Consider the following 144,179-nt stretch of genomic DNA (forward strand, 5'->3'; position numbering starts at 1 on the left):
GGAGAAAAGAGTCTTTGACCATTCACCTCATGGACATCTTTAGCTGCTACCCTATCAATTACTTAGATTTTGAGATTTTGGTGTGGATTTAACAGTAGTTTATAGAGGTACTTTGAACTCTTACAGCACAGTAATTAAAGCTGGGTTCTCATAAGCACTAGGTTCTTGAAGAAGGAAGGGTTGCTTAACAGGGAAGAGAAATGTGGATGTGTTACAGATTCACGTGCACCAGTATTTCTTGAATGTTTTGGGGCAAATAGATATACTTGAGTAGTGTATGGCCTGATTGTATTGGTCTAGACCGACCATGTTATGAGAGGCTCTTGCTGAATTACCACTTGCAATTTAATTATCAGTGGAAGCTAGGTTACACTGTAGTTTTGTTCTGAAAGAGAAAACATTTTTCTTAAACTGTTTATCATGTTGTTTGAAAAGCTATATTTTTGTAAGAATGTGCTTAAGTACTGACTAAAACATTGTTTTAACATTTAAAAGATTTCACATCAGAGGAGGTAGGAAGGATATAACCATTCTGTACACTTCTGTACATTACCAAGGTAGAATAAAAAGTGCACTATCCCAAAGCACTCTAATCCGGAACTACAATGATGTTTGTTTTTTTTTTTTTTCCCTTCAACACTTAGTCTTCACATTTTCTTTGTTTTGTTGTAGAGAGTTGATTTATTTTTCCTCCCACAAAACTAAAATACTAGTGTTAATGAAAAAACAAAATTCACTCCTAAGATCTGTATTCCTAAATCATACATAAAGAAGAGTTTTACGTGTCCCACATACATAAACTGTTGATGAATTTTCAGTAACCCATACAGAATTTGAGTGATACTGGAAAACTTGTAAAAATTTGCCCTTCATTTAGAGCATAATTGTATAATTATTTTTGTATGTACAGTTGTGCTGTTAAACTGCTTTTAGTTTGGAGAGTCAAAGAGAAGCGTTCTTCCCTCTTAATGGCTTGAAGTGATTCCTGTTAGTGCTGATTCCTTGATACACATGGGACACAGTTCTTCCATGGCCTAAGGCCCGTGTATGCCTGTGTAGTCCCAAAGAGCAGAGCCTCCTTCTGAACAGGGCAGAGAAAAGTGTCTTGCATTTCCCTAAATGTTTTAACTCTATTGTATCCATCCCAGAAAATACCTTGATATTACTGCCTATGATCAAATAGTAACCCATCATGTATGATACAGGACCACAATTGGTATATTTTACAGGTGCAAACAAACGCAGATGTCTTATGAGCAGTTACTTGTACCCTTAACTTTGCAAGCATGAATATTGCTGTTGATCCTTAGTGTGATAATGGTGTAGGTGGTATTAAGCACACAGGCATTCATAAGATGGGGCTTACAGCATATGTTTTCCTGAGTGAGCTTGATAGATCTAGAAGTCAGTCACAACACGTGGGGGTGGTTGTTTTTAGCAAAGAAACTTGTGAACTGGAAGATGACTTAATACTGTGCTGGCTTCCTGTACCAAGGCTGGCACTTCAGCATAAATGCTGCCTGAATACAGAGGTGCTGAGTGTACAAGGACGTTCTGTAATCTGGAATGACCAGGGGACCTGAATTAAGTGTTGGCAGAGGCAGCAGTGCTTGCAAACCTTTCCTTTTCAACCGATACAGTATAAAAAGAGGCTTGGAGTATTCTTTTGTTTGTTTGTGTAAACTTTTTAATGTAGGATTTTAAAAGTAATAGAAGTAGTATAAAGCAATTCAGCAAACCCTGAACATTATATATATTTTTTATTTTTTTAAGATGCTGAATTAATTCTGGACAAGTATGTACACACTGTCGGTCTATTTATTTGTTGCTGTAGTGTTTTTTTTTTGTTTGTTTGTTTTTTTAAGGAAAACAAATTGCTTTGTGTTCAAGTTTTCAAATGCAGACTGCAATAGCTGATCAGTTTTCCATGTTTAAGGCCAGTTAGAAAACAGCTACGATTGCTGCACCTATGTATGCAAACATTTCCCAAGATATAGTTAACATTAGGGTTTTCTTGATTATTCTTTGCACTAAATGCTGCTTCCACCTAGAAATGTGATTTAAATATTTTAAAATTGATTGATAGTAGTTTGTGCAAAGAGAAGACCTTCTGGCGTTGTATCTACTGCATCAGTGCAGCGCACGTGTTAAAATAAAGGTACACTGTTATTCCTTGTGTGTGAATTCTTAAATACATCGTGGATTCCATGTTAAAATGGCAGAGTTAATGGGTATGATGCTTCCCACTGTACCTCCTTTTCTTCTCCATTTGTCACCTAACAAACATAAAGGTTCTTACTGGTCCTTTTATTGAGTATCTTTTCTGTCTCTCACAGATTAATAAATTAATTAATTTCCCACATAATACATGTTCAGATAAGATTCTCTGTAGTATGCACGGTGTTGTTTGCAGTGGGGAAGATCACTTGAGACTTCAGTAATCTTTGCCTAGAAGAACTTAATTTTATTGTGGAATACTGTAGATGTGAATTCTTTGGGGGTCTGTAATATGCTCCCTAGTTTTTCTACTGAAGTGGCAAGTTGGCTTTGAGTAGCAGCTTGGTGTATTGTGTGGCACAAAGCAAAGACAGGTTGGTAAGAAAGGAGATGTGAGGAATGGTGCAAGCTCTGGAATGGAAGATTAGGAAGGGAGAGAACAGCATGAACACGATGGGCAAAGTGAAGTTACTCTGGGATGTGATTCAAAAAGATTAATAATGCCAGACAAAGTGACTTCAAATAAAGATTGTAGAGAAATACGCATAATTTCCAGCTAACTAGGAAGGAGAAATGTTTACATCTGTCTTAAGTACAGCAGTACCAAATAGCTTGGTAGTTACGAAAAAGGGGAAGAAGTAACTTTTTAAGAAAAAGCCTCACGTACAGACTTTGAGAATAGGATAAAGAGTCATTTTAGGGTGCCTACATGTACAACAGGGAAGATGGTTAGGTGTCTCTTGCTTTTTTATTTTTACCATTTAGGGTTTGAGGTGTTGACAGCTTGCTAGAAGGAATAAGGCGTTGGGACAAGTGAGAGGGAGAAGAGCACTCAGTTTCTAATTTTAATTTAAGAATAGGAGATGCCATATGATGTTGCCTGAGGGTAATAAGGAAGAGGTTGACAAACCTTACCTACAGAGGAAAAAAAGGGTGGTTGAATTGTTAAAGAAATGCTGAAGGAGCAAGGGAGAGAAGTAGCAGCAAAGTAACCGAGTGCAGGAGTGATTAATAGCACAGCGATATGGGGGTGTCTTTTTGAAATGTGGAACAGTTAATCTTTGCTTTAGGATTTCAGTGAACTTGAGCTTCAAAGAAAGAAATGGAGAAAGTAGAAAGGGAGGACAAAGAGAGTGAAATGTGCTTCGTAATTGGAAGCATAAGAAGTATGCTTGTGCAGTGTTGCAGAAGCGGTTATGTCAAGGGAAGAAAGGATGCAGGAGCAAGAGCAGTTAAGGTTGGGGCAATGAGTGAGAAGGAAGAACCAGAAACGGGACAGGATGAGATATGTCCGGGGGCTGCGGAGCACATGTGCAAGTTGCACTGCCTAGAGTATCCTCTGTAGATATCAGAGAAAAAAGGAAGAGAGATCTGAAATGTGGAATGTGGGTTATTTTTTTTAATTATTATTTTTAACGTATATTTCTACTAAGGAACGATTCCAAGATAGCTCCTAAGTACTGTGGGAGAAAGAGAATAATACTGCTGGAGATGGAATGGTGGTCAAAAGGAAACAACTCAGAAAAAGGGAGCATTCAACGTAGACTGAGCAAACAAATACAAAATTAATGAAGCTTGGAGGAAAGGGAACTGTGGGATTTAACTGTGTCATGGGTTGTCGTCATGAGTGTGGGAGGTAGAAGCTTAGCAGTGGCATCTCCGCTGACTTAGCTTTGGAGTTGGGAAAACCAATCTGAACCAGTAAGGTTATGAAAAGAAAACAAACAATAAAAAAACACTGCTACCACAATTAGAGGGTTTTTCTTCCAACTTCAAAGTGCCATGACAACTTCATTGTATGTTATTTGAAATGATAATAGGTTTAATGACCTCAGTAACAAATCAACGACAGATTGTGCCATATTGCCTGTGGAGCACTATTAGTATGGTTTACTTTGAAAGACCCAAAGACAAAAGTATTTTATTGATATATAGTAGAAGCATCTTAGTGTCTGAGTAATCTTTGTGTGTACAAAGATAAGCATCAGTGGGATTTTAAAACAATAGCCATAGGAGATGAGACTGACAAAGCTGAGTATATACAGCTCAGTTTCGCTTCTGGTAGCTGCTAATGTTATCTAACATTTCCCTGTTTAACTTTATTCTTCAGTTAATTATCAAAACTGCTGTTAATAGTTGTTTTATATGTATATATGTATATATATTCCGTGCCTCGTCCAAATTTTGTTCTTAGCTTTACATCCTGGGAAATTACTTCCAAATGATTGTCTTCTCTTGTAATGCCTATGTATTTTTGATGATGTATTTTTGACAGCCACTGGTTAGTTATTTGGGTTGAAAGGAGGACTGCAGATGAATTTTTCAGGCAACAAGTTTTTGATGGTTCATTAAAAAAGAAAAAAAAAGTGAAGACAGAGTAATTGAAGAAATGTGTTAACTTCTATTTTTAAAAGGGTAATATCCTTTTTGAAGTTTTTACCTGTGTTTTAAAAAAATAATAATCTGCTACCTTTAAAATGTTCTTATTATATACATAACAGTTAAATACTAGGGAAAGGGAAGATATCTGCTCATTCTGTAGTTGGATTTGAGACAGTCCTGTGCCTTAAAAAGTTATCCTTAAAATACACCTCAAGTCTACTTTTTTTCTGATCTTGTCCTACGTAGTGAAGTCCTTTGTGCCTTTACATGGTAACATCTCTGGCTATGCGAAAAGAAGAAAGGGCTGAGCGCGCTTAAGACTGCAGTCAAGATTAGGCAGTGCTAAAGAAAGCAGAGCCAATCTGGCTCCAACATGCTGCCTCATAAGCAGAATAAATGAAATGACAAACACAGAATGGGTAGCTTGTGGCCATGCAGCTAATGTGTGACTACAGCTAGCAGGTGCTGCTGCATCCAGCACCAGCAATGGCTGCTGATCTGCTGGCCATGAGCTTCGGGGACACTTGCCATGCTAACCATCTGTCTCATCTGGGGCTTTGCCTCAGCAGCTACATGAGCTCAGGGAAGACATCCACGTTTCCTGGAGAGCTGATGATGGTAATGCACATGCAGCACGATCCTGTGCTGCTGTTGCATGTGCTTTTTTGTTGTTCAGACACCGTATGGAGTGTAGGCCAGGAACTGCTGAAGGTGCCTCAGAAGCAGAAGGCTGACCCACACTAGGCCCTAATCGTAGCGTGCACAGGAGGTGGGGGCTAGCAGGTGGAGGACTGCAGTGCACTCGGATACCAGGCAACTTGCTCATCCTCACACCTACGCTGACTATCAACACTCCAGGCTGTCACTTGCACTTCTGATAGTGCCAACCACCGGGTGGCAGCACCACACCCCAGCACCCCGCTTTCAGGATCCATACCACTTCTGACAGAAAGTAGTCGTACTAGAGGTGCCGTGCTGCTGGTGTAGAGCCCTGATTGTATGTGAGGTGTGGGGAACTTGCCTCTGAGTGTGACCCAAAGCCACCAGCCTGTAGAAGGGGTTGTCACTATGCTTGTCCGTCCCCAGCCTGTGTGCATGCAGACCACGTGCTTTGCTTGCTGTGGGTGCTGTTTGCATTCTGTTTGGGCAGCAAGACCAGAGTAGGCCAGGAGCACTTGGTAAATTGGACTACCACAACTTTCAGGTGCTGTGCTCACCCAGAAGCCTCCCTTCTAGGTGCTGGGTGGATTGCATGGGTACAGGGGATGGTCTTCAAGGTAGGTCGAGGAAGAGAGAACGTCATTAAAATTGAAGAGCCAACCATTTTTAAGGTGCTGGACACATGAAAATAGTGACTTCTGGAAACTTAATTTGTCATCATGGAATTAGATGCAGCTCAAGAGGACAATCGAAGAGTTGAACTGCTGCCAATTCCTTTTATAGATTGTGTATCTTTATTCCATGGGTTGTGCTGTAACTATTTTAAGAGCTTGGCCATGAGATGGACTCAACTGGGTTTGCTGAGGCTGAGAAGTACAGTCCTCCTTGTTCCCATGAGTCTCTGAGCTCTTCCTAGTTGTGCTGCAAATGCATGGGAATGTGCAGAGATGTTTGAAAATTTACTTGGCCAGAACTTCTCAAAAGTATTTCAGACTTTCTTGACTGAATTTTCTATTATTATTTTTTTTTTTCTAAAATGTACTCGACCCGCTTTCCTCGAGGCTATGGCTCATGTGAAGGGGTTGCTGTGAAGGCATTTCTTTGCTAGCTGTGCTCTGTGAATGGTCCCAGCCGTTTTCTCTCCACTCTTCATTCTCACCCTGCATTAGCTCCTCTTCTGTGAGACTTACATCACTTCTTTAGATTAGAAAATGAGCCAGAAGAGACATTATAGGGAGATTGGGATCTCACTTCAGCTGCTCTGCTGAAATGAAAGGATGAAAAATCAATCTGTGTTAGAAGTAAACCTCTCTGGTTCATCATGTTGCCAGACAAACACTTGTGCTGACAGACCTGTGTGCTGTGCAGGCGTGGGAACTGGTGATGGGGGTGGGTGGAAACAGGTCAGAGGAAGGCGGGGGACAAGGGAAAAATGTTCAAAATGAAGGCTGTAGCACCGTACTGTGTACCTGCTTTAGAAACATGGGGGAGGAATCACTAAGGGAGCTGATCCTCATTTTTCTTATTATTGTTTTCCTCTGTAATCACATCTACCAAATCATTTGTCATTCCAGAATATTCAAATAATTTAGATTTTAGGGGGCAGCTGAAAGGTAATCCAGCACAAACCACGTGCTGTTCTGGCCTAATTGAAATTATAGAGCTTTATCTGTAACTTGTGTCAATACTCTGTATGTAGCTTTTGTGGTTTTTTTTTTGCGGTTGTGTGGATTGTTTTTAATTGCTTTTTAACATTCATACCTTCAATACTTTCAAATAAATTTCTGTCTGTTAGTCGTTTAACTCTCCCACTTCATTTCAGGTAATTGGACTGATTTTTGCCCTGTTTTCTGAGGTTGGGTTGAAAATGGTAATGATAGCCCCGCTCGAAGTCTAGGAGCACTTCCTTGCCAGCAGCTGCTTTTAGAGTGTAGCCAACACCCACTTCTTGCAGTGTCAGCTATTGATCTACATTGCTATGTTGTTAAATAAATACAAACTCTATTATTACTATTATTTTTTTCTGGTAGCAAAAATTAAATAGCAATGTGGTTTTAGATCCATACCCAGGAGTACAATGTGAAATGATTATTACAAAGACAAGCACCTTTGTACTGCACAGTGAACTCTGGCTGCAAGGAAGGTGGTGAGCTGCAGTGAAGCACGCCAAGGTGATTTCCTTTGTCTATCAGATGTGCTTCTCTGTACCTAATGTGTTATTTGTGAGAGTGGAGGAATGTAGGCTAGTTCTGGATGATGCTTGTGATCTGGCTTCTTGGCGCCTGCTTGGCTGTCTAGTGATAACAGGTGAATCATTTTTCCAGCGAGTGACAGAAATCTGGCCTTCCTCAAGCATCCAGTTGTGAACAAATGGTAATCAAGTACATCTGAACTTCAGACGCACTAAGTATAATTTAAGTATAATAAGTATATTTTATGTCATACTAAACAAAATACATTTTAATAGCTTAAAATTGTTTACTGTACCTGTAGATTCATGCAACAGAGGATGTTTTCCATTCAATATTTTATGTAATTAAAAATATGGTTATATAGTTACTTTTATCTCCAGATAATAGTGAAGAAAATAGATGGCTAAAACAAAAACAGCAAGCCATTGAAGGTTCCATGAAATTGATCTTAAAACATGTGATTCCTCTTAAGAGCGTATTTTCTGAAGGCAAAGGCTCCAGTGTCATAAGAAAAAGCAATCACAGTATCATAGTATGAAAGCTTGGGAAGGGATCGTGAGTTTTTCTGACTGACCAAGGATGAAAAGAGCTCTGTTTAGATCGTTCTTGATAACCTGTTCTGGTTCTCTGACAGGAGTGATTAGTGACTGCAAAGGAAATGAATTAACTGCAGTGAAGGCCAGCAGCTCAGTGGGAAGCTGGAATACTGCACTGCTTTTTTGCAGACTGCTTTTCTATGGTAAGATTTGGTACCAGTGAAAGTAAGGAGATGCATGTGAAAGGGGAGCAGTTCTTAAATAGACTCTAAGAGGCTTAAAATGTGCTGCAAGGAAATATAGGTCTTCCGCTTAAATTATTTAATTGATAGCCTGAGCTATGTGACCACGTCCCTGCATGCTAGCTACAGCACAGCCTGGGATCCTGGTCTCTTGTCTCAGACACATTGCAGTTCTCACTGAGGTCTTGCATCAGTGTTCTTCTGGCCCAGAACACCTGAGTGTGGTGCAGGTTGAGCCTAGGTACAGAGTCAAGTCATGCCTGAGAGATAGATAGAGGTTGGTACAAAATTCACATCATGTGTTCTTGCCCAGACATAGTATGGACATGAGGACTTCACTGGGTAGGAAAGATGGAATCACAGGATATCCTGAGTAGGCAGGGACCCACAAGGATCATTGAGTACAACTCCTGGCTCTACACAGGACCACCCAAAAATCAGGCCCTATGTCTGAAGGGGTTTTCCAAACTGCTTCTTGAACTCCAGCAGGCTCAGTGCCATGACCACTTCCCTGGGCAGCCTGTCCCAATGCCTGAGCACCCTCTGGGTGCAGAACCTTAACACCCAGCCTGACCATCCTGTCACAGCCTCATGACATTCTGGAGGCTCATGCTTCCTCTCATGAACTGCTTCAAACCCCATTGTTTATGAAGGCTGTTATACCACTAGTTAGTTTTTGGGAATGCATTGCCTGGCTGTAGAGTTTTGCCTAGGGAAAGCAGATGCTATTAATACATTCTGGCCAATCTTACTGCCGTATGTAGTGTGTATTGGAAGATACTTAATCTGACTCTCAATTTATATAAAAAGCATAATCCTGGTGAAAGGTTGACTCATTCATTGCTGTAAAATTAGGTACTGAATCTCATATTTCAGTCTACTAGTTGAACCCAGGAAGATGCTGATCATGTTTGCAGTAATTTCAAAGACCTGTGAGCATCAAATGTGTATAATATAGCATAAGTATGTTAAATATGTTAAATATCAGAGAATTTATCAGTGTCTTGCTCTTCCTTTTTAGTGGAAAGAAACCACCTGTTATTTAGTTTAGAAGTTACCCCTTTAGAAGCTACCCCTTAGAAGAAGAGTGTGATCCTTCTTGTAAGCTTAGAAAAGGATTTCGTTTTGGTCAATGTGGTTCTCCTTCCCTGTAAGCACGTTTTATCATGACTATTTTTGTCATTGTTACTAGCTTCACTAGCAGTATTGCTAATTTTATTGCACAGGTACTTCAGTATCTAAGAGTAGCTTAGAGCCATGCGGAGGCACGCTCATGAGGGTGTCCTTAATCCCACTCCATGATCTCAGGTTGTAGTGAAGGTTTGTTGGCGCATTATCACATAGTGATCCAGTTGTGATATCTAAGTAGTTTGGTTACGTTTGATACAAAGCTCTGTACCAAAATCCTCATTCTAATTACAATTTTGCCTTTCATTTTTATCTCCAGTGTAGATAAGGGCAGCAACATTGTATTGCCAATGACTTTTTCAACCTGTAACAGAGCAGGCTCTCAGCAGCTGCAGATCCACACATTTCTTTGTCACAGCTTCCCTTCAAATTTTCATTATATTGCATTTGTACTTCTTTTGACTGCTAAAAGCTAAGAGGGCAAAATTGTGGGTGTCTTCAGCACTGCAACATTCCCAAGTCTTTGGATTCCCTTATGAGCTTAAAACTCCTATTCTAATGTTATTTTAAATTTACTGCTAAATTTCTATTCCATTTTTGCCTTTTACATATGGAGGTATGAGTGTTTTTCTTAAGTTATTCTGCTCAGAGCAGAAATAACACATGACATTTTTGCTTATGCCCTTTCCAGAACTTTGCTCTCCTCATGGAAATTTGTTATGATACTAGAATTTGAAAAGCAGTAATCCAGAACACTCCAGTGTATGCAGACGAGTCACAAAAGAAGAAATCCACCATGTGCTTTTCTTTGGCCCTAGATAAATCCTCTACCCAAGCCTTGCAATAAGCTTGAAGTTAGTACTCTTCATTTCAAATACAGTGGAAATATCAAGCACTAACTTTGAGAAGTATACACGAGTACAACAAAAGGTCCATGTGAGTGTCCACAAATTTTGCTGTTTTTTTTTTTTTTTTTTTTTTTTAAATCAGTTTCATATATAAATCCATAATAGTATAAGACAGTGAGAAATCTGTGTTTTATGGCCTTGTGTCAATAGGAAAAACACAAAACAAAACAACACCAAAGAAATAGCACAAAGCTTTATTTTAAATAGAGATGTTGGAAACTTCAGGAAAGGCTTGTCAGGAACATAGCAATTTGGTTTGCAAAAATAATCATATTTGGCTCTTAACTGTTTGGTTCTTGAGGATTTCTGTGACTTGAGGAAAACAAACATTTGGCCTTAATGGTTTTGTCCCATGGGGTCTTGTGCAGTGGTTTCAACCTGGGACAATTTTGGCCTCCCCTTTCACAAGAGCTTGATCAAATGCCCTGCTGAGGTGCTGCTGAATGTCAGTACTGGACATGGATGGAATCAATGAAGTAACATCAAGACTGCTACAAGACCAGACAAATTGCTAGAATACTTCCACTGGGCAAGGGGCTTGAAGTCTCATCATCATGGGATGTTGGATTTAGAACCTCATATTTAATGTGGGATTTTCCTGGCACTTAACTCTGGACAAAGTTAATTGTAATCTCATTTTAAGATGAGAGAGAGGAAAAAGTATCCACTTAAGTAAAACACAGTAAAATAAAACTAATTTCAGGAAGCTTCTGAGCCTGGTCATAGCAATGCCTGGAAGAACAATTTATTTTTTTTTTTAGCCAGCTGCTTTTCCTCTGAGAGCAGAGCCTATGCAGTTGTGCTTTCCGTGACTCTCTTTACCCTTCATTCCCCAGCCTTGCTCAGTAACCTTTGACCTTGCCAACCAGTTCCAAACAAATTTGACAGAGGGGATTTAGTCTCAAAGAAGTTCAGTTCTGACAACTTTTTGCCCAGATAGAAAGGCCTATTGTTTCTGCTACTACGACCTCAGAGTGAGTATGGCCCTTGGTCAGCACAGGGGAGTCTGTCCTGTGGAGGGATGTGACAGACATCTTCATGCGAGAAGTGTTTCCACCAGAGCTGGTGCCTTACAAGATTGCCGAGCCCTACTGCCTCGGATAGTAAAACACTGAGAGGAGTTTTTGGTCTGTTTTTTCATGTTTTCTACAAAGGTTGGCACAAGCAATTGAGCAAATATTCTCCCACTGCAACAGACTGCCCCCAGGTTCAGTGGTACTTTTGAGGAGCATTTGCCCAGCTGTTGGTTTCAGCTGTTGTTGATCTGTTTCTTCTAATTTGTGCTGCTGTGGTAATACCTTTGAAGACCTAAGTGTGAGAGCAGGAAGGAGTGCTTTTACAGAAGCAGTCTTCTCTGAGAGACAGGAAGGCACAGCTGGGGAATCTTCTGGGTACATGCTGAAAGCAGCCACATGTGGGTCTGCTGGCTCTCCTCTCTTTGTTGCAAATGTTGGTGAATGTACATGTATGTCCTATTACACATCTGAGGATTCACCCATGAGGCACAAACTTGTTGGAAGCCAAGCTTCCTTACTTTCACTGCTCATATAAATAGTCTCTCTATTGAAGGCTGTGACCAAACATCTGGATTGAGCAAAGGAAATGGTTAAAGCTCTGGCAGTTCTGATGCAATATTTTAAAGAAACAATAGAAAGTCATGTCCTATCTACTGCCATGGCCATTAAAAGTATCACATTTCCCAGCAATGTTTTTTTAGGTGCTATACAGCCTATATTCACAGATAGTTCAGATGAACAAAGTCAAAAATTTGCAATAAGGTGCTCCAGAATTATTTTAGATGTCTTTAATTCCCAACTACCATGCCTTTCTAAAATCCACGTCAGCATGAGCAGTGGATATGGCCCCATGTATAATCTGTACCAAAGAATGACAGATGAGGAGGAGAGTATACAGAAATAATGGCCATCTGTAAACACACTTATAATGGTGTGAACATGGCCTCTAGGAGAAGTGGTGTTTTGTTTAGCTATACTTCAATCCACTTCCTGAAGAAAAATTGCCAGAAGACCTAAAGCAGTTCTCCTTTCTCTTTGAGAGCATATGCACTTTTTCATTAAAGTGCTTTTTCAAAAGCAGCTCTCAGAAGGCTTGCAAACTTGAGTAGTTTAACTCTAGTCATCCCAGATGTTGGCTTTCACGGTGAATTGCTGTTTGGGCTGGATACAAACAACTTGTGGTCAAAGACAGAAGTATTTTCTGCAGCAGGGACAAGTTCTTGGAGTAAGGAGAAAAGCTTAGCCTACTTGGAATAAAAATAATAATGATAAAAAATATTTGGGAAATTAGAAGTGTAGGAGAAAAATGTTTTCTGCTTTGCAGCATGTTCTCTCCACATTTGCAATTGTATGGAGGATGTTTATGGAAAAGTTTGCCACCAGCAATGTTCAGATCCCTGCAAAGCCTGGTGGCACTGCATTGGCTCCGAGTGCAGCTGTGAGGATAGGGGTCATTAATTGAGGCTTTCTATGATGTGGCTGTACCAGTGGAAAACAATGGAGTTATTTATTTCCAGCTGTCTGTCTGACTTGAATAAAGGACCAGTTTGCACCAGAGCATGGCTGCTGTTGGCTGCAGCACAGAAATTTTAGGAGTTTCATAGCCAAGAGAGTACCATTTATAAGACTCAGAGATCTAAAGACAAATGGTCAAGCTATCTTCAAATGCAATATGTTGCGTTTTTCTCAAGCACATGGTGTGTACTTAGAGCCCAATCAGCTAATCCTGGCTACAACAGCTGCATAGCTTAAAAAGAAACACAGTTCAAGCCTCCGTGGTGGAACACTTTAAATGAAATGAAATGAAATTAAATACAGCCTTTGCTCTGACCCGTGCAGATTAATCTAATTCAACAAAGTCAGCATATACCCCCAAGTACACCTGTAACTTCACAGACTCTTCTTAAGTGCTTTTCTGCTGAAGCCACTTGAGCTGTATCTGCCTGGTGGTTCTGCCTTCAACAGCGTGGTAGCAGTGGTATGCCTCATGTCAACGTGAGCTAAAAATGCCTTACAGGGCATTATCAAAGCTGCAATGCTCTGATTGTGAACTGCCTCTCTCAAGCGTAACTTATTCCTCTGTGGTAACCTGTCTGTTGCCTCTCCCTGGCAAGCCTCAGTTGTGCACCACAAGGACAGCGTGTGAGGAAATGCCTTCTGTAGCTAACATATTGGTGTGATCCTACGTGTTCTACGTGTGTTACTTTGTCCTTTGTTGCCTTGAAAACAGAACAGATTTTTCTGTCTCCATGAAAAGTATCAGCAGTTGATTTAATACACTTTAAATTTTACATAAGTGCTAGAAAGACAAAATGTTTTCCAATGAGCCTGAGCAAGACTTGCAGTGAGCTTGAGCTGAATATATGTCAACCTCAGGCTGTTTTGTTGTTCTGGGTGTTCAGTAACAGCAAACACAATTCTGTTTTTGACTGTTTCCATTGGAAACTAGGCAAAATGTGGGGTTTGCCGTGTTTATTGAAGGTATCTGATAATCAAACATCAAGAATGGGAACTTACCTTAAACCAAACTACATGGAGAGAAGTTCACGTAGTACTATCAGTTTTGTCTCTGATCAGAACTCTTGCCTGACTGGTGTAGTCCATGGAAGTGATGATTGTGTCTGCTTGTAAAACAGAAAGGTAATGCATGAGTACTTGTATTTGTGAGCGTGTATCTGTATGCATGTTTGCATGCATGCTTACACATGTAGCCAGAATTTTTCTAGAAGCTGGGACATTTTTGCTGTGGTTTAGCCTGGAGCACATTCCAGATGGCTTGCCAGCTCTTTTACGTATGGGTTTGGGTGGAAATGTTTGTACATTGTCCTAGCGCTGTTGCAAGTGCCAGAGTGATCCCATTGTTTGAGTGGGGTCTCAGCCAGAGGCAATTCTGGGTGAAAGAATAGTAATGATCCTATGATTCTAATTCAGAGCGTGTTGCATTTAAGTACCAGATCTTTTTCCTATGTCCATTCAATGTTTTATGAACATTTAACAGAGTCTGTGCACAGCCTCATTAAACACCTTATTGGACTGTGGTAGCCAGGAGTGCTGTTAGCATCTCTAGCAGTTGCAAGCATGGCTGGTACTGGGTACCTGCCAAATTGTTGCTGGAGTTATGATGAGTAGGGCAACGAAATCCTAGCACACATCAGGAAAGTGTCTCGAGTGCAACATTGAACTTCTGTTACTGATCAGCAGTATCAGAAGCTGATTCACATGTGCTCCATACGCCTTTTCAACTACTGCCAGAAATGGACCTTTGTAGCTGTTGCCTGCAGCTGTTTGAGTTTTAGCTCTAATTTTGTATTTCCTTACATGCTGGAGAAACCAAAATAAGTTACTGACTATGACCAGGCTCTCCTAAATGCAGGGAAGGACACTTACATGATGGCACAATGTAAATAAGCCTACAAACCCCAGCTTAGAGAAGTCATTCATGTGCTGGCAGCTGATTTGTGAGTCCCTTGCCAGAAGGATCGCATGCTGCCTGGGACTGACTCTCCAGAGGCATCCAGTACTTGTAGCTGGCTGTTTCTTGTTGGGACACCTCCATGCTCCCAAAGCCCTCAGCATTGCTTTGGCTAAGGTTCTTATTTGGAAAAGGGGACTGAATTGTTCAGACTCTACCTCTAATCTGCTTTCCAGTCTCCCTTTCCCGTCTTCCCTTTGCAATCTTCCCAAGGAGAGCTGTGAAATAAATCGCTGCTTCTTTGCACTGCTGAAAGCTATTTCTTGTTTCTTGACCCGTGTTGCCCTAGAAAGAGAATCATAGAATACCCTGAGTAGAAAGGACCCAGGAGGATCATTGAATCCAACTACTGGCTCCACACAGGTCTTCCCGAAAGTTCAAACTAAGAGCACAATCCAAACACTTCTTAAACTCTGACAGGCTCAGTGCCGAGATCTTACCCTGAAAGTGAAATGCTGTCAGTGAAACACTAATAGAACATGGTATTCACACATGCTAGGCTGTAAATAATTAATTCTATAGGGAGCCAAACTTTTAAGTTATAAAGTGTGGAGGAATATGAGTGAGTTTGGGATGTGCTCATTTAGTGTTGGTCAATTGAGAGGATATAAAGCTGACAGAAGGTATTCATAGGTCTAATAAATGTTCAGTATTTGCACTATCATTTATTCGGTACTGATGTGGAAGGAAAACTCATACAAACACAAATCCTTGCCAAGGGCTTCCTTTTGAGGTTTACTTAGTGTTTGTGTCACGGGCAAGGTGGATAAGATCACAGATCAAATGGTGATATCACAGCATGTCCATGCATTTTCTGTGTCAGCTCCCTGCCCTTTGAGACTCCTGGTGATTTCTACATGAGGACTCAATAGTATCGATGTTGCTATGCATACATTCTCAAGTCTGTGCTGGTGACAGAGTTGTTCCAGTGACCATTTGAAACCAGGGCTCTGCTCATGCCCTTGGAGTCATTCATGCATGAAAGGGAATTCTTGTAAGGAAGGTATCGTAGAATCATTAAGGTGGGAAAAGACCTCCAAGTTCATCTGGTCCAATCATTCCCCTGCCCCCACTACCACCCACTAAACTGTGTCCCTAAGTACCACGTTCAGCCTTTCCTTAAACACCCCTGGGGTAGTGGCATGTGGTTCTCCTGGTTCCATGTCATCACCATTTCCCTCTTTTTCCTCAGCTGTTGAACATCATGAATTGTGGGATAAATAAGAGACAAATAAGCAGGCGAAAAGAAACAAATGCTTTTTCCACGTCTTCACCGAGAAGAGATGAAAATACCCTCCTAGGTCTTATTGACAAAGGGGGACAGGGTCAGCAATGGGAGTGTTTTCCTTGTATGACCCTATCCCAGCTATTGAGAGGGTTGCAGGACATTTAAAATGCACTTCTTCATATGAATGGAGTGGGTTTCTCCTTTATGCCCATCTGGGATCCAGGACAACTTGGGTAAATCATTCATAAGGAGAAACAATTTGGTCTCCAGACTGGTAATCATCATCACATATACCTTGTCTGTCTTTTCTCCTTTTACTTCTTATTTTTATTATTATTATTATTATTATTATTATTATTATTATTATTATTATTATTATTATTATTATTATTTTATTTTAAATCAGGGTAGGAGAAGGATGACATAAGAACTCAGCATAGAAGTGACTTAGGCACATAAACTGTTGGGAGCTTGGACATGGCAGCTGTCTCTCCATGCATCCTAATGTTTTACATGAGAATCTAGCTCTGGAGGAACTAAGAGCACTTCAAGGGGCTGAATGTCACATTCATGTTGGAGAATTCACTCTGAAATGACGAACTTTCTTATGGATTGAACAGGGAAACCTTGCCACCTAGAGAGAGGATTGTCGAGTCTCAGTCTGAAATTGAAAAATCCATACAAATAGATTTTTGTTGTTGTTGGTTGTTTGTTTCCTTTTCCCCATCTCCAACTTGGAAGTGCCAAATAGATACTTTACACTAAGATCATAGTGGTACTTGAGTTGGAAATGTAGGATACTCTCCTATAATTTGCTGCATATCAGCAATACTGAAATATCTTGCCTGGAAAAAAAAAATAAAAATCCATCTCTTAAAACAGCACTATTCTGTAGGTTGTGCTGATTATTGCTTTGTGCTGCATGACTGTGATTTTTGGCACTAAGTGTCACATACCAAATTCCCAAAATAAAATGCTACATGATATTCTAAGAGCTCTTAGGAAGCTTTAAAAAGGGATTTGTCCACTGGGTGAATATTGCTTCTGGTAAAGTCAAATGATGCAGTAGGAATGGTTTAAGAAGAGGAAACTTCAGTCAGCAAATAATTAGTTTTTTAAAACAACTGCAAGGCAAAACGAAAACCTTCCATCAGTCTTGTGTTTGTAAAAGTTGTCAGAAATCCTGCTTTGATTGTAACAGCTTTACAGCTATATGTTAGAATAACTAAAACATTTGTTCAGCAACATTGTGAAATCCTCATGCTCTGAACTCTTGATAAAGTGGACTGCTGAGTGATTGGCTCGTAGAGACTTTACAGGCAGCAGGAGCTGTAGAGTGGTCACTGCTTGCCTTCCCTAGGTCTGGTCAGAGGGAAGTGCAGAAGACAGTTTTTATATGAGTGCGTGATATTCCTTGGAGAGGGAGAGAGCAAGAAGTGCCTAGGAAATGGTTCACAACAGAAACCTGAAGTTCTAAATAGAAGGGAGGAGGAGGAGAGCTGGTGGATGCAGCTTCTGAGTAGCTGAGCTCCTGATAAAACAGCAGCAGAACAAAACCAGACTTTGAGAGTGAGCACATCCCATCCCATCATGATGGAAGGGGAGACGGTACCAGAGACCAGGAAAGCAGCCAACAAAGCCACTCGGATTGCCCTTGGTGTGTTCGTGGCTGGCACCGTTGCACTTGGCACTGCACTTTTCTTGGGTAAGTGAGAATGTCCTGGCGAGGGTGAATGTAGACCTCCTGAGCCTGCCCGCCTGGTGTGGGTGTTTGTGCCATGCGCTGTTTTGGTGACAATCCCAGTCTCCTCTTCTTTTTCTTTGTTTTATTTTTACCTTAAAATGGCAATGTGTCAGCAAAGAGATTTGTTATGGGGAACACTAGAGCTAGAAGCTGCAATGTGAGCCCAAGTAACTTTTGAAAGCTGAATTTAAATTTGAATACTTGGTTGAATGTGTTCTAGCCAGAGTTGTATTCTTTTACAGAATGTGGAGAAAAGGGTAAAATTATGCATATTGGTAAGACTGATTGCAAACTGGAAGTTTGTGACCAATGTAGACTAAAATTCTCTTTTTCCTGAAAGTCAATCTGTAGTGCACATATTTTATGGAGTCTTTTAGGTTATCCTTCATTTGGTTTTCATTAGGGCTCGACTAAAATTCCCATAGAAAGCTTCAATAATGCATATGCTTGCACATTTTTTAGATGTTTCTGTTTTTCTATTATGAACTGTAAAATTGTCTTTACAAAAATCATAAGAGGTGCATCCAGAATTAAACTAAAATATTTTGATCAGATTTATTAGCTGTAACTGGAAAAAATAGAGAAGGAAATTTCTCTCTGGGATTTGGAATCATTTATAGGTGGCTTTTCTTGGAATATCTCATGGAAGCATATACCTACACCTAAAAATGCACCCAGAAACCACCAGACAGTGAATAGAAAGCAATATTTTGTAAAAGGTTGCAGAGACATAGCCTTTTTAGAATAATTCAGACAAACTTTTCATTTCTTTAATCAACACCAATTTACATGGACTTGAGGGAACTTAACCTCTAAGAGTATCTCTTGTTTCCCTCCAATCTTTTATGATGTTGTGTGCAAGATACGCTTCATTAGTAATATCAACTGAGAAAAAGATGTTAGGTTTTCTATAGAATATTTGAAGCAGCAGGCTCTCACTCAGTATTTTTCTGGTGTAGAATAAATCTACATACACACTCAAGTGACTATTGTGTATAGGAAGAATCTTACTTAGTTCAATAAAACCCTTTATAAATGTAAGGGAGAGTGGATCCTCATCTTTGTAGCTTAAAATATTGATTCTACATAAAAAGTAATGTTTTTCTCTTAATTAATATGATACCAAACACCAGACAGTAATGGAGAGACCTTATTTCTTTTTTAGCAGTAGGTTGTTTGTATATTTATTTATTGTAGAAAGCAATAGAAATTTTAACAACATGGCTTGTCCTTTGCCCATAGACCAGACATAAAAATTCAAGCAAAGATAATAATTTTTATAGACAGTTTTGTAAGTGTGCCGAGACCTTTTCTGTAACCGGGGATTCAGCATAAGAATTTTCATTGGCATAAAGGCTAAGAAAATAAAAATACTGGCCTTGGGTCAACGAAAATATTTTTAAGGTTTTGTTTTGAAATTGTCTGAAGACTTTAACCAAGGGAATGATGGAAAAGAATTAGACTGTAATGTTTTAACATTTTGTCAATGAAATCTTCTAGTGTTTCATTTTGATACTCTTTTGTTTTTGTAAGTTTAAGTTTAACTCTTTTTCAGGTTCGTAAAACTGTAGAAAAGGAAGCCACTATTAATGGTCATGTGAAACATTTCAGACATCTGAAGATGATTTTTTTTTCTTGAATTTTTACTTAATCTGCAAAAACTTGTTTCTGGTGGACATGAAACAATTCCCTTTCATTTTTTTCAGTTTGAGAAGTGTAACATAACCTTCTCCTACTTCTCTTTTATGTTCTTCTTAGAGTTCTCTTGACTCTCAGAAGGATCTAGGAGAATGATGCATTTTTACTGAACATTATTTGCTTGTACTGTTGGCACCAAAGCACAGGTCAGGGCTCTCTGACACTTCCCTGCTGTTTTCTGGATGTCTGTAGTGCATTTGTGCAGGCAGGAGGGTGTTTCATGTTTTCCCACTGAGCATGGCTCTCCTTGAATGCTGCAGAACTACTGTGGAGGTGAGGGCTGGGGAGGACTGGGTCCTCTGGGCAAGCTCTGCCATCACCGTCCCACTTGGTCATGGTAGCACCTCGTGAAGAACTGTGCTTCTGAAATGTGCTTCACATTGCTTTGTGCTTTGTGCTTCACACAAAAAAAGGACCTTTCCTCCAAATTCCCCATTTCTCAGGCAAAATTAAAAGGACAAATGCACCCTGCCCTGAATAACAGTGAAGGTAGGCCGTGGTGGAAGAAGGTAGGCTACTGATGGAGAAAGGTAGCACAGCCTGCCTCATGGCCTGGCAATAGTAAGGAAGACAGACCAACATCTACATCTGTAGTGGGGTTTTGGGCCCACCAGGGCCAGCACAAGTCTAGGTAAAATGTGTAGGTTAACATCACAACTGTAGGTAGTAATGTAATGATTCTTATAATACAGGAAAAAGAAAAAAAAAAAAGGCAAGAGAACAAAAGCAGGTAAATTTAATTTAAAAATTTTTAAAAATTTGCTCTGATGAGAAATTTGCAAATGGAACAAAAGCATTTGAAATTATATTTTACTTTTGTTTAGAAGTATATGAACCACTATGTCTGCTTTGGATTTTTTAGCTTTATTGTCTTGTTTTCATTCTCCCTCAGTTTTCATCAAGTGCAAAATAATTAAAGGTTGTCTGGGAATTTCCCTCCTTTTTCTGCTTTGTTAAAAGAAAAATCTAGCAAGCCTTCTAGACCTGGATGAGTTCTTAAAAGCTAACTTTAAAGAGGGAGAAAGCAAATCTCCGTGAATGGGAGAAGTACAATGCTTTTGAAAAACAATTCAGTAATAAGCACATTATCCATTATTTGTATGGCTCAAAACTGTATTCTGTAGACCTGTGCTTCCCTATTTCCTACCATACTTCAGAGTTCCATTTACAGCTTTTTTATGTGTCAAACTCTAGCGCCTTTCTCGGCTAATTGTCAAATTAACCAGTAGTAGTTTTTAAGATGTGTTTCACTGAGTCAATGCAAGTTTTGGTAAAGTAGACTAGAAATAGTTTTACAGTCTTAGTTTCTAAGAAAGTCTGAGTGAAATCCAGACAGTTCTGTCCTTAGCTGTCACTAAAGCTGTGAATTTGGATAATATGAAAAAGCTTAATATTCATTTATATATATATATTTTAATTATTATTTGTTTTTAATTGTAAAATTTTCCAGTGCTGAAATCCTATTTCACATCTTCATGTCCTTTTGTACAATTTAACACCACAGGAGAAATCATTTTATCATCAGCAGCACAGCTATGATACCTTGAAATACCTATGATACCAAAAGGGGGTACCCTTTGGTTTGTTTTTTATTTTATTTTATTTTATTTTATTTTATTTTATTTTATTTTATTTTATTTTATTTTATTTTATTTTATTTTATTTTATTTTATTTTATTTTATTTTATTTTATTTTATTTTATTTTATTTTATTTTATTTTATTTTATTTTATTTTTTTATTTATTTATTTTTGCCATGGACTGAGTTAATAAGATAACAGAAGTTGTGAGATGTTTCTTTATGTCTACTAAGCACATCTACTGAATGTTATTTTACCTGCCCCTTGGGACTCCTTCCCATCCTCATCCTAAGCATTAAATGTCTGCATATTTGCTGCCTGACAGCAAAGTCTGAAATCAGTGATTCCTATACTTAAGTTTCAGTGGCAGTGGTAATACACATTTTTGAAATATAACCAAAATTAGCTGAGAATTTCATAGATCTTGTCAGTGTGATTTTTGGAAGCAAATAAAATTCCAGTACCTTTGGGGGCCAGTTCACAAAGAAGCTGCTCTTTGGATTATAAACCAGGGTTACTACTGCATTTGTTGCCATCTAATTCATTCCAGACTAGTAAGGGGATGATGAAGGTATCCCATGGGTGCTGGTGGGGCCAGGCAGTGCAGTGCTGCTGCAGGAGGAGGTGCAGCAGGGAAAGCCCTGCAGAAGATGGCTAGGTAGCTCCATGGTAAGCTGCCAGCTGTGAAAGGTACATCTCTGGAGGAGGACAGAAAGAGGGGTGGATTTTTTTGTGTTGTGGTGGTGCTCACCATTCCTAAGTGGAGTGCTGTTGCTCCAGGTGCTGTGCAAATGTACCACGAGAGACAGACAGCTCTTGTTCCATGCTGCCTGCAAGCAAAGACAAAGGAAGGAGAGGTGGAAGCATGTACAGGAGGGGAAAATATTTTTTTTAGGATTTGCAGTAATTACTTAATGCACATTATAAGTGTTCTAAATCACTGCAGCCAGAGATGCATTAGGGCCAGAGTTTGCACTGACATTTGAATGATCAAGTACAAAATATTTGGCTCAAATTGTTAAAATTCATGACAAATGGCCTCATTATGGTTTTCCATTTTGCAGTTAGCCAAGGTCTTATAAAGTTTCACCCGAAGCAACAATACTGTTTGACTTCAGAATGCATTGAAGCTGGTAAGCAACAATTTTTTCCCATGTATTATATATCATTATCACAGTATGTTAATGAGATGTTTATACTATTTTATTTTTTTTCCACAGTTCTTTTCACTTATAAAGTTTCATTAATAATGACAGTTATGCAAACAAAACAAAACAAAATTAAAAAAAGAGTCAATGTCTAAATTACTGTGGATCTGTTTATTTTCTGCAATTCAACTTCATATTTTTAATCACTTTTTCTCTGTTCTATCCAGGTGAACCCAAAGTTTCCTGTAGGGTTTACTTTTTTTTTTTTTTTTTTTTTTTTTTTTTATATATATATATATATATAGGGGAATTTGTATTTGGTTTGTTCCTCCCAGTAATCAGAAAATTGGCAAATGAATTCTGCACAGATGTACTTTAGGGCCAGATCATACACAGGTGTGCACAGTTGTAATGTGGAGACTATTACTCAAAATCTGCAACCATATTTTCATATTGGCAGGCTCTTTTCCCCACTCATGTGATAATCTTTACAAAGCTTGTACATCTATTAGTATGAAATGAGAGCTAAAGCGATCCAGTTTGGTAGCACCTAAGTGACCCATTTTGGCCTTGTCATTTTGACAGTTTTTCTCCTGCTAAATCAATGGGAGTCTTGCATTGAATGTAACAAGAGCAAAGATCAAACTATTGTTAGCACGTCTCGAAATCTGGCTCTAGAGCCATTTCAATAGTAACAAAGTGGACATCATGTGAACTTCTGTGAATATTTGTTTTCATTCTGAATTATGTTAAGATAATATAGTGAGATGTTTTTCTTGTGTTTGAAATCTTGACAAAATTCTGTGGACTACATATTTAGTCTGAACAATTTGTAGATGTCAAGATTGCCCTGACACTTCATGTCACTTGGCTTCCATCTGTGCTGCACTGACAGTGTTCTCAGCCACCCTGGGCAATGCTGTCCTTAGCTGATTCTTGGAAGGTTGCAGATATCCAAGTAGGATTACTAATCAAAACAAACAAACAAATAACACTCCACCCCCCATGCTCCTCCCACCTCCTCCAAAAAAGGAAGAAAAAGAAAAAAAATATATATATATATGTGTGAAGTGTGTGGACTTCATCTTGAGCTTCAGGATGGCAAAAAAAAAAAAAGTCATTTTACAAGTTTGAGTTGGAATTGGCTTTCTTGTGCACATGAAATAAGACTTTTTTTTTTTTTTTTTTTTTTTTTTTTTTTTTTTTTGTGGACTCTGCAGAATCTGGTATTTTGCACCAAGGCAGACTTGGACACCTACAGAACCTGAGTGTTTTAGCTAAGGGTGCATTATGTAAGGATTGAGCTCTGCCTTGCAGAACAGCTTTTCAGGAGTCATAGAAAAGGACCAAAAGGTCTTCAATGTAGTCAATTTGAGAATTTCTAACATGAGAGACAGAACTTCAGCATAGAAATATCTTAGCAAGAACTATTCTAAGTAAAAATACTGGATACTAGAAATAGCACCATAAATTCTGAAAAAGTTATCAGCTTTCCTGCTAAGAAATATAGTCAACTATTTGGATAAGCCTCAAAACGCATGGTCATTTAGCCAAAAGATGTCCATTATCTCCATATTCTCTGTTACTTTACTCATATAGTCCTATGCCAGGACTTGATCATTTGATTATGCGTGCAAAAGTTATTTTATCAGACTTGTCAGACTGATCTGTCTCTACCTGGTCTCACCTGCTGTACTGCTGGGGGAGGCAGTCGCAAGACTGAGCTGAATATACTAGTTATCTTTTCGACTGAACGGCAGATCAGAACTTGATGTGTTTTTCAGCTATTCAGCTGAAAGTAAACAGTGCATAATTTTTGGTAAGCTAACAGTCTGTTTGGTATGTATTGATATTATATTCCTCAGGCAATTAATTCTGTCATGGCAACAAAGGACAGTCGGTGTTCAGGCATTTGGCTCCAGAAGGTCATGTTCCAGTAGGTTCAGTGGTCATTGCTCTTATGGCACTCAAGAGCATTCATTGCACAGATATTTCTTTTTTTTTTTTTTTTTTCTGCTTCTCATGTAGGCACTCTCTATTTAGGTAAAAGTGTTCCAGAAATTTATGTGGTATCTTTTTGTTTATTTATTTATTTTCTTACTTATAGCTGCTGCCATCTTAAGCAAGATAAATCAGTCTGTAGATCCTTGCGAGAACTTTTATCGATTTGCATGTGATGGTTGGATATATAATAACCCTATTCCTGAAGACATGTCAAACTACGGCGTTTATCCTTGGCTGCGGCACAATGTGGACCTCAAACTAAAGGGTAAATATGACATTTTTGAAAGTATTTAGTTGACTTTTCAGTGTTGCTTATTGAGTGGCTAATGCTGAAATGAGTAAACACTCCACACTCTTTTCTGATTATTGCAGGATATCCAACAGAACAAATTCCTGTTCTGTTTAATATATTTTTCTGTTGTTTTCATTGACAATAAGATTGAGAGAAAATGAAGTATAACAGAAACAGAATTTGGGAGGAAGCAAACAATTGCTTTTAACTCTACAATTTAAGAAGGATGAAACAAAAGGATACTTCTCATACCAAAGGAAAAGGTGGTGGGGTTGAACTACCTTCTTCTTGCAGTAGACTGATAGACCAGGGCGCAGGAGTACAGCATGCATGTTGAAAAATACCTGTCCCAGACACAGACAACCATCAGCCTAGGACAGCACTCTGTCTCTGACAGTGGACAATTGCAGGAAAGGTATATAAGAAGGCAAAAGTAGTGATATTTTCTAGTATAGTTAGCTAGCTCTTGGCAGGAGGCAATTTGTAGCCTTATGGAGATGGCTGTTTGGGTTCTCTGTTTCCTTCAAGTTGCCATTCAGGTTTCTGTTGCAGTACCTGAACTGTCATCAGTGAAAGAGGCCATTTAAGGATTTGTGTCTGGAGAAAAAATAGCCTGGGGTGGAAGTGTGTAGGAAGACAGGTATTTTAATCTGTATGTTATTTGACTTAGCACTATACTCAGCAACAAGGCCTCCTCACCAGGAAGCTCTGCAGACTAACTGGGAAAAAAAGGTGACAATTATTGCTAGGGAGGAAAACATTGACAGAATTTTTTCATCTTCACTAAAACCATGTCACATACTGTTGGTGTGCCTGAGCATAACACACCTTAGGCATGCTATTGACCTATTAGTTCAGCTATTAGCCTCCTGTTCACCAGAGAACAGAGATCAGCTTTAGGATGTTGTGCTTAAATGTAGCATTTATTTATCTATTAGTTTTTGTATATGCGTGTTTGTAGGCATCAAAACCCTTTTCCACTTTTTTTCTTCAGTTACACTGTATTCAATTTCCACATCATTAAGTATTTTGAAAGCTGCATTCAGTTTCAGAGTATGATTTTGGAATTTCAGCATAGGCTATAATCTGATGACTGCTGTTTTAAGTCTGCTGAAGATGTCACAGCCAAAGGAAAAAATATTGCTACAGCCTGTTTTAAGTTACACTTTTCATTCTAATTGTTCTGTTGCCAGAATAAGGCTGTGTTAGAAAACTGCATATCCTTCATGAACGTTAGCCACATATAAGCCAGATCTAATTGAATATAGAGTAGCAAGCTGTGACTTTCATTCTTAATTATTTCCTCCTTTTACTGTGCCTAATCAAGGACATCACGCTAAGCCACACATTTATATAGTTTTCTTAATGCATTCCCTTTAGATGTGGCTAATCCTTAGCTAGGAAAACACAAGACAAAGAAAGAAACATCTAAGTGAGAAGTATTTGCTTAATGGAAACTCCGTATCAAAAAAAAGGGTGTAATGAAGTGCCTGATAATTACTTTAACAGGCAGCAAGAACTACTCTTTAGCATAGAAAAGGGAAAAGATGTGAAATATTGGGTGGTGTAGAGTAGTTGATTTAATATATTTGTTATCTCCTCATTATCATTTTATTTAATAATTTCTCCAAAATATATTATTGGTAATTAAAAAAAAAATAAAGAAATTGTGGAAGTCATTATTGGTAGCCAAATTAACCAATAATGACCTTAATTAAGAGTTTGGGAGTGCTATTATCTTACTACTGAAATGTAGGGAGCTTTTTGTGAATAATTCAAAACTGGAAGTCAGTGGCAAGTAAATCGGTACCTACTACCTGTGGTGAATGTTGATTGTGAACCAAAAAGTTTATTTTCCTTTTCCTTTCTGAAATCTGCAGAACGATGATATACAACTGAATTTTTTTCAAGTGACCACGCAGGAAGCAATATATTAAAAACCAAAAAACTCTGCGAACATTCCAAACTCTCAGCACTGCAAAGGGGGTGATTTAAATTATGTGAATCATTTGTGAACATGGCTTTCAGATCTTTCAAATTTAATTTAAGTCTGTGGAAACCAGTTACAGATAAAGTCGTCATACTGATCTTGGCCAAGTGAGACACCTACTTCAGACTAAATTACTGCGCTGAGGTTTTTCATTGTGGCTATTTTCTGAATGCCCATCAATTTAAACACAGTGAGGAGTTCTTAATGTGGCAAACAAGAAATGGAGGCCTTTTAAGAGAATATGGTGTATAGCTTTTTAAAGAGTATGAGACAGCAAACAAAATATCTGGCAGTGTAGGAAACTTCTTCTTAGGTAATCTGCAATGATTTTCTTTAGAAAATAACTTCTCTTTCATATAAATCCAGGAAGGCAAATATGTCTCAGCATGGAAACTTGTACTATTTGACCAGAGGTTTCTCCTTTCAGACAAATTCCAGAAGTCTGTGCTGAGTGCCCATGCCACAGGACTATAGAGTTGGCCTCTCTTACACACATTGAAAGAATCTTGGTCAGTACTTGTATGTAGCCCATGAGATCTGTAGTGTTACCACTGATGCTCACTGCTGGTGTTCTGTCTCAGTGGACCCGTCTCTTGTGATTTTTTTCTTAAGAGGTAGCTAGTTGAGAGCTGTTCTGAATAAGAGGAAGAATACCAACTGTTAAAAAAAATAGAGAGGATACTTATGTTATTCCTTCCAATAGCCTCTTGTTTGATACCTGCTCCTGGATAACAAGTGAGCAGTAGACAGTAACAGTGCTTACTCTTTTTTCTTAGTCTCTTCATCTGCAAATCTCTTTTCAGTGGTCCAAACATTTTTGTAATGGTCCAGATCTTTCCTATATTGCTTGCTCATCCAAGCATAAGAAAAAGCAGAAAAGGTCTAAGTCAAGTAAATCTCTCTGGGCAACTATTTTTTGGTAAAATGAAGTACCTGGTTCAGAGGTGGAGGAGGTGGAGTAGCCAAGACTTTCTACAGGCTTTGTGGCTGCTCAAAATGAAAGCTGTATCTGTACTGGGTGATTTTGGGAAACCATGAGTACAGAAAGGAGATCATTTTGGTTCCTAAGTGAGGTTTTAAGGCAGCACAGCAGCTGAGCCACAGAATTCCCACAGTGTCTCCCTCCTTGGGAGACCAGAACAGCATCTCTTTGCAAGTCCTGCACTGGAGCAGGAGTGGGGTTTACACCTCACTGCTGCTCCGTGCATGGTACAATATTCCCCTGGGCTTGCAGGGAATCTGCCTTTTGGCTGGGACTTGAAGTTGGATGGTATGTTCATATCTGCAGATACCAAATTCCAAAATAATTGTAGGACTGTACTTTGGTAATCTTGCAGACAGAAGTGTTTGTACCATTAAAAAAATGTATCAAACTGTGACATCTGATTTTCCATTTCATGACAAAAAAAAATGTGCAAGTACATGTTGAAAGTATTAATATAATGAAATAAAGCTTAATGCTGGCATTTAGCACAGAGCTCCTTTTGCACTGTAGCAGTTGGGGCTCTTACAATCTTCTGGTTTAAATGTAGTTTAAATTATTGTGCCAAAATGCTAGTGGATGTGTGTGTATTTTGGGGTGGGTAGTTGGAGGGAGTATTGCTTAAAAGATTTTTTGAGGTTTATTATTGAAATTAGTTTTATGAACTCTCACATCTCTGTAAGATTACTTCTGTTTTTGTTACAGTTTGTGTACATCTAGATTAGCTGACTTTTGGAGGAACTCACATGGTGTGCTTATTGTTTTTATATACAAACTCAAAGAATTTACAGAATGTTGAAATTATGGAAACAAACAGCATTTTCATTTAGGAAAAGTGCTGTCTATTAGGGCACCGGGCAGCATTAGGAAGCATTTATGTAAGCACAGCTGTTCAGCTGTCATTTCCATAAGAATTTACATATTGCCAAATCAATATTCAGAAAAATGAATGGAGGGAATTTCTTCTTGGGCTGGGGCTTGAGTAAAATCTAGATTGTCAATATATTGATTGAATTTATTTGTAAAAATACAACATCCTTTCATGAATTTGGTGTTTGGGAACATTTGTTTGATTTGTGTTCCTTAGGAACCAGAAAATTTATGAATTGATTAATTACTATATCTTCATGAATTCTTGTGGACATCCATATTAATTATATTCTCATCAATGCAAAACTAATTCACAATGATTAAATGTTCTATCAGTGTCAGAGGAATTAATAATATGAACTAGTTATTTTCAAGAGTCACTAGTCTAACCATAGTGAGATGGACGTTGCCATCAAGAAATAGACTGATGGACTCTAATTGTATCAAATATGAAAGATGTTTGCCTGAACCGATTAATGATGTATAGATCATCATTAAATGCCATTCCAAAAAAAATGGGGGGGGAGGGAGGGGAGAGAAAGAGGAGTTGGGTGGGTGGGAAAACACAGTTTTTCAAAACAAGACAGTCCTGATTAAGGCATCAGCTCCACAAAGACAATTCCAAGGAATGAACTCCTGGAGCTACAGGAAAGAAAAAAAAAAAAAAAAGTTTTTATTAAAAAAAAATATTAAGGTTTTTAAAACATGGAAATTATTATATTTAGCACATATCTGAGACTGTGCAAGCCAGCAAAAGGTCTTCCAAAAGGGATCAATAGGGATCAATAGCAACATTCATTGGCATCTTGGATGCTTCTGCCTTCCAGTGAAGAGAGAATATACAATGCAGCAGGTGGTAGCACAAAGTGGGTTGTGTCTAGAACTCTGCATTATTTCCTAGTTTTCCATGAACAAGGAATTTTCTTTGATGAAATATGCTTGGAGTGATTATTGGGAGTCCTTACAGTAACATGATTGGTAACCTGATTATTTATAATGGGGAAAGTGATGAAAAGAAAGTAAGAAAATTGATGGAAGGCTGTTGAGGAGAGAACACCAAATACATGAAATTAAAAATAATGTGTGCTTTCATGAAATGTAAAAGATTCACTATAGGCATCAGAAGAGAAAAAAGATTTGCTATTTTATTAGCATCAGTACAGAGTGTGGTTTTCTTAGGGGGAGAAAAGAGGGTGAAGAAAGGTTGATTAGTCTTCTCTCAAAAATGATATAAACTGATTTGAAACAACTTACACATCTAAGATTAATTTGAGAAATAACTTTACCATATTTCCCTCCTACCTCCTTGTGGAATAAGAAACTGGGGAGCTTATCTTAGCAGTGGGTCTGGAGGGATATGGATCCAGATCTTTCAACTCAGGATAACAACTTAATTGTGAAACGCTAGACTGTGTGGTGGCTCTTTTTCTGTCTCTCCTGTTGAAACTAACATTTGATATAAAATATTTAATCTTCCAAGCCATTAAGTGTTCTTTTAAATAACTTTAATAGCCAGGTAGTTAAAGTATTCAATTTCTGGGTGACATATAGGACTCCAGTTCCTCCCCAAAGAGCATGCAATTTCATATAAAGTAAAAGAATTCTCACTGTAGAGGTGAAAGTCACCCCAGAAATTCATACAACAGAGTAGTTAGGAAAATTTCAAGATATGGGAGACCCCATGCATTTCAGCTTGGATCTTTAGTTGGTTCAGGTTGAACAATGGGTTTTAATTACTTCATAATTAACATTTTTCTTTCTGTTTTGACAAACAATGCTCTCCAGATTTGATGGAGTGTATATATTTTTACCTATGTATTTCCAGGTAAAGTGACTTACTTTCATATATCTGTATTTTAACTACATGTAAGATAAAACTATCCTTCTGAATCATTCAAATTCAAAAATGAAGTTATTCTTGTATGGCCACACTTACTCATTGACAAGAAAAAAAAAATCAGACTTTTTGTGAAGGAAGGTCATGGAAAGCCTGTTGTGTTATTTCTGTTAATCCCTCCCCAGCAAATGGGGAAAACCACCACCTTTCTTTTTTCTTACTTTCTTTTAGACTCAAAGGAAAAGTCTTTATTAAGGCAGTCATTGTTTTAAGCATTTCAAGATTTCTGAAAACCTTTGATGCTAGTTTGCTTTTTCCATATATATTTGAGGACAGTAGAGAAACATTGAAGGAATCTGAACCATAATACATTAGAAATTGAAATGGGTGTTTATAAAATGTATTAAAATATTTTTTTTGGTACTGCATTAGGCTCTGACAGCTTCCCTTCCAGACCTCTGAAAGCCACCAACAAGAGCCTTAGTGTTAGTAGAGTGATGGTATATTCTTTAAAAAGTATTTAAGTACAGTGGTGATAAATTTTTTTTAGTTGTGTTGGAGTGAAAATTACATACTTAAACAGTCTATTTTCTTCTTTTGGAATCCTAAAAGCAAACTGTCATTTAAAAAACAATCATTTGCAGCTCGCTTTTTAAAAAGAGTTTGTTGGGGATGGGGATTGCAAACTGCACAACAGACAGTCCACCAAACACCTGAAATAGTAAGAAGTACTGGAGAAAAACTAGCAGAACTGGTAGTTTAAAAAAAAAAAAAAGCTGGGGGAGCTTCAAAAAAAAATATTGCTCTCTATCAATTGTTAGAAGAGGAAAGGTGTTGTAGCATATGCTGAAGATGTATAGTAGGGGATGTTCTCAGAAGAACTTGTATTTTAAAGGCAAAAAGGAATTTAATCAGGCCCTGAGATTATGAATTTTCTGTTGGATTGCGATGGTGCCAGAAGGTCGCAATGCTTGGGCTTCTTTATCCTTCCTTAAGGCTTGCATCTGTGGTGTTTTCCAGGCAGGCAAGAGGTTGCTCAGCTCTTCTCCCAAGGCTTTGATATGCAAAGCGGATCTAAAATGTAAGCAAGGCAAGTGCATTAGCACAGGAGTGTGGCCTGTGCTATTAAACCTGCTAAGAGAATCAAGGATCCTTTATCAAAGACAAAGTTTTACCAAAACATTAAACACTGCTTTCTGGAGCAGGAGATGTCTGTCTTTGCAGGAGAGTGTGCTGAGAGAACAGATTTAACTCTAAGAATAATATAATCTGGGCTCGACAGTATTTATTTTTTTTTTCCAGGAAATATGTACAGCTTTGAAATATGCCAGTTAATGACATTTTTGTATAACTGTATTTTACAGGTTATAAGTTATTTTTTTTATAACTTGATATATTGGTTCTTCACCTCTCCAGCTGTAGGGGTCAGGTTTCCAAACTGATTAGAATAATATATATACATACATGTACCAGATTTTCCTTTTTGAAGAGCTCATAACCTGGATTGTTTGTGTTGCAGGCGGTTCTCATAGTTTCATGTAGCAAGCCAAGGAAGTTGCCACTGGACAAATGATCATAACAGTATTGTGCATAATTTTGGATGCTGTGGCCACCGATTTTATTTTGAGGTAGAACATTGTGCCCCTTGTAGGCCTCCATCCGTAAGACTAACCCTCCTTCACTTAACTCCAGGCTGTGAAAAAAGAGAACTGGAAACTAGATACTCTGAATGAACGTCAGCTGACCCCAAACCATTCTCAGATAACCACTCTTGGAACACGCAAGCTCACATTACTGTAATTAAGACATTACATTGTTCTAGCTGTGATTTCCGTAACAACAGTGTGGCTTTGAAGGTTTCTGTGTGCCCCCTCACATCCTGGACAAATCATTTCTGTCCAAGATCACTCTGTGAACTGCAACAAGCCTGATTTCTTAAACGCAGTGCACTAGGAGTTTGAAGAAGGGCAGTGCCTTGATGACACAGGTGGAGTTCTCAATAAATGCCCCTGGCAGCACAGGTGCTGCTTGGATTGCAGTTGCTTTTCAAGGACTCTTTTGACAGAGATTTTGAATGCGAATTAAGTATGGGATTAAGAGTTAGACATACTTAATGAACATTAGATTAACCATAAGTATGTCAGAGTTTAAGGAACAACATTTTGCACACAAGTGCTGTGTGATTGGTTTGAGTGTGCCCAGTGTGAAACTGCCAATCATTTACCATGTGTACCCATAGGCTCACTCATCTCCCACTGAAACAAAATGAACATCTGCACTTCCCTTGTGGATTATGGGGGTAAACGTTGCTTTCAAAAGGTAACAATGATGAAATACCCCCTTTTCTCTACTTTTAAGCTGAAATTCCTCAGAGAACATCATTAAAACATTCTGCGGCTAGCATCGGAGGATATCCTACATATGTCTAAAAGATAACTTGGATTTTACTTCTTCACAGAGGTAGCACAGAACCTGGGAAGGAAGCAAAGCTTGTGACTGATAACTGAAGAGGGTGAACAGTTTATTCAACTACTCTTTTCATCAGTTGAGAAACCTGACCCTTTTAGCTGTAGAGGGATATTAAGGAGAAGTTGAAGAACAGTCTTTGTTGCTCAGGAACTGAAAGAGAGTCCACTTGAAAGTCCACTTTCTTTGCTTACAGGCAAGCAAACTCCTTTTCCACAAGCAGAGTTCCTGCATTTTGGTCTAAGAAACTGAAGATCATTGTGTTTTAGGGAATGATAAACAGCACATATGTTTTCTAGTTACTGCTACCAAAACCAAAGGAACCATGAAAGTTGCATGAAATTTTCACAGAGACTTACTGTGGCATACTTAAAGGACAAGCTTTTTCTTCCTTTGGCCCAGTGAATGGTTATAATCTTGGGCTGCTTTCTGGATCTGCACTGAAAACAATGCACTGCAAATTGTTTTCAGTTGTACTATTGAGCATCTTCTGGCCAATGCTGAGTGACTCCCACTGTCACTGACATCAAAGGGGCTGAGGAGCTTTCAGCATATTCAAATCAGACTCTTTGAGCTGTTGAATCAAGTTCAGCAAACTTCATGCTCATAAAGCAGCACTCAGTTCAAATCAGTAGGATTCTGACATGAATTAGATACGGAGGAATTAATTCTCTGTGGCTCACTTTATCTGCAACAGTGGATAATGGCTGTACCTCCTTGCTGTCACATGTCTGAGAGTGCTTGGAGATCCTTATCCTAAATGTACCGAATGCAATGCCAGGAGCAACCATTAGATTATCTCCTGTGACCTTTTAGTATCACAGACAATTACATTACCCATATATGAAGCTCAATAGCTTGCACTGGGATAAAGCATAATTCACATTGAGCTAAAGCTTATCTTCCCCCAAAACATCAAGTCTTGAAGATGTTAAAGGGCAGAGAAGCCACTATCTCTGCCAGTTGCTTGGCTGCAGTGGTTAATCACTGTCACTGCTGACTTTGTCTTCCAATGACTGTTTTTCCTTTTGCCTCTTTTCAATAGACTGAAGATCTTTCCAGCACCAAGCACTTTCTAATGGTGAGGTAGTTTCATACTGTAATCCCATCATCCTTCCATAATCTTTCATGAAACTAAACAAATCAAGCTCTTCAAGTCTCTCACTGCATGACTTTTATTTTTTTCTATTTATTTTTTTTCTCCCCAGTTCTCAAGCCTCTCCACACAAAGAAAAACCCAAATGGCTGTGATGTTTTTCTGCTCCCAGTCCAGATGTTCAAAATAGTTTTTAAAATCTGGACAGCAGAAGGGCACACAGTGTTCCAGTCTGTCTTACTAGCCCATGTAGGAGAATAGGATTATTTCCCCACTTTGATACTTCTCAGTTTTTACAGCCCAAGACTGGGCTGTTTGCTCTAGCATTGTCCTGGGAGTTCATGCTGAATTACTTGTCTCCTTCTAGCTTTTCACTCCTCCAGGGTTAAAACTTTCCAGGAAATGGTATGTCCCTTTGGAGTTTTTGTATATATTATTATTTATTTTTTTTTAAGTATTCCCACTGGAATACTCACACATGCAGTTCTTTTTCTTCAAGGTACAAAGCATAATATATTTCATATCATCATCAGATATCACTGTACAAACACTTCGGTTTGCATTTTCCACATACAGCAGATGTTTGTAAAAAGATAAGGACAAAAATGAATGGAAAAAAAATGCTACTCTCTTCACTAGCACTATGTATTCTCCATATCTATGGCTGGAGAGTGCAGTAAAACCTTATGTTGTCTCTGTAGAACAAGAAATAAACTTGAATAGCATTCCTGTGAGACACTGTGTATGTAGAAAACTGTCTGATTGCACACTACATATACAGTCTGCAGACCAGGACCCTCATAACTTGAACCTTTATTTCTAATCTGAATAAGTGGTATGCATGCTACTTTTCCCTACAAATCTGTACAACTTCTTTTTCCTGTACTCCAAGTCAGAAGGTGAAAAAGGATTTCTCAGTACTGTAAATAAAATATGGTGGTCAAAAACCAGAGCAAAGCTCTGTAAAACAGTAGGCAGGAAAATCAACAAGGGCTAGAAATGGAAAGTGAGATTAAAGGTAACATTTAGCCACAAAATTATTCTTAGCCACTTTAGAATAGCATATAGTTAAATACACATGCACACACACAAAATAGCCAAGCTTACTTTGTAAAGTGCCTTGCTCTCACTTTCAACAGCAGATGATTGCTATTTACTGTAGGGTAGAGAACCACAGGAAGTTGGCCTTTTTTAGCCCTCTTGTCCTGGAAAAGCACTGTCTGAAGGAAACTCAATAAAGACCTTCCTTCCTGCCCTCCCAAACCCAACACCCCACCCCAGTTGTGGCTTTTTTCCTTGACTGCCTGCCTAAGCATCTTCAGTTCAGACAGCTGAGGATCATCCCCAGCCATGGCGTGTTTTCTGTTGGTGATGCTGTCTTTGTGTTTTGTACTGGGGCCAGGGAGGGCAATGATGTAAGCCCACCTGACCTAGACTGTCATGAGCAGAAAAACTTTGGTTTGCAACAGGAACCTCCCTGCCCTCAGCCCCTCGGTAAAAGAAAATGAATGATGGAACAATTCATGACCTCAGAAAGCTTGGGATAACATGAACAGCTTTAACCAGTTTCTGACTGTGCAAGAGATAGATGCTCAATGAGATGAATTATATTGTTTCAGCACTGCGGAGCAGAATTACCAATAGGTTTTAACATTTGCCATAACTAAGTTTTATGTGAAGACAGATTTATATCTTGCCTCTGAACATTCTGTGCATACAGAAACACTGACAATGAGGTGCTGAGATCAATAGCACAGGCTGAGACCCCTTTTATTCCTAACAGAATAACTTGGAATTAATTTGAAAGTGAAGGAAACAAAAGACATGATGGAAGAACAAGAGCTGCTTTGTTAGAACAGCCATCCAAACTTGTACTTCATATTTGGCTAGGGGCAGGTGATCACAGAATTTGTCTTCACGGTGGTCTAAGCTATATTGGTTCATATTTTTATTTATTTTTTTTCATGGTGGCTTTCAGCTATGACATTGTGCTTTGCATTTATGGCAGGCTGGTGATGCAAGTCAGTAATAACAAGGAGTTGTTAAATTGCCATTGCTGGTAATTATGGTCCTGTGCTCTTTCAGGGTATTGTAAATGACCTTATATATTTTGCTTTTCTAGTCTTTTTGGCTAGATTTCTGTTCCATCTTTATCAATGTAACAGTTAACTGGGAGCTGGAAAATGAACTATTGTTTCATTTTTTTTTTTAGTATTGTTGGAATGCTGTGTGTCTCATGCAAGGGATCCATTCCTAAAAGTTCCCATCTAAAGATGAAACTAAAAGGTGCTGATGAAAGGTGGATAAAATTTCTTTCATAATCAGAAAACCTGGTGAAGGATACATATATTTTTTTAGTGTATTGAAACTGTCTATAGACTTAAGTCAAATGCAGATAATATTTGGAGTCCTAAAATGGAAGATTACTTTAGGAAGTTGGTGCTTTTCATTTTAAAACATGTTTTTTCATTCAGAACATAATCTGAGTTCAGAAAAACAAACAAACAAACAAACAAAAACAAAACAAAACAAAACAAAATCAACAAAAACAACAGTGACAACAAAAACACCCCAAGAACAAACTCAACATTCTTCTCAGCACTGAGTGAACTGCTTTATTCGAAACACTGACTTTCCCTAAGTGGGCCAGAGTTTCTACTTCCAGCCAGTAGGCTTAAGAGAAAACTATTAGACTGAATTCCTCAGTGGATTTATGCAAGCCCAAATGTTCCCCTAGCAAGGGAAAAAGCAGGTACTTGGAAGAACTTGAATATTCAAGGACACATAAAATAGCTATAAATATTTGCGTGTCAAACAGACAGAGAATTTCTGAACCTTGTATTTGGATAGTATATCAGCTAATGCAGAAAGCAAGTTGAGCTGACCAGTGCTCCAGATCTGAGCTTCTAAATCTTTCTGGAAGCTTGAGGCTAACGCTGAAGAACTTCTGTAGTCTGAAGAGCACACACGGACCACATCCCTTATTTCAGTGTCCAAACAGAAGGTTCAACCTTCTTATTAAGGTTTTCATGTTTGATAACTGGGTTTGGCATCATTGGAACCAATAATTTTCTTTATACATTAATTCTACACAAAATGGCAGCATCTTCACTATCACCCTTTGCAAAAGTGCAGGAAGAGTTACAGCTTCATTCTGTCACATAACAAGGTGATTTGATGGGAAAACACCAGGTCTCATATTAACAGGATTTTATGCAGGTGCATTCCTGGAGTTGATTTTATTTTATTGGATGTCATCCTCTGTATCTCTCTTGAGCTTTAGCTCAGCTTTAGCTATTGAATTTTATTAGCTTCAAAATTTCATGGCTGTGCAGCTCACTGGCAAGGAACAGAAGTTATTACAATAACTTTAATAGGAGTGTGTTTTTTCATTCTTAGTTTTATGTAGGTTTCATTTATAGTTTCTCTTAAAATGTCATTCTTAAAACACGAACAGGTCTGATTATTCTGCTAAGAACTGTGCACACTGGATATATGTGTCAATGATTGGTATGATATTGTGTTTAAGAAATTGAGAAATATTAAGAACTTGAGGATGTGAAACCAAAACTATTGGGAATCCCATCCAGCAGTTTATTATTTATTTATTTTTAAATGAAATTCTTACCTTATCCATTGCTAAAAGGGAATGACCTCAACACATTTCTCAATTTCTCAAAGATCCAAACAGATTTATTTATTTATTTATTTATTTTTTTATTTTTTCCCATGGAGAAAAGGGATTTTGGAGGAATAGACGAAGTGGCATTTACTCATCACTAGGATACTCTTTGACTAATACCTTTCTGAAGTAAGCAGTATGGTCTCCTGAGTGTAGGTGCTCTGGACATGGGTGTGAAGTATCTGAAAGGTGAAGCATGGCAGGTTCTTGAATAAGCTCCACATAGAAGAGGTTTGGTTTTACTGTGGCAGGTGTTATGAGGTCCTACTGGCCAACTGTAGACTTTGGCAGACCTGGGACTGCTGCACTGCAATTCATCCTACTTTATGTGTGGTAACTCAGGCAGGCACAGCAGCTCGTATGGCCAATCTGCACTGTGCCTTTGTTCATAAATCCTCCTGAAGCCCAGAGGGATACTCACTGGGGAGTATGCTGTAGGAAAGTTACTCTTGAATTTTTTAAGGCTTCTTAGCTCTGGTTGAGTGCCCATCAGGAGGCATTTGGGATGGCTCCAGCAAAACCAATCTTTCCAATGGTTCCAGAAACAGTAAGGTAATGTTGGACATGACCTGTTAGGGTCTCACAAAACTGCATCAGGTCCAACAGAGTTTGCTAGCCCATTTTCTGTGCTGTGCTCAAGAACTACACTGCTTCTCTTAGTCATAGAAGTGCTCTTGCCGTGCTGCACCCGATCTGATGGATATTGCTGAAGCTAAGTTGGCTCTGCATCTAGCCACAGTACATATGTTTACAACAACATTGTGGCTGGTTTAAAGTTTGGCTAAATGGCTTGAGGCAGCTGAGTGTGGACTGATGAGGTTCAGATTCATTCTGCATGATATTTCACTTCCTTACATAATGTGATGAGTGCAACGTTTGTGCAGAGAGATGACAGCTTAGGAAAACAAGTTTGGTTTTCCAGAACAAGGTCGGTGAGCAACTGTGGTGTGAGGGAGCTATATAACACAACTTTTCAAATAGTTGTTCCATACTTGGCCTTCTGTGTAATTCACAAGGCTGAGGCTGTGTGTGAGGCTGTGAGAGCTGCAAAAGAGCAGCTCTCTGCCACTAGCTTTCAGCAGTGGCAGAGCTGGTGGAAATAAACCCCAACAGTCTTGCTTCTGGGATCCTACCACCTTCTCCTTTAGACCCCAGTCTCACAGCATGCCAACACCAGGAGCTCAGCCACCTGAAAAAAAAAACACTCCTCAGTCTCTGCCCTGTGTGCTAGCTCCCACCCGCTTCCCCTGATTTCCTGTCACCTCTGTTTGCTGAGGTGGCTCTTTGTGAGCAATGAACCGTGTCAGTAAGTTGTCTTTATAGTAGTCCTTTAAAAAGGATGCATATCCTGTGTGGAGGTGGGAAAAAATGAAAATACCTCTCATGCCTGTGTTGTTGCCTAAGAAAATACATGTGAAACCTCTTCCTCAATTAACTAAGTGCTATGACTGAAGCAAATGTTGAGACAGGCAAACATCATACCCACAATTTCCAAGGTATTGAAAAAATGTCATTTCTTTTTTCAGCATTACTTGAGAAACCAATCAGCAAAAGACAGGACAGTGAAGCTGTACAGAAGGCCAAGATCCTTTATGCATCCTGTATGAATGAGAGTAAGTGGTCTGATTTTTGGACACCGATGTGTTAGCCATGTTTATAAATCCAGGCTTTTTTTCTGCTCTCCACTGGACTCCATGAAGCTTTGTGCAGACTCACAGGTTTTGCTGATTTGCATTCAGCCTGAATGCAGAGGGTCCTCTGTTTGTTCCTGAAGTCAAGGCAGTGGTACATCAAGGCACAAGGAGACATTTTTACAGAGACCTTTGTTCATCAGGGCTCTGACAAGGGATCCTTATGTGTGCAAAAGGATGCGAGAACCTTGCCAAGGGGCACAGGAGTAATGCCTGGTGTATCAGAGGACACTGATGAAATTCTCCTAAGACACTTTTGAGAGTCTGCTCAGCACCCTCCAGCTTTCTCTAAATCCCTGTGATCAAAACACTTCCACAGGGCAGGATTCAGGCAGCCCTGAGCTCTGCAACTGTGAGTTAGCTGGGTGCCAAGTGGGCTTAGAGAGGAAGGCCTGTAACCACTTTTCGGCAGTGCTTTCCTTGAGCTTGTCACTTTCTGTAGGGTTGATGTGCACTAGCTAGGACACAGCACAAACTTTATGCAACTGAATGGGTGAAAGATGGGTTGGGAGGGAGTGGAGTCTGTCCATCAATGTGTTCTTTGTCCTTCCCACTCTCCTTCAGACATGGTTTCCTGGGGCAGGCTCAGCAGTTTGGGCAGCTGCCCTGCAGCTGCAGTGCCCAGCTGCTGACCCCTCTGGCTTTGATTGCAGGCAGTCTATGAAAATATACTTAATTCCAGCCCTTTGCCTTTTAGAAAAGACACTGATATGCCTCTTTTTTAACTTGATTCATATAAAGTGGTGTAGGACTGCTGGGCCTCTGTGTTCACAGGCAGAACAAAGGTGCTGGGGTTCAGCAGTGCCTTTGTCCTGCCTAGGAATTGATCAGCACTGATAAATCCTTGCACCTCCCATGGCTGCTGCTGGATTTGAATCATCTGGAATGTAACAGTTGTCACACTTTGACATTTCAGATAAAATCGAAAAAGCCGATGTGAAACCACTGCTAAGCATACTGAGGCACTCCCCTTTCCGCTGGCCTGTGCTGGAATCCAACATTGGACCTGAGGGGCTGTGGTCAGAGAGGAGGTTTAGCTTAGTCCAGACTCTGGCAACTCTTCGTGGTCAATACAGTAACTCTGTCTTCATCCGTTTATACGTGGCTGCTGATGACAAAATCTCCAACCGGTACATCCTGAAGGTACAGATATCTATTAGGTTACTCTGCATGGCATTTTGTGATCTCATTTTTTAAACAAAAGTGGTGGATATCTTGTCCAGGGGGTGCTCTGGGTGCTGCTTATAACACTATCAGTTGTATGAAGAATGGTTTTTGTCTGTGAAGACAAAGAATGATGAATTGGTCACAGATATTTTGAACTTGAGATATTTTTCTTGAGGTGGAAACATACTATCTTGTGCTTCTTACAAGCTTCTTAAGCAGCACCTTACAACAAAAAATGTATCCCAAACACTTCTAAACCTGAAATGAAGAATAAGCATTTACTGAAATTCTTTTGTTTTGAACCAAAGCATAAAGTTCAGTAACAATGCATGACATTACACAACGGTTTAGATTAGTGAGAAGGAAAAAACAAACAAACAAACAAATAAATAAGTAAAATTGCCTAGCTTTAGTCTGACAAAACTCAAGAGAGAATTGTAATGGTTACTGTGAGATGTCATCATGGCAAGATCGAGTGCCTGGGCCAAATGCGTTATTGTTGTTTAGGAAGTAGAGATGAGTAACCAGAGTAGGCCAGCTCTCCATTGCTATGAGAATGTAATTTATGAAGGCAAGAGAGAAGGAACAAGAAAGAAAGCTATGACACCATTCATCACAGCAAAATAATATTTATGGTCCTTACATTGCTGGCATCCTGGCTAGCTGTAGGGATGCTTTCAAGAATACATTGTATTTGGGTCTTGGATGAGAGTTGGACAGAACAAACTTCAGTGGTTCTGAAGTGAATGTTGATTCTGAATCAGCTCTTTGGAATGTCATTTGACTGAGGTGTTTGACTGGTACAAAATTCAGCAGTAACTTTCCCTGTCTCTAGGGAGTTTTCCTGAATGGTCAAGGCAGTAGCAGATCAGGAGTTCAAGTATTAAGGATGTCATTCTGCTAAGATTCTGTTTGGATCCTGTCAAGATTGCTTTGGCTTGACTTTCTTTTAAAAGAACTGAAATGGTAGAATAAAAAGAGGAAACATTTAGCTATCTCCTGTCATACTCCTACCATAATCTCTTAGGCCAAGTCACCTGTCAGTGGGGGGTTTGGATACATCTATATTGCTGATCCCTTGGAAATGAATTGTACCTAGTAGTATTTTTACTCAGTATGCTTAGTGGCACATATAAATTAGGTATCTAAATAACTGAAGCACTACATCCTATGAATAACGTATTACTCCTTGGGGGATTCTGTTGTTGTTAATTTGATTAAGAACTTGATCTGCAGAATGCATCAGCCAGTATTCTACTTTGTCAATGTTTTAACAAATTCCCAGGAGTGTGGCTGTACCAAAGAGTATTTCAATCTGCTCGTGAAAATAGCTCTATTGCAAAATTCTTTGTTCAGCATTGCAAAATCATAAATAGATTGGGAAAAAAATGAGAAGCTCCAAATTAAACTTTGTTTAGCATTCAATATAATTATTTTTTTTTTGGACAAAAAAATGTTAGTTAACTTTTCTGTTTCTACCTCATATTTGTGCTTTCTTAGTTTCAATAGATTATCAAATCTGACTCTTAAGCCAGGAAAATTTGTCTGAGCACTTAAAGCAACAGTCACATAACTGAAATAGACTGATATCTATTGTATATAGTGATTTATTTTTTTCTTCAATATGCAGAAAAAAGGTGATACTGGTTTTCAAAGAATCAGAATTTCACTGAACATCACAGGTACTCTGCTTTCAGTGGAGGATTTGTTTTATTATGATTTTGATATATTTTAGATCTTGAGAAAATCACCCATTAGAGGACAAGATGACGTTTATTCATCCATTTGAGATTCTATTTGCATTTACATAGGTCAGTTTTATACATGTAGAAAATGTGAAATATAAATGCTGTAGAATTTAAAGTAAAAAGGGCTTGTGTAAAGTAGTATGACTAGGTACAATCTCTCTTCATTTCTTATCTTCTCAAAACAAATATGACATCAAAATAATAATCTTAGAATGACAAAACTGTTTTTTGTTGGTTTTGTTTTTCCACTCTTTCCATTCCCATGAGTATCTTATGAAGAGTTCAGAAACTGGATGAATTATGTTTTCAGATTTGGCTTCTATATCCTAATTTGTTTTGATCACATTGAAATGTTTTGTGAAATCTCAGCTTCCAGTAGTGATTTTAAGAATATTATTTGACTGTGAATTTTGCCTAATTAAGGACTTGAAACATTATGTAAACACTCCCATGTAGTCATTTCATTCAAAAGACAAAGTGCAGATCTCATTGAACTTTCAAGACTGGTTTAAAAATTTCTTGTGCATGCATGCGTGCACGCAACGATTTCTGTGGCTGGAATCCAGCTGTACCTCTATTCAAAAAGCCAAATACTCATTACAGCACTCAATAATGGTCTAGAGTGAAGCTCAAATGCACAACCATGTTTTTTGTCAAAGTAGGCTAATGATGCTTTCCAGGCACACAGCAGTGGACATGTTCCAGTAGCTAATGGACATTTGTTCCACACACTAGACTAGTATGTCCAAAGTTGACTCTGTTGCCCCTGAAATATGTACAGCATGAATCACTGTCAGCATGAGTGTTTGATCCTGTAGACCCACTCTTTTTGCATTACCCTACTTGCTAAAGGAGCCAGAATCACAGAATCACAGAATTTTCTAGGTTGGAAGAGACCTCAAGGTCATCGAGTCCAACCTCCAACCTAACGCTAACAGCCCTCCACTAAACCATATCCCTAAGCTCTACATCTAAACGTCTTTTGAAGACTTCCAAGGATGGTGACTCCACCACTTCCCTGGGCAGCCTGTTCCAATGCCTCACAACCCTTTCAGTAAAGAAGTTCTTCCTAACATCTAGCCTAAAACTCCCCTGGCTCAACTTAAACCCATTCCCCCTCGTCCTGTCACCAGGCACGTGGGAGAACAGGCCAACCCCCACCTCGCTACAGCCTCCCTTGAGGTACCTAAAAAGAGCGATAAGGTCGCCCCTGAGCCTCTTCTTCTCCAGGCTGAACAAGCCCAGCTCCCTCAGCCGCTCCTCGTAGGACTTGTTCTCCAGGCCCCTCACCAGCTTCGTCGCCCTTCTCTGCACCCGCTCAAGCACCTCGATGTCCTTCTTGTAGCGAGGGGCCCAAAACTGAACACAGTACTCGAGGTGCGGCCTCACCAGAGCTGAGTACAGGGGGACGATCACCTCCCTAGCCCTGCTGGTCACGCTGTTCCTAATACAAGCCAGGATGCCGTTGGCCTTCTTGGCCACCTGAGCACACTGCTGGCTCATATTCAGCCATAACCACTTAACATAAACACTTAAGTCGTGGTAGATGATACTTTGCTGTAGTAGATAGCTCAAATATTGCAGGGGACATCTGAGGCTTTCCAGATCACACTAATGTGAATTTAGTAACATCTGTCAGCATTTTTCTGTTATTTTTTAATTATGTGGAACTCAGGCTGGTCTTCAGCAATGTATTATGTATTAGGTATTTACATACACCTACTGTAATTGCCAGAAAAACATGAACTCTTTCAAGGTTGCTAATATGGCTATCTTTGAATTCTGATGAATTTAATTATTTAATGCTTTTTCTTGTTATTTTTAACAGCTAGATCAAGCGAGCCTCTCTCTTTCATCTCGAGAGGATTACCTAGAAAACACCACAGAAGCTAAATCTGTAAGTAGCATTAACTGAAACTCAAAATGTCAATTTTTTCCCTCAGTTTTTGTCATTGTGGATTTTGCTCTGTTGAGCTCCAAACTGAGAAAAAATTGTGGTTTGTTTGAATTTAGATTTGTCAAGATATTTCCTATCAGAAAACACCACCACCACAGATACTCGCAAAGTTTCTCCAGTGAAGACTTTAATGAGATTTGGGGTCCCCCTTGCTTTTCTTCCACCTTGGAAGGGACCTCTGGAGACATTTCAACTGAGTAGTGTCTGACTGTCATCTTTACTCCTCACATCAGATACCTATACACATATATATGATCTCCCTTAGCTTTCTCTTGTCCAGGCTGAGCAGTCCCAGCTCTCTCAGCCTCTTGTATGGCAGATGCTGTGGGCCCTCTATCAGCTTTGTTGCCATGTGCTGGACCCAATCCAGTACAGCCATGTCTGTCTTGTACTGGCTAACTCAGGACTGGGCCCAGCACTTAAATGTGGCCTCACCAGCGCTGAGTAAAGGGTCAGGTTCACCTCCTTTAACCCGTTGACAGAAATCTGCCTAATACAGCACAGGATACTGTTAGCCTTCTTTGCTGCAAGGACACATTGCTGGCTCATGTTCATCTTGGTGTCCACCAGGACTTCCTGAGCTTTTCATAAAAATTGCTTCCTCGTCAGCTGGCCACCAGCCTGTGTTTGTGCTTAGAGTTATTTGTCACCCTATGCAGGACTTGGCATTTCCCCTTGTAGAACTTCATTAGATTCCTGTTGGCCCATTTCTCCAGCCTAACAAGGTCCCTCTGTGTGGCAACACAACCATATGATGCATCAGAAAAACCTTCTCAACCTCCTCCCCCAGTCTCTTACCGTCTGCAAACATGCTGAAAGTGCACTTGCTAGAAGATCATGTGTCTCAGCAAGGGGCTGCATGCATTGCCTGCAGTTTGAGACTTGCAGATCTGTGTCCTCCTTATGAGGCACCATCTGGGTCCAGGAGTACAACAAAAAATCAGTTACACCAGCAGTGTCTGGGTACCATGTCCTAAGGCACGTGACCACCATATCTAAGGATGGGTATGTCAGACAAAGTTCACTCACCTCTTCCTTGTGAACCGCTGCATCTCTTGGTTGCTTCTGGGAGTTGTGCTTTAAGGAGCTTGGCTCTTGTATAGGCCTCTCTGTGGTGTGGACTAAAAAGGTGCTTGACCCTCCCTAATCAGGGGTCAGCTAGAAGAAAGTCTGCAGGCACACTGCATTCAAGGACAGCTGGCAGTATTCATTAGCAGCTGATACAGCTACCCTTGCCTTAGCCTTCACCTGACCTGGTGGCAACAGGAGTCCCCCAGTCCATGGCAGAGGAGGCTCCAGGATTTCCCAGACCATGGACAAAGTGACTAGAAGCTGAAGACTGTCTCAACAAAGTGGAACTTCAATACTATTGCATTGGTGAGCTGCCCTCCAGGCCAGCCTCTTGGGTTGAATTAGGCCTGAAGGCTGAGCTCATTTCAAGCTCCTTTACAGATGGCTATCATAAAATTAACCTGAATTTATTAAATACAGGGAGCAAGAGTTCCTCAGTGCGTCTCAGTGATTCATTAACTCTTCTTCTCCCTCTCTTCATGATTTCTCAGTACTCTGCTGCAGCTTATCAACAAGTTTTCTTGCTGTTTTTCTGTGGACAGCAGTCATAAACTGGTAAGGTTTGCCATATGTATCGATATTTGACAATGGCAACATCTCTTTTACACTCCTTTGATGAAAGCCTGTGGGCAGCATCTGACACGTGCAGCTGAAAGCTCACAGAAAACAAGAACTTGGATTGTCATAGACAAATCACTTATGATTAAGGTCTTAGAGTTTTGCTTCCCTTTTAAGTTCAGTGAGAAGGTAGTGAGTTTTTTTAGCCACATCCATCCGTCTAGATGATTAAAAAAAAGATTAAAGGTGGTGATGTATTGGGAAATGTTTTTTTTCTTTTGGAGGACTATGGGCCAGCAGGAGTTGATGAAGAGGAATCTGATCCCTCTCAAAACTCTTAAAGATGATGCTTGGAGAGAGGTAGCACAAAAGTCACTACAGTATCATTATATACAGTGTTTTGTGCTAACATTTGTGTATACACACTAGACTAAAATGTGCTTTTTTAGGGAGAGCAGAGCACTGTAGTGGGAATATGTGTTGCAGTGTTGTGGCAGAAATAGAGGATAGAGGTCAGTGGAGTGTCTATTTATCTCCCAGTATTCTCAGCCCCTAAGCTTGCACTTGCCTATAAGCACTTCTTCAGTCCTGTTCTTATTACTGTATGAGATTGCAAAAAAACATTTGTGTACACACATACACATTGTCTAATCCCATCATAAGATTTGTAAGTATTTTCGATCTAATCCAGAAGTGTCTTTTGCATTTCCTGAGATTTACACAGAGATTCAGAGTTGTGTACCACAGCAGGTATCTTAATCTTTCATGCACAGTATGTTTAGTGTGTTATTTCCCCTCTTCTCTTCAATGAAAGTGGTCACTCAAGGTAAGGAAATTATAACTTTGGTTGCAAGGGCATGAAAGTACGAAGTATTCCGCTCCCTTCCCTGCTATAGCTGGACATTTTGTGACCTACTGCTGCAGCTGTATTGAAGTGCAAATCCACTGATAACTTCATTCCAACCCTCCCCCCTTTTCTTTTTCAGTACCGAGATGCCTTTTTGCAGTTCATGGTTGACACAGCAGTGCTTCTGGGTGCAAATGCTTCACGAGCTGAGTCTGATATGAAGTCAGTTCTAAAGCTGGAAGTTAAAATAGCTGAGGTGGGTAATTTTATGTGGCATTTAATATAGCTTTAAAAAAAAGTGCAGTCCTGTTTCAAAATGGAAAGTCATTATATCAACAACCTTAGCAATAATGTTTATTGGAAGGAGAAGGAAAGGAGCAGAACTTGAAGAAAAAAAGAGTGAACAGTCTTCCTGCCTTAGTAAATTGTTAAATAGAATATTTTATTCTCAGGGGCAGGTTAAATAAAAAAGAAAATCAAACAATCAAATAAAACCTTTAGCCAATTGCCCTTGGTCCTTTAAATTAATAATATTTCTTGTTTGAACTTGGGCAGAATTTAAGTCCCTGTTGTACAGCTGTGTTGTGAATACATTGCCATGTATTCAAGGAGCAGACTGGGTCATTCTCTGAGGAAGTCTAAGAGCAGCACAAGAGTGAGTTAGGATAGTGGCACTTTGTGGTTAATGAATGGGTGGGTGGCCATAGCAGTGCCACAGTAAGTTCCTGAGATACTTTCTTGTGGTGCCCTGGGGGAAGGGACAAGAAACTCCATGAGTTTTCTTTTATGAGACCAATTGGACTTAGCAAAACTAAGCAGATTTAAATCTAGCACTCGGATCTGATTGATTTAGTTGGTGACATTTTTGCTCCCCACCCCCTGTGGAGTTTGGTTTAGACTTTAGGACTCTTGCAGGCTGAAGAAGCATTTCTGCTTCCCTATATCTCCTTTACTGTGGCTGCTGCAGGAATCCTTCTCCTGGGAGCTTCAAGTCCACTAACATTTCTGCTTTTTCTAAAGCTAGAGAGAAGAGTTTTCTTCAGTGTTGGGAAACCAGCAAAAGTTAGCGGTATAGACTTGATGCTGATTTACAGAACTTCCAGCAGAACTGAGGATTTCTTCATATCACTGTAGAAAAGAAACTCTCCCACTGTCCTCTGTGAAATGCAGCTTCTGCTGTTAATAGAGAAGCCTCTTTCTCAGAAGAGGTGGCAGTAGAAAATGACTTTTCCCTGGGTACTGCTACTGGTGTCTACACCAGGAGGAAAGGCAATGATATGTCTTATTGGTGTGTGTGTGTCTGTGTGCAGAACTGAGAGCCATCCAAACAGCAGTAAATCAGTGTTTCCATGTCTCAGCTGAAAGCAGAGATGAAATTTTGTTAAATCTCTAAATAAAAGCCAATATTCTGTTTCAATTACCTAGCCTGGTTGTAATAATGAGCAGATACTTCATTGCGATCCAGTGGACTTGAGAAACAGGAACTGTTTGTTCTGTTTATTGGTGATGTGATAAGATGCATTGCTACTTCTGGTAGTTCTAATGTTTTATTTGGCAAGTGTCTTAGAGAGCTTTAATTCACAAACAGGATATGTGAAGTTGCTGTATAAGATGACATGGATCATGTAATAGCCTTCAGGATTAGTAATGCATGCTTTTATGCAACAAGCCATGTTTGCTCACAGTCACCTAATATTCCTTTAGTACGAATAATTCCCTAAAATATATTCAGATATTAGGAACAAGTCCAGGGATGTGGATTGTTACATGATCCCTAATGAGCACAATTAATCACATAAACATTACATTTTACCATGATTTTGAAGGAGCTAGTCCTGTTTGTCGCTTTGTTTTTTACGATATCCCATGTTCCTCTATATATTTTTTTTTTTTAGTGAACATACATAACAAAGAATTTGTGTGTTCAGGAAGAGAGACAACTAGAATAAAGGGAAAATATATTGGATTTAGGGAGGAATGGTATTCTTCAAGAGATCTTATTGTGTAAAAGGAAGTTTTTGAGTAGATCTGAATTACTGGAGGAAGAGGAAAAATTTTGAGAAGAAGGGAGCAAATGGGTTCAAGGAGAGTTTAGATTTGTCAGATAAAAGAAATGTGCAGAAAGGGAGAAGAAAGTCATTTTTTTTCCTGTATGGCTTGAACAACAGTAAAACCACAGACATTTGCTGTAGAATTTTGGTTGGAGAACTTCCAGCTGTCTGGTTAGTCTGGCGTCAATCTCTGTCCTGTTTAAATTCTGCAGAAAAAAAGCCTGTTGTACAGGATTTACCTTAGAGTGGGGCTGAAATTGACATAAGGAATTCTTGTTTCTCCTGAACAGTGACAAAATATTAAACTTTATCTTGTACTTGTCTTGTTTCTCTGTTAAGATACCAGGCTACCATCTTGGAATCTGATCATCTCTTCTCAATTATAAAAGGACTTGCTTTGTATTTAGTATTTCTTCTGCTACATCCTTGGATTTGATACTGCAGAGGATCCTGAGGTCTGGCTCCTGTGGTCAATTGGATGAGAGATTGTTTTGGTGAATGATTTAGCTCATGTCTGGCCTATATGCTAAGGTTTTCTGCTATGGAAATCAGGACACTTGGTAAAATGGGGAGAAACTGGTGCGTGTCTGGCTTTTCCCTCAGATGGAATCAGGCCATAGCAGGGCACATGTTCAAATCCAAGAGATGAGATATCCATCCAGCATACCCATCTCAGATTTGACCTTTTAAACAGTTTGGACTGGCTTCTTTCTAAGATGATAAGATAAATAAGTATTAAATGTCTAGGTATGCTTTTGCCTCTTATGAATCCACACACATTTCTTATAAAAAGGACACAAATTGGTTTGCTTTGTTCAAAGAAGACATGCAGCTCATAAAATTTCCCCGTAATGAGTTAAGCTGACAATGAACCATATTCCAACTCTCCTAGGTAATGCCATCCTCAGAAAGGGAAGTTAATGTCATGAACATTTGCAAAAGGGGTGGTGAGATACTTCCGCACTGAGATTATGCTGGACAGTGGTGATACAAGAACACATCCTTTGAAGATGAACCTGGTTTTCACCTTTTTTTTTTATTTATTTATTTATTTTTTCCCCCAGATCATGATTCCATATGAAAATCGAACAAGCGAGGTGATGTACAATAAAATGAACATATCGGAGCTTAGTGCCATGATTCCACAGGTTGGTTGTGGAAAAATACAAAACTATTGTTTTAACTTCTGACCTATATGATTAACAAAATCTTCTAGTGCGGAAAGACAGCATGTTAAAGGAATATTATTAAGAATGTTTGTATGTTCTTTTAAACACAATTATGCAAGGTTTGAAAACATGTAAAGACAAACTGCAATAGTTTCTAAATTTTTAATAAGTAAAGCTTTGAAACCATTAATCTCAAAGGTGCAAGTTAGTTAATGAATCATCTTCTTTGATAAACTGCTTTAAACAGCCTTCTTTTTTTTGTTTCAGTTTGACTGGCTGGGATACATCAAGAAAGTGATTGACACCAGACTCTACCCTGAGCTCAAAGACATAGGTCCTTCAGAAAATGTGATTGTCCGTGTTCCCCAGTACTTCAAAGATTTATTCAGGATACTTGAAAATGAAAGGAAAAAGTAAGGATGGTTTCACTCATATTTATGATGGGGCATTGAATGCCAGGCTTTTCCTGGGATTTTCAGGTGCTTCAGAGGTTCTTGGAATCATGTCTCTGGGCAAAAGATCTCCGTGGTTTTGTCCGAAGGAAGATATAGTACTACTTTGAGTGCAGCAGAAAAAAAAAATAGTTTCAAGCACCTTTTTACTCAAAACACATGTTGCAGTAAAGTTCAGCAGATCCTTTGCAGATCCATTCAGCCTCTCTAACCTGTATACGGTCTTGTATCTTGTGAAATCATTTATACCTCTAGAAAAATGCAGGCAGCTCACAATGGATGTTCTCTGCACAGGGACAGAGAACAGGTTCAAGAACAGGCAAGACAGGTTCAGGCAATGTGAGGAATAAAGGGTATGTGAAGATGATGTTCTGTTTTGAAGCATTTTTGTTGATAACATCTAAGTTGTTTCTGTGATAATTTGCTCTCACTCTCCACTCAGATGTGTTGCTGAACTTTTAAAAACCACCACAAAACCATTGCCAGGCTCTCATCTCTAAAAATAATTCCTAGTTGATTGTACAGTATGGCCACACCCAAATGTGCATTTCAGAAAAAAAAAAAAAAAGAGTAATTTGGAAGCATTGTTCTTATATTGCTGCTCTGTGCCTCTAATGACAGAATGTTTATGTTAATTCATAGTACCAGTACCTGTAAAAGTAATAAGAAGATAAACAATAAGAAACATGAAGATGATCATTTTTTTCTGCCTACAGATTGTCAAACGTTCTTACTTTATATAATTCAGACAAATATCATTAATGAACCATGAATTTTAATACGCTGAAGAAAGTCTTCTAAACGGTTTGGGTTGTCCATTACACTTACATGCAAATGTAACTACTACACAGTAAATACCTGGATGCTTTTTTCATTAGGATTTTAATTTAATTTCAAGAAAAAACATCTATGAGTGTTACAGAAGTTAAACCAGTGTGTGTATCATGGGGGAGAGAGGCTGGACTAGTGACCAGAAAGAACTTCAATATCCATCTTCAGCAAAATTCAAAACCAGCTTCCTGATTGCCAAAGGTTGAGGGGACAGGCAAAAACAGTCTTTGATTTCTAATATATTCAGGCTGTTAATCTTACAGCTGATAATGGTTTATGTGAGCCAACACTATCAGTGTTTTCTGCTCAGTTTCTCTAAGTTTTCCCTAAGAAAAATTGCATCATAAAAAGTTAGAAATGTCAAATACAGTGTTAAACTCAACCCAAGAAGATTTCAACAAATTTTTATTCATAAAATCCATCCAAAGAGTCACCGCGTGATAACAAAGTTTATGTTTATCTATTAGGTAATAATATTCATTATCTAAAATGTCATAGTTTGCTCCAGAAGCAACTTTGTTATCTGGTCTGAGAAAATCAGAAATCACCTTAATGCAAACTGCTAAAAACAAGATGTTAACATTTTCCTGTGCAGTAAAATCCAAAAGCTTAACAAGGATATTTTCTTATGGGTAATCTCATTTGTCCTTCTCCATATGATGTTTAAAAGGTTAAATTAATTTAAAAAACATGATTTTTTTTATTTTTTTTTTAAATAGTAAATATTTCCATGGATCAGTTTCCTACTAAAGCATTCAAAACATTTAGACTTGCATCAGTGATTAAAATGTGAATTAACTTCTGATTATTTCAGGAGAGTCAGTGTCATTGGGAAAGACAAGCACTTTCTCTGAGTTCATATTCTCTTCAGTTACCAACCTGCAGGCATGGGTGTTATTCAAACATGGCACAAAATTAAGGTTCATGCCCCAGTGATCTGGCAAACTACTTGGTGAAATTTCTTTCAGGTGAAGGGAAGAATGGAGTGAAAATTAAGCCTGGCTACAAAACAATTCTTAGTGATGGAGGTGACAAGTTGTATGGACTCAAAATCCTATCATAAACTGCTCCCTTGGAGAACTTCCTCAACAGACTTGAATTGCGAAATCATTCACATGGCAATGTTACTAGAAAATAGCATATTGGCAGAGTGTAGTGTGAATTTAATAGAATAAGGCATTTATTTATTTATTTATTTAGTGACAACCCTGCTGAATGTAATCAAGTAACTCTGTGTAGCTTGAAATATGTGCTGTGGTGTGGCTGGAACATAATAAGGAATGTTTGAAATTCCCAAGCCAGGGCACTGCTGTGAGTCCAGCCTAGGGCACGGGTCTCTGTAGCAGGCTTATTTTCCCTCCCTGTTATCTGTGCTGGTGCCTTAGAGGAGAGCAATGAATAGAATATAGTAAAATGTGTCCTCATTACAGGGATGTCTGCAACTGCTGTAGGAAGCAGCTTTACCATTCTTATTGTTGTCAGAATAAATAGCTTTCTGTTTTCTCATTTTACTGCATTTTTTGCAGTGTGGGACAATTAATAGAGAAGTACATGGTAATTCCTGCAGCATAAAGAGGATTTTTCTTTAGACAAGGGGACACTAGATCTCCTTTCTGGTCTTCAGCTGTCCCTGAAAAATTAGTTAGAGAGCTAAGCTACAATAATTTAATGAGAACTTGTGCTTCCAGCTATAGATGGATGTTTTTCAGTTCTTTAATTTGATTCACAACCCAATTATGAATACAATTTCCAAACAGTTCTCAAAATTTGTGAAAGATCTATTTTTCTTAAAATGTCAATTAATTTGCCATTATCTCATATTAAATCTATTCTCTTTAATTGCCACCATGTCTATTGATTAAAATACTACAAACTTACAGAATTTTACATGAGCAACCTACTTTATTCCCAGATAGGGTGGAGCCTTCTTCAGCAGATATTCATAAATACTGGTATAATTTTAACTGTCCCAGCAAGCAAGCTCTCTACCACTTCCTTTTTTAGTGTGTATCACAGCAATGGTAATATTGGTTAAGAAACAGTCTAGACTTCTTTCTGTAACAGTTGTTTTGAAGTTAAAATACGTGATTATGTATTGCAGTCTTCCCAAAGGTTAAAACAACAAATGCTTAGGTCTCATTGGAAGTGCAGAGAGGATTTCTGTGGTTTATTTTCTTGTTGGATTTTACTCCATGTGAGGAGGTTAATTTCCCTGAACCTCAGTGACATTATTTGTGAAATTTGGATGAAAACCACCCCAAAATATGCACTGCAGGCATTTCATAATCAAAAAGTATCATTATTAACCTGAATGAAGGTGATCAATTGATTTTAAATTCGTACAGTTAGCTAAAAAGATAAAACAATCATCTCCCAAAAAAGTAAACAGATTAAAGTAAAATGAAATTATCAACCCCCTTCCCCTCCTTCCTTCTCCCCAAACAAACAAACATCATCAACAACAACAGCAAAAGCAGGAAAAAAAAAAAAAGGTCTGCCTCCATCCCCCATAAATATACATTCCCCTGGGCTTTGAAGTGAAACCTTCCTATTTTATTGCATTTTATGCATCAGTGGATGCTACTGTGATTGCAATCAGGAATTGTTATAATCTCATCAGAGAGCTTGGTTTTAGGAGGTGTCAGCCTTTTTTCTTTCTCAAATTAAAACAGAGCTCAATTAATTGTGGTCTATTTCCTGAAACTGACACCTGCCTTCATCATTTATGACTAAAGTTTTTGAATTCACATTGATATTGGTGTCTTTGAATGCCATCTTTTCAAGATTCATCCTTTACAAATTTCAGTCTTTCCTTCATTATTGATTTGACAGAGGTTCCCCATCTTGAATTTAAGGACAAACTCCTCCAAATGAGAAGTTCACAGAAGGAAATTTTTTTTTTTTTTTTTTTTTTCAGCAATTAAATACTGAATTGTAACATATACTTGGTTTCTGATTGCTGTCTACTTAGCTGAGTTTTTTTACTGATGAACTTTGATGGAAATTATGTCTTTACACCTTTTAATATGTAGGACTAGCAGAAATACTGGTTTAGATCCACAGAATTACATTTGTAATAAATTGAGGGAATTTGCAATAGTTACTGGAGGAGCAAGGATGTTGTTCAGTGCTGCTTAAATACAGGAGGCAGGTGCTTGTGAAGCTGGCGGGGTTCTGGTCATTTACAAAATAAATGAGAACTGTATTCTTTCAGGGCACTTTAGTTGCCATTAAGTGGGGAAATTCTACATTGTCAAAATGTGTTAATGGGAAAATCTATACTTTCTGTTATTGTTTTGTAGATTGAAATAAGTTTTTAATGACCCTAAACATTCTGTCAAAACTGTTTAATCATTCATTCAGAGCTAGATCTTTTATCTGCTGTAATGTTTACTGTGCTATAAATTTACATTATTCATGCTAAAAAGCTTTTTTTCAGGTATATGTTATGAATATTGTGGGGATTTATATATATTGTATGATACATCTGTATCCTGAAGGAGGGCTTATACCTGGGGTTATGTGGCATGTCTAAAATTACACCCTAAATTTCATGGGATAATTCATACCTGGGTGCCTTAGAAATTAAGTGGAAGGAAGACTTTCCTTTAATGCTTTGTAAAAGCCTCTCTCCACAGTGTGAAAGATGATGTTGGAGTATAAAAGGCAGGATGTATAAAAATTGTAGCAATTCTCTAGTCCCCTACAGAATTTGCCACTGGCCACAAAATCTAGCGAGTATAAGACATCTGCCTTTGTGGTGACAGCTAACTTGAGATTAAACCCTTATGTTTTTCTGTGTGAAATATGTTGACTATATTTCTAACCCCTAAGGATGTGCAGACTTGAAATAAGAGACTTTTCCCAGACTGTCACAGATGTACAACTACACCCAGGCTCATGCTGGCTTCAGGTCAGAGGGAGCAGCTCTGAGGGACAACTGAAACTGGTGGCACTGCAGAGTCCCTGCCTTCCTCAGCTGCCGACCATTGTGCCTGGCCAGACTTGTCCCCACTGCAGGCCTCTGCCAGCCTGCTGAGAGCACACACCCACATATCTGCTCTTGGTGTGGTGTCCCACTTAGATGTGTGTGCATAACCAGAGTACCAGAGTGACTGGGTTGTAACTTGCTCTGTCACAAATTAACAATATGTCGCTTTAACTTGCCTTAAACATCTCCATCCTCACATAACTATCAGCTCTGCAGCGGAGGGACCAAGAGCTTGAGCTTGCAGCAACCACATATCTTGTGCTGGAAGCTCAAGACAGGAACTTGGTTAGAGGCAAAACTCAAGTTATGGCTCAGGTGATGCTTGTGTGGAGACAAAGCTTCCATAAAGCGTGGGATTTGGAAGAGGGGATTGTATGGGTAGCATATATTGATAAAGCTAACAGAGTGACACTGCAGGAACAGCTAGTGGCTCCATCTCTACAGAAAGTAAAAATTGAAGAAATTGGCATTTTATAGAAGAGGGAGTTGTTCAGACACCAAAGCATCTTCTGCTACAAAGGAACAAATTTCCTCCTTATGGAGAAGTCTGTGGTGTGCCCATGATATTATGTATAACCCAGTGTACAACAAACAACTTTTGGGTGTAGCTTTAGGACAATGACTATTCTTGAAAAATATCATCTATAACACAAAGATAATACACTTAGGCCATTAGTGGACTTGTTTTGAGATTATTTGAACTTGATTTGACCATTTGCAGTGCACTTTCATCTCATACAACCACTGCTGAGCATGGAGAAGGCTCAGCCTAGACTAGATAAATACCCTAGTCAAGTGCCTGACGTTTTACAAAGAGGGTCATAGATGTCAGGTCTGCAAAGTTTGAACAATTTCTTCCAGGCTCTCTCATCCTTAGTTCTTATGAGAATCTTGTTACTAAGACTTCCTGTTTTGGTATTTCAGTTATCCACCTGCAAAACATGGGTGGTAATACTTTAATAACTGTGAGTAGTAAGAATTTTTCTTATATCATCTTGATATATGAATATCATCTTTTCTAATGAAAGGCACAAATATGAAATAATCTTTAGTAGAGAGGGATGGATCATTATCTTTTCTATTCTATTGTTTATCTTCCCTACTAATTTATCTTCCTAACTAATAGGGAGAGATAACACTCTGTTTTACAACAGAAAAATCTGGTATTTTTTTTAACCTATGTACATAATTTTCATGCAACTATTATTATGACACGGTTCTTGCTACTTTTATGGAAAATGAAAACTGCCCTTTGAAAAAAAACATTGCCTAAACATGGCATACTAGGTGATATAACTATAGTTATATCAATATAACTATCCTGTAGAACATGGTTACCACTACACAATTACATATTAACTGGCTGCTATCCAACAGATTACTATAAGTGTAGTAAGGATTTATCAATTTGGTCATCACTCATTAATTTTCAAGGTGAAATTTCCACCACTCAGTCTGAATATTTGTGGAGATATTTCTGTGAGTGCTTTGCATTACATCATATGCATTTAGAAATCTGATAAAAACATGTCTGATTTAACAGGACTCTTGCCAACTATCTGGTGTGGAGGATGGTTTATTCAAGATTATTTAACCTCAGTAGACGTTTTCAGTATCGTTGGCTGGAATTTTCTCGGGTAAGTTAAAGTTTTTAATAGAATTTACAATGGTACTAATGCTGGCACTAATTGTTTCCATTATAGATGCTATTTTTTGTTGGTTATACCTTTGCATAACATGACATATTTTCCATGCTGGGTAAATGTATTGATTAAACTTCTTGTAGGAGATTCCATCTAAAATAATTAAGCCATGCATATTCTTGTGTATGACACTAAGGAAAAGCATCTTTTAGAGTATGTTAAGGAGTTTCTAGACCTCCTCTTTAAAAGCTTATTTTCCTTACACAGGAAGTGGAAAGCTGGAAAGTTATTAAATTTTGTGCCATGGTTGTGACCTGCAAAGTGTCAAACTTATTTGGCCAAAATCTAGGTCTTTGAAAAAAACATACTTTTTATACATACATGAAAAGAGTTCTGCTAAACAAAACTTGAAGATTTAGGTTTTTTGTTTGTTTGTTTGTTTGTTTTGTTTTTCTGAGCTTGCTCAAAACATTCTCTTGCTGTAATGTCTGCTTTCTGTGAGCTCTAACATGTATATACATTAGTCATTTTCACAGAGAAGATGATCAGGTGAGTTCCAACTCAGGGCTGTCAAGTCTCAAATACATGCATTAATTGCTGTCATACGCTATGAAAGTGGGGCTAATTATCTATTAATTAATATGAACATTTAAGAAAAACATGATTGATTAAGTGGATCCTGAATGGAAATCCATCCTGATGATCATCTGTGCAGTGTGAGGGGTTTTTATGCAAACCAAGGATGAAACTGTGACGAAAAGTTGCTGTATCTTCTCCTTTTTGTATCTTTGCTCATGTTAGTTTAGAAGGTGAAATTTTTATTTGTTGTTATGAAAATTAGCTGCTTGGTGACATCGTGACAACAGGAGGCTGTCACTTTGATGCCTGTGATCTGGCGCAGGAGGTGTGGGTGCTCTGTCCTCCGTGTCAAGGCATGCAGGTGCCTAACCAAAGCATCCAAAATGCCTTACTGAGCATATTCCTGGAATAGCTACTAGTTGATCACACATATAAAAATAAACTCCAATAGCTTGATGAAGCTATGCAGAAAAGGCACTCTCTTATGCTCCACAATCAGTATTGTTAGAGATGCCATTTTCTTTAAGCAAAAATGTGAGAAACTGCCTGTTAGAACCACAGTGACAAGTTTGTGAGTGTCCGCTTTTGTGGGGCATTTCTTGCTAGCCAGGTAGAACAGATTGCTGTTCATTCACCAGTCTGCAGCATAACATTAAATTATATTATGGTCAGGAAAATTCCTGGAAGGAAACATTAAGCTTTAGATACTGTGCTTTTGGATATGCTAGCTAGCTGCTGTAACTTGTCTGGGTGCTTTATCCAAAAACTTAGGGAGAAGTCTAATTCAAGTTGATTCAAAGGTTGTTAAAATAATGTCTTAAAGGTTTCAAGTAAGTGCTTGTGAAAACTTAAGAGCAGCACAGTAAGGGCAGTAAGCCAGCAGCTCGTTCACATTATCTGCCCTGGGGATCTGGAGATGGAGAGTTAGTTAGGTGCAGTAAACAGCAAGAGCTAATAGTTAACAGTTGTGGTGAAGTGCACTGAACAGCTCAGGGAAACAGATTTCACAGGTCAGCAGAAATGACGGAAGAAATGAAATCCACGGCAAAACTATTGTTTAGCAGACTGGTCCAGTCAGAGGATGCAGGACTAAAGCCACACAGGTCCTTTGGGATCATAAAGAGTACCCACTAACCTCTTGCCTGATCAGTGAAGAAAATGTTTAATACTTCATACAAAGACATGACCATGAGATGAATCACTGACCCCTAAAGTGAGGATTTTAATTTATTTTTCATTCATTTCTTGTCAGCCTCACCCACTGTAAGTGCAATGTTATTCCACCAGGTTCTCATTTTCTACTGGTGTTTTTTTACATCTTATTTGTACAAATCTTGACACTGAGACTCTTAAACTGGAAGGCACTTTGCAAAGAAAGGAGAAAAGTGATGAAACTTCAAAAAACTTCAGGTTGAAAAATAGGACAAACCTGCTGACTCTAGAGAAAGTGCTTTGATTACAAAATCAGCGAACATCAGCAGTTCCTCTGCTCTGGCTATTTGAGTTCTAGCAAATATGCAGTGGCTCCTGGGGAAGAGCTCGATTACTTCTGTTGTGGAGCACTGAGCTGCCTGGGAGGGCTTGAAACGTGCTTTTTAAAGTCATTGTTACTACCTGGAGTACTGCATTTTAGAGTGAGACATTAATATTAGGAGAACAATTTTGAGGGGCTCTAGTTGGCTGTTGTAGCATAAATATCAATAAAACAGCAGTGAGATATAATCTATTCCTCTCAGCTCTGGTTTTATTGGTCTTGGAGCCTGTGCTGCCTTTCTCTCCTCTTTACAGTCAAGCCTCTCTCAAAATAATAATGATTATTATGTTGTAATAATGTGTCACACACTAAAAGCCAGCTCTGTCTCCTGGCTCTTTCTGTGGTTGATGTGTAGTCAGAGCTTTTGGAAGGAATTTCAAGCTCTTATGACTAATACTGTGACTCCCTTTTTCCTCTGCATCATGAAAAAGCTCCGTTATGGTTTTGCATGGAGAGGTTTTTTTTTGTTTTGTTTGTTTTTTTTCCCTTTTACTTATTTATTTATTTATTTATTTATTTATTAAAATGTTTTATCATGTCTGAGGGTTGAAGGGTTTGGAAAAGGAGTTTATTTTCAAATTTAGCTCCGTATAGGAAACTGTTACCTTATGTATCGGTTTGCCTAATGTGGCTTTCATACAGATGCAGTGTTCTTTCTGTCATTGAAAATCTATTAGTGCACATACAGTATTAATAAAAAGCATTCAAAAATGCAACTCACTGGTGTATTAAAGTATGAGTCATTGATTAAGATTAATTACAGACGATATGATGGAGAAAATCAATCTTTCAACTTCCAAAATAGCTGACTGTCAATAGCTGAGTTTTAAGCCAATCTGGAACTTTCCAATGAAATCTTTTCCTGTTGAGAAAACAACAAATCTAACATCTTTAGTTTTGCTATGAATTTGATCTTGGGCTCAAAGGAAGAGAGAATAGGGGAGAAGGAAATGCTGAGTATACGCAAGGTCGGCGCTTAGAGGCTTGTATAATCTTTGAGAGGACAAAATCCTATCCTGCCTGACCTGGCCTGGTGTTGACTGTATTCCACTATTACACAAATGACAGGTGTTAACTACTGGATTGGGATTTTGCTTATTCTCTGTAGAGCAAAGCTAATGAGTTCCTGAAGCAGAAAGAGAACACTTTGAATCTAATAAAATAAAATAATAAAATAATCAACACTTCATTTGCTGTTTGCTTACATGGACACATCTTTTATTTTGTGTTGAATGTGTATTTTTTTTTAATAAACTCCTACCTTGACAAGAAAAAGTAATGTTATCTGCTAAGTGTCCACAGTAACAACATTCAGCAATGCAAACCAAAGTTATAATGTGCTTATGCTTCACATTGCCTTGATTATTTGTTCATTGACTGTTTTTGACTATTTCTCTTTCGAAGCTCTTATACAGTGGTGCAGAAACTTCACCAGAGCCTTGAAGTCTCCATTTAACCACCATTCCTTTAGTAAAATACACACTCTAGCAATACCTTTCTGCCATAACATATAAGGGGATTTTGGGGGGACAAGCATGTACTCAGTGTTCTTGATGATTCAAACAGGTTTTCTCCTGAAAATACTCTGGGAAAGCAATGTTTCATTTCACACTGTGATATGTAGGAGTAGGGCTGTGGCAGGAGTAAGCAGACATATAAATGGCAAAAAGATGTGGATAGTGTTAGACATTATTAATTAGCACAGTTAAGTGGAGAGCCCTCCACTACCCTGAGGTAGGAGGTGTTTCAGAAGGACTGACCTGATTTCCAAGAGGATGATCTCCTTAGGCTTCCCAGCTAACTGGTGAAGACAGAAAAACTTTTTCAGGAGATATCTCAGAGCAGATATTTTCTAGAGGGAGGTGTCTCTACCGAACACAAGAAAACTACCAAGATTAATCTCAAATGAGCACTTGGGAGAACCTTTTCATAACTAATCCTCTCAGTTTAGTCTAAGTCATTACCATTCACAGATACTTTGTGGGGTTGAAAAGATTTTTCACAGCACTAGACGAAAATGGAAATAACTGCAAAATATTACTGCTTCTTCCTTCCTTCCTTCCTTCCTTCCTTCCTTCCTTCCTTCCTTCCTTCCTTCCTTCCTTCCTTCCTTCCTTCCTTCCTTCCTTCCTTCCTTCCTTCCTTCCTTCCTTCCTTCCTTCCTTCCTTCCTCCTTAGCTATTTAACAAATATACTTTAAGATATACTGTATCTCGATGTAGACTTGTTCTATAAACAATATAATTTTATGACTTCCTGCATGCACTTGCCAACAGGTGATCCACGGAACAACATCTTTGCTGCCTCAGTGGGATAAATGTGTGGACTTTGTCGAAAGTGCACTCCCTTATGTTGTTGGCAAGATGTTTGTGAATGCCCATTTTCAAGAAGACAAGAAAGAGATGGTGAGTCTTCTTAATAACATATTCAAATGATTAATTTCCCTGCACAAGTTTTTATGATTTATTTTCAATTCTTTTTTTTTTTTTTTCATAGAGTTTTCCAGTATCTGCTTTTCCAGCCATTGATTTTGTAACAGTAGTTAGTTTAAAATTAACTAATTTAATTATTAGACTTAGCTCCTAGTACAAGAGGGGTACAACCATTGAAGAAACACATGAAACAGCATCCTGTGTGGGAACAATAGCTCTGCAATGGCCTTCCACAGCTCTGGATCAGCTTGGTTTGTCTGCTTGACCTTGTTTAGTTCTACTTTTTTCTCAGGGAAGGACTCCATTTTAGACAGACCAGTATTCTGACTGGGCTTCTACAAATATTTTATGTGTGTTTCCCTATCACGTTCTGCATTTCTTCTATTGCTTGTTTTCATCTGGAGTTTTCTCTCTGAGATCCAGCTTTTCAGTTCCCTTATTCTTTATTGAGTTTGTAATGTGCTATTTGGCAATTTAGTGGCAAACATATTTCTGGGATATAAGGTAGTATGGCTTCTGTGTGAAGGACTGTAAGAATATACACTTTATTGGGGGATGAGCTGTTGGAGAATGGTTATCTATTGAAATGTGACCTTATTAAAACCTTTCTTAGTATGCAAATTCCTTTCAGACCAAGTCTTTGAAAAACTATCGTCTAAATTCACAGTAAATGCATAGCAAGACATTCATATATAGTTTATAGTATAAATCACAAGATTCAGACTTATAGGAGATAAAATTCGATGCAGGTGAAATTTGTTGCAATCCATTTAGAAGCATGCTTTTCTAGTTGATCATTTTTGTTAAAATTTTAATTTCACTGTTTTTCAGTTCTGTTTTTCTTTCTTAGGTATTTAGAAAGCCTTTGAGAGAAGCACTCTTATTTATAAAAGTTCCTTCCTTCCTTCCTTCCTTCCTTCCTTCCTTCCTTCCTTCCTTCCTTCCTTCCTTCCTTCCTTCCTTCCTTCCTTCCTTCCTTCCTTCCTTCCTTCCTTTTTCCTTTTTCCTGAATCATAGAATATGTTTATGAGAAAGTAATTCTGAGTTATATATAATATGGATTTTTCTTCCATGTTTTGTGACTGTTATTTCATACCTTAGATCCTTCTTTTCCTTTTATCAAGAAAGACATTATTTGTGTCTAAATATAGCTCTGTTTCTAACCCAGAGTGCCTGCAGTGTTTCTCACAGCTATGCCTGAGCAGTTTCAGTAATAACTTTGATAGCAGGAATAGGTTTCTCCTCCTGCCCCCTGCAGATACAGCTGGTGCATAAAGCCTAACTATACACCAGGGCCCAGCTGTAGAGCTTGAGTTTGAACTTGTAACCTCCAAATACGGGGAGTTCACCTCATTAGTGCACTAAGTTAATTGAGTTGGTGCTCTGTCATCAATACCTTTAAGTTACTCTATTCCCTGGGATGCAGTTTTCTGTGAATGTTGACTGTTTAGTCATATTTAACGCTAGAGCTGTTCTGTTTATCCCATACTGTCTCTAAAAATTATTATTTTTTATTTTTTATTTTTTTTTTGAGATAGAATGAATAATCAAAGGAGCATTGCTGCATTTTATCTGGTTCCACCACAAATAAAGATCTGTTCCAGATTAAAATATGCATCTGATACATAAATTACAATTCAGCTGAAGGTAGCATTACTTTCTGGAATTTAGTCCCCATCTTTAATGACTTTTCAAAACTACCAGATATAAAATGATTAATAATAAATAACATTTATTTATTAACTACTGGAATAAATTTATATAAAACTCTGGTACTTGACATTTTCATTATTTTTAAATGTAGCATAACTGATAACAAAAAGATCCAATAAGTCTTCATACAATGATTATCTGTCCTGTCTTGTACTGTCTCATCTCTGGTTTGGTCTGTGTTAAAGTCCTCTGGCAACTGCTGGATCTTCCAAAATGCCTCATGCTCACAGTATTCTCGGTGGTCATCTGTCACAAGGTTCATCTATTGATACAAATAGAAGCAGCTCATTGCCTTTACCTTTCTGGTCTGCACTGCCAGACAAATGCACAGGTGTGAGTACATTTCTGCTCTTTAGACTGATGTAATGCATCTCTTAGCTGTGAGACTCATTGTTTTCTTTATTTCAGGGTTTTCTTAATGTTTATACTCATTGAACACTCCAATTATTATTATTTCACTTTCTTGTGATATGCTTGTGGCTTCATATATGTGCCAAACCACCATTTGCACAGAAACAGCCAAGCTAAAATGGTTGTGGATTTTCATAGCTTTGCACAGATGCAGGCTGCCACTGGAAGTTCAGGACCAGAGAAGCAGTAAGGGCTGCTCAGTCTTGTGAGCCATGGCCTCTATCCCTGCAGTACGCAAAGGGTAAGAGCACTTCAAAAGCACAGCTTGCTGGCTGAATATATGGATGCTGCTTTGTATTTGGATCATGATACTGTCAGTCCAAATGCAGTTCTTTGGCAGTATTAATAAGGAGCATCTCAGTGACATAAACCAAGCAAGGCTACAGATGCTCTCTCTGCAGAAAAGGCTTTATCTGTGCAAATGCTTTGCATCTGGTTCTTTCTTCTGTATGGATTAGTGATCTAGGATCAAGGAGACAAAAATCTCCACAAATCACTCCAATTCTCTCAGGTTTTTTTTTTTTGTTTGTTTGTTTGTTTGTTTGTTTGTTTTTTACAGTTTTAAGGCAGGCATTCTCACAGTTGTGACATGAAAGGATCAGCAACGAAAAAGTTGTGTGTTACAACTGAGGGGAAGGAAATGAGAAGGAAAAGAAAAAGAAAAAAAAAACACTCTCCAATAAGCACGAGCAGTTACTGTTGGATTTGGAATTATTCATGGTCTTACCAAATCCATCATGCATTGAAACTTCTCTTATAACGATCCTGCTATGCCACAACTTACTGGGGAGGGGTTTGCTAACTGTTTTCCAGATGGAGGAGCTGACTGAAGGAATACGCTGGGCTTTTATCGACATGTTGGAAAAGGAAAATGATTGGATGGACTCTGAAACAAAAAGAAAAGCTTATGAGAAGGTAATAAATGTAAATGGTGGGTGGGTAAAATCCTGTCAGAGTGAAGATTTTCCTTGAGTGAGAACAGAATGTCATGGACCTTACCTGCAGCTGCCTTGTTCTTCCTCCCCTTGCCTCCATCTTTCTCATTCTGTCTTTGGCTGGTGTAGCCCATGAGCTCATTCACTTGTGCAGTGTTTTTCTTGATAAGGTCTTCGGCTTTGACTGGGGTGTCAGGGGTTCACCAACCTACAAACAGAAAACAGTGTCCAAAACTTGTGGGACAGCTGAGGGTGTTCGGTATGGAAGTGTCCACATTTCTCACCTTCTCCAAAGTCATGGTGGAAGCCTTACATTGGAAGCCACCTTCCAGGAATATGATAACCATACCAGCTGAACAGCCATCTAGCCATCTCCTGACAGGGTAATGCTAGTTATGAAGTGTTATGGTCAAGGTGAGCATTATCTGTCATGATTACTTTCAGGTTGTGTGACCATAAAATGCAGGAGGTAGAGGTGAAGACAGGAGGTACTGAAAGCTCGTTTTTGGACTCTTCATGTACTTATAGCATATGAAACACAGAAAGGGAGCTTGTCTAAGCCCAGAGCTCTGCCCCAGAGCAGCAGCTGGAAGAAGCATAAACGAGGCAGAGAAGGGAAATGTGTAGGACTTCATCCTTATTTGTGAAGGCAATGGGATATCAGTGAATTAGTAAATTTCCTCTCTGAATAAAGTAACATGCAAATGCAGCTTCACTGTCCCTTCTCAGTGTGATGGAATGAAAATAGCATTGTTTTGGTTTAAAAACAAACACGGAATTGAAAGATTTTTTTCAAATTTTGTGGAAAAGGCAATTCAGATATTTTATTGGTGGAAAGTTTTAAATTCTATACACAGCCTATTTACATTTTTTTTTACGGCAGTGCCCTTCACAGATGCACAAATGAAATAGAGCTGCATGAATGGACCAATAAACTATAGAAAGCAAAGGATAATAAGAGACAGTTTATTTCTTGTTAATCTGATGATATATAGGCTACAATTATTATTTCTTACAGGAAGTGATGCTTGTTTGTTTACAAGAAATACCCATAGAAGCATAATGATCTTTAATTTAGATATTTGACAAATTTGATGTAGACTATGAGAAGGAAGACTTTCTATTTATTTCCTTAATAGAGATGTTTCTGTATACTTTTACAGTTATATACAAGTCATATGTTGATTTTCCAGCAAATAATTGGCTTAAAATTGTTGTTAAAAAATTTGCTATCTTTCTTCCAGCAGAGAAACAGTACATGCTTTGCCACAAACTAATAAAGTCCCTAAAAAGATCCATCTTTCCCAATTCAGGGAGGGCTGTGTTCAGAAGTTAGGTTAGATCTTCTGTGGGTGGAGATGCCCATGTCCCCTCCATTGACATATTTAGGAAGCTTACAGTACTCGCTCCCTGTTTAGGCATCTCAGTTAAATTTCTGAAGCTAATGAGGTGAGTCTGGGCTGAGCAGTGCATGACAAACTAAATGCAAGCTGTACAACAAAAATACTACTATATGCCATACTACTACATTTAAACCATTTGCATAGCAAATGGTTTAAACCCATTATCACTGACTTGAGCAACAATTTTATAGTTTACTGAGGTAGGAATGAGGTCAGGGTTATAAGTGCTACATAATGATTTAGAAATTGCAGTAACCTGGAAAGGCATTTTGGTAGATTTCCAAATATGAACTTTATGCATGTTTATCAAATACTCTTTTATAGCTAATGATTGGTATTGGATTTGTGCTGGAACATTTGGATGGACATTTTTTTAATTTAAGAAATGTATTAATTACATATATAGACAGATAATTCACTGTGGAAATCTAAGATATATCATGCAACAAAACTTTCAAAATCTGTTACTTTTTAAAATCTCATTAGTCCAGCACGTTATGTAGTCACTTCTTTAATACTTATCCCTTAACAAAACAGGAAAAACAAGTCAACAGGAATGTTGGACTAGGGGTTGCTGAGTTGTTAAAAAAAACATCAGTATTGCTTTATTATATAGAACTATAAAAGAGACATTTCTTTGTCAGTTTGACAGTTTTCATCCACATCTTGAAGACAATGCAAATGCCATGGATTTCAAAAATTAGTAAGAAGCTTTGTTCTTGAATTGAAGAAGAGCAAACTGTATGATCCTGGGGAGCTTCTTAGGTTTACTCTTTGTTTTGGAGCAAAGCAGAAGCCAGTATTATAACAGAGCACAGTGGGGTGCTGGAGGTACTTTCTTTCAGACAAAAGGCACTTTCTTTCAGAAAGGACCCTCTGCTTTGATCTGCTTTAATATGGCAAAACATTAGCATTTTGGCCAATTATTGCTGGACTGAGCCCAGTAACACATAAAACATCTGTTCTAGTTTTCTGTGGTTAATAAAACCTCCATGGAATTTTTTTATTAGAGTAGGATATTCTACTTTGAAATGAATTTCAAGTCCTGTGCAAGCATCTTCTCCTTGTTTCTGTTTCCAGAACAGAAGATGGCACCTGATCATTACTGTTATTATCTGTTAAGTAAAGAAACGGAGTTATTAGTGAGATAAAGAATGTCGTGGCCCTTTATCATGTCTTCATCAGTAGCTGTCAAAGGAGGTTGGGCCTCATTCCCAGTTTATGGATGAGATACCAAAGCACAGGAGTAGCTTGGCCCAGTGACAGAGCTGAGGACAAAAATGCCATCCTATTTTTCTCACTCTCAGACTTCTGTAGCCACCTGGGCACATTGTCCCTTGTAGTGAGGCAGAGCAGAGTTGATGCCTGAAGTTCTACAGCAGAACTGTAGGTTATATGGAAAGTCCATATACTTAGCATTTCCTCCATATTTTTAATCTCATTTTATTCTTAAATGCTTTGAAAAGAGAAGAACTCTAGAAGCGTAGTTTTTTGTTTGTTTGTTTTGTTTATTTGTTTGTTTTTGTTTGTTTGCTTGTTTACTGGGCCTACTTCACATGAGCAGTTTATTTTGTAGTTAGCCCTTTATTTAACTTCAGAAATAATAGGGTCATTAGCAAACTTTTTGGCAATTTCCTGAAAGAGAAACAAGATCAAATGCAAGATCTGGATGTCTGCACAGTGAACCTTCCTGAATGAACACTCAGATGTATCTTGTTCCTTATGGTGATTGTATCTTCAGATGACAACACTCTAATGCAAATGACTTGGCAGGATTTAAAGAGAATTAACCACAAATTCTCTCACAATAGTCACAGTCTTACATGGTGTCTGCTACCTGTTGTCTGACTGATCCCCACCTTGCTTGTGTACTTGCCTCAAGTACACCTTGAGGTCACCTGTACACATTGCTGTCACCCTGATGCTTTGCAATCACAGGGACCATCAACCTCTGAAAGCCTTAAGGCCTTCTTCAGGAATTGATGCTTAGATTTTGCTTTAGGCAGCCTGTCAGCTCCATCTAATCACTGTAATGTTTCTTACCTATAACTCTGTGTGTATGTTCTGTTGTTTTAAGTTGTTCAGAAAAGACACCTAGCACTACTTGCTCACTCTAATTTGATGAATATAACATGTATTAAAAGGATCAAACCAACACATCCATGTGACATAAAGATCATTTTTCTTGTAATGCTTGATTTCTGAGAATCATCTTTTCAGTCCCTGCAAACTCTGGAGTTAATGTTTGGCTTTCTGTCTGTATTAGAACAATATGAGAAAGTAGCTAGCAATTTCCCTCTCTCCTACCCCCTCCATTCCTGTCTTTAGATGATTGAAACATGGATTTAAACCAGACCATCTGAAAAACAGTCTTACAAAGTCAGATTTTGACAGGCTTAGGTGCTGTGGTCTGTCTTCATGTGCAGTTCTCACCTAATTCTCTGGATGGAGCTCATGCTGCTTCTAAAGGAGCTCCACATCACAGAGGACCATTTGGCACTCTGCTATGATGCTCTGCTTTCTGCCCTGTCCTGCCTCCTTCACCCTGTGCAAGCATTACTTTATTGATCTGTAGTTGACTATCATTAGAAATTTGCTTAAATTATGCCTGTTAACCTCCCAAATTTTCAGTGGAGATCTCTGATTTAAGAAAGAAAGAAAGAAAGAGAGAAAGAAGGTGAGAAGGAGAGAAGGAGAGGAAGAGAGAAGGAGAGGGAGAGAAAGAAAGAAAGAGAGAGAGAGAGAGAAAGGGGAAAGAAAGAAAAAATAAAAAAGAAAAGGAAAAGGAAAGAAGGAAACAGGGAAAAAGTAAAAGAAAAAGGAAAAGAAAAAGAAGAAAACATGTTCCTATTCTTGTCCTTTTTTCCTCTCCCTATTTTGTAAGCCTTAAATTTTGCCCACATTTGAAAAGCAGATAAAATATTCAAATGAGTGCAAGGTATGTCTTGCTACAGTCTTTAGGTACGTGGTCTGCAAGTTGCAGCAGCTCTGCAGAAAGATGCCTCAACAGCTGCCCAGCCACCTTGCAGCCTCTAAGAAGGATGGCAAAAGAGGATGGGAGGGAGAGAGGGGAGTCTTTTGTCTCCCTGACGAAGAAGGTGCAGATTGCAGTCCACTTTGTCAGCCAAACGGTATTGACAACTGTGTTTAGTAATGGTGGTCCACAGGGACAAGGGGAACCCGCTACTGAAATTCCATTGACATGGCTCATGTGATCAGTGCTCTCATCTTTAAAATGGTAATTTATCTCTGCTGCTCTTCAGAGGATAATTCATTGGAAGTTCGTCACTGAGATGTAAAATTATTTCCTATCTTGTGCAGGAGCCATTATTTTATTAATCACTTTTTTCCTTCCTGAAATGCCCTTTGTGCTTGAGTTTAACTGGAGGCTTGAAAAAAGAGACTTTTACACAAAAACTTGTTTTCTGAAAGTTTGCAAATCTCTTGTAAAGTAGGCTGTATTGTAGGAAGTTATCTTTTTTGCTTTGCAATACTATTTTTAAAGCATAGATGACAAGCCAAAAAAAAAAAAAAAAAGAGCTTGTTTTTCTGTAATAAGATTTTTCTGTAACATTATTAACCTCTTTAGGTCATGGAGCACAAATCCCAAGGTCACTGTGCAATCATTTTTTGCCTACTGAACTTGCCTGCTGCTTGGCTTTATTGCTCTCTAAGGAAGTCATATACGCAACATTTGTTCTCTTTGCATCTCTCTCTGTCTGAAGATCGAGGCAAGAGAAACACGGGAAAATATAAGGACAGTGCTTAGCCATACATGTCTCTCTCAGGTAGTGTTAGGCACCTTAGCTTAGCCTACAGGGCTTGTTCTGCTTCAGAGAGCTACAGCAAACCTCCCTAAATAATGCAATGCAATTAAAACCAATAGCCCCAAGGAATTCAAGAGTCATCTGCACAAGCCCTGATTCAACAAAGTATAACTACTTTAGATGAGGTACGTATCCATCGGTTATCCCACCGAAGCCATTCGCTTCTCAGCTGGAACTCAGCTGGTTGTATCCTGGCCTCTGATCAATTAGCTGAGTCCCTGCCATCTTTCCCTGTTCTCTGTGGTCATTTTCTCTTCACATTTGGATGATTTCACTAAGAACATGATGGCCATACCGCTCAGACCAGAGGTCCAATTTCTAGTTCAGACAGTGGCCAAAGAGTAGCAGATGTTTAGAGATGAATGTAAGGACAGGGCAAGCATAAAGGGATACTTTCCTGCCATCCTCTCCCAGCCTCTGACAATCTGCAGTTCAGTTGCTTCCCAAGCCAGAATTGGTGTCTTTGTATTTATTCATTTTTTTCTCTTGTGAGTTTGTCTTTTTGAACCCATGACAATTTTTCTCATACACAGCTTTCTATGGCAATGATTTCCACTGCCTCACTGTGCTCTGTGTGGGGAAGCACCTCCTTTTTTTTTTTTTTTTTTTTTTTTGGTCTGGAAAATGTCTTCAGCTCCTCCTACAGTCTTGTAGTGGGGAAACCAGAGAATCATCTCATCATTGCCTGATTTTTATTTATTTTTTTTTCCCTCATGCCCTTGTGTCTTTGCATATAACCCTGGAACATGAAGGTACATAAACACAGGAAGTTCTGGCTGAATATGAGAAATTATTTCTTTACTGTGAGGGTGACAGAGCACTGGTACAGGTTGCCCAGAGAGGTTGTGGAATCTTCTTCTCTGGAGATGTTTAAAACCCACCTGGATGCCATCCTGTGTAATGTGCTCTAGGTGATCCTGCTTGGCAGTGGTTGGACTAGATGATCGTCAGAGGTCCCTTCCAGGCTCGGCCATTCTGCGAATCTGTGAATTACATGCAGGGAGTATGGGAGTATTCAAACAGACTGCTCAAGACATTCACTAGATAAAGTTCTGAAAAGTACTTTTTCATTAACATCTTAGGCATATCCAGGCAAAGAGGCCAGACACCACAGCTCCAGGAGCTGAAATTAATCTTGCCTAATGCCATGTTAATTTTGCACAAAGATGACAAGGCATCCAATCTTCAGAATGGTCAGTAGGTGCTGTGCAGAAAGAAATATGTGTTTTTGTACCTTGTGGGGTCTGTGAATCCAACTTATATAAAATAATGTAAGAATATCACAAAGCAACCAGTACTGTGTTTCAGTGCCTCCCACATCTTAAGTGAGCTTTTTCTGGAAGGAAGACCAGCACACGACTGACATAATGACAATTGTAAGGAGGGGGAAGTTCCAAAACAGAAGATCCCAAGACACCTTTCACTGGTTCTTTTACGATGACTTTATATTTTTGTTTCAAGGATTTCAGAGAACTTCACAAAGAGTAAGACTGCTTCAGAACACTCACAAGCTGCCAGACTTGCTTCTGAAGAACTAGCAAAAGGGAGAACTTTCTAAAAGCTCTAATTGCATTTAGACACTTTATTTCTGTTCAAAAGCCAAGGGGGCAGGTTCTTACTTCCAACTTTGCTGTTTTTACTAGATTTTTTTTCAGAGTTTTGCAATAACTTTGTCATTTTTAAATGGGAAAGCATACTTCTACTTAATGCCAGTTCATCCCTAACCATACTGTTCCTTTGAGGAAATCAGCTTCCTGCAATGAGGATAGTCTCTGTCCGGGGTAGTCCTTTAACGTGAAAAGTTGGGGTTCTGCCTGTACTGTAGCAGTTTCATTGCAGGGAGTAGTGAGCAAGACTCCTGATTCAGCTGAAACATGGTTTGGAGTTCAGAATAAGCAGAGCCACGTTCTGCAGCTTTCTTGGGCATTAAATATATCACCAGGAGCTTACCTGCATGGTGTAACTCATCTTTATCCTACCTTAAGCATGGGCATGTGAAGAGAAAGGGAGAATTTGATAGAGAGCAGGAAGTGAAATAAATCCTGTGTAGCTCAGAAATGATGCGGGGGCTTTGGAAAGCTTGCTGTACTTACCTAGTGTGGAATATGGACAGTAGAATATCTCAGCATCACTGAGATAGCTGTTTGGAAAATGCTAATATTCAGCATAGTGTTTTTCACCTGGAAGATAAAGAGAATGAATGACACTTTCATTTCGGTGTAAGAGTGTTCCACGCTTTTCCCTGAACAAAAAATAAACCTTCACTTTCCATCAGATCATCAAACAACACTTTCTATTTTAGAAGTCAAATTTTTATTTCTCATTACAAACTTTGATTTTCACATGCAAAGAATAATCTCTCTCACATCCAAAATTTAATTTAACCTTTTCAGGAGGACTGGGCTTTTCTATTCAGTAACCACAGGAGATGTTATTCTCTCTTGGCCAGAGTTGAAACTAATAGCCATGGCATGTTTGCTTATCTCTTACCTCTGGGGTTAGATCACTGCTGTCAGCTTCTCCCTTGTTATGTGGCTGTTGCTACTGCTCACTCAGTTGTGCAGGGATGTCAGTTCCATTAATAAACTGAGCACCGTGCAAACAGATAGTGGAAAACAGGTGAAGAGAGAGGAAATTGTATTTAACCCTGATCTCTCAGCTGTCATTTTTCAGACTCCGCCACAACTGCATAAGACCCAAATGGGTGCATGACATCAAAACATCTGTGACAAATCTCATGCTTGAAACGGAGGGAGGGGGACAGAGGTGGATGGACCCATCTTCTGATGTTCAGGGACTGGGATGAATCTGAAGATTTTGTGGCAGAAATGCAATGTGAAAGCATATGTATGTTCAAAGGCAGCTTAATTCTTCCAAAGGTCAGGAAATCTCCCATCACCCCTGGAAGTCTTGGACAACTCTAATTTTAGTTGGCTTTGTTGCTTTATTGCCTTCTGTAGAGGAACAGTTACAAAGAAATTATAGTCCTCCAGCTGACCAGTAATAGATTCTTGAGGCATGGGATATCCTTGTCTTGCTTGGAAGATGAGTCCAAATGCAAGCTTAGGTATCTACCTGGCTTTCCTATCTTTCCTGCCTGCGTTGACCTCCATGTCAACACAATCTATATATGCCTGTCTGAGCCCCAGAGAGGAAAGCTGCCTTCTTGTTTAGTCTTAGCAGCACTTTAGCTGGCTCAAGTATTGCACTGATCATGGAAGCGAAGTTGTGAAATGTTAAATGGATCTTCAAAACGCTTCAGGTAGTGGTGTTGCTGGAGATTATTTCTAGAGGAGTTTTATAACAAGGAGGTCATTGGACCCAGGAATTTGCTCCCTCACTGGCTTTTCAGAAGCCAGAATGCTTCACCGAAAATAAAAGCTTCCTTAGCCGCCCTCCTTCATGAAGGATACTGTGCGGTGTCTTGTGCTCATTCTTCTGGAAAAGGGGTGAGCTGCATCAATTTGAAAGTAAACACATAATTGGAATTGATTTAAATATAAAGCAAACAATGTTTGTGTTTGAAACTGAAATGGGGGCTGGGGACCTAGAGTAGTGCAGGAATGAGTCTCTGTCGTGTCTGGTCTCAGATGTGTGGAGACTTGGTCTGATGCTCATTTGTGGCTAGAAATGGAAAGAGACTTTTTTGCATATTATTCATTAATAAAAAAGTAGCTCTGCACCCTTTGCTAGGCAAAGATAACCTTGAAAATATTAAATGCATATAAACTCATGCACGCAGAGGCTAAGGTCAGAAGTCATCCCCCTCTGGAACAGGTTATAAAGCGTTTTTCTGAGTAAAACTGCCAGAAGAAGCAATGTGGTAACTCATTTCCTCTACAGGATGTAGAGAGAGCTTCCCTGCCCCTTGGCTGCCTCTCTCACAGAGGGTGTTACAACACTCAGTGCCTGAGATCTCTTCAGCACACTGGGGCCTTTGAGACTTTTATTTTGCCAGGCAGCACAGTGTTTTTTTGGTAAACCTGCTGTTTCCTCAGAGCTAAAACAAAAGCAGCAGAAACACTTTTTCAATAGGGTGGGTGTGTTTCTAGCACAAGGTGGCATGACAGCAAGAGTTCCGGTTGGCTGATGAGGAGCTCAGGGGGTGAACAATGAAGCAAGTCCAGGGAGTTTCTACAAAAAATGCAACGTAATTTCTGCAGCTTGATAATGTGCCAAATCCTGGTCAAAGGTGTCTTTTTCTTTGTGGCATTGCAAATCCTCTGTGCCTCCAGACCAGAACACTTTTGCTTCTGGCTTGTTTGAAGTGCAGCTGGAGGAGCTCCCAGCTGGCTGCACATGCATTATTGAATTCATGCCCTAGGTGATCTTCAGGTGTGTTAGAGGGACACACAGACAAAATCCCTGTGCCAGAGTGGACCTGTCACTGCTGGCATGGTGACATGATGCTGCACCTGGACATAGCACAGGCTGAGTCAGTGTGCATATCTGTGCACCATCCTTTCTTGTGGTCTACAAGCATGATCCCTACTCCACTGAAAACCCAGAGACTCTTAAAACTGACTTAGGAGCTTTGTACAGTGATGATTTGCCCTTAAATAGTTCTTTTGCTACATAGCTCAGTTGTGCTAATATGGAGAGGTACTGACATGAGGTATTTTCCCTGATTCTTTTGTGGGAACTAGTCTGCCCTGGTTTCATTGTGAGTGATTGGAAGTCCTTATACTTAAATCTCCTTATACTGAAATCATGTGGCTATAAATTTGTGTGACAGAAAGTGGTTGCACTCATATTACAGCACCTGTCTAGGTCACGTTTGGGCCCGTGTGGTGTCCCCAAGACATAAACCCCCTGTTTTTTTCCAAGTTCAGCAAGTCTGAAATAAAATGAAGGCCAAGATGAAGATTACTGGGGTAATGTTTTTATGTATCTAAAGTATGTGTTGTCTTTCCCAGAATGTGATATAAGGTGATAAGCAAGGAGGCATAACTGTCTGGGATAGTGTTGGATGACTGTGAAGGTCATTGAACCTGGTGCAACCTCAATGATACTGTCAGGAGTGTTTCCTGAAGCATGTTGTCCCCTGAATCATGCCTAAAAGCTGTCTAGGAGCTCATACAGTCTGAAACCATGCCTTTAGCTCCTTGTCCCTATTCCACCTAGCAGCACTTCCCAGATGTGTAACACTGCAGCAAGTCAACCCATGATGGGGAGGCCAGGCGCAGACATCAGCCACCCCGAAAAAACATCACAGTGCTATGTGTGATTGTCATGGTGCTAGGGAAGATGCACCCGAGGGTGTCCACTGTAGCCATGTCACCAAAGTTCTTGGGAGGAGCCCTTTCTGTCTTGCTCAGGTTGAATCATGGAGTTTGTCTGTACTCATTTAAAAGAAAAAGAGAAAGAAAAAGAAAGTGATGTAGAAAACCAGAACTGAAAATCCGAAGAGATAATGAGAGAAATCTACTTTTTGGTTGTTTCTATGTTCATTTTGGAGTATACTTTATCCTTTATTATTTTTATTTTTATTTTTTATTTATTTTTTTTTCCTGGATTAAATGAAAGCCAAAATGCACGTACTGTGCTTGATACATGAAGTATTATTTCAGTTTTCTGTATTGGGAAGCCAAGTCAAAGGGACAGGTAAATGAAGGTCAGCAGCCAATCAGGCTGCAACCACAAACTATTTCTGGTGACACCTACTCTTAAACTGTAGAAAATATTTCAGATTTAAAGCCAGAAATTACTCTGGTATGCAATGTGCTCTGCCTGGTATACAGGATCAGAGTAAAATTTTAAAGCACACTTAGCTTTGGCATTGCTCTTCTCTCTTGAAGTCAATAATTATTTTATTTTTGTTTGAAGCATGTTCTGGTTAAAATGTTGTCCATATGTATTCATTACTTCATGTGGGTGTAAGCTATATAATGACCATCATTAACTGCTAATTGAGATCTCTTTAATTGAGGTGGGGATTCCCCCCACCTCGGCCTCCTCCCCAGTCCTCCACAACTTTCTGCCTGTAAACAGAAGTCTTGAAGTCTTCGATTGGAGTTGTGACTGCTTGAGATTTTGGTGTTTTTCCAAGCTGTTAAGCTGTTACTCAGATGTTTTCACATTCACCATTTTTTTTTTGTTTGTTTGTTTGTTTTTTTTTGTCACTTAGGGATGTAAAAAAAAACAGTTTTGATTGTGTAATTGGATATCCCGTTGATTCACTGGAGTCAAACTAAGCTCTCATTCAAAATTATGGAAGAGATATATCTAATCATTTATGTATTGTATAAGCACAGAGGAAGATATTTGTTGTGTGCCAAAAAGAAATGTATTTTATTTACAGAGCTAAGGTTCTGTTCATGGAAGACAGAATTCATGCCTGTCATATATAATGTTCTATGCATAAAATAATGAAATCATGATAATTGTTATGCAGAGGTTACAAATGAAAAATTGAATTAAGACAAAATGGACAAAAGATTTTTTTTCTTGGTAAAATTCAAACATCCATGGCAGCAGAGTGAGTTTGGAACAAAGCCGGTAGGTAAAATTATGAGTAGGTATAATGAGTAGGTATACTGCTGCATTGAACTAAGGAGTTATGTTTGTGAAAATATCACAGTGAATTTGTATGTTTATAGAAGTCATACTCTTTCAGATTTTCTGTTATTTAGCTTGGTTCTGTTGCTAAAAAATCAATGCAGGATTAGTTTAAACTGAAAATTTAATTCCAATGAAATTAGTTTTAGAATGCTTGAACATTCAAGTTCTTTACCTTTCAGAGAGCCAGAACTAAAAGGGATTTAGGACAGGAAAGAGTCACACTGTGATGTAAATTATTATTTTTTTTTTTTTCTGGCTCTTTTCTATGTTTGGCTGTCCTAATAAACTTATAAGTGTAACTTTATGGTTAGTAACAGTTATTGGATATTAAGAGTAATTATATAATTCCAACTGTTTGCTTAGAAAATTTTGTGTCCCGTTTCCCCTCCTTTCCCTTGGATGGTAAAATACATTATGGTACCCATGTGTATTGGTAATAATTTCTTCTCAGGAAATTTTCTTTGAATGAGGCTTTGGTTTCAAAAGATGATTCAGAGGAAGGGGTAAAGTAATGTAACACATAATCCCAGTGGTGTTCCTTTTCTTCTTTCCCACATCATGTGTTCCCAGCACTTGTCTTGCACTAGTTCCAGCACTTGCTGGATCTCTCTCTGTAGTGATTCAGCTCATTGATCTGGCAAAGAAATATTTGTGGGAAAAAAAAAAAGTACATTTCTTCTGGAATAATGATCTAAATAATCTTGCAGAAAGATGTAGCAAGAACCTGAGACAGCTCACAGAGCCTTGGTTGTGGTTGCCAGCAGCATGAGCAGAACCATGGACTATGATGGGAGGAGCAAGGCAAGGACTAGGACTTTTTTTTTTCATTTGGCAGTACATAGTTGTTAAATGGACTTAGCTACTTTTCAAAACACGGTGCTATAAGTGTATTTGATGCCATAATCTTTAAAATCCATTTTGTTGCTGGGTATGATTATTCATGTAAGTCACTTGATAGATTTTTTTCTAGCTCCTGAACTCAAGCTATTACAAGAATGAAACCACAGGTGTTTGTTTGTTTGTTTGTTTTTTTTTTTTTTCATTGTCATAACAGGTTAATTTAAAACTTTCAAAATGATTATTGAAATATGGGTGGGGAATATCACAGAGAGATGGAGTGTGGAGTGGTATCAGTATTGTTTATTAAATGTATCACTAGCTCTAAAAATCTTGGAAAGAATGTTTGATAGGCACAGTCTACACAGGTTGCATTGTGATACACAAATATAGGAGGAAAGTTAAAGCAAAGTTTAAAAATAAATAATCTGATGATTAGCTATATTCTGAAGTATGTATTACTGTCAGTTGCGTGCAGATCAAGTACTCTTAAAATTATTGTTTCAGGCCAAGAGTTCATGCTTGAGTTGCTACTTCACCTTGGATTGCAGTTTATGATGTGCAAATCCCTGACATTTGATGTAGCCTCTGCGGCAGAAATAAAATACGTTATTAAGGTGGGCCCAGTCCAGGTCCTACTCAAGACAGTGTGTCACTTCCTACTGATATCTGTAGGAGTTGGCTTTAGCCCTGTGATGGAACTTTTCACTGTTTTTCCAAGATCCATTACTATTTTCCCATTTTTTTCTATACATAAAACCTAAATAGATGCAGTGATATTTATGCAGCAGTTTTACCAGATGGCTCTTGAATCATCTGTTTTCAATGAAAAATGAAAAGACCAGACACGTACATAAAGGCTGAATTAATCTTTGTAATTAAATGGAACATTACTTTGCTGTGAATGATTTTAGCTTTCAAAATGTATTTCATGCTAATTTTTCAGTGAACTGTAATTGTATTATTATTTTTTTATTATTTTTAGAAGCTTGAAAATGATCTTCACAAAGTTATTGTGAGTCAAGTTGATATGCAGAAGATCTATGTCAGACTCATAAAACTTTGTTGGGTGTGAGATATATAGAGATATTTATTTATTTATTTAACAGTGAATACAATATGCCAGTACTTGGTTTCACTAGCAGACCTACAAAGTGTCCAGATCTGGCTATAATGGGCAAAAAAGGCTCTTGGAAACCTCATGTGCTACATTTGGGTGCCAAATGAGAATTTCACTTGACCGATGATGCCTTGTAACATTGAAACACATGTGTTTGTTTCCACCTTGGCAAGTTAAATCAAGAGTGAAAGGCCTTTTATTACTTTGTAGTAAAATGACATACAAAGCTCTCATGACAGAAAGAGAAGGACATAACTTATGATAAAATCCCAGCCCTGAGGAAGTCAGTGGTGAAGCTTCCTGGCCTAATCAGTGGCAGAGGGAGCAGTTGCATACCAGGTCCTCTGCCCTGAAGCCTGCTCTCTCTGGCTGCTTGGATAGAAAACAGTTATCACAGTTTCCTCTAAATTTTGCTGCTGCTCTGTGTCACCCCCTGCCAGAGCCTCTCACTTTCAGTGGCAGGAGAGGAAGCTCATGGAGATGATTTTTCTTCATTTGCTTGATAGCCTAAGCTAGTCTGAATTCTTGACAGCGGCTAGGGGAAATACCACATCATTCCTTTTCCTCCTGTACAAATGGTTACTTAATATGCAAATTAGATAAATTAAATGAGCCTTTAAACTATAAAAAGTTGTGCATGGTGTGTTTACAATGGATTCATGTGCAATTATCACATTGTTGGTTCCTGTACATTTGTCACATTTCATTTGCTTTGCCCATATGTGTGAGCATGCCTCCCGGAAGGCTGATCCTTTAAACATACTTTTTATCTTATCAAGGGGAAAATACTGACTTGATTGTCAGAGAGCATGCCAGTCTTAGGAGAGCTTTCTACTTTCTTGTGCTTTATGAATAAGGAGTCTTCAAACTGCCATTAAACATTACTCAAGTGAAAATAAAAGGTATAAAATGAAGCAAGAAACTTCCAATGTGCAAATTTAGAAACCCACTCCTAACAAGATGCTTTCAAACTTGTCTGCTTTGTAGATAAGTTGGGATGATTTGGACAGTGATAGATAAGTTTGGGATGGCTGGACCAGATGATCTTGGAGGTCTTTTCCAACCTTAATGATTCTATCATTCTGTAAGTTGGGCTGTGCCCTGGGCTCAGCTGAAAGGGCTTGGACCTGTTGTAAAGCTGTTGGGAGAAAATCTGGTGAAGGAATTCCCAGGGTCTTCACAGAGCTTCCTACGTCCTCTTGTAGGTAGCTGTCCCCTCCACCAGGATCTCGTTTCCTTCACTGTCAGAATCAGGAGATTTACTGGTGTGCCACAGCCTTTTGGCTTGCTGCAAAGTAACTTCATGTTGTAGTAACAAAGCATGTTTTTCTGAATCTTTGTTATCCTACTTGATTAGTGGAACATTTAAGAAGTCACCAGAATTGCTAGTAATGCTCATAAGGTCTACTGGTGTGTTTAGTTATTAAGGAGTATATGGTTTTCTTTCCTATTTGCTCAGACATTTACAACACACATGTTTTGTTTAAAATTTCTAAGTAACCATTGCAATAAAATAATACTTTCCCCTTATGTATATCTTATAAACTACAGACAGCTTTAGCCATTGTTAAAACATCAAAGTACTAAGAGCAACATTACATTTTGAGTTTACTTTCAAAATATCCTCAGACAAATTTGGTTATTTACTAGCATTCTATATAGCATGTATAACAAGATATCTCAGAAGCATCTGACTCTTTTTCCGCATGCATGGAAATCATAAGCTCCTAACATCAGTTGTCAAAGGCACAGAGCAAGAGTTTGTATATCCTGGTAAGTGAGCCCAGCAATTCTGAGCAAGTCCGGTTAGGAGAACTCTTCCAATCTTCTATTTCTAATGCAGCAGAGCCATGACAAGACTAACAAATTTAAATATGACTCAAATATAAAATTAATATTAAATAATACATGATATTTCAGTCAGCCTATATCAGATCTGCTAGTAAGCAGCCTAGAAAAGGAATCATCCTCACCCTTGGAGATGTTTGATAAAAGAGTGGGACTTAAAAGGGCTGAAAACTCTTATTTCCATGTTGCTGCTCTCACTGGGCTGCTTGGAAAAGACTGAGATATATGTGGCAGATATTCCACAATTACCCAAAATGTCCATGTCGTGAAGAGGAGATGGGCATGTTGTGTTCCTGACCACATAGCTAACACTGTGGGTCTGAGGACAGGGCTCATGTTCCACACCTTTCAGTAAAGTAGCGCTTCTCACTTCCAGACATAGGCTGGCTTTGTAGTCCTCTGCACTTACAGCCAGTGAGGTGTGAATCTTTTTTGCTTTCATTTGGAAGGCAATCTAGAAGGTAAGAATGTTTTTAAAGGGTATAATGTAGCTTAAAAAAATAGTTATGTGCTAAAATATGATCAACAGTATTTGATTGACACTGTACTAGCTAAATCATGAGTGAAATGACATTGTACTAACACAGTAAATCCTTACTTTTTCTTTAAAAATCATTGTTGTATTTTTGCAAGTTGCAGTTTAAATTGCTTTTAAAGGAATTACTCTATCATATAAGTTGATTAAATAGATATAAAATCTAAAGTGTTAAGGGACTCAATTAAGTAAATTCAACACAGAGGCTACTTTAAGCAATTCAAATGATGGCTGGAACACATGCAGATTATTTGAGATTCACTGAACTTGCTTAAGCAGCTGACTGAGTAGAAACTAAATCTGATGAGTTTTACTCTTCACTTTATCTAGAGCAGTATAACAACTAGAACTGAAGCACTGGAAATAGAAAAGAAAATTTTCCAATCCCTTACAAAAGTTCAGTCAGCTGGACCTGACAGCACCATCAGCAACAAAAAATAGATGCTCTTGATTATATACAAACTTGCAGATGAACTGTGCTCCGTTCTTTTTCCTTTTTTTCTCCCCAAGCATTTGAAATATCTTGATATCTTGAAAGGCTTCTGTACCTTCTGGAAAACTGAGAGAACATTCTGTTGAGAGTTAATTTGGCTCACTTCATATTTCCTCTTCAGCATTTGTCTTCCTTTTTGATTTTTTTTTTTCCCCCACTAGGGATATTTGCATGACAATGGGATCTTTCTTGCTTAAGAGTTCATCTGCTCCTGCTGCTCATTTCCCACCTGAAGTTGTAATTTTCTATTTGAGACATCATAATTATCTCAACTGCAATTAATTGTGATGTCACAAATGGAGGATTATGACTTTGGGTTGGAAATGAGATTGAAAAATTGAAGATGTTTCAAGAAGCAAAGAGGTCTTTCTTCTTGAAAAATAAAAGAGGAGACAAAATAATTTTGGTTAAACTGAGGCAATTCCCTATCAGCTTCCTTCTTACAGTTGTGGAATAACAATTTCAGTTCTTGCTGTCTTTGATCTTCGTAGGAAGCCCTGTAGGTTGAGATGCTGTGGAGGGGGAAGGGAGCAAGGATTTTACTGTGGAAGAAGTAAAAATAGTTTGCTCCCTTGAACAAACCCCTCATGGAGCAAGAGAGAAGTAGAAGTCAGGGGGCCTCCAGAGAGGTCTGGGGTCTGTTTGCAGACAGAATGCAGGACTGGTATGGCTGTAGTTGGTTAAAAGGCCAATCAGTTTGTTGCATTTCATATCTTGCAATATACAATTGGATTTAAGTATTTCTGTTTGAAGGACAGTATTTCCAGAAGAGTTATTTTTGAGGGATGAGGGTAATTCCAAAGGCTTAAGGAGAAGTTATGTTCAGCTTCCCAAAAACATACAAAGTGAGATCTTTTTGCTACTCTGGTCCATCATGGCTTTAAGTTATTCTAAGGCTTTGTCATATTTTACTTCTTTCTATGTCACCCTTTCCTTTTGTATCCTCTTGCTTTTCTTTTGAAACGTGTTGTATCCACAGAGATGCTGGGTGTCTGGGTGGCTTGCTGGTGTTTTTTGTGAGGACATTGCTAAGGTTGTTTATATACTCATACTATGATTTATGAAGTGGCAATACTCATCTACAGGTACTATCAATCCACACCAGCATGTTTACAAGGATTTCACATAAACAGTGGGACCAGTTCATGAGTGAAAAGCAAAAAAACAAAGTCAATGGAATGTGAAGTGTCTTATTTAACACCTTTCCTGATGTTAGGGAAAGGGGAAAGACTGTAAAGTAAAGGGATAAAAGTGGAGAACAATAAAAAGGTCAGCCATAGGGTTCTAGGAAAGTACGGTGTCCTTCAGAAAAGTGTGCACATGGCCTCAAGTGTAAGTGGCAGTTTGCCCTTGCGGGGATCCAGGGTCAGCCATATCTCTGAATTAAATCTATTTTAACAGATGGATGTGTACCAGCCTGTGCCATAGCAAAACGGGTCGTTTCCTGGTGTCTTTTTGAAAACATTATAGAAAGAACCATTTGGCCATTCATTACAGAAAGAACCATTTGACCATTTGATTAACTCAAAAATTGCTAGGAAATATTTTTGTGCTCACATTGCTGTAATTCTTCAAAAACTCTGCAGGTATCAACAGACCCACTGTGATAATCTGGCAACACAATCTAGACCCTCCACAATGTGGTGTGAAACTCATTTGTGGCACCAAATTTACCTTGTAGGCAAGTTGGTTTGAAGTTAAATTAGGATGCCTTCAGGAAGGCATAATAATATGCAATGGGAAAAGAATGGGGAATAAAGTGTCATACACTGAGCAATGGTTATGTCTGCCAATGTTTTGTGTTTTTTTTTTTTTTTCTTTTTTCTTTTTCAAAGGCTAAAGCAGTTATGGCAAAAGTGGGTTATCCCCAGTTTATAATGAATGACACATATATTAATGAAGACATCAAAACAGTAAGTGTCAGACTTGCGGCTTTCTTCTTTTACATATTGTGACCATTCTTTGCTTTGTTTCACCCTTGTCTAAAATCACAGCTCCTTAGTTTTACCCACATCTGGAATTCTGCTTGCCTGGTTATTTCTAAATGTTGAATTGAGTATGTTAGCTCTAGTGTCCAAAGTGTAAATGTTGGCATGTCTAATTGAGATGGCCTCCAGGCCTGCTGGGAGTAAAATGTGCCTGGGTACAAAGAACCTCCCCACTATTAAACGTTTTTAAGGTTTAAAGTATTCGAACATATATTTTTTTTAATTTACATATAAAAACAGAAAACAAAAACAAAAACAAAAGCATTCTTCCTCAGAGTAATGGCCTTCAGAATAAACTAATGCATTTTTCTTCTGATTTATCACAATTGATGATGCCTGTATAGGCTCTGCCTCCTTTCTCCAGGCTATGAATTTTATTTATGCTTGTTTCTCATCATACTGGGAGGTCTTAACCACTCTACAGCCCTGTTGTTACAGATGCTGGACAAGGATCCAACTTTCCTTCCTGACTTGGTATCCTAACCACAGCAGGAAGGAAGATGATAAAGAATAAGATATTTTGTCATTTTCCAAAGGGGTAACTGTGGTGTGTATGTGAAAGATTGTATTACTGCAAGTTGCAGGCAAAGTAGAACCACAAATTCAATCATGAGCCACTAAAATCCAAGTAGTGATAGAGTTACTATGTCAGAAAACAGGAAAGTACGCTAGAAGGAGGCATGATTTATTGAGAAACCTTTGAAGAAGTTCTACATGCTTAGTCCTTCCTTGTTCATGGAAAAGTGGGTCAAGACAGTGCTGTGAATCCAGTGTAATGAGATGGAGGATGTGGCCAACTTTACCAATCAGGGTATGGAGTTACTTGCCCAGGTAATGGTAATGTCTAGCAAAAACTTCTTAATCACAGTGGCAAAACCCAGTTAAATCTGAAACGTAACTTTTCTTATATTATTTTTATAATTTTATGATCTGAAACATAATCTGAAATGTAACTCACAAGTCCTGGGACTATTTGAAACTGTTGGCAGGGATATCATCTGGATTTATAAAACATTAACATCCCTTTTTATTTCATGGTTTGTTGTGGGGGTGCTTGCTAATAGATCTGGAGGCTTATGGGAACATGGAGCCCTATGTTTGTAAGTGTTTAATGTGAGGAATGGTAAATATGGCAGCAGAATCCTCCAAGGCCACATAGTACAAAGTATTTGTAATTAAATGCAAAACAAACTGAAAAAAAAACAAGAGGCTTTGTTACAGTTTTGAAAGCAGCTTTTAAATGGACTTTTAGAAATAAGTATAGACCCATTTCCATATGGAAAAGAGTCTGCCCTAATAATAGACACAGAAACATGCAGTCTACAATTTATCTTTGGGTACTTTTGATTTCCTTAGTTTCTCTCTGCACAGGCAAGAGCTTTCCACTAGTCCCTTGCAAAGATCCTTTCACCCTTCATTTCTTAACTTACATCAGTATTTATTAAAAAATATTTATTCCTCCTACCAAATGTGGAAATTTTACTTAGTTTGATAATGACTAAAAAATTATGTGATTATCTTGTTTAAATTAAAAGTTCTGCTTTTTTATTTTATTTTATTTTATTTTATTTTATTTTATTTTATTTTATTTTATTTTATTTTATTTTATTTTATTTTATTTTATTTTATTTTATTTTATTTTATTTTATTTTATTTTATTTATTATTTTTATTTCTTGGACATGTTCTAAAAATATCTATGCTTTATCCATACAGCTTAAATTTACAGAAAGTGACTATTTTGGCAATGTATTACAAACTCGCAAATATGCAGCCCAGTCTGATTTCTACTGGCTTAGAAAAGAAGTTCCAAAAACAGAGTGAGTAGACAAAAGACAAATTTTCATAATCTTTTAACAATGTTTTAAATTACATTATTTAATTTATATAATTTATGTTGTTGCTGTGTGTATAGTTCTATTACATTTTTTAATGAAAAAGCCTATGGGCAAAAAAACCCACCACAATTATTCAGAAACTCCTGGGGATATTTTTATCATAAACGTACTCTTTTCATTAAGTTCTAGGTACCCCTGTTCCGATGCACAATAGACATATTCTGTCAGTTTAAACTTTTAATTTAATGAGGAAAAAAAAAAAAAAAAGAACTAATTGAATCTCAATTAAAATTGGATTATGTCTCTTGGTCACAGTTAGAATTTGGAATGATAGAGCAGAGATTTATGAAATAATTTTTCTATGAATGGAGCCATTATCAAGAGATAATATTATTAATGATAGCAATAAGCATTGTTAGTTACCTGCTGTTGATTGCAGTCATACAGCCTAAGACATGATTTAATTTACATATGTTATATTTTATTTGTAAACCTGAGAGTACATATTGTGTCACATATAGTCATCAAATACATAAAAGAATCAGTCTCTCTTCTTACTGGTGGGTAATCAAATCCTTAAAATGCAAATTATAACATAAACAGAATTTAATTACTCTAATCACACTACTTAAAAATAACTCTTTCTGCACAGAGCCTTTGAAATCAGTGCTGCTGCTTAGCTCCTGTGGTGCTATTTCCTTATGGTTCCAGAAATTCCTTCTCATACTGAACTATTTCAATATTTCTATATTTCAAGGATGTCTCTGCATTGTCCATGAGGCATGAAGAGAGTGCCAGTAGGGCAGACGCAGCCTGTGCTTGGTTAGAATTTCATAGTTTGGCTGCATATTTTCAGTTTTTTTTTTATTGCTTGATTTTAATGGTGAGTTATCGTGAGCTCATTATGCCTTTCTCTGACACTGCAATGGTTAAACCCAGTGAAACATAATGCTTGCCTCTCCACAGAAATTGTAATCAGCAGCCCTCATCCTGTGAGCAGAGTTGAGGCAGCACTAACACAGACCAAGTAGACTGCTGGCAAGAATGCAAATGCCCCCTGTAGGGAAATTAATGGCCAGGTAGTCCCTGAATGTACACCTCAAGGGCTGTCACCTCTGAGAACTGTCATTTCATGTAGTTATGCTTCAAAAAGTTGAAGGTTTTACCCTACCAACCACTTCAAGATTGACTACTTTCTCTTCCTTGTCTTTGCTCTTTTATTTTGAGGATTACTTAACAGCAGTCTCCTCATCACCTTTGTCTTGCCCTTAGGTAGATCTATTCCAGCCTGCTTTTTTTTTTTTTTTTTTTTTTTTTTTTTTAAAATTTGGTTAAAAAAGCAATACAAAACAGGAAGATAAACAGGTCCAGTGTCTATATGTGGTCACAAAGTAGCTCATCCACAGGAAGCGGAGTAAAAGGGAAAAAATAACCCCTTCTGTACTGGCTGCTGCATAAGAGGATAGATAGGAACCTCTGGTGGGATTGCTGTCCCTACGTGTGCATACATATAGGGCAGGGGACAGACCCTTCCAGCTCCATTCTGGGCATCTCACTGGGGAACAGTGTGGCTTGGGGCATCCCAACCTGATTTTCGATACCTTTTCTCTGTCAGCACAGCTATATGCTCTGTTCCCTGCAGGGCTGGGGGTAAGCCTGTCTGAGCCCTCAGCCGTGGTTTTTCCTCTTGGGGGATTATTCTGCTTCTGCACTTGCTCAGGGATAGAAAAGAGATCTGCAGGTGGTGTCCCTTACACTGGCCACTGTTGCTGTGTCAGTTGAGGACTACCAAGGCACAGAGAGCCATTGCCACCTCTAGTAAAACTGTCATCCTGTGTTTTAATTTATTATAATAAACAAATAATTCCCACTAGTTTAAGGCATGTCAAGGATGGCCTTAAACACATCAGTGCTTGCCACATTTTGGCTATCAGACCACTGCATTCTGAGGCTTTTACTTTTTCTTTTCTTTTTTTTTTCTTTTTTTCTCTTCCTTCCTTCCTTCCTTCCTTCCTTCCTTCCTTCCTTCCTTCCTTCCTTCCTTCCTTCCTTCCTTCCTTCCTTCCTTCCTTCCTTCCTTCCTTCCTTCCTTTCTTTCTTTCTTTTCCTTCCTTCCTTCCTTCCTTCCTTCCTTCCTTCCTTCCTTCCTTCCTTCCTTCCTTCCTTCCTTCCTTCCTTCCTTCCTTCCTTCCTTCTTTTTCTTCTCTTTTTCTGTCTTCATTTTTTAAACTTTTATCTCTCATTGAACTCCACAGATCATTGGCCTATACTGAAGCCTGGCACTGTGTTAATAGAGAATTACCCTTGGGGGTTTGTTTCCATTTTCTTTGTTTCTCCTTTGCCTTAGTTCAGTAGGTTTTAGCAAAATATTTATATATTTAGAGATATATATTAAAAGATGGTCCACACTCTGGACTGTTAAAGATAAATAAGAAAACAAGTATATAAGGAAATAAGTTATCGCATAGTACTGTGATATTACTCCCAAATGTGAAACACTATATTCATTTAGCAGACAGCGCAGATTTCTCAGCAATATTATTTCAGTCTGGACTCAGTTTCATCAGCATAGTCAACTATATGGAAAAACAAAGTGCTAGTTCACTTGAAACACTAGGGAAACACTATCAGGGGACAGAGGAGCCGAGAGGTACAAGACAAAGGAGTTTGATAAAGCAAGAGGAATGTGGATAAGAAAGTGGAAATAGTTATTCTGGGAATTCAACAGTTTTGTAATCTAAGAAACAGAAAAAATCCTCCAAGCCAGAAGTATTTATCAAAATTCATTGTCCTGTGTTTTGCTCCTTCCTGACCTACCCATTGTTGGGTCTACAGCAAAAAGGAAGCGTTGTGATATGAAAAGGGGTAATGGCTTTAAACTAAAAGAGAGTAGATTTAGATTGGATATTGGGATGAAATTCTTCACTGTAAGGGTAGTGAGGCACTGGAACAGGTTACCCAGAGAAGCTGTGGATGTCCCATCCCTGAAGGTGTTCAAGGCCAGGTTGGCTGGGGCTTTGGGCAACCTGGTCCAGTGGGAGGTGACCCTGCCAAGGTATTGGAACTGTGTGATCTTTAAGGACCCTAAATTCTTTAGTGATTGTATGATTCTATGATTCTGTGAAAAGGAGTAGGAAGGGCATCATGTGCAATGCTGATCAGGCTGTGGATGGGAGGAATGCACCTGGAAACCTGTCACACCCATCTGGTGTTGAGGAGCTATGACATGATACTGGGGTCTCCAGGGGCCTGGTTCCCCTGCAGTCTCCACAGCCACAGGAGATGCACCTTGCAGCCTTCAGTACCTGTCTGTATCCCAGCAGATGGCTCTGTCAAACTGGTGAAAAATTGCTGGTATCAGGAGAGTATATACAAGAGGGATTTGTGGCAGCACCCAAGGAATACAATGAATGAAGAGGTGCGGGTTGGATGGAGAGGGCAGACCAGAGGTGGCAAGGCTGGAAAGGTGGACTGTGGGAGGGAGGAGAACAAGTGTGAATGTAACTACATTAATTCAGATAAGACACAGTTAGAACAGAGGGAGGTGAATAAGCAGTGTATGGGGAGGTGATGACAGTGTGGAAGGGAAAGATAGAGAAGAATTAGTGTTTCAGTGGTATTTGTTTATCCATCCATGGAGCCATATATGCTCATTTGTGTAAATATGCATATGTATATACACACCTTTTTAACAGTCATTGAATCTATGCTTCTTAACACCTATAGCACAGTTGCATGTAACAGGGAGTCAGAGAACTTTTCTGGGCATCAGAACTCATTATTATTGTCTTTTTCCTTTGAAGTTGGGAAATGACCTCTAAGATTATTTCACTCAGCCTTACATGCTGGAGATGTAGGCATCTGGTAGCCAGCCCTATAGCAGGGCATGCCAGAAGTGTTCCTGTGTTTCCTCCAGGACCTATTTGAATTTCTTGACCACACACTGTTGTTTGTCAGCCCTGGCCCTTGGCTCACTGCAGGGGAGGTGCTGGGCTGGACATGGTCAAGGACACCACAAAAGATCCAGCTGCAAAAAAGGAAAAGAAGCCACAAAAGACTCCAGGAAGGCTGTTGACTTCTGTAGAAACTCAGGGCTCTGAGCTCAGAAATCCTGTGGGTGGGCTTGCTCTGGAGAGGAGAGACTGGAAAGGACCCTCCTGAAGCCTTTTCCTGGCCTTTGAACCTCATTTTAAACAGTGATGTGGCACTGGAGGATGAGCCCAGCCTCACCATCCCTGTTTCTAGCCCAGCCCCAAGGGAGACAGATGGCAGACTGAGCTGGGAGGCTAATCTTTTATTTCTATGCAGGAAAATGTATAAAGCAGGCTAAGAGTGAGAAGAGGAAACACATCCTTCAAAGTCACCTTGAAGAAGTTTTTCTTTATAGTTGTTATTTTGGGAAGAAATTTTCCGGATTCCAGCTTCGTTAGTAACTTTGTACTGTCTTTTGCTTCTGACCAGCTTACATGCATTATATATTCATAAGTTCGTCTTTGTATATGTCTATAAAAGACAACAACAAAAATTAAAAAAATATATATTTTGGACACTGCATACCAAATTCTGCTCAATTGGAGTGTTTCCTATAACTCAAAAAGTTGAGAGAACAAATTGCAACTTCAGTTCATGCTTTGTGGAGAATTAAAGAAATAAGCTTTTCCCTGTATTGTAATCATTCCCAGTCAACGCTTTTCATGACTGCCATTATAGCACACTATGCTCTTAACTCAGGAAGTAAGATATGGTGGAGATAGCTGTAACACAAACCTATAAGAGTATCTGCCTCACTTGTTATCTCAGTACAAGATTTTCTTTGCAAGAGATATCAAACTTACAAGTATCAAGTCCATAGCCTTATGTTTTGACTGCTGCAGTAGTTGATAGGTAATGTTACAGGACATTACACTCAGCTATTCCTCTTTCACATGCTAATAAGAAATAGAAACAGAGGAAACAATTCTAGATTTATTGTTTAGTCTGTAATTAATGGGAGCTTAGATTTTGTTATGCTTGTCTTTTTTTTCCTTTTTTTTTTTTTCTTTTTTTTTCTTTTTTTCTTTTTCCTGTCCTGATAGTGGGTCAAATACACTGACATTGTAACCCGATTTAGAGCAAATGACCAACCAGACTTCAAACAGGAATGTGAGAACTATTTCTAAATTTGCTTCACCTTAAAATTTAACATTGACAGTTATTTATTACAGGTCTTCATATAGTAATTTGATATATTATTAGTTAAGGTCTGTCACTGAAGACTCAGTCATTTCAAGGCGCTCACTGAAAGAGGCTGACAAATGTGAGGTAAAGTTGTTCATCTAGTCTAAATAGAAGCAGTCTCACTTATTTCTGTTCTTTTGTGGTAAATGCTTTCTAAATCTTCTTGAGAGTGGCTTGCAAGGTACAACAAAATGCTGGATTGCAAATATGCTCCTTGCCAGAGTCTCTAAACATCAAATATAAAATTCAGCAGTATACACTGCTTGTCACCAGAAATCTCTTTGTGACTCTTTGTGCCTTGGTACAGCTACTAAGTTTTCTCTTTCTATCTGCTTGAGAGCATAACGAATTTCATACTGGGTTGTCCTTGAGGCCTTGTTGTGAAAAAGAACATAGTTCAGTTTTACAGTGAGAAAATTGAAACTGCTATTGGTGTCTGGCTTATACTAAGCTCAGAAGACAAGATGGGCTCTGCTGTTGCGGTAATAGATCATGAAGAAAGGAGTAGCCACAGGATACAGAGATTGTGATGAGACTCAGCAGCTTGTCTGCAAGTGATGAGGTAGCTTTATAGGTATGAAAGTGTGGCCAGCAGTGGTGCAGTGTTGGCTGCACTCAGGCCAAGTGAGGTGTTTCTGTTATGACAAATACATGCATTGCTATGGTTAGCTCCTCACCCAGAAAAAGAGGTGAAAACTTGTGATGTTAGAGAGACATTGCTTGTACCTGAAGAACTCTTTAATCACTCCTTGTGGTGTTTCCCATCATGAGCTGGTTGCAGTGAGCTCAGTGTGGCCCCGGGAGTGCAACAGCAAAGAGGATGGGGAAGAGAGCAAAGCACATTAGTCTCTTTTGAAGTGTAAGTTATCTGCCTCAGGCCCTTGATCCTGTGCCTGGAAATGAGGGAGCCCTGTAAGACACACACTGTAAGAAGGATTTGTAAAAAGGGAGTTGTTTGTTGTTTGGAAGCCTTTTTCATGCTTAGAAGTTGCTGTTCAAGAGAATAGAAAGGATGTTTTAAGTGGAGCAAACCCACAGGGTGAGTTAGAAGTTGCAATGCTGTGTCTGTTCAAACTTTGAGTAAAATCCAAATTATAGTGTTGAGCATTTCAGGTGGGTCCCTCCAGGGTTGTCTCCTTGTCAAAGACAGATAGAGTCCTTCAGAGCTACTGCTAAGCTGAGAGAGCAGTACCACTGCACAAGTGCCTGGCTTGAATCCTTCAAAACATTTCAGCTCATCACTGATGTCAACAAATGTGAAACTAAAATGTGGTCAATTAGAGCCCCTATTTTTTTTCTTTATCCCCTCACCATAAGCATTCTTTCTTCAGTTTTCCATTATCTCACTACATTACCTCTCACATTTCATTCCCTTATTATAGAGGAAACAGAAAACACACCAAAATAAACAACCTCCCCCTGCTCCTCCCCTTCAGCATCTCCTAATAAAAAAAAAGTGGGAGAATTATCTGTGGCAATTAGAGAGTATAGTGTGATGGATGGTTTAGACATTTACAAGACATCACCCTTGGCTTTCCTTGGTTACTTTTTCAAGTTACTGCATTATAAAATAAGCTGCTCAGCTTTGAACATGAGAGAAGCAGATAAACTTATTGATAAAAGACAGGCTGCTGCCATCCTAAAACACTCCCCTTTGTTACATGGTCTATGTGAGGACATCAACTGCCAGAACAACAGTCAGGCCCTGAAGATAGATCTTTCATTTGATGGTGCTATTTTAAAGCACAAATCATGCACTTGAATTTCACCGGCATCACACATTTTCCATGTTTTGATAGATCTTCCTTTGTCTTACTCCTTGTTTTGCAGCTGCCATCTTTTTGTTCTGAAAGGAATTTTCCAAAGCAATTGCATTATTTTCATTGCTTGCAGGCTTTACAAAACTTCTGAGTAATATGTTGCTAAAGAAATCATGATTTTCCTTTTTTTGGAAGCTTATTACAGTTGTTTCTAATTTATTATGAGTTAACTACAAATTCTCATCATCTTGATTACTTTAATTTTTTCTCAGTTCTTCATTATAAAAGCATAAGGTGAAATCTTGGACTCAGTCAAGTCAGAATTTCCTCAGAGGGGATTTGGATCTTGCTGAAACCTATTGAGATTTTTCCACTCATATGGGTGAAACCACTGCCAATATAGATGAGCTTAGGCTAAGGAGATTCATAAATCCTATTTGCATTTCAAATCTAGGTTTCCTTCCAGTAAATATGAGAAATCTAAACATGAGAAGAAATGGTAACATTTCATGTAAAATTAGTTTTGCTTTGAGCATGTCCATTTGTTTATGGGCACACTGATGCTCACTGGGTAGGGTACAGAGCGTGAAGCTGTTTATTTCAAATTTAGGCTTCCAGAAAGGACCTACCCATGTTGCTAACATCATCCTAATCATACAAGTGCCTATTCAGCAAAGAGTCTGAAGCCACTTCAGTCATTTCAAAATGCTCTCTAGTTTCAAGAGGGAGTTTCTCTGCACATGGTTGAAAGACAGGTATAATAAAACTTAGAGAGTTTTTACAGCTGCTATCAATGTTGCACCTCTGTTGGGTGAAGTCAGGACTTCAGTTTGTCATCATGGAAGACCTCACAAGTACAAACATCACTTAGAAATACAGTGGATTAGGTAATAGGAAGCTTAACAATCAGTCTTGTTGAACATTCATCGAGTAAGTGCACTTAAAGTAAAGCCATTAAACAATAGATTTCAATGTTCCAGAAACTGTAGCTGAACTGGAGAAATAATTTAACTTTAATGTATCCTCAATCTTTTACATTTTCTCTTTCCACTGAGTAAACTTTTTATCTCTGCTTATTCTATTCATAAAAATTGTTTAAGTGTACTGACAGATTTCTTTTGCTCTTACTACAGGTGGTTTACCAGCCCAACTACTGTCAATGCTTTTTATAGTGCCTCTACCAATCAGATCAGTGAGTAACTGACTTTTGAGACTGTTTTTAAAATGTCTTTTTGGCAAATGTTACATTAAGCTTCAGAAAATATATGTACACTTTGCGTGTGTGTGACTGTGTATCGGGGGGATGAAAATCAGAACTGCAAACATCATAATTTATCTGTGAGGCATCTTTATTTAGAGGGTTAGAGGATAGTTCTGGAAAAGCAAGGGCTCCAACAAATCTGAATTGCTGTTGCTTAGTGAATTACCCTGAGTAAACTGAGTTGTGGTAACTGCTTGTGTGTGTAGTCTGTTCATTGCAAATATGAACAAAAATGTTAGCTTAAATCACTTTTATTAAAGTTTATACTACTGTTTCTATTTTCTGTTTGCTGTAGCAAAAACATGTGCACACATACCTCTATAAATATGCAAATATGCAGTAACACTAAGTGACAGCAATTCAGTTTGCTAGTATTACTAGATACGTAGCAAAAAACATGGTTATAGAAGATTGTGACATAAAAAAGAAAAAAAAAAGAAAAAAAAAGTGGTGTCCAGCAGATTTGTTCAATACCTTACAAGGACAAGAAGCGGTATTTGTAGATAACTTAAAATTCTTGCCTGTATAGTATGATGAAATTTTCTTGTATGTTCAGTGCCACCTGTCTTGCACTAATTTTAGTTCCTTGTTGTTTCTACTGAGTATAAATCCTGGGTTGGTAAAATTGTTGAGATTTTCCAAAGATGTGTATGGGTTTGGATGTTTGCTCCAATTGCTTTAATAGGAATTTGCATGCAAAATTTCTAACTGGTTTTAAAAGTCTATGCTAGTATTTCTGTGGATAATAGTGTTATCTTTGCCCTGACACTTCTCTTTATTGCTATTAGCTTTGCAAGTTAAATCAGCCATTCCAGTTTTATGCTGCCAGGGTCTGGAAGGCTGAGTGCTGTAACCTCTGTGATCTGGGTCCTCAGGGACAGGCTTGTCAAAAATCACTGAGTGACTCCCCTGCTTTCTCCTGAATCCTTCTTGATCAAATAGAAAAACAATTTTTGAAAGGCCATGAATGAATGTTTCTTACTGAAGAGGGTACTGCAGAGGACAGGCGATCTGGGTCTACTGGTATCTGTCCTTGCCTATTTCTGTAAATAATTTCTAGCCTCCACATTTAAATTCTTTTGTATCTAAGTGAGCTAATTTGTAAAGCAAGTATGATAATTAGGCTGGTCTTTTGATTAAAATTAGTTCTAGACCTAGACTGCTCCACTTTAATTAGAAGTCTGCCATCATTAAGCAGCCGCATTTTTGTTGATCGTTGGAGTGTATGCTTGAGGCAGGTTTCATCAAGTTGATCAGAGCTCTAAAGTACATCTGAAAAAGGACATTTGGTTTTCTCACTAAACTGAGCACATGCCTCCACTGCTCTTTCAGATGTATTGTGTGGACAGAGAGGAAGTTCAGTCAGTGCAAAATGAGAGCTGTTGCTGTTACATCTTCTTTAATATTGGGTCTTTTCAAGTTTCAGCAGCATTCAGCTTTCCTAGCCTCTCTGCCAGGGCACATTAGAGAAATCTTCAATGAAGAGGCTGGAGCTACTGCAGCTGAATTGTGCACTCACTGTGTCTAAGTGTCACGAAGCAGAGGGCTGTCAAATGTAACCTATCCGTCATGGGTGTAGGGGTGATTGTGTTTTGTATCACAACTGCTGACCGTCTTGTATTGCTGGCATTTGACCTTGAAATTTGGATAGTGCTGCTTGCTGTCCTGTTAAGGCTGTTCCTATAAAAGGGTTTAGGTGGTTCTTTCTGAAAAAAAACCTCTGTTCTACCTGAGAGGGAGAGAGTTACAAATGTAACCTTGCCCTCAAAATGATGTGCAAAATGAGGAGAGGCTTGAAGAAAGGCACAGTACAAAATGATCTTCCACTGCTGACTTCCATCAATGTGCTTTGCAGGGAATGTGGCCTCTGTGAGATGTGCATGGAATGTGCTCAGGTCTGAAGCTGCTGATAAATATTTTTCACATTGTTACTGAGTTCTTAGTAATGATGCTGGGAAAGAACTGTACCGCGTTAGACCAAATTTTGCAATCCCAAGCATATTCCTGCTGTGGGCTATATCTCTGGGCAAATCTCACACACAGGAATTATTGCCTTACTGCTGTATAGCTATGTTTTCAGTTGTAATCACAGCAAGTTCTGCAGGGGCTGGGGATATGCTACAAAACCTGTGTCCTTTTTAAAGGTGTAGTTAAACGACAGAAAAAAAAAGTTCTATAAAACAGAATGTCAAAATTCTACAAATAATGTAATTTGAGAATAAAAATGAGCTTGAGCTCTTGCAAGTTAAATGTAAAGTTGTGATATAAGAACCCCACAAAGATTGGAGGAACAACTTTCTAAGAATATAAGAACTAATAATAAAACTTTTTTTTTTTTCAAATACACTGAAAAAAGACATTCCTTAATACATAAAAATAATACAATTCTTTGTGTTGGAAGAGTTTGGGAGGTTCATATCCTCAAGCTTTTTCTTATGGAAATTAATTCCCATCAAGTGTCTTAACTATAGTGTTAATAGAAGATGCTTTAGAAGAAATTCATAAAGTGTACTGGGACAAATATAAGCACTAGATGATATTCACTCAGGTATTCCAAAGGAACTTAGAAATTGCCAAAGAACCAGCCTTGGTATGTTGTCACTTACACCAGCCATGGCATGGGAAGAATGCGTGTGGCAAATGTCAAATCCTATTTTCTCAAAGATCATCCAGAGGGATATAATTATATGCAGTATTCTAGCACCTATATGAAGGAAACTGATCATAACAAATAAGAATGAGTAAATGTATGAAATAATGGGGAAGAGTCAAAGTGACTTGTTTTCTTTCTTTTTGGGGGAAGAAAAAAAAAAAAGTCATGCTTCCCTAGTCTATTAGAGTTTTTTTTCAAATTCAGCATGTAAATGAACTTGATATATTATGTTCATTTCCACGGAACACTTTTCATGAAGTTCTTTCCCAATACTATTAATTGGAATTTATCATGAGACAGGAAAGAATGTCCATTCAGTATTCAAAGACTAATCAGAGATGAGAAAAGAGATGAGAAAAGGAGGTAAGAACAAATTCATTGTTTTCAAAATAGTTGGAGGGGTGTGTTACCAAAGGATCTTCTGCACTCTATTAGCAGAAGATCGGAAAAAGAGGGTGTTCTGTCTTGAACAAAGGGATAGTTTTTGATCCAGGAGGATAAACTCTGTTTCAGGAGGACAGGTCCCTCAGCTACTGATTGCTGGAAGGTTGAAAGTTGTGCTAATGGAAGAACTACCTCACAGATAGATGCCCAATGCTCTTTCCAGTGATATCTACTGGTCACTGCTAGAGAAAAGAGAACGAACTAGCTCAGCTCTTTATCTTCTTGAGTGTTGCTCTTCAGTACACAAACTGGAATTTAGTGTGTTCAAGGCCCATCTATTTCTTCTCTTGGTAAGTGCATTTACTAAGGACTATTTGAGAAAACTGAATTCTAAAATGCATAATGTAAATTGTTTCTGGAAAGCAGCTGCTACATTAACGGGAAAAGACTTGGTTCTAAAGTTGATTCTAAAAATTAAGAGCGCTCAATTTAGAAACAGAAATGTACTGTGTGATATTATCAACTTAACCACAGCAACTCCAAACTTGATTAGTCACTGAAGGTTTCATGAAACAATTTAGAGAAAAGGCATTGTCTGTGCCTTGATCTGTGGACTTTGAAAAGGAGTTGTCATCAGGTACCTGCAGAAGTGGAGGGGAACATGGGGGTCCTTGATCACTTCTTAACTTTAGGAAGATGCCTTTGCTTTCTGCACCCATAGCACAGGGAGGTCTCTGGCATGCTCCCGGTGAAAGGTCTATAAATTCTCCTGTCAGTGTAGTCTGTATTGCTCACTTAAGTGTTAAACAAGAAATTGCTGCAATCTCCATGCAAGTCCATAAAATCTTCATAGAAGGGAAATTTGCTAATATTTTTAGTGGCATCTTGACTATGGAATAGCTTGAAAGAAAAGATCTTTCGTCACTAAAAGTGAAAATTAATAAACAGTAGAAACTAGATTATTTAAAAAATGGCTGGATTTGGGAGAATAAAGCAAAACTCAATGTGCAGAGATTGTAATGAATTCTGCTGTGCTTCAGTGCAAACATCCTTTATGGCTGCTATTACTTCATTTAATTTTCATTAGTAAATTATCAATAGCTCAAATGAACAACAATTCTGTTAATTTTTCCAGAAGAGAAGTAAGTATCAAGGCAAGATATGCTGCAAAAAGCAAATTTATTAATTATGGTATATAAAATTTATCTTATGATTAAAGTTTGCTCCTGATGATCTCTATACTTGAGTATTATTTATTTCCTATTTTTTTATTTTTTTCCATGTTTCAAAGCATTTTAGATTAACAACCATTTATCTTTATAATGGTTGTTAATCACTTTTAATTTCTAATTGTATTTTTCTTAGTATTTGCTAGTCAATTTCTGTTCAATTGCATGTACTTAACAAGGACAACAGGTACGTATCATTGTCTTTAGATGCTACAGATGTATCTAAGCACAATTCATATAACCTAAGCAGCATGAACACCATATTTTAAAATTATGATCACTGGAATATAGAAACACTTTCCAAAAGAGACTTTATTTTAATGAGCTCTAGAGCAGCCAACAGGTACATGATGAAAATAGGTACAAGTGATGAACAAAGTATGCTAGCATAATTCTGTTCAAGAAAGGGTTTTATTTCATTACAACACTAAAATATTGGCCCTTGAATGTGTGTAGGGTAGAAGGGAACTGCTCATTAGACATTTGGTGTGTTTAATTTTCTCTCCAAGTGTCGATATATTTGCCTCTAGAATATGTCAAAAGAGTAACATCTGTGGGTTGTGAACAGTAATGAAAAGTGGATTTACAGTGAACTGAGGCAAATATAAGCAATACATTCAATGAGGTATGAGCTTGAATAGATGTATTGGATAATTAACTACTGTTGATGTTATCTCTGTAAGTTTATACCTATGCTTCTTCTACATCATTTTTGCTTGTACTGCAGTTCTCTAGAAAGTCAAGAGGCCTCTTTTGAGAACAGCTTCATTACATGCTACAGGAAGAAGATATAATCTAAAATAGAATTTTAAAATTATGTTTGAATTGGCACCCATAGAGAAAACTACAGATGAGAGCTCATATTAGGCAGTAAGTATCATCTTTATAGAAAGTGGCATGCAGATATTGATGCTGGCAGCTGGCTGATGCTGTGAGTTGCAAAGGAGAACTCTTATCTCGCCAGGAGCCAGGCAAGCACTGGCAAACAGCACATGGTGCCATGGCTGGGGAAGGACCAGGGGACTCCACATAGCGGCACTTTCTCTTCCCTTAAGAACTGGACTAATTGGAAGGTTATTGATGAAGTAGTTTCAAGTGCTCCATTAGTTTCCAGGAGGTTAATGAACATAACAAATTTGGACTGAATACTTTCTGAGCTCTGTTATTAAGTAAGCTTTAAGTGTTCTTAAGTGAGCACTCATTTTCATTTTTTCCTATTTATGAATGGCCAGTATTCTCTTTTATTTACTTACAGTTATAGGTGACATGATACATGATCCTTACACACATTTTTCTAGTTCTTCTTCCTAACATTCTTATGTAGAAATGTTTAAAATAGGATTTTTTTTTTTCCCTGTGCTTTTCTTTTCATCTGGGGAATCTAGAGAGTTGTTGCCTTTAGAAAATAAAGATTAAAATTTATTGTAAAAACATGTTTCTTAGTCCCTCAGCACACTTACTCGTTTGCTTGTCACAAACCTTCGTGCATTTCTCCTCACAGTGCCCCACTGAGGTTCTCTCTGTTTCATGAGCAGCAAAGACCCTCTTTTGTAAGATGAAATGGAAACTGAGCCAAGAACTGAACCAAAAGTTTCTGAGTCCTCTGCTTTAAAGACATCACTTCTCTTTATCTGTTAATGAATGTATTCACTACGACTTAGAAAGTTATGCTTTGTACGTGTGCACAGTCTGAAACAGTTACTGTGCCTCACACAATTATAATAAAAAAATAGATGTTTTCCATCCTTATTGTCTGCAGGATAGAACTTGTAATAAGATGTAGGATTCAAGTCAATGTTATGACAGAGTGATCCTAATTGCCTTCATATACGTAGATCAAAGCTGTTTGGGATGCTTTACAGCATCCAGTATGTCATCATATCTTGCAGATCTGAGACCCTGGAGACAGGAGACCTTATTCCATTGAGATTGACACTGCATGTCCCAAGCAGGATATGCAAAGGCATCTCAAATGGCACTGGGAAGAGATTCAGTTATCCAAAAAATCTGAAATCTATAGAGCCATTTTAAAGAATTGTATCCCACCCTTCATGCTGTTTTTAGATAACTAAACAGCATCCTCATATTTTTCACGTTTAATTACTTACATGAACTCAAAATCCTTTGCTTACTGACCAGAAATTAGTCTTCTGTTTATATCTTATCCATTTAAAATTCTAAATACGAATTGGTTCAATGACACTTGAAAACAGGTTGCAGTTTTTTAAAAAAACATCTGAGGACAGCCAGTACAACAATCAGCAGAGAACCCTGTAAGTCACATAGCTTAGCACAGATGTCTCCCACATCTGCTATTTATGTGCTGGATTCACTAGCCTGTAAGAAGTTGCTTTAAACAAACCAGCTAATTATTGGAAACGGTAAATGCACTGACTTTGAATGAGGCTTTACTAGATCTTGTCTTAGTTAAAAATACTATGCAATGTAAATGAACTATAGAATTGGAATTCATACTGAGATTTGAACTCCAAGTTTCCTTATGATATGTTAAGGCATCTCACCTGTTTTTGGTTTACTTCATCCATTATTACTTTCCATAGTTACAGTGAACTATAAGATGAAATGTCATTGTTTGTGTCTCTCTGGAGAAGTAGTATTATTCCCCTGAGTTTCAGGGTGTTCATCTGCAAAATGTGTATAATAACATATGGTATTGGCTGGTAAATTGATTCATTAATTGCAGTAAAAGCCACTTTAAAAATAAAATGGAAAAAAAAAAAAAAAAGAGAGAGAGGGAAAATAAATGAAAAGAAAAAAAAAAGTGTTTCAAGCTTGAAATATACTCCAACAAACTTCATAGCATCTTGCTGGGGAGAGAGGCTAAAAATTGGTGCAATAGATAAAATGACGCTAGATGCCTTCAGTTAAGTTAAAAGTAGTTCTGTGCAGGTGGAGAGTGCTGTCAGAGCTTCAAGATCAGCATATATTCAGAGTGAAATATTTAAAGTAAGCCAGATGTGCTTCACTGTTTGAAATACTCCTGTGTTCCAGAGCAGTAAAATAAACAAGAGGAAAGTTCAGCAAAAAGTCACTGTCCAAGGGTGTGGGCATAGAGGTTAGGAAAATTACCTGGAGATGAATCTGGTGCAGGATGTGAAGGGCTGTCAGAAAGGTTTCTGCAAGTATATCAGCATCAACAGAAAGTTTAGGGAAAATGTGGACACACTGCTGAATGGCTCAGGGAACCTGGTGACAAATGATCCTATAAAGACTGAGGTACTCAATGCCTTTCTTGCCTCAGTCTTTACCGGTAAAACAGACAAAGGAGCAAAGAGTCCTACCTCATTGGAGAAAGAGCAGATCAGGGAATATATAAACAGAACTGGACAGACACAAGTCCATGATCTGGTAAGACAAACCTATTAGTTGAAGAAGATGGCTGATGGCATTTCAGGGCCACTCCTATTTATTTTTGAAAGGTTGTGGGGAGGTTGCTGAGGACTGGAAGAAAACAAATGTCACTCCTATCTTCAAGAAGGACAAGAAGGATCCAGGGAGCTACAGGCTGGTCAGCCTCACCTCTGTCCCTGTGTATATGACAGGGTTCAAAGTAGAGATCCAGGAAACCATTTCTTGACCAACCCAATAACCTTCTATCATCTACTTGGGGATGAGGGGAGAACTGTGCATGTCATTTATCTTGATTTGAGCAAGACTTTCCACACTCTCCTACAATATTCTCAAACACAAATTGATGAAGTAAGGACTAGATAAGTAGACATTCACGTGGACTGAAAACTGGTGGAACTGCTGGACTCAAAGGGCTATCTATGATCATGGCTGCTGGGCTTTAAATGGTTGTGATCAATGGCACAAAGTCCATCTGGAGGACAATCCAGCTCATCCATCTTGCCTTCTCTAAAATGCTTGGATGTACAGTATTAGTGCTGTTTTCTGATAGTTTGAGCTCAGATGTCCACAAATCTCCAGTGCTCTTATGGCATGTGCCCATCTCAGAATGATGTTGCAGTCTTGCAATGTTGCTACAAAAGTAGGTCGGATGTAAGAAAGTAGGCAAGGCAGATTCAGCAAGTCCAGATCATACCTATGGCAGAGAGATTTTTCTGGGGGTCTGTAATAAGAGAGCACAATTATCTTTCTGTGTTCCAAGTCAGCACTAGTAGTAAACTGTACACATAACTGACAGAGGGGTTTTAAGCCTATATTCCTCTTCTTGGACCATGTAGAGAGAGCAAGCATGTAAAGATGCACTAAAGGCTAAATTTGTGTTGAAGTGCTAGCTATAAGTACTTACTCATTGCCTATATCCATTCTTTAAGATGTGAAACTGAAGTCTGCCTGACTTACTTCTCCAGATCAGTGCTTTTCTCACTTGAACTCCAGTGGCATATAAATAATCTTATTAGTATTTATTGCTTCTGCATCCTACTATGAGCTCGCTGAGTTTTGTCATTAATTCTTTTAGGTGCAATATGCCAAGCAAGCAAGCAAGAAACAGGCTTCAGAAGGGAATTGCCTAACTCAGGGGATTCAAAACAGCACAGAATAAGAAACTGTCAGGTGATCTATCACATGTCATAACTTCAAGGAGATTCTAGGTCTAGGATATTGTTTTCCTTGTCTCCTCCAAGGACAATCTTTTTGACACTTGCCTTAGGGAGACATTGTTTCTAGAGGGATGCCCTGTGTTGCCAGCTTCAAAACTGTTCCTTGTATCCCTGTACTGTTGCAATACTGGACAAGCACCCTCTATCACTTAGTACCATGAATCTCTGAAGGAAAGGACACCCCCACTTTATTAGCTGCTCAGGAATCACTTTTAAAACTAGATAGTAATTTTATTGAACAAAAACACCCTATTGGGTTCCCTGAGTTTTCCTTAAACAGGTCTTATATTCAGTGACTCACTTTGGCCTGAAAATACTTCCTTAGCTTGCTTTGGTGCATTTGAACTACAAAGGTGTTTCACACAGCACAAGCAGAAACCACTCCTTAAACAAACTCCATTATTTGGCATGTCTTATCTAAAATGGATCCTGACTTAGAGTAAGATAATTTTCAACCTGTTGAATGGACTCATGGTTGGAGCTTCTTCCCATTCTTTCACATAACATGAGTGGTAACTTTATCTCATGGCTTAACTCACATGTGACTGTTTCAGCACTGTCACATGAAGGTACCTTTAGATTATATTATTTAGGTGGGTGAACCTGAGTGAAACTTTGCACCTAGTTTACTCAAAAAAATGCATGTATACCTCTATTGGAGCACAGACAAGTGCAAATTCACTATTGAAGTGTACGCATAAGCAAAGCAATTTCTGCTCCTTACAAGATCTTGATAGCCTCTCGATGTGCTAGCAGGTACACGGCTGTGTGCCTGAACTTTTGAACTTGGAAGGAAGCATGCAATGTAGTTCAGGGTAGATTTCCAACTCTTAGTACCTTATGGTGCTTAGCACACAAAGTTGATGACAACATATAGCAGTCACAAAATGCATGTGAGCAGGACACTGAAGGTTCAGGTGTCACATGAACCAACCTGCTGGAACATTGCATGCTGTAATGTGGAATGGGGGAGTGCTGTTTACTTACATAAATGTGCCACAGCCCAGTCCTGGGATAATTCTGTTAGCCTCTGTATATTTTGGACCAGGCGCTAATGGATGGATTTGTTCCTCTCTAAACTTATAAGACTTTTTTTAGGAAGAACTTAGTGTACTAGCAAACAATTTTCAACAGGATGTGCCAGTGAACCATTACTGTGAGATGTTTAAAAACACACACCATAAACACTCAACACTTTTCTGTGTGTGCTGGGAGGTAAAGAGAATTAGATCAGGAAAGCTTTGTCCTTGACATTGGTACAATTGTGTTTTGTAGCAACAGGAAAGCAGTTGATAACATGCTTGAAAGGACAAAACAGCATCTGCATAAGTAAGAGAAAAAAGTACTCAGAAAATAAGTTTGAAAACCATACTTTTTGTTAAGCTAATTGCAAATAGGTAGTCAAGGCAGCCAGGGTAGAATGGTGAAAAAAAAGCAGTCAGGAGAACATAACACTTGCTATATCATTTGGTGTGAATTACCCTCAGGATATTGTATTTAATGTCTTTGGAAGGAAAGCAGAAATTTTGCCTGAAACATTACTGGAAAATCTATGTCAGTGAAAAACTGAAGGTGATCAAAATCGAGTGAATACATTTTTTGTTTGTTTGTTTTGATCTGAGTAGCCGGGTGATTTCTTGCAGTGATCCTTGTAAGGTGAAGCAGAGATTCCTGGGAAAGCAAGTGAATCATCAGTGGACCATTTCCTCTGGGGTAACATTCAAAGTGGATGTAAGCCCATGCTTTGTAAATAAGAATTCTTCATGTGAGGCATCAAATTCTGCATTTGGACCCAGATGAACTACAGTTTTCACCAGCATTTGAAAACTTTGGGTATAAGTGTCTGTTTTATTTGACAACTATTTGGGTTGTTAAACTGTTAACATGGTTTGCTCCATCGTCTTCAGAATCATAGCAGTGAAATTTCATCCATGATTTAGAAATAGACCTGTGACTTTGATGAAGGAACTATTTTGGCTCCTTTGTGTAACGTAGTAGATCACCACTCACTGCAGTGTCTACAATGATAGTGTGTTTTGGCTACTTGTTAGTTTACCAGAAACAGCCAGGTAATTCCTGTAGCTAGACTGGCTCTACAGCCTGGACTGTCTACAGCTCTCCTCTACTGAAGTGCCTAAGTATGTTCCTTTACCTTTGATTTCACAGACTATAATTGGGTTTACGTTATATCACTTTCATATGTCTTTTGCTGTACTGAAGCTTCACTAAACCAACAATTTCATAATTCTTGTTGGTCTTTGACTGTAAATTCTCTGTTGATCTGTCAACACATCTGAAAGCAATCAAATAGTTTTCTTCTTTATCATGAGAAATGCTAGCTGTTTATTCATGGGAACAAATGCACAAACACACATATATGCACATATAGCCATGGAGATGTTCTTGCAATGCAGCATCTTGTTTTCATTGGGCTCCTGAAAGAGAGAGATCTCCACTTCTCAAAGATCCTCTCCATCGTATTCTGAAAGTACCACCTGAGGTAAAGCTTGCCTAGCAAAATCTTCTAAAACTAAACAAAAAAGGTGACTGTTGGGCCTTTTGACTTACTTTGCAATTCAGCTATATTGATGTATTGATGCCAATTGTCATTCTTTTGCTATTACAGGATTCCCAGCAGGAGAACTGCAAAAGCCTTTCTTTTGGGGAACAGAGTATCCTAGGTAGGTACTGCATCAGGGGAACCTCTTACACGTGAAAGCAAGGAATAGAAAGTAACGGTGTTAGTTACATGAAAAATACATACAGGCAAAGAAGAGGGCATAGAGAAAACAGGCTATACTGCTAAAGATAGCCAATAAGTATTTCATAGTAATACTGTCTTGTCACTGTATAGGGAAAGCTCAACCTTTGGGTTGCCTTGTTTTTCCTTGCTGTGTCCTGATTTTGCAATAGTAAAAAAAAATAAAAATAATAATAATAATAAAAAAAAAATCTGAAAACTGCTGCTTTGTGTGATAACTTTTCTTACCCTGGGGAGCAGTATGTGTGTTGCTGTTGTCTTAAACTGATGACTGATTTTTCACATGAATTGCTAATTAAGTGCACTTTAGTAGAAGTGGTTCAATGCTATAGTATGCAGATGCAGCAGTGTGCATATGGCAGGTATTAAAAGCAATTGTAAATCAGCTGACCAACACTCCTTCAACAGAAAAGACTGAGAAGCCATCTATTATCTTTTTTTTTTTTTTTTTTTTCTTCTCATTTTCTGCTAAAATCTAAGATTAACAGTGGGTCTGTTTGTTGAGGTGCATGAGAATACCTCTATGTGCAAGAGTGATTGTCTGAGAAGGCTTACGTGCTACTATAGACAAGGAAGAGTAATTACGGGTCACAGATATTTAATTTTGAAAGATGACTGCTTCTATGCAGTCCAATATCTTTCTATTTTAAGACAGATTCAGACCAGAAAAAGTCTCTGACACCAGTTTCTGAAAGTTATTTTGTACTTAGAGAAAGTCAATTACAAGTGAAACATGTCCTTAATAAATATTTGTGAAAAAATAAAATCAAACTTTTAAAATGTTTTTGGTTTGCCATCTTCCAGTCTGGATGTGTCCCTGTAAACAAAAAATTTGGCAGTATGTGTAGAGAGATGCATTCAATTTAGGAACGAATGAATTTGCATTCAAAAAGAATTCTCCCTAGCCACGTGACTTTCTGAGTGGTAACTGGGGATAGAGAAAAGTCCTTTCTGGTTAAGGAGAACTTATTTTCTGCTGTGGTTATTACAGATCATTTTCCAGCTTTACTTGCTGAAGAGGTTTCTCCGTGCCCTGACCTTCTGCCATAGTGATAAAATTATGGTTCTTTCAAAGATTTGTACTTTGCTCATTTCTCTTCTTTAAAGGTTACCTTAGCTTAAATTGGTTTTGCTTGAGTACGTATCAAAATGAAATTTAGTAAACAAATGTAGCTGTTTTATATCAGACAACAGATTGCTTTTGTCCTTGAAATATTCTGGATCTGTTTTCTGTTTGCTTAAAAGAAACAGTACATGGCACTGGAACAGAAAAATCATCAAAAAATCATCAGCACTTGATGAAAAACTGATTTAGCAAATATTTAACATTTAGTGCATATCTAGTGTCCAGTTCCAGCATAACCACTATAAAACAGCTGCATCTATTTGCATAAAGGGAAGTTAAGTTGTCACTTTACATCTCAGTACATGAAATAAAATACCATCCAAATGCCATTATTCATAGTTATGAGTCTTCAGTGCCAGATTTATTGAAATAGAGACATCAGGCTGAGTCAGTAGCTTCCTTGCTGTCCTCAGAGCCTCCCCAGTCCCAGAACATTTCTCTCCAATATGGTACTTGTTGGGCTTGATCTAATCCTCTCCACCTGTGTCTAGCTGTGTCCCAAAAGTGAAGAGCATGAGCAGACCTGGGAGCATTTCTGGCAAAGCTGTTGTTGAGCAGGACAAAATACTGAATGGGGTTCATAGAAGGAAAGGACAAATTTAATCCCAAACTTTCCCCCATATTTTGGAGCTGGGGAAAGACCTGGGTATGCCTGGGAACCAGCCTGTTTTCTCTGCTACCTATCATTAATAAGATGCATTTAGTAATAGGTCTCATTGGTTCTTCTTGAACTCTTTATAGGTTGCATGCTATTCTTTAAAAGATCTTGTGTAACCACTTTTCTTCAGATGTGGAAAACAAGTCTAATATAGTACATTAAGTATGGATAATTATCAATATGTGTTACACAAGATTTGAAATTTGTCACACAAAAGGGCGATATTTTCATTGCAGAAATGTATAATTTTAACCAACATCTTCTAATGAAGGTTTGCAATAGTAGTGGGGAAAAAAAGAAAAAAAGAAGGAAAATAAAAAGCAATAGGGAAGATTTTATCACATGTAAATTACTTTTCAGGAAAAAAAAAAAAAAAAAGAAATCCAAAGTGAAGAATTGCCATGGGAGAAGGGGGAATTAAATCATATCATAATTTTTGGGCATGACTGAGATGAGCAATTAGTGTGCTATGGATCATTAGGTCCAGTAATAACACGTTACTTCAAAACACTCAGCCTTTCTCCTGTTTCAATACAATCAGTTGAAAATACTCTCAGCTACTTTGAAATATGGCATCTCAATAACGGAAATAATTAAAATCACAAGGAACAACTTAAAAAATGAAAGATGAATTTAGCAGATAACTTCCCCCCCCCACACACACTATACCACTATATCCATTACATTTCATACTGAACCTTTCATCCCTATTTCTCCCAGATGCGTGTTTATTCGGGTATAACAAGGAAAATATCATTTATTGTCAACCAAGAATACAAAATATTTCTGTCTATTCTGGTTCTCCGGTGCATTTATGTGACTGCAGTTCATGCCCTATCCCTGTGCAGGTGCAAGAAAATTGTCTGACCTTTACTTTGAAAACTGAAAGAAGATCTATTAAATGCTTTGCATTATAGAGTCATTTGCAAGTCTGTTTGTTGCATGCCAGTGAAGAATGATTGGACCTTGCATTACAGAAGCCCACTGCAGCCTTTGATCTATGCTTTTTTCATGACTATAAGAGAATAATACAATCTATAACTTTTTTCTGTTCTTGGTTAAAATATACATAATACAATCAGCTGCAGGAGACATTCTGGAGCTCAGATGATGCTAATAAATGATTTGGTTAAATGAGTGAGCCACAGCAATGCTTTTTGAAATTTTATATTGAAGACTGTTTTTAAACAAGTAAGGATTTAACCTTCAGACTTTCAACAACCTTAAGTCAAAATTGTACCTTACGATTTTTTGTCCCATCCCCCCCCAGCCCCTCCCAATTTTAATAACGATCTCTCTTGAGGTACAAATCTGTTTGATCTTCTGTCTTCTGTTCTTTTGATTTTTTTGTGTAGACACTTTCTGAGAAAACTGCTTCTTTGTGTTACAGGTCACTAAGCTACGGTGCTATAGGAGTAATTGTTGGCCATGAGTTTACTCATGGATTTGATAATAATGGTGAGTGTTTGTCTGTATGTTGATAACTTTTATTTTCCTTACAGTTGACAGATTAGAAAGATGACGTGTGTGTACTTTAGCTCTTTTATTGTTTTTTTCTTAATAATGCTGAATTGCATGAAGAAAATTGAAGTGTGCTGTCTTGTTCAAGGTGTCAAATTCCCTAAAGCTGTTTTCAGTTCTATAATGGGAAGGTAAGAACCTGGCCAAGGAGTTGTGGTCTGGTCTCCATTGCTTAAACTACCAGCCTGGGAAATGGGACATATATATTTTCCTTGTTTATATGAATGTAGTTCTAATGTTCAAGTTTTGCTCCAAGACAAAAAAAAAAAAAAAAAAAAAAGTAAACTTCAGAAGTTTCTATGACACAGATTTTTTTTTCTTGTCAAGTAATAAATTAGTTGTCACCAGGTTTAAAGAAACAAAGAGATATAGGCTGAGGATGAAAAATACAATTATATTCACAAGAAAGCTTATATCCCTCTTACATTGCATAGTTGAATGTGAGCTTTTTACTACTGAGTTGACTGAGGTAAAGATTTTGTCTGCTGATATTAAGCATTTTGTTCACACACTTCCATGAGTACATTTACCTCTAACTTCTGTGGAAGTGCTAGATTCCCAAACTGGAAAATTATGGGTTGTTTGTTTCATTTTGCTATTGTTCTGTTATTGTTTTGTTTTGCTTTTCTTCTGGTCTCTCATTCTTCCTTTCTTCCTTTCTTCCTTTCTTCCTTCCTTCCTTTCTTTCATTCTTTCATTCTTTCATTTTTTTCATTCTTTTTCTTTCTTTCTTAAGGTCGGAAATACGACAAAAATGGAAATTTAGACCCATGGTGGACAACTGGCTCTGAAGAAAAATTTAAAGAGAAGACAAAATGTATGGTTAATCAATACAGCAATTACTACTGGAAGAGAGCTGGCTTACATGTATGTAAAACAGAAGTGATTGAAAGCACTGGTATATTAGGAGTGGTTTTTTTTTGTTTGTTTGTTTGTTTTTATCTATCTTTTCATAAATCCCAATATATTGGGATATTAGGCTACCACCTTCATTTCTCACAACAAATCATTTTCTGAAGTGAATAATTGTGATTAAAATTGTCTGCCAGATTTGATTAGTCTAGTCAAATACCAGAACTCATACCCTGGTGACAGGGTTAAACTGCTTCTCCCCATCACATCATATTGGAAACAGAGGAAGAGGATGAAGCCACTCAGCAGGGCTGGTCTAATTACTGAGCATGTTAAACGTCTTCTGAAGATGAGGTCAGTAATGAAATCTGAGCAGCCAATGTTTTTAAAAAGAAGAACATAATAGCATGTTTTATACATTCCTTTAGCAATTATACTTGTTATTTATTACAGCTATAAAAACAGATGTATAAACCCTACTTTATTTCACATTCAACTCTTGCTATTTTTTCCATATGTGCACACAGACCCAATTTGTATCCCAAATGAAGGGACTATGATAGCAGTAGCTCATAGAAAACAACTGAGAAAGAAAGTGCAAGGAAATTTTTTCTGTTTTATTGTCTATCAGAGCTATAGACTTCTCTGAAAATGTGCACTTTATGTAAGTGTCCCAAACAGAGAATAAATAGGATAAATCCCAGGTCTTCAGAAGTCAATAGCTAAAATTCCACTAATGCTGGCCAGGACATGATTTTAATCTTAATGTTCAGGATAAAACACGTACCCAACCCCCTAGTCAATTTCACCACCTCTACTTACCTTTTAGAAGCAGAATTACAATAAATTCTTTGCCTTTCTAGAAGTTGCATTGAATGCTTAGCAATAATTGTAATACTTTCTTCAGGCTGTTTATATTTGTCTCAGAGATAACAAGACCATATTGTAGTCCAATCTGAAGTTCAACAACTCAGATATAAAGTAATTCATACAAAGTAATTTGTATGTACCAATTCTCAGGCTTGTTCCTGAACGTCTATAGGACAAGAACTGTCAATACAAAAACGTCACGTACAGAAGGTCATTAAAACCTTCCCTAAGAAACACAGAGTCATTCTAATGTTCCTGCCAATGGTTCGACTATCCACTTTACTTTCTATGGTGTCTCTTGAAATGGGGTAGATCTGAGTTATCCCCTCCAGTGTAGTTATCACCTTTGAAGCTGGTGGGTGGGCTTATGAAGAGATCCTGTTATCCGCAGCCTTGTAATGTGAGGCTTTTTCCTTCTATTTCTGTGGCATAACCTAAAGCACTATTTAGAGGATAGAAGAATAATCGTAGTATTTTCTGATGTATTTTATCGCTTCTGTATGAAGAGCTATGCATGCAAAGAGCTTTTCCTTCTGCTGTCATTTACATCAATATTCATACATTCTGCAGGTTTTTGGTTTTTTTTTTTTTTTACTCCTGTACGAATATTTTACACGGATCAAGAAACCTATTTACTCTTCCTCTTTCTCATTTAGTTTACAATAAAAATATCTACAGAAAAGCAAGGTAATGAAAGAAAAAGTGGATATAGAAATAGCTTCAGAGTGCAGTAATTGCATAAATTCAACTGATCAAATAAAGGGCTTATCGTGGTCTCTGAGCCCTGTCATGACCTGTCTGCACCCACTAGTCTCAGATACCTGACCCAGAGCTTCCTGAGATCAGCAGAAGGACTTCTTCCACTTATTAAAATGACCTGTGGCTCACACACCACTGCAAGCTTACTCTCATTTCATTCTCTAAATCAGTCTACTTCACAAGGTAACCACAAGTAAAATGTGTGAGGATGTAGGCTGGAAAAAAAAAAAAGTTAATACATATGGATGTTCCCTGGTGTCCCAGCAACTTTTCTCATGACAACCTCCCTCCTATCTCCATCTATGGCCTTCTGAGGGGAGGAAGGACAGGTAGGAAAGGGTCTGCTCTTTCCTCTACTGCTCCCATTTCTCCTTGTTACGCCCTTGCCAAGTGTCAAGCAAGATGCCTTGGGTCTGACCTGGGTGCTAATCTACACTGAGTGGTGGGACTGAGTGCATGTGCCTGTGTATCTTCTGAGCCCTTTTACCTTTTCTACCCCATTTTTTCCTTTTATACCAACCTGAAAATAAAGTGGGTCCTGAACCCAGCCCCTCCTATGCTCATCTCCCATGGCACGGGAGAGCATGGCATTGGAAGAATTGTGAGTCAGCATTGATCTTCAGAGCTCAGCTCAAAACTGTGCTATTTACATTGTTCATTTTAGGCACAATAGAGAGTAAAACTGCTTAATTACAAATACTGTCTGGTAGCACTAAGACCGTATCAGCTGGGTGATCGGAGATAATGCTGCACTTGCAGAAATGAGGATTTTTCCATGACGATATTGCACTTTGTAATACCAGAAGACTGGCTTTTTCAGAAAGTTCTGATAGCACTGCTTCTCACAGCATATTCTTGTTTCCATCACTCTTACTCTTGTAATCAATATTGGGGAAAAGCAACATGAATCTCCTTCACAGATATTTTTAGAGCACTGGATATACTATAAATTTCAATTCTGTCTCTGATGGCTAGTTTTAATTATGCTCTTTTATGTTTTGACTTGAAAGTCACTTTAGCATCCCAGGAGTACATAAAGAGTTATGTAGAGAAACAAATATAACCTATTGGATAAAAGTTTATGAAGGGGGCTACTGGATCTCACATGTAACCAGAGAAAAACAATCTTCAGGGGAAAATTATTGATTCTCAGATCAAAGATCAGGGACAGGATTTTTGAGTGCATTTTATCTACTACATTTTGTGCTACAGAGATCTAGGCAAAGAGCCAGGATAACTCATAACAGAGGATTGTTTACTGACAGTTTTCACATTGAAAACCAGTTTTCTTAACCAGAGATACGATGGCTGAAATTGGATGAAGTTGTCCTTGCCTTCCTTTATTTTTTTCCCTGTCCCTTGAAATTGATCAAGAAGGAAGCTCAGAAACAGGTCAAATGACTGAAGTTCTTTCATTCTGCCAGGTGAATGGCAAGCGGACTTTGGCAGAAAACATTGCAGATAATGGAGGTTTGCGAGAGGCTTTCAGAGTAAGTATATGAAAAATATCTGGAATGTGGTATTACTAAAAAAAGAGAGTGAGAAAGAGAAAGATAGTCGTGTTTAGGTTCCATGTAACTGAAAGACACTTTGTATCTGTTTCTTATTAGGCATACCGGAGATGGATTAGAGAAAAGAGAGGAGGAGACGAAGAACCTTTATTGCCAGGCCTTGACTTCACACACAACCAGCTTTTCTTTCTGAGTTATGCCCACGTGAGTAATACAAATATGTTTTGAGTCTCCATCTATTGACCTGCACAAGGTACAGTGCAGAGATGAGGCTGCTTTGTTTCAATAATCTATAGCAACCAAATCCATACTTTTAATGATATAAACAGAGACTTATTTTCACAAGACTATTATTTCTTTTCTCTTTCTCTCTCTCTTTTTTTTTTTTTTTTTTTTTTTTTTTTGATTCTATAACCTCTTTCTATGTTAGCATCCCAGTTTTCTGGTGCTTAAAGTGTGCAGAATTTTATGACTATTTTCCACCAGCAGTTTATCCACCACAAACTCTTGTTGCAGATATACCACCACCATTTGTTACTGAGCACATTGTTCAGTGAAACTAAGCAGTGGTGAACAAAATCTTTGCTTATTTTTTTCTTACCTTTGTTTGCTGTACATTGGACACATTGTAGTAAAACTTTGATAGAAGATGCGAGCTTTTGTAAAAACAAGGGAGAATATCAGAAATGATTTATTTGTATAAAAGAACTGGGCAAACTCCCTATACGAGGATTAAAAGTTGAGCTGTAAATTGCATCAGCCACCTGAAGGCATGAATCATTGAAAATTGAAGAAACAGGACCCAGTGCAACCAATGTTGGTTTTAAACCTACCCTGGCACTTCTCTGCCACAGGTAGTAGTGTACAGACCTATGACCACTTAAGTTTGACAATATTAACTGATGAAAAGATTGAATTTTGGTAGTTTATACTGAAGCACATATATCCTATATGTGGTCTGGCTTAAAGGATTTTGATAGAAAATATTCGACGCAGGGGCTTAGGTAAGGTAAGGACTGACAGATTGAGTTTTTTCATGCAATGGATACAGCATAAGATGGATTACTCAGTTATGCAAATATTCTCTCTACTCTGTTTTGTGGTCAGTTACAATTGGGCCAAGCATTGTATTAGGAATAGTGAATTGGGGAACACTAATGGAAACTTGAAAAATGTTTCATTTCAAAAGAAACTGCCTTTCCAATGTGGAACAAATGTAAGGTAATGCAGCTGCAATTCTAGAGATGGGAAACATCATTATATGTACCTTTTAAACATTACATAGCTTTGAGACCAAGAAATATCCTTGGTAATTATTAAGGTGTGAGATGCTCCAGCATAAGCTGAAAAGCAAACTACAATTATAGAGTATATTAAAAAAAAAAAAAAAAAAAAAAAAAAAAAGAACTGGTAAAGTGACTATGATTAGATGAAGGGAATGAGTGGGTGGAGAAAAACAGCAGGTGGGGACTGGATCCATTAGAGGATTTCAAAAAACAGGATAATATATCAGGAGAACGCTGCAAGCTAGCAAAGGTGAAATCAAATAGGAATTAGTGGTGTCTTTCCATTTTATACATTCTATAAGTAACAAGCATCTTAAGAACTGTGATGTTACATTCTGCTTTAACTTGCAAAGTCATTCCAAATGATGTGCCTATTTCTTTTTATCTTTTATTAGGTAAGATGCAACTCCTTTAGATCAGAATCCGCAAGAGAACAAATATATGCTGGAGCTCACAGCCCTCCTATGTTCAGGTAGTATAAATAATATATTTACTTAGTATACATGCAGAATCATCACTGCAGCAGACAAGAGCAGAAATTTAGCATGTTAAGAGAAATTAAGAAACACAAAATTGGCCTATGGTTTTGGCCTATATTCAAAGTCAAGTGTTTTTATTAGCTTATATTCTGCTGTTACAAATGCTCTTCTGTAAAAATGAGGGACTTGCATCTACCCTCAAAAGTAGTTGAACAAGAACATGCTGTGATTCTTGTGATGTTCTATAATCAAGACCTGAGTATATGAAATGTTTCATCTATCTTTATTTATTTTTTTCCTATGACAATCTAGTGTAGAAAACAATGAGTATTAGGAGGGTCCTTGATTCAAACTCCCTGAATTCATTTAAGCTTTAAAGAGAGTGCCTTGAATTATACTAATAGTGAACAGGTAGAAAAGCAAAGCAAAACATGCCACACAGGTTCCGTTCAAGACTGAACTCTTCAGTTGACCTCCAAGACACAATTCTTAAAGGAGCTGTGGTAGTCCAACCATAACAGCATGTCAACCTCTTTGCCAAAGAGGCCTGTGCCAGGCTCTCATAACCACTGAACATCAAGAAGGAGAGACTGGAAAATGAAGAATGTTTAAAGACTATGTAAGAATTAGGAAGCCAGTGTTTATTTCTCTGTATCTCCACAGAGTCTGCATGACCAAGGGCAATTTGTTTCTTCTGGGATTCATGTCATTTGCATTTACTTCACCAAGAATTGTGTATTTGCCCTCAGTCAGGTTATCTTATGGAGTTTCCTACCACTTTCTATTGACTAAAGAGGAAGCTGGGATTTTCCTTGGGTAAATTTAGGATTTATGAGCTCCCTTTGCCTCATATCTATCTCTCTTGATAAAGGAAAAATAGCAACACTGCCTTCACAGGAGAGCTGTGAGGTTGTTTCATGGACCAAAGGGTACGGGTACTCTGATATATTCCCTGGACATAGCCATACCAAAACTGGACATATAAACACAGTATGCATAGCACACCTTCAGGTACTTATAACCAGAATGAGTTAATAAATAATGGAGCTGGAAAGATTATAGCACAAATTTAATGTAAGCTAACAATGCAGATGAGTATGCCTGGTCTTGGCAGATTTCTGCACTCTGCACTTAAACTTGCAGTAGCATACCTTAGCAATACTTGCCACACCAGCTTGAATAAAACAACTATGATATACAAATTTACATGCCTTTTAACAATTGAAAAATACTTCATGACAATGAAGACTGTAGTATCCAGCTGAGCCTCAGCCTACAGAGTGATATTTTTTATAACTCCTACATGTCAGATTTTGATAAAAACAACCATTTCTTGGCTTTAAAATCCTCAGATTTATTTACCTTTCTCTATATATGAAAACATCACATTGCTACATTTCTATTAGATGGTGCAAAACACAAAATGTGCAGAGAAACCTAAGAATAATGCATTCACAAGGAAAAACTCTTATTTAGCTGAAGGAGTCAGGTCATGGAAGATAATTACAGAGAATATTAGATTAATTTTGAGTATAGAAAATATAGACAAATCTTTTTCTTAGTTTTTATGTGAGATAGCCAGAACAATCTTCTGTTTCAGAACTTAAGAGAAATTTTGGTTTGTCTCTTCTTCCATGTTGTATCAACTGGAACAATATGATCTGTTTCCCCCAGCTTTGCTTCATTTATGTCCAAAACCCATTATGATTATAGCAGCAATATAGCTACTTTCCAAAATGACAGTACTTGCTATCCAGACATCCCAAACAGCCTTTCCTAAGTAATTACAAAAAGTAATAGTAATAATAGAATAAAATAAAAACAATAAAAATGAAAACCACACATCTTGCGCATAGGTGTGTGCATCTGAGCTAGTCACCCCCAGTTCTCTTCTCAGTTGAAAAAGAATAGGCATTTTGAATGCATATCTTATCATTCTGTAAATAAATAAGCTAGAAGCTAGATTACTTCAACTCTGCAAGTACGCCTTTCTATTGACAGTCAGAGCCCAGGGTGACCCATTCAGGGGAAGGTGTCTCTGCTGTAGGTCAGTGGTTTGAAACCCAGAAAGCTGATTCTGATTCCACAGTTAACATGGCAATGTCAAACCGTGCATAGAAAAGTCACGTTAATGGATGCATAAAGATCTTTTGCTGACTAGATTCTGGTTATATTTATTTTTTAAATGGCAGATCTTCCATATTAACATGGGAGTTCACATATTTTGAATGACAGTTTCAAAGTGAACTCCCCAATGAGGCAGGCAGAATGACTGCCAACGTCAGTAGCAATCCAGCATGACCAGTTATTTCTGTTCCAGCACCTGAGTGGGTATTTTTAATGTTTTTACAGTAAAGCTGTATATCTTATTTGAAACCCAACAACATTTCGTAATTCTCCTTACAAAACTGACCTTTAGATATTTTTGCACCAGCTGACTGCAAATTCTCTTACCCACAGAAAGTCTAATCAATGTAATAAGAATGTTTTCTACCACGCTGAGCTATGCTGAGAAGCTGATTGCCTACAATGGAGAAAAATGTCTTCCCACTGCATAAGAAGGACAGCAGAAAGGCACACAATTAATATCTCAGTAGATACTTTTCTGCTTCTAACTTAGGCTGCTGTTTACCTTAATACCATTTCAAATTTCAGGTTAGTAAACTCCAATGAGCTTAAAAGCACAGGAAAAATCTGCAAACAACACAATTCCAATCTAGCAATGGTAAAATAATCATTTCTGACAGCATGAAATAATACAAATATGGAAGAAGAAACACAAAGAGCTCTTCCTGTATGCCTGAAGGTGCTGGTCTAGGATTCAGGCACATTGTCTAGCTTGTGTGAGGAGAAGTGCTCTTTCACTGTCATGCCATATGGGGTGGAAACAAGAGAGCCTGGTTGCTGGTCAGATCAGAAGCTCCAGAAAATGGATTTCCAAAATATCAGAAGGCCTAGGAGGCCCAGGGTTGAGCTGGCTGATAAGAGAGGCTCTGTCTACCACCCTGGCTTCAGGCTGCAAAGTCTTGGGGAGATGGCTTGTGTGTGTGTGTGTGGGGGGGGGGGGGGGGGGGGGGGGGTAGGGAGTGTTGTTACAAGCTGGCTGGCATGAGCCAAATTGAACCACTTCCAGCACAACCCCCATGTGTGCTTACACACTGCTGTGTGCTGGGCTGCAGCAGTTTGGCAGCTGCTGGAAGAAGGGTTCCACCACACAAGTCTACTGCTGATCTCCCCCCACCTTTCCTGCCAAGGCTCAGATTGGAAAATCATTCTAAATGACATGGGACCTGCCAAAAAAGCAATTGTTTTTGGTAGAGTTTCTAGCAAAGTAAGATATTTCTCAAAGCACTGAATGAAACAAGATTGTCTTTACATTAGCTTTAAATGGGAGTGCTTCTCCTGAACCTTTTCTTTTTATTTCTGGAGAAATGAAAAGGGAAGCCTGAAAATTCAACCTGAAGTGAATGTGTTGAAACACTCACAGGTCCACGATGTTTAATAGAAGATAACCTGCCTGCTGAGAATTTTTCTTTTCTCTTTGCAGAGTTATTGGTGCCATGAGCAACTTTGAAGAGTTCCGTAAAGCTTTCAGCTGCCCAGTAAATACGAATATGAACCGAGGGGCAGAATCCTGCCGGCTGTGGTAGACATCCTATCCAGGTCTTGTCGACAGGGGTCTGCAATGTGAACTGCTGCATCTGAGCTCATGCCCACCACTAGAGTTTCAGAATAATGTTCTGCAATCTGGAGAGGTGTTACTTCAAACGCATCCATATGGATGAACTATATGGACACTCCTTTTATCTATAAAACTCCTCCTGTTCATCTGCAGTTGCATTGCCATTGATGGATAATTGCCATTATCAATTCTAATTCCTGATTTATATATGAGCAAGAGGTAAATGCTAAAATCCAGTTTTAATCTATTGCTCTGCAGGGGTGCTATGCAGAATGTTCCCATACAAAATTTGTTCTTTTTGGATGAAGAAATTCATGAGACCTGCTATAAAACCAGCTCTGATCTGCTGTGTGATACAGCATTTTCATAACTTAAACTGTCACTGCCCAGCACGCCATAAATGATGTTGCATGATGTAAAGGCACAAGACTTTATATAAATTAGGTTTAATATGTCAGATTACTGCCTTAGGTTTTGGAACAGCTTCAAGCTGAGAAAGCACCTCATGGTTTCCATCTGCTAGGACTAAATAGAAAGGATACTTGTCAGATCCTGTCCTTTTCTAATTTTAGAACAGCTTATGACAAAAATCAATGTATGGTGAAAAAACAGAGGCTTGCAGAGGGATTTCCCAGCACCATGATACCCAGATTTATTACATCACTTATTCCTGTTTAAAGTGTGGGCAGTTTTTTGGGGGGCATTTTTTTTCATGGGCTGAATTTTACGTTGTGCTGAAGATGGTTTCACCTCCATTTATTTTTAAGCCTGAAATACTACACCAGTTTTAATTTTACTATGTGTTAGTGTCTGTGATTTACAGAAGAATATAAGTAGTGTACGTTTGTCCTCATGCTCCAAACAGGGCAAGATTACCTGTAGTTTTAAGGAAAGAAGAATCTGTGATTGAAAAACAGAGTGCCAGCAGCATTTGACTTGTCTGGGTCAAAAGACAAATTTAGAAGTAGAGGACTATTAAATACAGCATATGCACAGGCCAGTTGAGTTTTTTATCTGATTTCTAACAATATTAAATAAAAATAAAATAAAATTTAGTAGCAGAAAATATTTAACAGAAAATTATTAATAAGGGGGAAGAAAACTAAGATAGCCCTTTCTTCCCTAACAGAAAGATACATATTTAACTGGTATTTATTTATACCCTGTGCATTAATTCATTTTTGGATTGTGGAATCATTTTAAATTGAGAGAGAGTTTCTTTACATTGATTTAATTACTGCAAATCTATACGTCTGTGTATATACTTATATATATATATACAAAAAAAATATAGATTCTTCTATTAATTTGTTTAATTTTTATTTTATCAGTATATAAATATTAGTATAATAAATTTTTTACAAGGATTGATCAAATATTTTCTAATAGTCAAGGTGGATGAAGGTTCAACTGAAACTAAGTTTTTGCAAATGGGGTTAGTTTCCTATGTCTTTATAAAGAAGGGATACATTATGGAAACATACTTCATAAAAGAAAATAAATCCTCAAACTACCTTTCAGAGTGAAGGAAGCTGAGTTCCCAAACTTAAGTCATCAGTGCCACAATAAAAAAAGATATATATATATATATATATATATATATATATATATATATATATTAGGGGCTAGGATTTTCTACTTTTAATTTTCCCCTGAAGAAAATCATTATTATTTTTTTTTCTTAAGAGCAAATGCACTTTTCTTCCTTTGAGCCAGCTCTTAGTTCTATGGAACATAGTTTATTTTTTGAGTTGATACTACCATTTATTTGCCTGTTGATATTTTTCACACAAACTATTTAGATAACAGTATTTTCATAAGAACTTTCCTTAGACAAGTAGGAATGGCTCTTGAGCAAAGCCACAGGGTTTGCCTACTAATGGGAAAGTTCCTTAGCAAATTGAGTGCTGTCCTGATTCCTGTTCTCATAAAAGTACTGAGACAACTTGATGTTGGCTGCATTCGATCAACAGCACAAAGTTCAGGGGTGAAATCCTGGCCTCATTAAAGGTAGTACCAATACGGTCATTGTCCTCAAAGAAGTCAGAACAGCGACTCAAACACTTATCTAAACTTTCTAAATTACTGGCTTAGGCAAGAATGTTTTCACAACAGTCTGCTTGGAGTTTTCTATTTTTATCTCTTGGGTCAGAGATGCATTTGAAAGAATTTCTCTCTCATGGCTATTTTCCAGTGGGACAGATCCTGTCATTTTGTATTTTTGGGGGGTTCTAACTCTGTACTGCATAGTGGTTTCTTCTAAAATGCCTTATGTCACTCTTGCTAGGCTCAGGGCTTTCATGTTTAATACCAAAGACTTTTGAACTGGATATTCCCAATAGCACAGCTACCACTACAAAACAATCTCATCCTTGCTAGGGCAGGCACCCATCTCCTACAGAGGGATGGGTCCTGGGCCAGGGGCATTGCAGGGAGGTGCTTGACAACAATGCACTAAAAGGAAGAAAGAGAGGGCATGGCCAGATTTTGGACTCTGCTTTTATAAGTTGAGAGGAGGCCTGTGTACTGCCAAGAAAGCCAGAATTCCTTGCTGCTGACATGCATGTTCATCAGTAGTGTCCAGGTCTGGGCTATCTTGCTGTTGACTCAGGCATTTTCTGCCTTGGGTTTAGGTCTTGCATACAGCAGCATGCAGAGCTTTGTGTTAGCACAAGGAGCCTCCTCAAGGAGCCACCTCACCTGAAGTTGGATGCTTCTTACATCCAACCAAGCAAAGAGCAGACTGCACAATTTACAGTTCACTTTGGAATCAGCTATTTAGGTGCCAGCTGGAAAACAAAGCAGAAGGTAACTAATAAGCGCATTCATAAAATCAGGTCACCTAAGATAGCTAGAAAAAAGGTGATGACGTGTGAGGTCTCCTCACATTGCCTCTATTTTAACAGGTTCCCTGGCCCTGCTTTGTTTTCACATTGTGCCTCCCAGGTCTCTGCTACCAATGTCTTGCTGTATTACTACCAGGTTCACTTACTGCCTCTATGCAAACAGATCCTTCATCATATATGTTTTTCTCCTAGAACTTTTATATTGATTTTTTTTTTAATTGCCAGTAATTATTGCAACACTATTTTTGCCTTAAGCACATTGTAAAATATTTCTTTCTGTTGGGTCAGTAATCTTATCTTCCAGTGGTCTGGAGGGGAAAGATCTGCTATGAAAAAAAAAATAAATAAAAATTGCCTGTGTGAATTTGAAGAGATTTTCTCTACTGTGTAGTCATAGAGAAACAACCTCTACTCTTGTCCCATGCCCCCTTCTTCTGATTCTGCAACTATGCAAGCCTTTTTTTTTATTATTATTATTTTTAATTTTATTTTATTTCTCTGAGATTGAGAAAGCTGTAATACCACCTTGTACACTGTGAGTATTTCTGCTGATCCTGTTGTGAAAGGGTAGCTTTACACGAGTAGCTCTCTGAAAAGGCAGCTGTGCTACTCACCTGCGTAAACCACTTTGGTATGTCAATGATGTCCAGGCTTTGGCCTGATGCTGAAGGATGAAAAGAAAACAAACCAGCTGCATTATAAAGTTCTGTCTTAAGCCTTGTGCACAGGGACTTCAGCATTCTTCAGATAAGAATTCTATCATGACACTAAATGTTTGAAACATTTAGTCAGATGGTTTTATGTGTAACTTTTTCCTGAGTATTATTCACAAACTACAGCATAGAAGTCTGTCTTACAGCAATGTAATATATATGTCTGTCTCCAAATAAATATTAAAAACCTGACGACTCGAGACAAAACCATAGTGAGTTAAAAGGTCTTTTGTGTTTGTGTCTTTTTAATCTGGATTTTTATTTCTCTGGTGAGTCTATTGTACTTCCTAATTTTCCTTCTTGCATAATAAATTAACAGACTATTTCAAAGACAATTGTGTTAGCCAATAAAAGCCAAAGCGATGAAGAATTTTCGTATGCATGCACTATGACAGAATCTGCTTGTCCTGTAAGTGCCCAAATCTACAATGTTACTTCTGTAATATATAGTCTTTATAAAATCTAATAAAGAGTATAATGACATGGCCCCAGGTTCTCAAAGCTACTGTTATTTTTTGACAGCGAAAGCAGGGCCATCTCCAGCCAGAGTTTATTAAGTTCCACTTGCCCCTGCTAATCCGCTGGAGGCAATTAAAATAGACATAGAACAAGCTACTGTGGATGAGGGCTGGATGGTGCAGAGGGGAAGGCAGCAGAACTGCCCCAATGTGAAGCCTCTGAATCATAACAAGGAGTGAGAGAAGAGCTACCTGCAAACATAAAATTCAGGTTTGCATGGAAAGAGATGAATGAGACGAGCAAATGTTGGGGTGGGAGCGTGAAACCAGCCTCGGAATGAGGGAAATATTTTGCTCAACTCTCGCAGGGTTTGCTGAGCTTGCCTGTGTCTTGGAAAGAGGCTTTAAAAATCGCCCTGAGGAATTCAGGGTTTATCTACTACAGCAAGAGCTTGCCTCACTGATCAGACAATTTAATCCCATTTAAAATGTAATATATATTTTAAAAAAAGAAAAGAAATTAAAGATTCCCTAGGGACTCTCCAACACAGCACCATGTTTTATTAAATATAACATCAAAGCTGGAAGTTACTGAGAATCAAGATAATGTGTTACACTAATTTGTCATCAAAGAAACAGATATAATGATATAATTTTAATCATCCATAAACATCACAGCTGAAAGAGCCTTATGTACAAGGTTAGACAAATACACAGATGCATATATTAACTGTGGGTGTGAACCTAAATGCATATTTTCAAAAATGTACCTAAAAAAATTATCACATCCCTATCTAGGCTTTGAACTGGTGAAAAGTGACCTGTTTTAAAAAGCCTGGGGATTTCAAAAGGGAATTTAAAGTTTTGTTTATTTGTTTGTTTGATTGTTTGTTTGTTTTTAAATTCCATCACAAAATTTACTCAGGATATCAACACTTCTTTGAATAATGATAGTGTTGGTTGTTTTGCATGGCCAATGTATAGTGCCCTTCTGAAATTTGAGTAGCAGAGATTTTGGTACAGGAACCTGAAAAAAAATATGATGTCACATTCTCTTGCTTCAACACTAGGAAAGTATTTGTGTAAAACCACCAGCAACAAAAATCTCATATACAACAAATATGAAAAATAAATATATGTCACAGCATGCGATTAAAAATATCAAACTATCACTCTTGCAGAAGAAGTAGCTGACCCACCAGAGCTGGGAAATGGTACACAAACTTGCCAGATCATTCCTGCAGGGAGAAAAATGGGAGTGCAGGAGGCCCATTGGCCTTCGTGACTGGGCACTGAGGCATGTGTACATGGGTATTGCAGCTCAGTACCTGGATGGGGGCTAAGCACCGCATTGACTGGAGCTTGCTGCATTATCCAGGAGACTGGATGGGCTGTCTGATGGTTCTAAGGGATCTGTAATTCTGTCACTACCTCCTACTTTTCTGCACCCTTTTTGTCTCCCAAGCACATGTAACAGGCCTATAAATTAACCAATTTATATCATATCGTGATATTCTAAAGGAAAATATGCTGCCTTTGTAGGTCAATGCTGCAAAACAATGCAGTGCCACTGTATTTTAAAGACACTGGTATACTTTGTGGCTGCTCTTGATTAGACATTTAAAATCAAAGCGTATGCTTGCATGTCATTCTGCTAGAGTGGGGTTTCAGTTGTTTGCACTGGAGAGGGAAGAGCACCATACAGTGTGACCTCGGAATAGTATGATGAAGAGAAATTAGAAAATCTTTTCTTTAGTGCTGTAAATCATGAAAAGATTTTACAAAGCATTAGTACAAGGGCACTGCTATAAAAGATAATATATATAGGCACAGCACAGGAAGTCTGCAAGTCTATGTTATGTAAGTGTATATAAAAATGTCAGAAATATGAGTTATTTTTAAATAAAGAGAGTCTCAGGGTAAAACTCTGACCCCACTGACTTCATTGGGTGATTTGTCATTAGCATCAGTGGGGCCAGCATTTCACTCCATCTGTATAATAGCACATAGAATTTACTGATTTAAAACTGTTTGGGGGACACATTATTGACAGGAAAAAATAAAAATAAAAAACCCCAACCTAGTCTTTGTGATTCTTCTAAGACAATGAAGTCCAGTCCACCATCGTTTGCATAGGACTGACTCTGTTTACTCTTATCTTGCAGGTATTACATTTTCATCTTTGTAAACACTTTAAAAGTTACTTTGTTGCTGTTTCAGATTTTTTCAGTATTTTTTTTTTGATGAAAGATAACAAGTTGAATTTTATTGGTAATAGACCTTTATCTATGAAAGTAAACATGATATGTCCTGTTGATCTAAGTGTAAGTTTATATAGGGCATTTAGATTTTCTGGTCTCCATGATGAGACAGAAAGTCAGACTGAGAATATAATATCTAGTGTCTTACACAGGAATTTTCCTTCATAGTCCACTGAGTAGTTTCCAAAGGCATTAGCTTGCACTAATCTCATTTGCCAGATGAGGAAACACAGCTGCAGAGAGCTGAAGTAAATACCTCAAAGTCAGTAGGCAGGACAAGAATAAAACTTGTCCCACCAATATTAGGCCAACACTTCCTTCCAGACTGCATCTTCAAAATAAACACAGGAAGCTTAATGTCTTGGCTGGGATGAGAGATGTCTCTACTTTGCTAGGTGCTACCTTTGAAATGCCACAGATGTCATGCATGGCGCAGGGACCAAGCTCGCCCTAACACCGTGCTCAGCAGTGTTCCTTGGTGAGCCACCCACCTCCTCCCACACTGCCTTGCCCAGGTGGACTGCCACAATGTGCAGTGTGCACATGTCCAGTGCACATTTGGGGTGTGCATATGTGCAGTGTGTGTGCAGCATGCAGTGTGCATATGTGCAGTGTGAGTCTGCAGTGCTCCCTGCACATCCTCCATCCTGACCACTACCTTCCCCTCATCCCCTCCACCTCCTGCAGCAAAGCACAAGAAACCCAAGAGGGAGTGGGAGGGCAGCAGTGTGTCCCCTTTCTGAGACACCCCAAGGCAGGCTGATGCTCTGGAGGACACAGCTGCAGCAGCAGCAGGTAGCAGCTGCCTGGTCCCAGCCTGAGGTGGTGGGAAGGTGTCAGGTCATCCTAGAGCCAGTCCAGGAACATTTTGCAGCCTAGCCTGGGTTGAAGGAAAATGTCATGGCCTGACTTCAGCCTGATAATTATTATTTTATCTCTGCAGCATGTGATGGAAGGGCAAAATATGGAGTCTTCGTTTAGTGAACGCTTTCATTAGTTCAGCTGGGTTTTTCTTTGTTCTGCTTTCAGTTCAGCGACAGCCGGCAGTTTAGACCTGCTAGCACAGTACTCTTTGCAAGAACAACATGTGTTGAGGCAATCACTGTGTCTGTATTCAGCATGCTTATTCAGCTTTGTTTTAATAAATCCAGTAATAGGCTTTCAGAGGCAATGAAGGGAAAAGAATAATTTGAAAACAAAGCTGTTGAAAAGAAGACAATACACACGCAGTAGAGGAGAGTGTGATTCTGAAGGTCTGTGCAGCTGTTTTATTTCTTTAGAGGATTTTAATCAACTTGATTACACAGGGAAGCAATGGGATTTTTAAAACAGTGTGGTGACAATCAGCCAGAAGAGAAAACAAAGGGGTGTTTTCCCTTTTTCATACCCCTCAATTTTATTTTTTCTCTTTCATGTGTTTTTCCAAATAAAAATGTCATATTAATTCATTTTAATTAAAAATTTATCTGTGCTGTGCTTTCTCTAGAGAAGCAATTTCGGTCTTTGCCCACTATATCATTTAATCACAATATCCTAAATGCTTTCAAGATTGCCTTGGCTGCACCAATCCGATCGTCATCAGCGTAATGGTTTTCCCATTGGATTGGAAAAAAATTGTAATTGGATTCAAGCCCATTCTTTCAAGTGGGATTAGCAGCTCTGCTGCAATCTTACCCTAAATTTCAGGGTCTGATGTTTTTGTCTTTCTCCCTCCTTGCTCACTGTCCCTGCTGCAAAGCCACCCTCCAGTGCCACCATTTTGAGCCACGCTGTGCACACGCAGCAAAGGAAGGATAATGGAGCCCCACTGCTGCTGCTGGACACCTGTCTGCACCATTGTAAGCCTGCAGTTGGTGGTCATGAGCTCCAAAGCAGAGCTGAACTTGGGGAAGACCTGACACTGTTCCTTAAAGCAAGAGAGGAGTCTGAGGGGAAGGTTTCTACTTCTTCCCAGTGGCGCATACCTCAGGGCCTGCAGGCAAAGCACCAGCAACACCTTCTGCTCATTCCACCTCGGGGCTGAGGCCTGGATCCTCTCAAGCCCTCCTGCCCTGCATAGTGCATTACCCCACAAGCACCACCAGCTCATGCGGTCCCTACCACAGCCAAGCTCACACAGGACCCTTCTCCATGGTGCAAATGCAGGGCTACTTCCTGATGCAGTACCTGAGGAGTATCCAGGCTTTAGACACTTCCCTGTGAGCAAGGTCCCACAGAAACCTTCAGAGATGTGGGACTTCATGTGCTGCCTTGGGTTGCTCAGGTCCAGCCTTGCTCTCTGCATTCTTTTGTAGGTCTAGGGGTGAGTATTGACCATAAACAGAGAGAAAGTGGTGCCTTATGTCTGGAATCTGGAGTTATCCCTATAACATGCCATTTTTGCTCTGCACTGTGATAGTGAACTCCAGTTCAAAGTTTAACACCATCTTTCCTATCAATAACAATGTTTCCTTAATTTTTTTTCCTGCTCTCATAGGTAAACTGTGTTCAACTGGCAGTGAGTAGGTTTGGTCTCCACAACAGGGTTCCGTCCCTTATGGATTTCCCAAGTTTGAGTACTTGTACTCTTCACAGCAAACGATCTCTTCTAGGAGGTATAAAAATGGCCCAGCCAAGATGGGAAACTGAACACTCATTTTAAAAGATTTCAAATTACTTTATGTATACTTTGGGAAAAGAAAAAAACAAAACAAAACAAACAAACAAACAAAAGAGAGAGAGAGAGAGAGAGAATTATTTGTGGAAATTGGACAGACAAGTAGCATTTGCTAATGGATGAAATTGGATGCCAGTCTAAAGCCTTTTCTATCACTCAGCTACAAGAGGAACTTAATGGAGGAATTAATGTTGAAATTTTTTTGGTCTGTCTTATTCAGATTCTCAGACTTGATAATCATAATGGTCCCTCAAGGCCCTAAAATCAATGAACCAAAGAGTAAGTCCTGTTGTGCCTTCCTTTATTCTTTGGGGAATCATTTTATTTTTGAAATTCTATGTGTTTGAAAAATAACATTTCCTTTTTTTTTTCTACAGAGAATAACATTTCCACACAAAAGACTTGGAGACAGGTGTAGATGGGAGTTTTTAGAAAATTAGGTGCTTTTTTATTTTATTTTATTTTTTATTTTTCTTTAAGCCCTCTTCCAGTGTCTAAGCTTTTCAGACCCAACTTTTCATGGATTAGTGTTCACAATGTTATTTAAGTGTTCTCATTTCACAAAAGCACTGGAAGCACCAAAGAGGAATATTTAGTTACGTAGTTTAGGTAGGGATGAGATTATGCCTGCACACATACTGTTCATCTCATTTTTTCAAATGGCCATCTTTTAATCAAAAAAGCACCGAGAAAGCTCTAGGAGAGGACAACTCAGTTCTGTGTAGCTCCTTGCTGTAGGGAACCCCAGCTCATTCCAGCAGAAATACACTGCTTCGCACCCATTAAGCTGGAAGTTCCTCTCCCCAAAAAATACTCCCTGAGCCAACCTGTTTCACTTCATCTTTTTGATCAAGTCATTTCCTGACAAGAGATATTTAACTGAACTAACCTTGGGAGGGGACACAGTGAAGATAAGTCATTCAATAATGAAGTGAGCAAAGATATCAGATGCATTGAATTAATGAATTCGGCTCTACAAACATGCAGCCTGTGTTTCTGAGAGGCAAACAAAAAAAGAAGTCAGCTATCAAACCCAACAAAAGAGCTGAAATTAAGAAGTCAGAACAGTAGAAATCAAGCAGAACTCCCAGCTGCAAGGGTATATACAGAAGACATATCGTGTAATTTCTTATTTCCCTGGTAGGAATCTCAGTGCTGCCAATGGTGGTAGAGCCTATTTTCAAGAACTAACCAGTGAACAAAATTCAAAGCTATTGCCAGACCCAGCAAGATGGTGAGGATAACTACATTTAAAAGACCTGAATGGTAGGAAGCAAAGAAATAGCAATGTTTCTTTCATAATATAAACATTTACAGAAGGCATTTTACACAGGTATAGTGGACTTCACTCCAAAGATTATCCACTGAAGGAACGAGCTTCTCAACCTCAGTACGACAACCAGGTCACTGGTGGATACAGTATCTCCAGAGCACCTCAGTCCTAACTAGCTGGCAAGACAGAAGGAGTGTGTGAGGGATGTCAAGTTCAGAGAGCACCTAAGGAGTATCTAAGACTTACTTAGTTCTTCTGCAGAGGGTGGATACAACCAACAAATACAACTATTTGGAAGGAACATTTAGTCATGAAAATAGTTGGTTTTGAAATATGTGATATTTTTAACAATTTTCAATTAATCTTAGCAGGAATTAACTATGACTACGTAGTACAGGAACTGGAAGACCCTGCTCTCCATTTCAAGGTGACACACAAGCAGAATGACTTTAAGTGAGATACAACAGAGGCTAATCCATGATAGAGCTCATGAGTGTTTAAAAGTAAAGGTTTAAAGACTGCTCTTGAAAGCTGGAAGAAGAGAGGAGGGGTCATGAAAGCAGGTCTCAGGTGGGATTTTAGACAAAATATGAAGCAAGAATACAGGAAGTTTTAAAATTAGCCCCAATGAAAACTTTTTCATTTGCTAGGCAGTGCTCTCAGACCTTGACTAACATGTTTAGATAATCATTAACCAGGAGGACATCAGGCAAAATACCACATAAAATGAGAAACAGAAAGGTGATTCTCCGGCTGATGTGAGAAGAAACTGCAACAGCTAAAAAAAAAAAAATGTCCACAGTGTAGGAAATAAAGATAACATCCATAGCACCTCAGAAAAAAGCTTTCATATGGCAATCAATAATGGATAAATGGACAATTTCAAAGCAATGCACATTTTGCCATTTTAAGTTGGAACAAAGCTGGAGGAAACCTGTTGCCCCAGGTCCCTACCATGGAAAACGCAGTTTGTCTGAAGGCAGGGGCTAAAGGACAAGCCAGGGTAACTCTGGGCATTAATACAGCAAGTAGCAGATGTAAATGTGTGACTATGTGTGTGCTTTGTTTTAGTGGAAGATGAAGTGAAAACGTAAGTTTTCCCTTATGCATCACTGCAAAAAGTTCAAAGGCAACAGAAGATCATTTTGGCAAGACAACTCATACCAATTCTTCTCTTAGCTTTATAGTGACAGCCTCAGGCCAGAAAGTCGCTTGAAAAAAACAGGCAGATGTTCAGGCAGCACCTTTTTTGATAATCACTTTTCTCCCATCATGCCATTTTCACACCAGATGTATTTTATGAAAAAGGTAACAAATTTCTGGTAGCAAATACATGAACTTGTTGAAACCTCTGTGAGCTACAGCATAGTTCACATGCAATATGAAGGTTCATGCCTGGCAGCAAACAGGAATCTTTAAAGAAAAGACCAGGAAAGAATACATTTTATCTTCCCCTAGGGTTTTTATATTTGTGTGTTGGAAACATCATCAGTTTTCATTGCAAAGAAAAATGGGAATGTAACTCCAAAACTGTGTTTGCACCAAGATTCTCCTAAGAAGGCCTTAGGGAGCAAGGATTTGAAGGACACAGAGCTTTGTGCCTTATTCCTTGAGTGTGTGCTCAATCATGGATTTTTTTATTTTTTTTTCAGAGCTGTCTTTCATCTTTCCAAACAGTGATGTCTCACACTTGACAGAAGTGTCCCACAGGGGAAAAAAAAAAGAAAGTTTTCCAGGTGAAAATAGTTATAATGTGCTGTCAGAATTTTATAATATAATTGGTAGTTAATGTGCTTTGCAAGATAAAATATATATATTAGTAGCCAGAGCTTGGGAAAGGCTTTCAGATGTACAGTAACAAAACAGAACAGTGATTTTTCTTCCTCTTTGATGTCTCACAAGATGAATTCTCCACGAATTGTTTTCTTTGAGGATTTGAAATTTTCAATGTAGGGTTGACATCTGGAAATTATCCCCTTCCATCTGGGTGCTGCTTCCAAATCCTGAAAGATTTAGCTGCATTTGACTAGTTCCCTGATGTAAATGACTCCAGAGAGTTTTTCCTTAGAGTTTTTCTTCCTACCAATGGGATGAATATAACTAATTGTCTGTAATATAAGAAAACATAGAGATACTAGAAGAGCAGCTGGAGCTTAAATTAGCAAGGGATTTGAAGGACAAGAGGAAGGACTTCTCTTACAGAATTGCAAATGGAAAACTAAAGAAACTGTGAGCCTGCTGCTGTGTAACGCTAGAGATTGAGGGACAAAGGACACGGCAGAGGCCAACGTAGTCAATGTTTTTTTTGCCTTTTTGCTACTGAAGGGTACCTTCAGACCTCCTACCCTACTGAACCCAGTTGCAAAGCCTGGGAGAGTGCAGCAATACCAAGGGTAGAAGAGGACAGACTTAAAGAGCACTCAGCAAAACTCAATATCTACAAGCCTATGGGACTAGCTGAGATGTCTCCAGAAACACCAAAATTGCTGGCCAATGTTACTGTGCAGATGTTTTATACCAGCTTTGGAAAGTTATAGAAAAGTTTATGGAGCACATCCTCTTGGAATCCCTGTACAGGTGCATGAATGTGAGAAAGGTGATTGGAAACCACTAACATGGAGTTATCAACACCATATTGTGCCTGATAAAACTGATTGCCTTCTATGATGAGTTAGCTGACTCTCAGTGAAGAGAGAGATGTGGATGTTGTCAATATTGATTTTAGCAAAGCCTTTGATGTGATCTCACGTAGTATCCTGACAACTAAATTGGTGAAATATGTTTTGACTAGGTGGACAATAAGCAACAAGGTAGAAGGACATTTTTTTTTACAGCTGGACTTAAAGGATTGTAATCAATGGTGCTATGTTCATCTAGTCACCAGTCAATAATGATGGTCTTAAGGGGTTGATACTTGGGACTGCTGTGAGGGAGGTCAAACATTGGCCTAAATGCCCAGAGAGGTTTTGGAGTCTCAATCTTGGGAGATATTCGTGCCTCAACTGGAGACCCTATGCAACCTGCTGTAACTGGTCCTGCTTTGTGCGGGAGGTGGACTGGAGATTTCCAGAGGTCCCTTCCAACTTGAATTACCCTGTAACTCTCTGACAGTGTTAGTTCTGTAGTAGGTGCACTGTGTGAAACTAGAAGTGGGTAAATTAGAGACCCCACCAGAGCCACTTTTTTTTAAGTCACTTTAGTATGGGAATACTGACTACTTTTTAGTTGCAGGTGTAGATGCAAGAGCACTTTGGGATTCGTTTGATGAGGTAAGGCAGCCTTGCAACTGGTAGCAGAAAGAACTGATACAGGGGCCAAGCATAGTGACTGTACTGCTGTTAATATCCTTGCAGAGAATCCTGAATAATTACATTCTTGCGAATGCCGTGTGGATATAATCACCAGTGAGCAATCTGAGCACCCTTCACGAAAGGAAACAGCATTTCACAGAATCACAGAATTGTCTAGATTGGAAGAGACCTCAAGATCATCAAGTCCAACCTCTGACCTAACACTAACAAGTCCTCCACTAAACCATATCACTAAGTTCAACATCTAAACATCTTTTAAAGACCTCCAGGGATGGTGACTCCACCACTTCCCTGGGCAGCCCATTCCAATGCCTAACAAACCTCTCGGTAAAGAAGTTCTTCCTAATATCCAACCTAAAACATCCCTGGTGCAACTTTAGCCCATTCCCCCTCGTCCTGTCACCAGGCACATGGGAGAACAGACCAACTCCCACCTCACTACAGCCTCCTTTAAGTTACCTGTAGAGAGCAATAAGGTTGCCCCTGAGCCTCCTCTTCTCCAGGCTGAACAAACCCAGCTCCCTCAGCTGCTCTTCATAAAACTTGTTCTCCAGACCCCTCACCAGCTTCGTCGCCCCTCTCTGGACTCGCTCGAGCACTTTGATTTCCTTCGTGTAGTGAGGGGCCCAAAACTGAACACAGTACTCGAGGTGCAGCCTCACCAGAGCCGAGTACAGGGGGACAATCACTTCCCTAGCCCTGCTGGCCATGCTGCTTCTTATACAAGCCAGGATGCTGTTGGCCTTCTTGTCCACCTGAGCACACTGCTGGCTCATATTCAGCCGACTATCAACCAATACTCCCAGGTCCTTCTCTGCCAGGCAGCTCTCCAACCACTCATCTCCCAGCCTGTAGCTCTGCTTGGGGTTATTGCGCCCCAGGTGCAGGACCCGGCACTTGGCCTTGTTGAACTTCATACAGTTGACCTCAGCCCATTGGTCCAGTCTATCCAGATCCTCCTGCAGAGCCTTCCTACCCTCGAGCAGATCGACACACACACCTAACTTGGTGTCATCTGCAAACTTACTGAGGGTGCACTCGATCCCCTGGTCCAGATCATTGATAAAGATATTAAAGAGGACTGGCCCCAGTACTGAGCCCTGGGGAATGCCACTAGTGACCGGCCTCCAACTGGATTTGACTCCATTCACCACAACTCTTTGGGCCCAGCTATCCAGCCAGTTTTTAACCCAATGAAGCATGCGCCAGTCCAAGCCATGAGCAGACAGTTTCTTCAGGAGAATGTTGTGTCAGTGTCAAACAGAACAGTGTCAAAAGACTTGCTGAAGTCAAGGTAGACCACATCCACAGCCTTTCCCTCATCCACCCAGCGCGTCACTTTGTCACAGAAGGAGATCAGGTTCGTCAAGCAGGACCTGCCTTTCATAAACCCATGCTGACTGGGCCTGATCACCTGGTTGCCCTGCAAGTGCCGTGTGATGACACTCACTTCATGGCTTATAACAGTTTCCAGAGTGAGCTTGACCAAATAATAGAACCATAGAATTATAGAGCCATAGAAAGTTGAGTTGGCATGATCCAAAAGGATCATCAAATCCAACTCCTGGCTCATACAAGACCACCCAAAAATCAGACCATGTGTCTGAGAGCATTTTTCAAAGGCTTCTTGAACTCCAGCAGGCTCAGTGTTGTGACCACTGCCCTGGGGATCCTGTCCCAGTGCCTGACCACCCTCCTTTCCTAACACCCGGCCTGAATGTCCCCTGTTGCAGCTTCATGCTGTTTTCTCATGTCCTATCTATCTCTGGTCACCAGAGAGAAGAGATCGGTGCTAAATGCCATATCAAATGCTCCAGAGCACTGAGTGAAGTTCAGCTCCAGATCTAACAAATACCTTCAAGAAAGGGCAAGTGGTTCTTTCATCTGTGCTTTCTTACAAAATAGGTCTTCCTGAAAAACAAAACAAAACAAAACAACAAGAACAAAAAACACAGCAAGGTGAACAATCATAAAGGACAGTTTATTTGGTGAAGTTAATCTTTACCAGTTTCAGCTGAAGTACAATGATTTTTATTACAAAAGTATAGTAATTTTTAAACTGACTCTAAACTGAATAATTATCATGTGTAGCTATTTATGGCAAACTGACTGTAGTCCGTGGGTTGCTCATTGTGGCAGTCTGAAGGTTTGACTATCCAGCACAGCACTCACTCTGTACTTAGTGACCTGAATGTACGGTGCTGATACTCTTCTCTGGCAGGAAGCTCTAATTAGTACTGCATTTCTCCACAAAACACATTTACTTTAATTGCAGAATGAAAGTAATTAATTCTGAGAACATATGTTCATGCTCACAAATAATGTCTCAGCATAGTCCTAGGTAGAATATGGCTGTCCATGTCATGTTACAGAGACTAATTTTTTAAGTAATCAGATTAATTGCTACGTACAAAATTTTTTTTTTTTTTTTTTTTTGAGGGAGGGAGCCGATGTAGCCAGGACATTATTAGAAGCTAATAATTTCACAGGACATAGTCACATGATTTGAGGAATTTCACTCATAAAAATGCTGTCCTCAAAATTCTCAAAGGGCTATGTCAAACGGCACCCTAGAGTGCTTCTTCCCAAAACCATTTGTATCAGCAAGCTCACAACATTGTTTCTGTCTCTCTTGACATATATTGATCCTAAGTTCTCACGACACAGATAATGGCTTTGCTAATGGCACACTGAGTATCACAATTTACATCAGCAATAAATCATCAGGCATTTCAAGTGTTCAATCTGCCATGAATGGTCTGAGTCATAAATTGTGACCCAGTTATGTTTGTGCCAGTCCAGCAAACCTACATCACTTATCTCTCTCAGCTCCCACACATCAAAGTGCTACCAAAAAAAAAAGAAAAAAAAAAGAAAAAAAAAAGAAAAAAATAAAGAAAGATCTAATAGCTCTAATATTTATTTCCAGACATGTAACAACACATCTAAGAAAGGTCAGCTAGTAAACTCCTCCTTGGGATTGTTGGAAAAATAAAGTAAATTTGATACAAACTTAAAAAAAAAAAAAAAGAAAAAAAAGGAGACAGCAAATTCATTTATCTACCCTCTGGCTTCCAAATACACCTGTGGCCTCATCATTTAGGAGGAAAAGACATGAAGCCCAGAGAGAGCTGTACACAGAAACAGTGAGCTGTACAAAGAACAGTGCATTGAACCAGATTTTTGTCCTTCATCATGAGCAAGTGCAGTTGCCTTTGGAAGTGGTGTGGCACTTTCCTGGCCTGCTGTGGAGCAGATGTTCATGGGAAACCAAGCAGTTTGTTTAAATGAGGTTCTCTCTGCTCCCTGCCAGAAGGACAAGCCTCCCTGGGTGGGGCAAAGGGCAGAGTTTCCAGCTGCTGCAGGGGACATGAATGTGGTCTTAGTTTTACATATTTGCTTTTAAAACCTGAAGCTGTCTGCTTAAAGATGCAAAGGCTTGACTGAATTTAAGAAGCAACCCTTGGCCAGTTGTCTACTAATCTCCATCCTGATTATCTTGCATTTCATTTGTATCTGGCACTGACAAGCACTATAGCTGTGAAATGCTTCAGTAAAAGGAAAAGTTTGATGTAGGTGAGCACATTATCACAGAGTTCAGCCTCAAGCTCCTCCCTGCAAGATGGTTTTTGATGCTCTTTCTGCTGGGGCAATGCTACTTTGGGTCTCAGCACTCTGTCTGTGATGTGCTATGCCATGTGGGCATACCAGCTGGGGACTACATAAACCCTAATACTGTGCCCTGATCCATTAAATTAAATTCAGCAACAACAGCATGGGCACAGGTAGTGAAATAGACATAGCTTTCATGTAACTTTTTTTTCCAATGTATCTCAGTAATCCTGTATCAAAGGCAGAGTTTTAAAATACTGATTGTGGCTAAAGGCCTTGTTTCCTTTCCATGTCTCTTCAATACACTGACCTATCGCTAAGCCTGTAGAAGTGGTCTTTTGGCTGTATGAATTTAGAGCCCTCCAACAGACCAGGCAAAATGACAAGTCTTGTCTCAAAGCAGAAAAGAAATTGTATAGTTTCTTAGGGGTATATCAGCATTTTAGTCTAGCTGCCCTTAATATTTTGTTGTAATAAATGCTTTTAAGATAGTAGGTGTCTGGTGGGGCTCTACATTTGTCTCTCTTGTGAGCAGTAGTAATTGTGAGCAGTGCATTTGTCCGGGTATCTCTTTAGACTTTGCAAAGCAGTGCCCAAACATTTTTAGTACTTTTAGTCAACCTTACCCCCAAGAAAGGTTGTCACATTGGGCTTTGCAAACTTTTTTTTGGGGGGAGTAATGGTCAGTTTGCTGGATACATTGTCAGTGTTGCAAAGAGGAATCATTCTTTACTGTGGGTTGATGTAATATCTTGGTGGGATTAGCAAGTCCAGTTCCAATGTTTTAGTGATCAGAGGTGGCTGTAGAATGGAGCCTTTTTGCATGAGACTCAAAAATGTTTGACACAAATAACAAGGAGGGAGTCTACAGAAAAGTCAGGTGGTGTACTGTCTTTTACTGTAGGTTTAGTTTTGAACTGGTCCCATAGGGGACTTTTTAAATGTTGTGATATCATTGTTAGGAAAGGAAAACACAACAGGTTGCCCCATCTGTGCAGCAGAAAGGTTTTCAGCTGTGTAGTGGATGGTCATTTTAATAAGCAGGCTATATTTTACATACTTCCAATAGTAACATTGACATAACTGAACCAAGATATTTTGTAGAATAGCAGTTTATAAAAAAAATTAAATCCCTCAATTACTGCAATTTTCTTATATTATTTTGAAATGTTCCTACTGAAAGTTGTGGCTGTTAGGATAGCCACATTAAAAGTCAGCACATGTATAACACAGGTGTAAATTAAACTTTTGAATATATTCGGGAAAAAATAACTAGTTTTGTGCAATGTCCTTTGCTGAGGCTCAGGAAAGCCATGAGATCCACGCTACACAGTACGTTTCCACAAAGTCATAAGAAGATTCTTTACTATTCTGGGCCAAAGAGACAATTTCAGGCAATGTAGAAAGTTGGGTAAAAATACTACTCTGAAGACAATGGTAAGCAGAACCACAACTAATTTCCCTTCACATTGGACCTGTAAAGTCAAGTGTTAAAGACATTTCCTATGTGAAACCTCCTGTTGAGCACTGGTTTGTTGGAAACAGGACAGTTACTAGCTAGAAGGCCTTAAAATTCATAGCTCCTTCTTCAGTGGCAAAAGAGGGGAATAAAGAAGTATGTCATGACATAGTTGTCTACCCTGCTGTGTATGTTCCATTTCAGACTAATACCTCATTTTCTTCATAAATGAATAATATATGATCTTTAATATTTGAATAGTCCCTCAAAGTGTAAAATAAAGTACACTTTGAAACATTTTGCTCTTAAATAATACTATAATTAGTATATGTTTCATTACAAAGTTTTTCAAGAGCTTTCCTATTCCTTTTCCTATGCAGCATTCAATCAAATCCAGCTATTCTGGGGCTGGAACACAAGAACTGCTATGTGATAAGATTATGAAACAATATGCTTGCAGTAGAACTGGAGCATACTAGCTCCATGGAAAGCCATGGATAATTAAGGAGAACTGGACTCTTCACAAAACATTATATTTGCTTTTCATCTGTGAAACATACTGATTATTATTTTTTTCTTTAAGAAGCCTGAGCAGTTGGAAAGAACTAAAGCTTTCTCCCACCACCCCAAAAAATTATTTTATGTAAAGGCTATATTTCAATAAAATTAATTCACAAATAAAATAATTAAATAAATAAATATATATATTTTTTAAAAAAGCTACTTCTTTTTGTTTCATCTCCAAAGTCATATTTTACTTTGGACCTTTACTGACAGATTATTATAATAAATAATAGATGTTGTACTCTTTGTTAGATGCTATTTTGTTGTTCTTTTTTTTTTTTTTTTTTTTTTTTTCTCCAACAAATCCTGCCTCTTTTCTAGCATTAGGAAATCTCTACAGTTGGCATCTAAAAATATTTCTCAGCGTAAAAAAAAAATAAAAAAAAAATCCTTACTTTATTTGACTTGCTTGTTCTTGACTAAAGTTTATGGGTGTATTTCAGCTCAAAAGAAAATAATACCAGGTTTGAGACTCTCTTGATATCACTGCAAAGAACTGTGGGTGGGAGGAGGGAAGAAGAGAAAGGGATGATTGCCTCTCTATAAATAGAATAGTTTCTGCACATCACTGATCCTGCACAGATGTCTGTCAATGACAGAGATGCTACTTCAGAAATTACTTAAACAGCTGCATTCTAGCTAGCATTCAAAGAGGAACAATTAACAAATGGATCTGGGTTGCAGAAACATTCAGTTTGGTGACAGATGTTTGGGTACACTCTTACTTTTTATTTATGTAATAAATGTTCTTAATCTGATTCCCTTTTATAATTCCTCAGAAGAACATAAATAATTATTTTTGTGGTTGAAAGTGTTTATGTCACAATTTAAGAGTCATTAATTTATTGTTTTACTAAGAGAAAGTAGATGGCTTTGAAGTACTGTTGAACAAAACACAGACCTTGTCTCTGGGCAGAGAACAAACATGATATTTGATTAGGAAACATATAAAATCAGAGGCATGCGTCCTCCTTTCCATGCAGAGGACAGATTTTCCCAGAGAGTGCATCTCCATAACTGTGTTGGTCCATCTCGTTCTTATGGGATATACTCCAAGTTTTTCAGTTTCCAAATGCAAAGTAAATTTCTTTCTGGAAGTCAGTGATAAATTATGAAGTCTTAAATTGTTATACAAACACTTTTACCTATAAAATAGTTCCTTATAGAATTATAAACTACTGGGTTTTGCAGGGGAATGTGGGACAAATAAATAGACAGAATTAAGCACAAAGTTAGCTGAGATACATCCTTGTCTCAAAATCTGTGCATACTTAACAATTCACTGGCTAACTTTTGGACTCTGATACTAAACATCATCCTATACCATTTCAATCATGTTATTTAGAAATGCCTGTGATAAAGCTTTACTTTACCTATTAGCTTCCCCTTTTTCCAATCTGAATTGAAACCAATTTTTAGAATTCCTAATGCGACTAGGATTGCTCTAATTATTTTTACAGTTAGTTGCCCCAGATCTCTTTCCTTTTTGTATTGCTTTGCCTAATCTACGTGTTCTAGATCAACTGGCATTAATGTATAGAGGGTGAAGGAAACAAGGCATGGGGATCTGGAAAGATACTTCATCCTGTATGGAGGGTGAGGTAAGTGCAATGTCTGACTGCTGTGATTTGAGGTGTGCAATAGGTGTTAGCATCAAACAAAGGACATGCCAGGAGCTAATGGAGCTGGTGCACTGCCTCAGAGGAATTAACTTAAGTACACTGAATATTTTAACTACATTTTTTAAAGCCTGAAATCATTTGGTTCTAATTTCTGAGCAGGGACTTGAAGCCCACAAAGCAGCAGGTCTTGATAATTATTAATTATATGTTTTTCATCTGTTCTGTATGACCTTGTTTGGAAAAGCTGTGTGGTAAAGGCTAGAATATTAAGAGATTTGTTGGCCGTGTCATGCCACCTAGCTGGAAAAGAGAAAAACCTTTAAAGAAGAAATGCATATTTCAAAGTATAACCTTGAATTAGCACCATTTTAAAGGCACTAAAATCTGGAGGGTGCACTATGCATAGAACAACTGAAAGAGCAAGTAGTTGATTTTATGGTTTAGCTACAACCATACATGTTCCTTCCTGACAGTCTGATCTAACATGGCAGCAGTTTGCATGGGCAAACGGCAAACCATCCACACAGGGAATCCTAGCTTTAAAATCAGCATGAGCTTTATTGTAGTGGACACCCAGCCACTCTGGTTCTGGCCCACATTGCAGCACATATTACCCAAAGAAAAGACTCAGGTACCATGGGGAATCCAAATGACATCTAAAGAGGGAGAAGTTCTGGTACAAAGTTTTTGTCTCCAGTTCACTGGCATTACCTCATACAAAGCTGCACTGCCCTCCGACTGCAAGATCTCTCTGTTCCTCTCTGGATGTGCATGCTAATCTAAAACTCCAGGCTTCTGCAAATATGAATGATTAGATTGCTTTCTGAAGATGGTAGAGAAATGCTACCATCTGATTTTTCTCCAGCTGCCCAACACCCCCAGCAATTATTTTTTCCCATTAGAAATAATGAAGCAACCTGACTTGCAACAGAAGAAAAATGTCCTGGGAACCCTGGAAGCGGTGTTTGCCACAGTTACAAAGAAAAAGCATTGGTGGACCTGGATTTCAAAACAGTGAAGAGATATGTATTACTTTTGACTTCTCTGAAAAATCAGTTGGTGTTCAAGCCTTGACACAAACAGAAGAAAACATATTTCCTTATTAACTTTTTTTTTTATTATTTTTTTTATTTTTTATTCCCCCACAGGTTTGGAACATAATGTCATTCTCTGCATGGCAGCTTGTACAGCAAGTGAATTATTGCAGTGTTGTTGGGAAGAGGGCCTGGAGATGTTCATGCACTATAAAACCAGTATCCACCCACACTTTACTTTTAACGTTATCACAGAACACAAGCACAGAATAGCTCGAATTAAGTTAGAAATCTCAAATCTTTTTTTCCTCCTGCCCTTTTGACTAACAATGTAATGTGTTTCTCAGCTCTTTACATTGCAGAAAGTGGTCTCACTAGAGTAGGAAATTTCTGTGATAAAGATTTATGTACAATTATGACTAGTAAGAGAGAAAATATAATAACAATTTCATGAAAGAAGAGACATCTGCTGCAAAAGGAAGATTGGCTAGGAAACTTAGGACAAGAATATGATAAGCATTATTCTCATCTGACTAATATTTTGAACACAAGTGGTGCCCCTGAAGTCTCTGATTGAGGTGTGGTAGGTGCTGCAAAGAGGTCACAACCAGCTCTCAGAGCAGTTTGCGAAATGGAAGAAACTGTGAGTTCTGTTGTCACCTTGTCTTGTCTCTATTCTGTCCAGATTTGTTTCATCTGTCACTTGTGCCTTTTTGCTGAAGCCACAGAGAGATGGCATCTCTTCTGAGATGAAAAACTGTATTTTTACCTGACTAGAGTCTCTGTATATGGGACATATAACAAGATGACAGTGGCTTAGCTCTTCCTGGAGAGGACTAGAAGCTGAAAACTGGTTAGCAGGACCCCTGATGTTCAAATTGAGTGCTGCCAAAACCACCTGTCTGGATGAGACTTGGGATCACTTGTACATGGGCCATTAATTTTATTTTACAAATACTGTAGCCAGCTAACATGAGAAAGTAGAGGTGGGGTAAAATCCCCGTGGGAGAAGAGACCATTTCCGGGCCCATCTTCTGTCAGTCTACTATGGGGCATCAATATCAGATACTGCTCCTGCAACTTAGGAGCATGCGGGGGGCAAAAACAGAAGCTCAGGAGGAAAACCTGGCACCACAAAAAAGCAACACAGTCTCGACACTAAATTTGGTGTCAGCCACGATTTGGCCTCATCTGTGGAGAGCAACAATTGTTAGTAGTGCCCGCATGGCTAGGCTTTAGAAAGTAGGAAATCCCTGGGAGAGCTGTTTTCCAGGCTCATGAAAAGATTCTGTCTGCAACATAATACAGGATCTGTGCAACATAAAATAGGGTCTGGGTGTGTGTATTCCTGGGGCAGTTCCTGGGTTCCTGCAGAGAAGTAGTTGTTTTACCCTCTGTTGGTTTATAATAGGAGCACAGATCACACAGAGCATCATGTCCCTCTCCCGCTGCTTCATTCACTATGCCCAGCCATCACTCCTTCCCTTAACAGATGCTCATAAAACCCCAGGGAATCACGTTTTTTTGTTATCCTCCTAACTTAACCAGATGATCATTAAGGAGCATGGATGCAGTTTAGGCAAAAGTTAATAATTAATGCATTATTACTTTATTTGCTATTCTTGCACCCGATGTTACATTCATTCTATGTTGAATATTCTGATAAAATACATAAGCACCAGAAATGTTAGCACAGGGTTATGTAAACAAAGCAACTGGCACAAAGGAAGATTTATCCTGCTACAGTCTGTTATTAAAGGGATTTTTCTCAATTAAATTGAGCAGGCAGTGAGTGCTCTGTCCACATCAATGAAGGAGAATTCCTCAGCAAAGGGAAAACACCAGGGAACAAATGCAAAATGCAGCAGTGTCTTTACACAGGGTGCACCTCTGACTGTAGTCACTTGGAGTCAGATGAACAGTGTGCCCTGCATTATTACATTTCTGTTGTATGTCAGGGAGATTACTGATGCTTTTAATCTCATGCTTTTTACAGAAGTATTGTACAGATGCACAGGCCCATTACCTGCCAGTATAAGAACACATAGAGTTAATGGTGATATTTTCCTAATGTTCTTTTCAGGTCCTGAAGACTACATGTAAGCGATTTTTTTGTTACTAATATCAATGTACTTATACAGTAGTGTCCATAATATTCATCTCTGCCAGAAGAACAAAGGTCATTCAACTTTTATATGTGATTGAGCCATGAGAACTGGGGTGTCTGTTAACTAAGTGGATGCCAATGAAAATATACTTTTAAAATAAGCTATTTACATCACTGAAGAAAGATGGCAGTGCAGTTAGAGCATGTGGTCAGGGACAAACAGACCCTGTTATGTCTGGTTAGGCTTTGCAGCAATCTCCCTGTGGTACTATGGGCAAGCCTGCTAATCACTCTTTTCCTCAGCCATAAAATAAATATAATATGTGCCTCTTTTCCTCAGCCATATCATAAAAGTGAAAATTCTTTGCCTAACTATTCCTTTTTTCTTCTCTCTTCAATGCATAATCTGTACAGTGTAGGACCATCTTACAGTGCAAGCATTAGCGGCATCTTTATAGCATTAGTATATCCAAACTCCAAATGTATGCTAGAGCTTCTGGTTTTGTTGTTATTATTACAATAAACTAAACCTTGATTTAGATCTAGCAGTGGATTTGGCATAGCATATATCCATTTAATGAGCCACCTATTTACAGTTCATTCCATTACATCAAATGTTTTAAATCCGTCATTCAAATGCACATTCCAAAACCTGTGATAGTGGTTTGCTCATGAAGAAAATATGGTCAGCTTTACCTTCCTAAGGTTGCTTGTCTTGTTAGAGCCTTTTAGCACATGGTCTCTACTGTATTAATTTTGGTACATGAAGCATTGAGACTGTTGTCTTTTCTTTGCCAAAAAAAAAAAAAAAAAAAAAGAGAAATTCCATTTCTAAGCACAGAAGGAAAATGTGATGTTCAGAGCTTTCACTTTAGATTGCATGGCATCCCTTATCTTCACTCATATATGGCACCATTTGCTACCCTGCTGGGACTGGGTTTGGGAGTGGGGGTTCGTTGGCTGGAGAGCTGCAGGGGGATGTTCTGGGTGGAGGGCAGTGTGAGACCATCCACAGAGTAAGCAAGGCAGAGGGTGGGTAAGTGGTGAGAAGCATCAACAGAAAAATGCCAGGAGGTGCAATGACTCCAGGTGGGATGCTGCCATGACTGCAATGTGAAGAGTCATGCAGGATAGGTGAGAGCACATGAAAACACTTTGACCTGCCCATGTAACACAGCTAACACAGTGGTACACTGCCTGCAGCCTTCAAGAGCCTTTCAGGCATCCTCACAATGAGCTCCACTGTTTATTTCCTGTCTGCTTTTCTTCCACACTCTCCTATGCCAGTGCTCAATCAGATAAAAGGGGATGCAAGGGATTTGTGTCACATGAAAAGGTAGCACAGTCATGTTGTCTGTCAGCTCATCGTGTTAACCCCCCTAAGCTCTCGGTTCCTCAGGGTCAGACAAGGTCCTGGCTCATGATGCTAAAAGCAGGGCAGGAGCTGAGAGAGGCTTTCACACCTGGAGGGGACCTGGAGGCAGAGGTGGATGCAGGTGAGACAGAGGGATGGGCAAGGATATACAGTTCCCAGCTTCAGTAGATTAGCTTTTACTAAGCCAGATTTTCTATTTATTTTTTTATTTAAGCTTCATGGATCTGTTTATTCTGGCCTAGCTCTTTGTATATTAACTTGAAAGATTCAGCATATTCCAGGCCATGCTTATAAAGCTTGGATCACCATACTTTCCTGTACCTTAGCCTTTTTCCTTGCAGCTAGTAATGCAATAATATTATTTTCTCCACAGGAGCACAATTATTTTTAGGCAGTATATTTCTTCTTTTCCTTTCCTCTTTCAGTTGCTTTGTGGAAAGACAAGATTTCTTCACAGCATACCACAGGGAGGCATATTTTCTTCCTAGATGCAGTTCTAACCTAGATGATCCAAGCACCAAATGACGTGTTTTGTATGGCAGCGGGGAAAGTGGCTGTAAAAAATGATCAATTCCAAGGATTGAACCTTTGCCTCCATTTGCAAATTATCAATAAAAGGCCTGGGTTTTAATGATTGCTTACTCATTCCAAAGTAATTAACTGGAGAAGAGTCTATAAATTAGCCCCAGCAGCTTCACCAAGGTGGTGTGGGTGCCAATGGCTGGGAGTTTTACAGACAGGGAGAGGGGAGTGAGAGAGCCCACAGGCATCTTCTGCCTGGGTATCCATGAGGGTTAGAAACTCTTCTGGCCCATCCAAACCTGATAGAGGCATCTAGGGACAGTCCCCTCCTACTGTCCCATGCAGAATTGTCACCAGTTTAAGATGTCATTTCACAGAAAATCTTGATGTGTGCAACTTTTTGCGAGGCAGGTGCTTTTTTTTGCCCTGCCTTACTACGCGGTGGCTTTCAGGTTCATGATAGCTCTTGAGCCTAGAAAACCCCCAAGCCATATTTTGGTGTTTTCAGACATTCTGTGTGGCGTTTGGCAGCCTCAGGCTGCCAGTGCCCATGGTGCTGCCTTTGTTGTGAGTGGGTGCTTGGGGCAGTGGGGACACTGAGACAGTGTGGCAGAGACCAGGCTCTTGGTGCAGAAACCTTCCTGACAGATAAAGCTTGTCTAAGTGTATTCTCTTCAAGCTTTGCTTTAACATTTCCCTGGGTTTTAAAGGTTTTAAGGTTACTCACATGACCCAGATCAAGCTGCTGGTACCGTGTCTCTGCTGAATAGTGCTGTGCACTCCTGCAGATAAATACCTGACTCCTCTGGCCGGGAAGGTTATTCCTCCATGTCTAATCTGTCACAAAAGATTTGTGTTTGAAAGCCAAAGGTTTGTGGTTTTATTTATTTATTTATGTATTTTTATTACTGTAGATCTGTCAGAGGGAAGCAGCTGGAGCAGAGCTCTACACCCTCAGGGAAAAGGGGAAAAAAATATTGTTTTGCTGGGAAACTCAGCTAAATTGTTTAAATTAGGATTTACTGACAATTCTGGTTCTGGAGGTGAAAATTGAACACCTACCTGATTGAAAAAAAAAAAAAAAAAAGAGACTGGGAAAAGTCAGAAAAGTTGTGCAAAAGGGATCTTAACAACACTCCTTCTCTGGTGCTTGCTAACCTAATAAGATT

The 144,179-nt window shown here is 38.6% G+C and overlaps 1 protein-coding gene across 1 annotated transcript; it reads left to right on the forward strand.

Moving 5' to 3' along the window:
• Nucleotides 1-17,333: 17,333 nt before the first annotated feature.
• On the forward strand, nt 17,334-118,789 carry PHEX (phosphate regulating endopeptidase X-linked). The gene is made up of 22 exons (XM_082782535.1): nt 17,334-17,686; nt 22,068-22,136; nt 24,259-24,420; nt 38,897-38,983; nt 39,978-40,204; nt 43,805-43,873; nt 46,549-46,665; nt 49,525-49,608; nt 49,897-50,042; nt 56,447-56,540; nt 60,936-61,064; nt 64,029-64,130; nt 82,610-82,687; nt 84,478-84,581; nt 92,710-92,768; nt 104,319-104,373; nt 107,628-107,695; nt 108,495-108,625; nt 111,664-111,729; nt 111,850-111,954; nt 113,432-113,508; nt 117,063-118,789. The coding sequence occupies exons 1-22, from the start codon at nt 17,572-17,574 to the stop codon at nt 117,163-117,165; spliced, it is 2,247 nt and encodes a 748-aa protein (XP_082638661.1). The 5' UTR covers nt 17,334-17,571; the 3' UTR covers nt 117,166-118,789.
• The last annotated feature ends 25,390 nt before the right edge of the window (nt 118,790-144,179 follow it).

Source organism: Aythya marila (genome assembly GCF_965140915.1).
Source record: "Aythya marila genome assembly, chromosome: 1".
NCBI classification, from domain to species: Eukaryota; Metazoa; Chordata; class Aves; order Anseriformes; family Anatidae; genus Aythya; species Aythya marila.

Excerpts from the sequence above, each read along its gene's own strand:
- PHEX (XM_082782535.1), top strand. The coding sequence starts at position 17,572 with ATGATGGAAGGGGAGACGGTACCAGAGACCAGGAAAGCAGCCAACAAA. Across the intron at positions 49,609-49,896 it reads TTAGTGCCATGATTCCACAG|TTTGACTGGCTGGGATACAT; the intron begins GTTGGTTGTGGA and ends TTTTTGTTTCAG. Across the intron at positions 113,509-117,062 it reads CACAGCCCTCCTATGTTCAG|AGTTATTGGTGCCATGAGCA; the intron begins GTAGTATAAATA and ends TTCTCTTTGCAG.